The 141,601-nt window shown below is 43.2% G+C and overlaps 13 protein-coding genes, 1 long non-coding RNA gene and 1 other non-coding gene across 32 annotated transcripts in view; 8 read left to right on the top strand and 7 right to left on the bottom strand.

Annotated features, from left to right (window-relative positions):
• Positions 1-29,430, bottom strand: part of retn (retained) — a 92,964-nt gene extending 63,534 nt beyond the window's left edge. For both annotated transcript variants that reach the window (XM_069137543.1, XM_069137544.1), the window contains exon 1: positions 27,917-29,430. In XM_069137543.1, the coding sequence (XP_068993644.1) occupies positions 27,917-28,021 (105 nt within the window). In that variant the 5' untranslated portion in view covers positions 28,022-29,430. The remainder of the gene's footprint in view (positions 1-27,916) is intronic.
• Positions 29,431-38,608: 9,178 nt separating this feature from the next.
• Positions 38,609-42,374, top strand: LOC124223546 (maspardin). The gene is made up of 7 exons (XM_046635614.2): positions 38,609-39,290; positions 39,516-39,650; positions 40,259-40,364; positions 40,648-40,768; positions 40,988-41,096; positions 41,494-41,742; positions 41,823-42,374. Exons 1-7 carry the CDS (start codon positions 39,192-39,194, stop codon positions 41,883-41,885), a joined length of 882 nt encoding a protein of 293 aa, XP_046491570.1. The 5' UTR covers positions 38,609-39,191; the 3' UTR covers positions 41,886-42,374.
• On the bottom strand, positions 41,992-46,005 carry LOC124223547 (ARL14 effector protein). Of its 2 annotated transcripts, XM_046635618.2 has the most exons (4): positions 45,675-46,005; positions 45,067-45,295; positions 43,050-43,318; positions 41,992-42,951 (listed from the first exon to the last, which is right to left on the bottom strand). In XM_046635618.2, exons 2-4 carry the CDS (start codon positions 45,103-45,105, stop codon positions 42,870-42,872), a joined length of 390 nt encoding a protein of 129 aa, XP_046491574.1. In that variant the 5' UTR covers positions 45,106-45,295; positions 45,675-46,005; the 3' UTR covers positions 41,992-42,869. The 2 variants fall into 2 exon arrangements, with proteins under 2 accessions (XP_046491574.1, XP_046491572.1); XM_046635616.2 differs by lacking the exons at positions 45,067-45,295; positions 45,675-46,005 and adding an exon at positions 43,642-43,896.
• Positions 43,362-55,838, top strand: LOC124223545 (dicarboxylate carrier UCP2). 3 transcript variants are annotated; one of them, XM_046635613.2, is made up of 6 exons: positions 43,362-43,483; positions 52,120-52,627; positions 52,713-52,834; positions 53,744-53,853; positions 54,726-54,950; positions 55,058-55,838. In XM_046635613.2, the coding sequence occupies exons 2-6, from the start codon at positions 52,508-52,510 to the stop codon at positions 55,441-55,443; spliced, it is 963 nt and encodes a 320-aa protein (XP_046491569.1). In that variant the 5' UTR covers positions 43,362-43,483; positions 52,120-52,507; the 3' UTR covers positions 55,444-55,838. The 3 variants fall into 3 exon arrangements, with proteins under 3 accessions (XP_046491569.1, XP_046491567.1, XP_046491568.1); XM_046635611.2 differs by lacking the exon at positions 43,362-43,483 and adding an exon at positions 49,144-49,296; XM_046635612.1 differs by lacking the exon at positions 43,362-43,483 and adding an exon at positions 51,132-51,155.
• TRNAI-AAU (transfer RNA isoleucine (anticodon AAU)) lies at positions 47,029-47,102 on the top strand. Its single transcript has one exon. It is a non-coding gene; the product is annotated as a tRNA-Ile (tRNA).
• Positions 55,839-55,859: 21 nt separating the features above from the next.
• LOC124223543 (cytosolic carboxypeptidase 1) lies at positions 55,860-79,812 on the bottom strand. 6 transcript variants are annotated; one of them, XM_046635603.2, is made up of 18 exons: positions 78,940-79,649; positions 78,235-78,383; positions 76,833-76,915; positions 74,888-74,999; positions 74,655-74,797; positions 74,432-74,576; positions 74,200-74,331; positions 73,960-74,103; positions 73,708-73,879; positions 73,320-73,568; positions 72,630-73,191; positions 71,923-72,435; positions 71,673-71,851; positions 59,140-59,392; positions 58,952-59,076; positions 58,684-58,836; positions 58,269-58,418; positions 55,860-56,759 (listed from the first exon to the last, which is right to left on the bottom strand). In XM_046635603.2, the coding sequence occupies exons 1-17, from the start codon at positions 79,038-79,040 to the stop codon at positions 58,307-58,309; spliced, it is 3,327 nt and encodes a 1,108-aa protein (XP_046491559.1). In that variant the 5' UTR covers positions 79,041-79,649; the 3' UTR covers positions 55,860-56,759; positions 58,269-58,306. The 6 variants fall into 6 exon arrangements, 5 of the variants coding, with proteins under 5 accessions (XP_046491559.1, XP_046491561.1, XP_046491560.1 ...); XM_046635605.2 differs by having other exon boundaries at positions 78,235-78,380; positions 78,944-79,648; XM_046635604.2 differs by lacking the exon at positions 58,269-58,418 and having other exon boundaries at positions 78,940-79,650.
• Positions 65,935-71,399, top strand: nw (narrow). 2 transcript variants are annotated; one of them, XM_046635610.1, is made up of 4 exons: positions 65,935-66,092; positions 68,784-69,141; positions 69,273-69,435; positions 69,768-69,831. In XM_046635610.1, the coding sequence occupies exons 1-3, from the start codon at positions 66,044-66,046 to the stop codon at positions 69,430-69,432; spliced, it is 567 nt and encodes a 188-aa protein (XP_046491566.1). In that variant the 5' UTR covers positions 65,935-66,043; the 3' UTR covers positions 69,433-69,435; positions 69,768-69,831. The 2 variants fall into 2 exon arrangements, with proteins under 2 accessions (XP_046491566.1, XP_046491564.1); XM_046635608.2 differs by having other exon boundaries at positions 65,938-66,092; positions 69,273-69,428; positions 69,768-71,399.
• Positions 79,813-83,214: 3,402 nt separating the features above from the next.
• Positions 83,215-87,849, top strand: LOC124223841 (uncharacterized). Of its 3 annotated transcripts, XM_046636162.1 has the most exons (6): positions 83,215-83,325; positions 84,385-84,561; positions 84,835-84,963; positions 85,106-86,608; positions 86,678-87,285; positions 87,401-87,849. In XM_046636162.1, the coding sequence occupies exons 4-6, from the start codon at positions 85,933-85,935 to the stop codon at positions 87,743-87,745; spliced, it is 1,629 nt and encodes a 542-aa protein (XP_046492118.1). In that variant the 5' UTR covers positions 83,215-83,325; positions 84,385-84,561; positions 84,835-84,963; positions 85,106-85,932; the 3' UTR covers positions 87,746-87,849. The 3 variants fall into 3 exon arrangements, with proteins under 3 accessions (XP_046492118.1, XP_046492117.1, XP_046492119.1); XM_046636161.1 differs by having other exon boundaries at positions 85,106-87,285; XM_046636163.1 differs by having other exon boundaries at positions 85,106-87,289; positions 87,401-87,496.
• A 2-nt stretch (positions 87,850-87,851) lies between these two features.
• On the bottom strand, positions 87,852-90,939 carry LOC124223846 (uncharacterized). Of its 2 annotated transcripts, none has more exons than XM_046636168.2 (2): positions 90,698-90,939; positions 87,852-89,409 (listed from the first exon to the last, which is right to left on the bottom strand). In XM_046636168.2, the coding sequence occupies exon 2, from the start codon at positions 89,407-89,409 to the stop codon at positions 88,729-88,731; it is 681 nt and encodes a 226-aa protein (XP_046492124.1). In that variant the 5' UTR covers positions 90,698-90,939; the 3' UTR covers positions 87,852-88,728. The 2 variants fall into 2 exon arrangements, with proteins under 2 accessions (XP_046492124.1, XP_068994089.1); XM_069137988.1 differs by lacking the exon at positions 90,698-90,939 and adding an exon at positions 90,462-90,481.
• Positions 90,940-92,597: 1,658 nt separating this feature from the next.
• wal (electron transfer flavoprotein subunit alpha wal) lies at positions 92,598-98,226 on the bottom strand. Its single transcript, XM_046636165.2, has 5 exons — positions 98,043-98,226; positions 97,450-97,782; positions 96,897-97,349; positions 95,103-96,743; positions 92,598-93,409 (listed from the first exon to the last, which is right to left on the bottom strand). The coding sequence occupies exons 1-4, from the start codon at positions 98,082-98,084 to the stop codon at positions 96,567-96,569; spliced, it is 1,005 nt and encodes a 334-aa protein (XP_046492121.1). The 5' UTR covers positions 98,085-98,226; the 3' UTR covers positions 92,598-93,409; positions 95,103-96,566.
• Positions 95,294-100,262, top strand: purple (6-pyruvoyl tetrahydrobiopterin synthase purple). 4 transcript variants are annotated; one of them, XM_046636173.2, is made up of 4 exons: positions 95,294-95,457; positions 98,677-98,747; positions 98,829-98,908; positions 99,016-100,262. In XM_046636173.2, exons 2-4 carry the CDS (start codon positions 98,680-98,682, stop codon positions 99,291-99,293), a joined length of 426 nt encoding a protein of 141 aa, XP_046492129.1. In that variant the 5' UTR covers positions 95,294-95,457; positions 98,677-98,679; the 3' UTR covers positions 99,294-100,262. The 4 variants fall into 4 exon arrangements, with proteins under 4 accessions (XP_046492129.1, XP_046492126.1, XP_046492128.1 ...); XM_046636170.2 differs by lacking the exon at positions 95,294-95,457 and adding an exon at positions 98,326-98,515; XM_046636172.2 differs by lacking the exon at positions 95,294-95,457 and adding an exon at positions 98,326-98,524.
• Positions 99,317-103,254, bottom strand: bwa (alkaline ceramidase). Its single transcript, XM_046636167.2, has 4 exons — positions 102,723-103,254; positions 102,190-102,346; positions 101,854-102,091; positions 99,317-101,232 (listed from the first exon to the last, which is right to left on the bottom strand). The coding sequence occupies exons 1-4, from the start codon at positions 102,813-102,815 to the stop codon at positions 100,911-100,913; spliced, it is 810 nt and encodes a 269-aa protein (XP_046492123.1). The 5' UTR covers positions 102,816-103,254; the 3' UTR covers positions 99,317-100,910.
• Positions 103,255-106,265: 3,011 nt separating this feature from the next.
• Positions 106,266-114,639, top strand: LOC138191327 (uncharacterized). Its single transcript, XR_011177688.1, has 3 exons — positions 106,266-106,567; positions 106,638-106,781; positions 114,161-114,639. It is a non-coding gene; the product is annotated as an uncharacterized lncRNA (long non-coding RNA).
• A 1,108-nt stretch (positions 114,640-115,747) lies between these two features.
• Positions 115,748-132,568, top strand: LOC124223842 (photoreceptor-specific nuclear receptor). Of its 2 annotated transcripts, none has more exons than XM_046636164.2 (8): positions 115,748-116,552; positions 116,904-117,054; positions 120,790-121,165; positions 124,824-124,927; positions 126,788-126,902; positions 130,399-130,514; positions 130,588-131,085; positions 131,180-132,568. In XM_046636164.2, exons 2-8 carry the CDS (start codon positions 116,934-116,936, stop codon positions 131,416-131,418), a joined length of 1,569 nt encoding a protein of 522 aa, XP_046492120.1. In that variant the 5' UTR covers positions 115,748-116,552; positions 116,904-116,933; the 3' UTR covers positions 131,419-132,568. The 2 variants fall into 2 exon arrangements, with proteins under 2 accessions (XP_046492120.1, XP_068993931.1); XM_069137830.1 differs by having other exon boundaries at positions 120,769-121,165.
• Positions 127,718-129,784, bottom strand: LOC138191249 (centrosomal protein of 78 kDa). Its single transcript, XM_069137758.1, has one exon. It carries the CDS (start codon positions 129,782-129,784, stop codon positions 127,718-127,720), a length of 2,067 nt encoding a protein of 688 aa, XP_068993859.1.
• Positions 132,569-141,601: the final 9,033 nt, after the last annotated feature.

Raw genomic sequence — 141,601 nt, 5'->3', positions numbered from 1 at the left:
GCAGGTATCGTGTAATAAATTTATTTTCCGGTCAACGGAGACGGTGCGTACCTACACTTGTCTTCGGATCGCCGGATTATGCAGCGTATATAGATTACTCGCTAACTGGGCCAGGGGATAAGCGTCCCGGGGCTGTAGAGTTACAGCATCCCGCAGCACGGAACAACCGGATCAGTGAAATACCGATACGGACTGGGATTGGAGGAATCATCCAATCATTCGAGCATTTGATGATTTTTCTGGCGCACGGTACGTACAGAGTATATCGTCAAATTGCTCGACGAACTTGACAAGTAGGAAATAATAACATCGACGACGAGCTAGTATCACGGATTCTCACACGGACGCTGACTAAATCGTATATATAGTACATGCATGCACGGATGCATGGACATAAGGTATACCTACCTATGCGATGCTGTGGGCATGTTTAAGAGGTAAGCAGAATCTACATAAAACGACGTGGAACCCCCGCAGAGTTCCCACGTGGACCCGATGCCCCGCATGGCTTCATTCCGGTATATACCGAACGAGACTCTGAGACAATAACTGGTTCAAATTGAAATCGTTTAGGCGGGTCAAACGATTAAGATTCTCGGATAAACTTCATATACAGGCAGGTAGTTACTATTGATCCATTATTGATCGCATCTAACAAGAGACATTTGATTTATACGAACATACCGACGGTTTCAAACTCGGAGGCACGAGAAGTATCGCTCGTACGCATCTCACGCATGCGCAGGCGCCTGTTACTTACATATTATGAAGCGACTAGCGAGCGTTAACGCATCGTTGATACTCCGATACCCACGTCGGCGCGTTATTTCCTTGCATTAACTACTTCATTATCGTAAAGATCATTCGCTTATACTACGGAATACAAGTGCATCGATTATTCAGTTGAAACCTCTAGCGACGACAGAATAATAAAAATATAACGCAGTAACGAACGAACGAATGAACGAATTGTAACTTTTATCATAATACATACCGCGGAAAGCGTAGTTATGATAAAAAAATTATTCGAGTATTTTAAGTTGACTTGAACGAGGTAACGTGTATGGACGGCGGTGTAGATGTTCAAGATAAGACGAACGAATTTTTACTCGCACGTGCGATTTTCAAGTAGCAGAAAACGGTTTGAACAAGAGCTAATCTGTTTAGGGATAGCGTGAAAAAGTAACGAAATTTAGGTATTGTGTCCGGCGTTGCAAAATCAAATTGTGCAGGACATAAGAGCAGGCAAGATAAAAGGGGACCGTGTGGCTGAGGGAGCGAGAAAGAGAGAGAGGGAGAGGGGGGGGGGGGGGGGGGGGTAGTCGGAAGGGGGCAAGAAACAGGAAAAAGGCATGAGACAAAAGCAGAAAGCAACGTCACGTGTTTGCCAGATTTCGGATCGAGTCAGTGTTATATGGCGCTGGCTCACAACGGACGGAAATTATTTTTATGAAATCTACAACGGTTATGCAACTTACGACGAAGTGCCTCAGCTCCTTCTCTTGCTCGCACGCCTGGTTTGGTCTCTCGGCTTTAACTTAGTAGGGGGGATTTTAAGCGCAAGTATCACGCGGCAGGGTCACACTAATATTAATCACAGTGGCAATCCGGGAGACTATATGCAACGGTATGCAGTCCTCGTCATCTTTCTCTTATTCCTTTCAAGTTTGCTATTAAATGACTAAATGGCAAATTGGTCCTTCAGCCGTAAAACTGAGGGACCCGTTATCTATAGGTAATTAATTCACTAATTAGTCAAATCTTTGGTCAAATTACTCTCTGTCAAGTTATTCTTCTTCAACTTTTGTGCGACACGCAGTTTTTCAACAGGGACTAGAAGAAAAAAAATATTAATAACAAAAAAAAAAAAAAAAAAAAACACGTGGCTCGGCAACCGGAGGGAAAATTGCAAATGCCTATTATATTTATAAATTGTGGCTCCTCGGCGTCTCTACAACTGCTCCGGGTATCTACTATACAAACTAAACCAAGCCACAGGATTGAGCGACAAGCGATGGCTGCTGGCTCTGCCAGACTTTATTAATGACCCGCCCGTTTTGATCTGTGCCTACAAAGCCACCCCCACTCAAAAAATTCTCACTCAACACAGCCAGCGGTAGTTATTTTCGTCCTCAAGAGAGCCGGGGACAATCTTTCTTATTGTGTCCAATATTTGCGCAGAAATTTATTTGACTTTACTATACGTTACACACTTCCATTTGGTGTTCAACTTTGCTGATCGTTAATGTAATACATATTTCAATTATGTAATAATGTATGTGTTATGTATATAGTATACACCGTATGTAAGACAGTTGTCCTTGATTATTTCATGCGAAGTAACGTGGTCAAGACTTGAGCAATTGCTTACCATGTAATACGAAGATACAGAGCCAAAACTGGCTTAGCTTCAGTGTTCAATTACGGTGCAATACGGGGATAGAGAATCAGTCCTGACCAGCAGGACCGAACCGTTGGCCAAAGTTTCATAAAATCAGGTACTGGAACTCAAATGTCGGATGATGCGGAAACGTGTATAACGAGCCCACCGTGTATGTAACTGTATCGTTTTCTCGCTTGACTCGGTAAGAAGTAGCTTCCTGCTAATGGGGTTTTAATGACAGCCAGCTGTCCTGCTGCAGTGGTCAAGCACTTTTAAAAAAGTGTTTCCAACGCTTCTGGGCTACATCTTCCTTCTCGTCTCGATTCGATCTTTCGAAAACTTTGCTACCACACACAGCCAGTTCACAGAGCCCAGAGCCCCAGTGCCAGAGATTGGGACTGAATTGGGATAGATCACGGTCCCAGCGTGGCACTCTGTACGCGAGTTCTTCCACGATATACTCGAACGTTACGAATCTACGGAACGAAGGGCTGGCACCGCGCTCGTGCGGGAGAAAAAATGACTGCGTTAAGTATTGCAGTGAAGGCGAATGATCGATCATCGCGAGACCTCCTCGAGTCGATGTTAATTCTATCGCAATTGCGATTAGCTCGTCCCTATAATCTCTCTTTATTACGCCTCAGGTCAACCCTGCGTGGGACTCGCTCGATATATCCAGATGACACCATTGCAATATCAGCCGATAATTAGTCGGGGTTCCTTTCAAATACGAAACGGTTAATTTGAAATTCTTGGTGAGTCGATGTGTTTATCGAGATAGGTATTATAAATGCGCGCGCGTACAACCACCGGAGGTTCGGTCCGTTATTAGGCAGCTCCGTTTGCCGTTTCCTCAGATGTCGAAGGTTGTAGCCTGCATAGTATTATTGTCAAAGTATTTTCACACGTATTCTTTCGCAGGTATATGCGTAACTAAATGTGTAGCAGTGTGTGCAGGGAGTCGATAAGAATATTTACAGATCAATTGAATTTATCTAATCCATGCGGTCATACTTTATACAAATTAGCGATGAACGTCCGCAACCAAAGCTCACGCAAACAATGCCCTGGAATTCAAGCGGCTCTCTATTTAGGGGTTTTCTATCGGGGTTACGTAGAATCCGTCGTATTACGGCAGTAATTCTTCGCATTTTAATTTCTTATTTCAACCAATGTCCAAATGTAAATGTATCGATGTTTGAGTTAATTTTGGCAAACAAAAATTTTCACGAATTCCATTTTTTTTTTGTCTCGGAAATTTACCATGGAATGATTCATCCGTAACCGATGGGGCGGTTTCCGCCTTCCACCGTGGCGCCTTTAGGTCTTATCGGTTAAATCGAGATTGGGGACTTGTTTATTTTAGCGATGAGTGTGTCTCGGGGTTTTGGGTATGCAGAGAATGTCCATTAGGGCAAAACACCGACTTGCCGTCCCCGCGTTCAATGTCTATTTTCCTCCTCGGCGTATTTTCTTATCTCTGTATATCGCTACCGCATAAATCATGAATTGTCTGTGAGCATGGAAGTGATATATGTATAACGTATTATACGGATTCAAGGAATCAACTTTCTCGGATTATCAACGCTTAGACCATAGATACCGGTGATGCTAATGAAGTGGTAAATTCGTTTGCAATTTGTTGAAAAATCTTGTACTTCGATAAATGAAGTGACCAAGAGCTATCTCGGATTTCGCGATAAAAAGACGCCGTGTAAAACGCGTACGCATATATTTCGCGACATTTTATAGTAAAATCTATTTATTATACCCGGAATACACGAGATTTAGTAACAGCCGACGCACACCTCGGCAGTCAACGACAATGAAACATTTAAAATAAGAACCTTGTTTCCCTGCCAAAAACCTTCCGGCCAATGAGAAGGCAGAGCACGTGATACACTGCGCACAGGGTCGCGCACGCTCGCGGTGCTGATCGTCGTGGTAATGGATGTTTGGCGGGACGGAGACAGACGACTCGACTCGTGGAATTAGTCAAGCCTGATTCGTGTAGGATAAATTGTTGAGGATGTACGCGGACGATTATTAACGTGAGAAGGAACATTACAAATTGACTTGAGAGTCCCCGACGGTTCCCCCCTTCGTACATTGATTTCAAATACGAATTCACTCGGCAACAGGCCCGATTTCACTTACGATCGAAGGATTTATAGACGGATTGCTGCCGCGCCTGCGTCGGTGTCAAACCTTTATTCGAAAAAATGCTGGAAAATTCAGAAACAGGGGGTGGCGGTAGTGACCGCCGAGACCTTGGGAGTTGCCGCTCAGCGCCCATCTGGTGACCATATGACCATGACCAGACCTGGCCAAAAGATACCCAAGACCTTTCTTCCGCGAAATTCCTTGGAACAATAATCGAAGCTTTGCCCACCGGTACCTAACCTTTGTAAATCTTGAAATTTTCGGACGCGCGGGAGGTTTAAAAAATTATTCCAGCTTACTCGGCTCAATAAAGATTATTTCCCCATATTTATTTTTAATACTGCTCTTTCGAGAGAAGCATAATAATCGAATAAGCAGAACGACGGTGATGATATCATAATATGTATAGGTACCGTGGATCGTTCTACCTGCCGATGTAAACATCGAGAACTGTTCGTACGTTGATCTCAAGTTCCTAGGCACGTTTAGTAGCCAGATTAGAAATGCCACCCAGGTAATTTTTCTCTGACCGGAAGAATTCTAAGGGGATGAATGTCGAGGCGAAACGCGACGGGGATGGCATTTAGCGTATCGCTTTTTCCCAGAATGCGTCTCGCTTCACGATAAGCACAAAAATTACCCCGAAACACTTAAAATGAAGCAGTCGTCAGGCTGATATCCGAAACAAACACTCACTACCGGAGTAAGATTTCCTTTCTTTTGTCTCTATTTCTCTTCCGAAGAAGAATAAACAAAACCATCTATAGATTCCGCTGAAAAGCCTGAGAGGAAAAGGATCGAGGTAGATTGTCCGTACCGCGCAGCCAAGGACTGATCAGGTCCTGCACTTACAAAAGTTTGTTGCACGCGTTTTACCAGTACCTGTATATACGCGCATTAAAAATGCAGCCGTTTGATCTGAAGAAGATATTCCAACTTTTAGACATAAGTATATGAATCATGACTCTTTTCACTCAACGACATGAATTTAGTCAACTCGTCACGATTATACCGGTGATACAGGGACCGCGGTTAGTGGAGAATAAACAAATGTTCCTGGTGCTTGTTTGAGGTGCAGGAGCGTATCATTTGTCGTCAATTAACATTCTATGCGAGTATGTTGCTCTATGCGCCTAAGTCCGAGTCATTGTCGACGTTACGAAGGGAGTCCGGGAGTTGAAGTGTTAAAAATTTTCAAGACCAAGTAAAACCGTTAGGAAAAAAATTTAGTAGAGTGACGATACGGTGCGATGCGTTGGCAGAAGACTGAGGCACGCCTCGAACATTCGAATCTGCGATCACCTGACTCGTATTTCAACGAGAAGAACGCATCGGATATGCACATCGGACGAGATCCGAGGTTTTGTTAAAAAACGTCTAGATCGTCCAGGAAAGTGGCCAGTATTCAACCCGAAGCCCCGATTTTCGCTGTTGTATTCGTCATAGGTTGAAGAACGTTGAGGACGGAGTAGACCGCGGGGGCATTCGTAGGTTCGGCGTGTAGAGATCCACCTACGCGGGTGTAAAATATACGTAAAAAGTACAGCTGCGCTCGAAAGGCTGCAGACCTTGACCTTGAGAAGCTGAGTTATAGGTACAAGAAGAGTTTGCTGCGAGCGTGTTGGTTCTCGAGGACGCGTGCCTGGTGCGTACGCGACACTTAAAAACTTTTCGAGTTGCACACGTGTTCGAAGATCTCCCGCAGCCTCCCCACGACGAAGCCTAAACACGTCACAGATCTAAGCCGGCTACACTCGCTCCTTCGCTCCGCCAAGCAGCGTCTATATCCATCTTGCACTTTCCTCCTCGGTCTCGCATCAGGCACCTCCGAGGGCGCCTCCCGATCCGCGTTCATATCGAGAGGGTAACCGCTACTTACAGCTTATTCCCTACCGACAACAACACGGCAACTCGATCGCGAGCGTTTCACGGCCCGTTCGCCACCCAATAACGAAGAGAAAACCCACCGGGTATACGTTATATTGCTTCCTAAAAACATCGTACATAATATGCGTATTTTTTCCTGCGACAATCCAGACCGGCGACTCCGAAACAGTTCGAGTGGCACTTTTTATTCTTTTCTAGACCGCGGTATCCGATACGAAGAGATAACACTTCGAATCGTCGTATGCCTGAAATGGAAGAAGAATTAAACAGCACAGTGTTCGAAGTTCGTTAGGCTCCTAGTTCCCGATTTCGATAAGATTATTACAGACGTCACAAGGCTCGAATTCCACACCGTTTCTATAAATTTCCAGCGATTGCCACGGAGAAGGAAAAAAATATACGTCATAGCTCACCGGGTTATTATATTCGGCGCAAAGCATTTTTCAGCTTCTGGACTTCGGAACAACGAACTTGAGAAGCCGGAGTTGATGGGGAATTCGGCCTCTACGGTGTAACACAGGGGCGAAGAGAGTCGAGACAGCGACGTTAAAATTAGACACGAAAGCCGAGCCCTCCGTAGGATCAACCCCCGGCCCCGAAGGGAAAAGGTATTACAAAATTTTCAAACCGAATCCCGTCTTCGTTAGACACTTATTATACCGTGTATAATATTTGCGTCGACATTGCAGGCATACGTCGCGATTTGCAAAAATTTGCAACAAACGAAATGAAACGGTCGTTTTAATATATGTATATTACGAAAAGACGTCTGTTGTATACCGGCGAGAACGATGATGAGACTCTCTGAGAATAAAGAGGGAGGAGTGTAGAGTGAATAAAAAATTTGAGCTGTACGGGTTGTACGTGTGTATTGTGTATACATCATCCGCGAATCTGCAGATATGTTTAATTAAGTTAATTTCCGAGAAAAGGGATGTCTGGGGTTACAGATAATTGACCTAGTAGTGGAATCGACAACAAAATTCTCATCGCGTTCTTATTGTTTGGGGGTAAAATTATAATAATTTATATCGGTGAATGTAGACGTGTGATTAGTTGGGAATAATTTGGTCGCCTGGTGAGATTTATAGTTAGCGTGTTCGAGGGACTATCGCGTGTTGCGAGAATGCAGACAACTACTTGGATCAGGCAGCAGAAACGGTAGCCGGCGGTGCCTTCTTCGCTACCTGAACGAATGAGAGAGCAATTTTATAATAAATTTTTAAAAATAAAACAGGGATACACTGGATACACGGATCATCACTCTTCCCTACACCCACGTATAAATGCGGGTATGTGGGTATAACCTCAGCAGCCGCGACCGAGTCTCCGAGTCTCCGAGTCCGCGCTCTGCATCGCTCGCTCGCTGACCTACCGGCAGATTAATTTAATTATACCCACACGAATACCTTGGCCAAATCTATACTCCCGACTCTCCGTATAATTCCGTATAATATTTGCCGGTTTCGGGGAAATTCGCGGCTGTATCGCGCACGGAGCGTGACAAGACGGGGCGGTTCGCCTTTTCGGGATTCAAAATCGCGCCATCTCTTAATGCCTGCCGCATGCCTTATTGCTGTATAAGATGGACCTTTCGCCCGTCCCTTCCCTTCCCTTCTCCATGCGGAACGTCGAAACGGAGGAACAAATTTAAATTACAAAAATTTGAAGAAAAAAATTTCGAATTTGTCGCGTTCCAAGGCTCCTTCCCAGTCGAACGATCCATTCCCTATACTTTCCTGCGATTCACCATCAAATTTCTAACCGTCAACAATTTCAGCTGAAAATAAAGTTTAGCCGTCACGCGCGTGCAGCTGTCGGTCGAATTTCTTATTTGAAACCGTTTGCTCGTCTTCATTCGCAGCCCAAGATCGCGTAGGTACGTTGTCGCAATACGTTTGTAATAGAAAAGTAACGCAAAGCGGACGTTTCTCAAGTTGTACATCGGAAACTGTAGGCATACCGCGACATCGATTATTATCAATCGGGACGTGAATGAGATCCGATATAATCGAGCGGGAAAGGACAGAGTAGCACAGCTGATATGAGAAACAGGCCCGAGGCATAAAATGTGCATAAATTTATCGGCAAGCTAAACAAATAATCGGTATGGACTTTGGAACTGTTTGTTAGGGAAACTCTATCTGCAGCCGCGGCACGATCGCCAGCGTATACGTGTTTCTATTCAAACAGGCATACCTGCAGGGTTTAACGCGTATATAATATAACACATATACGCTGATATCGATATGCGGAATGTATTCGTGTCGTCCGCACATACTCGCGCATCGTCTTATTACACGCGCGCGACACACATGCATGTGACATACGAATATGTATGTGATTCGATGGTTGAGTATTCCGCGAGTTTTATAATTTACGATTTAGGATTCGTTGCCGGAGTGGACGACGCCTCGTCGTATTCGTCGCCGTCGTCTCGCATGCCTGTCAACTGATTTATGGACGACGTAACCTCAACCAACGGTCACGCACATATCCATCCATCCGTCCATCCGTCCATCCAAAACTATTTATTATCCTTGGCGGATAATATTGCTGTTTTCTTACCTTTTTCGTTTGTTTTTTCGGTTTTTTTTTTTTTTTACAATTATTTTTATATATTCATTGAAAAAAAGATTTTATTGCCGGTCACAATGCCAGACGATACCTACAGCAAGCAATCCTTCCGCCGCATGCCTGCGTGGCCCTCGACGTAACACCCCTGACTCCTTGCCAGAGATTAGAGGAGAGCTCTGCGTGAGGGATGCGCATTCGTTCAACTTTCTTTATTGCCACCCACTCGACGCTTCGCTACGTCTCGAACTTTACAATGCCAGTTCCTCACCCGACGACAGAGCGTAACGTTCGACTGTCCCTTGTTAAGCTAGGTCAGGCTCGCCGCAGCTACGGCTCTTTTTATCTACCACCTCCCCAAGGCCGAGGCACTTTAAGTCGTCGACGCGATTGTAACGTCCAGCCTCTACTATGAGCTTCAGGTAGCTACAGCAATCGAGTAAGGCGCACTGTCCGCCGCCGATCGCGTCTAATTTTATAGACTCGAAATCCGTAATGAGGATCTTCGTTTACGAGACTTGCGAGGAACATTTATGTTTCCCGCGGAGGGTATCGTAGCCTCTGATCCGAAACGAAAGAGAGAGAATAGAATAGAATAGAATAGAATCAAATTTTATTATACCAGGGCCGTGTGCCCATGAGTACAAAAATACATTATCAAAAGGAGAAGAATCACAGTATTCATCTTAATATTAACTTAATCGTAATTTACAATAGAGCAGGTAGTAAATAACGCAAGACTCGTGATGATAATAATAATAATGCTCTAAAGAGAGGGGGGGGGGAGAGGGGGAGAGAGAGAGAGAGGGGGAGAGGGGGAGAGGGGGAGAGGGGGAGAGGGGGAGAGGGGGAGAGGGAGAGGGAGAGAGAGAGAGAGAGAGAGAGAGAGAGAGAGAGAGAGAGAGAGAGAGAGAGAGAGAGAGAGAGAGAGGGAGGGAGGCGATCGGATTCAAAGTACATTACGGTGTTCGTACAAAGAAAGAGAGAATGAGAAATACTGGACCTTGAGACGATTACCGGGAAAAGATGTGCCTCATTTTCTAAAGGCTCTGTGGAAGAGCGTTTCCTCGCAACGGGAGGTCGTCGCCGGGATCCGACGAGGTTTGGGGAATCGTGCTTCCTTAGTCAGAAAGGACTAATTGTGTAAGAATGGCCGAACGAGGTGGTCGACGGCGTTGACCGAATCCTGGAATGTACTCTCGCCGATGTTCGAACGCTACTCTCGAAAGGTACACGTTGGGAAGCCGAGGGAGGAGGGGGGGGGGGGGGGGGGGGGTGAAAACAGGTAGGGCCACCGGGGGAGTGACGTCACAGTGCCAAAGACGCGTGGCGTCTAGCAGCACCGGGCACTCTGACGTCATCTGGCCAAGATCCTCGAGTGACTCAGAGGTTGGAACGAAAAGCGGTGAAAATGAATATTGTTGACGCATAACTGCCAGTTGCAGTGTTCCATTCACCGTTCTCAAATCGGCAATTGGACGTATTTGATTTCGTTCGACCGAATCGCGAGCGAACGAAAAAGTCGACGTAGCGCCCAGGTTTTATTTGCACAAAAATGAGAAAAACACTCGGTTAGGCATACGCAAGTGAGCAGCTCCACGCCGTTACTTTCTCGGTCGCTAAAACTCCAGGAGCGCGAGGCTCGTTTCGTTACGTTGGCATTTTTGATTATATTCCATCCGGTCATCGAGTGAGTCGAATTTTCAATTACGGTTTGACGCTTGGCGTGACACAACGGCCCTTCATTATGTCGGTTTAATTTTTATTACTCCACACCAAGCGTCCGAGCGTGAAATCTGGTACATTTTTAGGAACTCGCGGGTATATATATATATATATGAGTGCCTGCTGCGAGCGAGGGCGCCGTGCCATTGCTAGGCTGTGGCGTACAAGGCGATGCCAAAATCTTTTCAATACATCGTCAAGTTTAAAACAAGTGCAGATCGCACGACGATGCGCCCGATGTATAATAATCGAGCTTTCGGGTCCCGGTGACTTTCCGATGCGTTACCCCGATTGTGAGAGAATATTCTTGGTTCGAATCGAGCGCGGCGCGAAGCGGCGGTACGAGTCTCTCTCAAGTTCTTTTACCTCTCTCCAAAGTGGTTTGATTGTCAACCATATTACGGTTAATGGTCTTATTTACAGTCCCGTATAACAATAATAAACGGCGGGGCGTAAATCCTGTGTGAAACACGGCGGTACGCTTTGCCGTGGCACCTTTGTCGCTTCCTTTCGCCTCACGCCTCACGCACATGCTGACTCTTGAACCCTTTACCGCGGAAGCGGAGGCACGACGCAACGCAACCTCCCCCGCGCCGAGGGCCGGTCTGCCTGTCTGTGACAGCGGCGTGTTCGCGGGACCCTTTGAGCCGGAGCCTGTAGAGCCGAACCGCAACCGAGCCAGATTTTGTGCCGAACGTTAACCGTACCGATCTGCACCTGCCGTGAGACGCCCTTCTGCCATTTAACTTTCACCCACACCTATGGCGCAGCTGCTATATACGGACACGATTCTGTTTCACCTGTTGTAGCTGCGACGGCTCAATTTATGCGACTAAACGCTTGAGGAACTCTCTCGGAGGAGGGGGGAACGAAAATCATCCCCGCTCAACGAAGAACAACTCTGTTCGACGTAACATCGAGGGCCAACTGGATTTCGCTGCATTCAAACTCGGTACTCCGGTAATTGAGCGATAATATTTATTCTGCGCGATAGGGGTTCGAATTTCAAATAGGTAATCAAACGATCCCGTGACGAAATCTTGGACGATTCGAGAGCTTCTGCGCCATGACCCCGTGACCGTGCCATAGAATTCGTGACGAATTGAAAGGAGCTTATCCGTTTGTCGATTCCTGAGAGTTGGTTCAGCTTCTAATAGCCCGTGTAGCGTAAGACGGTGGTCCGCGTGGCGGCGCGGGAGGAAGGGAGGATGGGAGGATGGTGGGTATCGATATATAAGCGTAAACGAGATAGAAATAAGATATCGCACAGTTGGGGCTTCTCGCCACAGACTTACGGCCGTCTTAGGGTCTTGTCGGTATACAAAGCTACGCTCTATACGAACCTTGGGCTGTGTGGTACCGCACAAGGGACTTACTCGTAAGGCATTTCTCACATCAATAGTCCGGAGTTGCAGGGTGCCCGCCACGAAAACCCGGAACGAACGAAGAAGCTTTGGCCCCGCGTGCGCGGTCTCCTCAGCACGTGTGGGCGAAGCTTTACTCGTCTCCAAGGGGGATAAAACGTATCGCTCTTACTTCCGGTGGAAATAAACACCCCGTCGTCTTGAGGAACCGCGTGGCGTGTCATTTGTATGAAACCGTCCAAGTGTACGCGGCGCGTGACCGTTGCCTGGATATGATATATTATTAATTAACAACGTTGCCGGAGCCTATCGATTTTAAAAAAGAACGACCTCACGACCGTGTCGAACCGTTGACTACACCAAAACCGTTGGAATGAAAATAGTCAAAGTTTCAACGCAAAAAAAAATAAAAAAAAAATAAGGAGATCGTCGGTCGGCAGCGTACGTAGTCGAGATGCTTAACTCACATGCGAACTGCATCCCCGTGCGTCTGGCAACCTCGGAGAGAGTAGGTATCCGCGTAAAACTGGCAGGGAGTTTTGATACTTATTTTTCGCACCACGTATACAGCGAGACTCGGACGACTCGGTCATCCGGTAATATCAAACGAGAAACAGTTATACGGATTCTGTCGGTAATGCATACCACCTCCGGTGGGCAGAACCCCTTCGTCGCATATTAGCCGATACCAATAATGCGACAAATTGAGTTAGTCATCGGCTCCTTGAGCTCGTAAAGTTTTTTATTCGTAACGTGACAATCGAATCGCGTATCATACCCCTTAAACACCTTTTCCAAGCCTCTGTTATATTCTAGTAGGCATTTTTTCGTAAACGAGTTTATACCGTACATGCAAAATGTGGCGCTTGGCGAAAACGAAGCTGTTCGATCGCATGGCGTCGTTACTTTGATTGTTGGGTTCCGAAGGGTCATTCAAGTTTTTACCAATGTTCGCAAAGCTGGCTGGGTGCCTCAATAGCAGATATTTTGCTACAGCCGAAACCGATTCGATGTCACTGGGCGGCGACCAAGTCTCGCCAAATAAAACTGTTGTCGGCTAGACGTAAAAATTATTCCGTTTCAGAGGTAATTTGAGTCTAAAATGGACGCATATTCGAACCTTACTCGATACAAAGAATCGTGGGTAAAAAGTATATTTAATCTTGAGCAAATCTTTCGATCGTTTAGTATCGACCAGTTGAGAAGATAATGGCTCGTTTCAATTTAAATAAGACACCCCGTACAATGTACATTCCTCTATCCATACGCGAATATAATAACGTCTAATAACATAGCCCCGGAGCCAATAAAAGTGTATACATGTACCGGGCTGCAATCGTGTTGGGGGTCCATGCATATTTACTCATACAGCGATAGAAACGGAGCGACGTAGGTAGGCATTTCTACTTTGTAGTTCGCGCAATGTACGTGGATGTGTGGAAGAAGAAGAAGAAGAAGAAGAAGAAGAAGAAGAAGAAGAAGGAAGAGAAGGAGAAGAACAAGAAGGCTGTAAGTATTCGAATGTGTAGCTCAGACGTACGTGCAAACAACGCTGCGAGTGCCAGAGCGAGAGAGAGAGAGACAGAGAGAGAGAGAGAGAGAGAGAGAGAGAGGAATATAGAAAGAGAAGCGAGAAAAGAAAGAAAAGAGAGAGAGAGAGAGCGAGAGAGAGAAAGAGAGGGAAGAAGAGAAGAGACGCGAGGCGCGACGAGCCGAAGCGACGTCTATAAGAGTACGAGACGAGTACAAGAGTGCGTACGTATACGAGAGTATAGGGCGTAAGCCATAACGCCGAGCGAGTTATGGGACGCTTTTACGAGTCGATGGAACTTTGCAGAAACCTCTACAGTTCATCATAATGACGTTTTATGAAAGGGCAATCGAAATAGCACGAGAATTTCCATCCACCGGTTCGTTATTGATACTAAAATAATTCACATTCGACGATTAACTTTTTGCCTCGAGCCAACACCAATCCATTGGTTTCTCCCTGCTCCACCTATACTTACTGCTGCGCCTACCTAATCTTCACCGGCCTGACAATGTGCGAGCTTATGCCGAGAGGCAGCAAAATATTTCTGTCACTTGTTCCAACAAATCCTCTCTCTTGACTCGAAATATCGCCCGGCGTTCGTGGACTCGCGAATGCACGCTGTATACGCGACCCGCGAGTTGGCAGTCGGACTTTGTTGTCTCTTTCCACGATATAAAGTATATGTAGCGTGATATTTTTCCGGGGCGCACCAGTCGTTACGTTATACTAATTTGTGGTCGATAAAACTATTGTCAGGCTCAGGCATTCATTACCTACAGCATGGAAGACTTCGCTATTGAACGACGCTGATGCCTATGCTAATTTATTGCTAATTGTATTCCCGGCGTGATGTCTCTGCTAATAATACAATCACCGCCGCATTACTGCGCCGCTGCTGCGGTGACGCAACTCGAAATGCATTTGTCGAAATCGAGCATCACGAGTGTTCGAATACTCGTACCTCGGCTGCTGTAAACTTTCCCGCAACCTTATCACCGGTCCCGTACTGTGGTAGTAGTACACCGGTATAACAATAACCCCCTAAGAAAAATGTTGAATGAGAAGATTCGCGCCAGGCTCTCTCGCTGGAAATAAAATATTGTACACGATAAAATATGTAATTTTTGCAGGGTGCGCAGGGTGTTCCAAGTTTCGAGACGCGGTTTGCGGGTAAGGCGGGATGGTGAAACAATTGGCATGGAATATCTATAACTGAGAAATAGCGAAGGTCTGCGCAGGGTACCGTTACCTCGTACCGTCTAGAACCCAGAACTTTGGCGCCGCCTTTTCATAATACGACCTCCGATGACGATTCCGTCCCGAGATAACAGGGTCTGCACGGATATCTCTGATACGTATGCACACAAATTTATATATATGAGATATATATATATATATATATATATATATATATATATATGCGCATATTTGCGTATACGCATACCGGGTATATTACCGAACGATTGTCCGCTTATCGACCATATCGGATCTACAACCCCGACGTGGATCGGCCCGGCCGTACTCATTGTTATATTCTCGGGTCCCCGGAGGACGGGACGCGGGGTCGGAGCCGAGTTCGTCCCGGAGACCCTCTCTCGGCGGGGGGTCGAGCGCTGCCTGGTCCGTTATACGCCCGGTAGCCCTTAGCAACCACCACGGTTGAGAACCCCGAGAATTTTGTCGAAGGATGCCCACGACCCGGTCCCGGTCCCGGGGACTCCGGAGAATAGCCCCCGGTATAAAACCGACTCCCGTAGCACGTGCCGACCGCATGCTCTCCTCCAGCCTCGACTATGCCTGCCTTATAACCTACCCGATTTTACTCGGAGTGGAAAGATTTTCCGGCAACCTAGTTTCCTCACTTCCGTTCCCAACAATCATCTCACATTCTAGACGTCTTCTCCTTCGCAATTCTATCGAGCTCATTCCTCCCTTCGACTCGTCAACGTCATAATTTACCGTCTCTTGCTTACACGCGTAATCCTCGCAACCTGTAGCATTGTTCTTGTCGCAGGTGCTGACAACGAACGAATCAAAGGTCGCCATTTTCGCGCTGGCGAGGAATATTTCAGCGTATCCTTTTCTAAATTCAAACTATACGAGTGTACCGAAACTCGTAGGAGAAATTATCCAAGCTGCGGATACGCGCAAGAACTTGATATGTATCAGCTGATAGTGATTTTCGAAGAAGAGAGAATTTGACGAGATTACTTTTAAACACGGCTTGTTCACGCCAGTATTTCCAAACGTCGTTGGAAAATGATTTTTCGTACTCTCGTATTCGGCTAGTATGGTCGCATCGGAATTTATTCATTCTGCTTTCCGCATTTCCCAGAATAGAAAGCCACTCCCGGTTTACGAGACTACCTGCGAAAGAGGCTCGCAAAGGTTCGAACCGCAGAAAGCTGTGCACAGTTTCGAAATAAAAATGTTGTGACACTGTAAAGAAGAAAAGAGCGAAAGAGAGAGAGAAAGAGAGAGATAGATGGATGGAATGTTTACTATTGCCCTGGTTCAACCTTGGGGCAAATTATAAAGTGCGACATATGACCGTTTAATAACAAAATAAGTAAACATGAAATAGATTTTTTCGGTATAAAAATCTCAAGTATTATATGGACAACTATTCGAAAGCGCTGAGTATCCAAGAATTTTCAGACTTAAACCTAGCTGGAACAAAGAATTGCATGTATTACACTAAAGCGTTATTAATTATATGCTAGCTCTCTCACATAACAGATTTTCATGTAGTTAGAACCTAGTTTCCAACAGACACTGGTGATATCGCAGTTCACAACGCAACGCCTCCTAGATGTCAATATTTCTGATTAATATGTTGTGACTAAAATTTCGATTTCAAGCAAACGAGCGAACAATCTAGTTTTGAGAGTTGACAGAATGGGAGAAGACTTAACAGCTAAGGGTAAAGAATGCCAAAAATACACAGAGAGAGAGAGAGGGGGGGAGGGGGTGAAGAAAGATGGACAGTGAGAAAAAGAGAAAGTGAGCGAAGGGAAAATAACTGGCTGAATTGATGTGACAATAGGTTTGTGAATTAATTCTAATTCGCCTGAATTATTAAAAATTAACTGAAATAATGAAGATTAACTGATTGTGAGAAATAATTAACTTGTGGGAAATTAAGTCAAGTTAATGTGAATTACTTTGGATTTGTGCCACAATTATCAGTTCAGACAGAGAAAAAACTGAATTGAATTAAGAATATTAGGTTCGATTAAAAAAAAATTTATTTTAATTAACACACAATACAAAGTAATGAATTTAAATTTTTTGGAAATCATTCGTTTCAGAGTGAATTATCGAGACTTGTCGAAAATTGTAAAAAAAAAAAATGTAATTTCATTAATTGAAATGAATTGCGTTGAGATAAATAAATTTGTCAAAATACAGAAAAAAAATCGAAATAAGAGAAAAAAAGTTAAATTGTACGAATTAATTTAAAGAGAGAGAGAGAGAGAGAGATAGAGAGATACTGTGAAAATCCAAAGGTTTGCAGCTAGTAACTGGCAAGTTACATGTGTATAACAGAGTCGTCAGTTAAAACCTGAGCGATGCCTAAGCTGCAGTCCGTCGATATCGCCCGAGTCCCGCGTATCTGCTTGCGCAGACTGCCGTGCACGCGTAAATCGTTCGTCTAGTCACATACTTAGGCCGTCGCGTTGCGATCTTACGATAACGATCGTGCGTTGGCAAAATTTCCTCAAAGGATTAGGGATAGATTCTTAATTGCACGGCCGCAAGCGGTAGATCACGGAGTTGAATCTAGAAACTAGTAAATCGGTGTAGAGATATAAAACCTTGGCAGAGTCGTAAAAATAATTGCGCGAGATTGCATCTAGGTTAGTTCGCTATATGCATAAACAACAATAATGATACGCAGACAGTGTTACACTGGCCTGACTTTGAGCGTGTACGTACGTCGTACGTAAACGCACGACCATAACGTCGCCTCACCTAACATACCGTGTGGTGCAGGTATGGAAGGTATGATCCAGCCAGGTTGTAGGTACGACGTGCAGGCGCTGAGCCACGGACACTCCGCATCGGCACCGTCGTGTAGGTGAAACGCACCAACGGCACCACGAGGCAGCGGAGATAGTTGTGAATTATAGTTGTCGGTAGTCGAGGCCTGCATGCCCTAGCATTTACCTATAAAATGTAAAATGCACGGCTTGCACAAGTTACTATTACAAAGCATACGTTCGCTGTTTTATTGTTACCCGGAGTTTCTTGCGAAGCGTATAGTCGGTCCGGCGATTATTTAGTTCCATAAAATTATTAATAAGAGTAATTTTGCATCATTACATACGCCGCTCGCCCGCTCGCCATTTCGCGTTCCGTGGCTCCGGACATTCCGTTTCTTCCTTCGTATTCAATTATCATCGAATATGCTCTACGAATATTTTATTCTTTCGATTCCGTTGCTTTTCGCATTATCTACGCGCAGGAAAATTGCCGAGGTACTGCAGTTTGATATCCAGTTTGCGGGACACGCCGAAGGTGCGATACATCGGCATCGCTAACCTGCGCGGAACTTGACGTCACACGTCCATACCGCAGACGTAATCGCTAATTGCAGGGCTTGTAGTATTCCAAGATCCCCAACTTGTTCGAAGAATTGATAATAACTGACAAACGCGGGACATTAACGAGAATGGGAATGGGAATGGGAATGGGAATGGGAATGGAATTTCCAGTCTCCGATTCGTTGTATGCATAAACCGCAGTGCCGGTCCGGCGAATCGCCAACACGTGAGAATATAATAATACCTGAAAGCCGCGCTGCAGCGCGTTGGACGATTGTTTGACAGGAAACAGCGAGCGATTTCTCTCCGAGGCCCGAGAGGTTCGAATCGATGACAAATAATCCGTCCGCATAGCCGGTGCGGGTTGCGCGCCGATGTTCGTTTCCGGGTTGATCTTCGCGGATGCGGTAGGAGGAGAATAAGACGCGCGTCTCTCCCGCGAGGCCGTAATGAGCGCGGGGTTCCTCGAAGCCCCCTCTCACCCGGCGTCCCTAAGGTAAAGGTGTAAAAGGAGTCGATGACCTGCGGAGTCTGGAGAAGAAGACTGGCCTGGTCCTCCTCACTCGGCGACGAGCCGCGACGAACCGAGAACCATAGCAGCGACCGAGAACCGAGATGAGCCAACGACGTACGGGGACAACGACGTCGAGTCGAAGAGTAAAGGAATAACACGAAATAAAGCGAGTAAAGTTGAAGAGTCAACAAGGCCGTCGCTTCGATGAAGTCTCAAGCCCCGAGCCTCCGCACGTACCTATCCCCGTACTGTTTGCACGAGTTTCAGAACCCGTTTCATTCCGACATCTCTCTTTGACCGATGCTTCGGCTTTCACACGCAGTTTACTTAGGACATGGTGAAAGACTCGCTCGCGTATCAAATTGAATATTCAACCGAAAATAAAAATCTCCTCATCGCGCTGCGGCTATCTATACCCACCCGTACGAGGTAGGTGGAACCGAAGAGTTCCGTCCACATTTTATACCTACCCACGCTCCTGCATGCGGCACACTGCGCGGGTAACTACGATTTAACGTCTCTGTTATATAATACGCAATCATATTACTCGCCGTCGCGGGACTCGATTCCTCGCAAAGGTTGGAGCCTCGATAAATCAACCGACGGCCGAATCTGTAAATTCCTCGCTTTTCCCGTGTACATCCGCTCATTCCTACGAGGGACGGTCGTTGCTTAACGAGAACCTCAAGACCTCAGCCGCATCCCAGCAAAGAGAAACACCCTGCGAGAGAATAATCCTGGCGCTATAACGGCGCTATACCTGGAGCTCATCTTTCGAAACCATTCAACCCGAACAACCGTCACAATTCCGTCACCGAACTATACCCGACACAAATCGATGCTTGTTGGGTGTTCAGAAGCCACCTTGTAAGCGTCACTTAATGCCCACCTCGGGGTAGTTGAGTTAAGTTGGGTTGGGTTGGGTTAGGTTGGGTTGAGTCGGGTCGGGTCGAGTCGGGTCGGGGTGGGTCGGGTTGGCTCAGGTTAGGCTTGATTAAGGCTCGGCGGCTTTGCCTAGGTATATTATACGTAGACAGGTACCGAACCCTCACCGTAGACACGGACCTGAATCCGACCGTACTTCAACGCCAGCGTTCAACCCCCGCGAGGTCTAATCGTCGATTTAACAACTCACCTCCGCGTGGTACTTTTGCGACAAGTTCGCAAGCTCTTCATAATATCTGCTCGCGTCAATTGTGTTGGTACAAGTACGTCAGCTGGTCCGTGTCTCTGCCTGCAGCTTTTGGGAGAATATGCACAGACTCTGCAGAGTAAAGTGCAGTAGTCCGGGGGTCGGCATAGTTGCCCTAAAAACGACAATCCAAATTTAATGAGCTTTGATCGTTCGTTGGGTAATCCTCGACTTGTCTACGACGGTAGCCGTGTAGTTGGTGTTAAACATTACTGCCGGTTATCATTTAACGTGTCACGTCAGTCCGAACCACGCGATAACGAATTTACACGAAAGAGCACGACCGCCCCGCGCTTGTCCTCTGCGTTATACCTAACAAGTTAAGAACTAAGAGCGGATTAACAAATTACGGATCGAACTGCGGCAAGCTTTCTTCCGTCATCGCGCTCTCGGATTACACCGAGCGGACCGATGCAGGCATAATTGGTTTTGTGTAGAACGGAGTCGACGTGTAAGACATATTGAGAAAATGTCAGGTCCTATTTTCGGGTGCAATCAGGCAATCATTATATCTAATATATATGTATATATATATACTCGGTTATACTCCTAGTTATACTTATTCTCCTTACTTGATCGGTTTGCGCAATATTTCGTCCTGCTGATCCTAAAAGCTCGCACGTGGGTCAAAAATTAAAATGTTCACATCTTGCGAAGGTCGCATTATCGAAGTTTCGAAAGCACGAAAATCTATTTCAGAGAATTCTAAAGTCCAGAACGTCGAAATATATAAAAGAAACATATTAAAAAGCTAAAATACGGTATTGTCAAAATTTTGACGTACCGATGTTTCACTTCTGTGTATTGTACTGTACCTCGAAATTCTACGAATAAAATTGTGGCTCTATAAAAATTCAATATTTTAACCCCTCTGCCGTATGGCGATTCGACTTTTCGAACATCACCCCAAACGACGACAACACCAGCGTCAACAACTCTATTACATTTCGCTAAAGAAAAGTATCAATGCTTGTGCGAAGAGACTTCGGTTTGTCAATGCAATCTATTTTGGTTCCAACACTGCACTCTTTACCCAGTGCATATATGTATATGCGAACCTACAGTTTAGAATAGATAAGTAAATTTGATCTCATCGGTACAGTCGCACCCTACATCGCAAACAGTGACGTCATGTAGAAAGTGTATTCACGTACAAAAACATTGAATTTGCTAACAATTTTATCAAAGTGTAGGTATAAAGAGTCGAACCAAATGTTTTCAGCATGATATTGAGAATTTCAAATTATCCAGGAAACTTTAAGCGAAGGGTGCGACTAAACCGAACGGACAAAGTGTACACCGTGTAACCGGGGGGTCGATTATGTAATACCTATCACTTTTCCCATTTCCCACCATCCAAGCATTTCGATTGGGTAACTAAACTTCCCAAATGTGAAAAGCGAAATTAACTGAGCCCCTGGACCCGCAACTCGAGTAACTAAGCAACATATCTCAATCGGTACGATCAGGTGGACGAAACGTAGATGATACGACAAGGTCGACATCGGATTTCCCACTTCTCTCTCCCTCTCATTTTTCTCCATCTCTCACTCTCGCCGAGGGTGGTACGCGTGGTAGGTAGAACCCAACCTAGGTATACATGTGTACGTACTCATACTCGACGTACGCGTGTTAAGACTCGTATATCGTTGGCTCGCGGGGGCAGCGACTCTTTGGCGCGACTCGTAGCTGAATCACGAGAGGCGTGGCCTACGACCGACCGGACGACCAATGGCAAAACGTCGCTTCGTTTGCGCACATACGACTTTCCCCGACCCCCGCCCCTCGCCCCGCCAGAGCGGCGGCGACGACCCGTCCAAGTACGCGACCGCGCAAAGACCTAGACCCGCCGTCCAACCGTATCAATTCCCACTTTCGAGCCAGCCGTTGAATGAGACGCGCCACGTAAGATTGACCAAACGCGCCTGCGCTACTTGGCTACTTTTCTGTAATCTGTACTTGGATGAATGCAAATCACCTTATAGCGCTGTCAAGCATGTTGCAGGTGAATGTCATATTTCAGGGCGAAGCTTGAAAGAACTCGGGGCTGCCGGTTACGATCTTACCCAACTCACCCCGAGTTCGCGCCATTTGCATTAATTTTTCAGATTTTTCCGTTATCTCAAGGTATTCGTACACCCGTGCATATTACGCGGGCAGGTCTGTATTTAAAAACCCGGACGACTTTGGCCGAGCTGTCGAGTAACTGACAGGCGTGACCGCGTACCAACTGTGCGGCTGATTTTTGGATAAGTAAATTTGGGGTACGGGTCAAAGATGTATCTAATAATATTACGTAGCTGACGCAAGATATTACCTTTCTCCTCTCGATTAGCGTGCTAAAGGTAAACCAAGGTACCTAAAGGATGCGACGGAATGGATTGTCCGTCTTGGATGTGCATCGCGATTCGTCGGCCACCTGTATGTGGGGGAGGGGGGAGGGGGGGGGGGGGGGCAAGGGGCTGAAGGACCGAGAGACCTGGCAGGAAATTGCCTCCAAAATCTAATTACCAGACTTTTATATGGCGATCGTAAAATGGTCGAATGAATGCGAACTGCTGCAGCCTGCAGTCTCTTCTCGCCATTATACATGCGCGTGTGCGTGTGTGTGCATGAGTGTAATTACATCTATCGCACACATATATATATACATATATATATATATGTATATGTATATATATATATGTATATGTATATATATGTATATATATATATACATGTATATGTATATATATATATGTATATGTATATATATGTATATATATATACACACACACACATGTATAGATACAACATAGATGATTTACGTGTATCCACATTATACACATAGGTATACCTTGTACCTAGGTGATACTGCCCTTGGTCGCTCCTTATTCAGAATAGGCACAGAATTATTGCATTTGAGGAATGTTAATGCAAAACTCGTTAAAATCTAATCACTAGATATCGCAATATAAGGGTTGAACATTCATCCCCATTAGTAACCTCATTTGATATGCAAATTTATTTAGTTTCACAGCTATTCTCGATTTCGTAATTTGAAGTACTAATCAAAATGGCAAACTACCTATCGGGTAGTTATTCAACGATGCTATTTTGTTTTTACGTGAGGTATTTGGGAGAAAACATAAGAGGACATTTCCATTTCGTCATGCGGAATACACCTACAGCTTAAATTCTTTTCTTTACGGTTAGCCATCGTTTCATTTTATTTTCTTATGTAATTCACTTTTTGCACTATGCGTTTCGGACTGAAACTCTGTCGTTTGCTACGGAGCACACAAACATTTGTTCATTTTACTTAATACGTGACAATCGAGTGTTGTGATACAGATATTTTCGTAATTCAAATAAATCTACACTGAGAAAAGAGTCTCGTCGTAATAAATAAATAAATTTCGTTGACTATTTTCAGGGACCATTTTTCAACTGTTAAAAGACTTACTGACGCGTAATAAATATGTGCGTTGTTACAACGACAGTCGAAATTTTCTAGTACTCGAAGCAAATAGAACATTAACCCACCGCTAAAATACGTGAAATTATTGAAAACGTACTTTCCCTTACCAAAAAATTAGCACTAATTGTAAAGAATTTCACACCGTGTTATCCCAAATGAAGATTTATTGACAGTTAACAAATCTTATTTGAGGATTCGAAGTTTATACAGAGCCCACCAATCGCACGTTCCAAGTACATTTTTTACATTTTGCACGCAGTTCGTAGGCCGAGCCGAGGTTGATTTATAATAAAAGCCAGTGCGGCAATGCAACAGTAATGTTATGGAGCTGATATTACGATCTTGGGGCTTACTCGAGCCTCTTCCAACATTTAAATGTCATACAGTGCAGCGTGTTTTTATTCATAAATTCCTGATCGGGACATGCGAAATTATGTTTGAGGTTAGGAGCGTGCAATATAAGATTTATTTCCAACTCACACGTGAACATTCGGACGTTCGTCTCGCCGATTCGATTCAAACGCACGGTACGTAACGTTCATCTCCCAAGAACGACGTGCGCTTTGCGACAGATTCAAAATGAGTCGGTTTGGAAAAAGTGACAGCGGCCATATCCGCAGTACGGCAACGAAGCAACAAGTATGTAATTTGAAATCGCTAAATAGGATTTTCCATACAATAGACGACTGATTAACTGTTAATAAATAATCATTCGGTACCAATATTTAATTAGTTGAACATCGCGGTCGATTGTTTTACATAACAGGATACTGTTTCTGATGTAACAGATGACTTATCAACTGTTAACAAATCTTCATTTCGCACAAAGAAGTATACACAAATGCGCGTTTTATTATCCATAACTAAATATTTATTTCGCCATACTGAAATATACGATTTGTTAACAGTAAATGAGTCCTGTTCGCTATAACAAGACTCTTTTCTCAGTGTAGTTTCACTTGGCAATAGAAATTATTATTCTAATCAATATTTATTTTAAATCGAACGATGCACCTATATTTCCTTGAAATCAATGAATATTCTTCTACCACATTCTACCATATTTGATCGCCACATTTGGTAAATTTACCCAATCCCAAAACGTAATTTTCTGAATCAGTTTTTGACTCTACAATTTTACGAAACACGATTCCGAGAAGGAGAATAAATCAATGCATAAATATTTTATTAGAATATCGGGGAAGTTACGAGGCTGGATATTTTTATTCGAAACCGTTTATTACCGTGGTCGCAAAAAAACTTTACATACACGTATACGTATAACATGAAGGTAAAAAATGAAATGGCATCAATACCGATTACTCTTTACAAGCAGAAATTACAGGTAACCGACTTCCTGACGTTCGCTTCTGAAATATACACCGCGAGGTTAAATGAACGGGTGCGATGTCCGCGGCACTCGCTTCCCGCTGATGGCAGGTATAATATAACCGCGAGGTAGGTATGTATACGGTATAGCTGGATGTAAAAGGGCGCCAAAGAGTGAGCACAGCTAGGTATTCACGTGATCGCGCACGCGCGCGCCCGTGTGTGTGTGTGTGTGTGTGGGTGCGTGTGCACACTCGTCACAGGACACGCACGATCGTGTGCCTGTGGAACTTATTTATTTGCCATCTACGAATACAGAGAAGGTAGCCGAGTTCTTGTTCTATCATTGGTCGAGGGGATATCCCCGCCTATGATGTGCGCGTCACTACGTTATTATGCATTCGCTATCCCGCACCCCGTTTAGCCTCCCCCTACTCGAGAGTCTGCGCGTGGAAAAAGCCCGCTATATATACAGACATATAGATGTATATGTTGTGTATTTTTATATACGTACATTAATTATTATACATATGGAAAATGATCCCTTACCCTTCCTACACCTTCGTCCGAGAAGTATTAACGCCGAAATTCACCGGAGTAACGAGAGAATCTTACAACGCTACTGGTCAAAGGACTGGTATAAATCGTTCCTGCTTTTCGCAACGATACATGACTGAATTATTAGCAACAAGAGTGCAACTTGTAACAGCGAGACATTAGTCTTTGCAATCGCTGGAGGGTCACCCGGCAGCCTGAGCGGTAGAAATAATACATGTAAATATCCCGAAGGGTGTGGCGAATCGGCTCAAGAAGATCATCCCAGGTATTTTTTAGCGGCTATCTCTACTCTGCCTCCTCGAGCCGACCGCCAGCTAGACAAACCCCGCGGGTGGTTCGACACGGTTTACGTCTCTTCCGATAAAGAAATTTCTACCACCGGCAAAAATGGTATTCCAAGATACGACAAAATTCCAGATAGCACTGTATAAGTTTCGACCCTGTTCTCCTCTCTCCGCGTTGCAGCGTCGCGTCGTCTTATCGCACTCTCCGAAGCTGGGGAGCCCGGACAGCCTGCAGATACGCGATCCGAGCAGCTTCCGATACGAGATAAGACGGGTAGGTAGGTAGGTAGGTAGGTAGGTAGGTAGGTAGGTACGTACGTACGTACGTACCTACGTATAACAAATACCTGGGTCACCGCGTTTCAAGATACAATTCTGACCCTTGCGCGGCACCGGAGAAAATGTGCAAGGCTCGCGAAAATGCGGACACATGCACGTACGCCGTTCGGGTAAGGCTTGATTCGTTCGACGAAACATTTTCCTAGAAGCTGTTAACAGTTACGTCTCGATCTGTGCCAAACGCACATCGGGCCGACTGCCTGACATATCGACAGACTGTTTGTTGTTATCTGTTCAGAAAAAAACAAGGTTCCTTATTATGGAAATGATGATTCGGTCAGATATAACAGGTGATACGTTACGGCGTAAAGATATAATTTCTGACAAGTCATCCGTGCACTGTTGCACGTAAAAAAATAACAGACGTGGAGAAACGGACCTGCAGGCCGGGTCGAGACACACGTGCGTGATCAATGCTGGCCGGGTTCAGTTTTGCTTTAAAAAAACTATTAGGATGAAGGAATAACCGGTGTAATTGTACACACAGTCAGGTACAAGGTGTTTATACCGGGGCTAGTGAGATGCGGTTGACACGCCGAGTCATTGTCGGATAATACAAAGATTGATTGCCTACCGATGTGTGGGTGTTGAATGGATCCTTCGTACACAGCTAATATCACCCGCCGCTCGATCTAAGGATAACAACCTATTTTCCACCTAGACCGGAGTCGCTAAATAGGTACGAAATTCAAGACGCACTCGTCCCGGCTGGCTGACTCGAACTTCGCACTCTACCGTACTTTATATAATGTATAATATACATATAAGTATAACTAGACTTAAGCTGCGTTAGGTACGCCCGGCGAGAATCGTGCGGTCGACGAAAATTGTTTAGAATTCATACGGAATTGTTAATGCGATTTCTGACACGAGGAGAAACAGCCGTACGTGCAGCACGTACCTACGCACACGCGCGCACAACGCGAGGGATATAAATAAAGATTGAACATCGCATCCTGTATGTACGTACATGTGTGTACCTGTAATACGGTACGAGGTGTGAGCAGGAATCCGTACCGTCGCCTACATATAGGTGTGTGTATAATAATCTGGAGGCATAATACGAGTACAGAGCATGTACAATTCCTTGAGCCGATATATATATATTATATATATATATATATGTATGTATACTCCGCGACACTTTGACCAGAGTTTCTCTCGTCAAAACAACTTCGGCACTGCTGAGAATAAGAACATTATGCGCGTACGTATTACACGAGGACGGTGCGAATGTCAACGGGTATAATACAATCTCCTTCGAGTATAAATAAAAGCTCGAATCAACGTACGTGCGTCTACGTATACGTATAAAAACCTGTAAAAATTAACGCTCCGTCTCTCGTCGGTTGTCAATCAATCTTACATACTTTGATTTTAATCTTTTGAAGCCGTCTGTCGGTGCGTCGTACCTCATACCCAGGCGTTAGAGGTTACACGTAATATTACCTGCTCAGAGACATGCCCAGGTCCGCGGTACGCGTATGTGCATGCCCGTGTATTATGATACCGCGTTTGGCAAAAAGTGTCCTCGATATGCTCACAGAGCACCGAAGCCTTAAGCCTAAGCCAAATCCGCAAGTATAAAGTGAGATTCCGACGTTGCTCGGAATGAGAACGGCGAACGACCCCGTAATTATTCCTTGGCTCGATGGTTCCTCATCGCTCCTTACCGGGCCTCATTAATTTGCCAAGTAATTCCTACAAATCGGTATTACTTTCCCCCTATGCCTGTAATATTTTATGTGCGCATTTCTGATACTTATCGAAAGGTCAAATATATGCTTGTGTGTACAGGCAGAGAGCCAAGGGACGGAGAACGGTTAATTGCCCGGTCCGAGCCTTCCGCGAAAATCAATCGATGACTAATAGGCTGTCAGAGTTTCAAAGATGGCACGAATGTGAGCGAAGGGAAGTGAATAATCATTAGACTGGCATTAGGTTGGTCAGCGACAGACGTGCCGTAGCGATCGATTGTTGTAAAAGTGTACAACAACGCGGAAGGACATGGTTGAGAAAAAGAGACAAAGAGAGAAAGAGAGAGAAAAAGAGATGGGACTCACCATGGGACTGTCGGGCGGGTGGTGGTGATGGTTGATCGCGATGTTGGCCATGGCTACTCCTCCACCGGGATTCCCCATTTCCTGAAACTCGTCCGATATCTCCATCGCGTACGATGGCAACGGTTCTCTGTTCTTAACCCGAATTTTGACGGCTTAACCGGCGCGCGGTCAAAAGGGCCACGAAAACCCTTCGCCACGCTACTGTAGGGTTAGAAATATAAACAACTCGCGTACTGCACTGGCCCAGGTTCGTTTTTTCTTCTTCTTCCGCTTCTTCCTTTCCTTGATTATTATTAATCTTGCTGTTCTCGTTATTCTTGTCGTTATAATAATTGGTATTGTTGCTATTATTGATACGATCGTTTCTATTTTTGCTTTCCCGTTTCCCGGGTATCGAGTGCCAGCAAAGTGTGCGATCGGTCGACGTCAACGCGGATGGACGATGAGTCTAAACGCCGTGATAGGGATGCGGTCGACGGTCCACGTGGGTGCGTTGCGCTTTCCACTAGATACGCGTATTTGCAAACCGCGATCTTTTATAATTCTTTCAATTTATTCGTTCATCATTCGTCTGTTTCGCGATTTGTACAAATCGTTTGTCACAAACTCGTCAAATCTCCCGTTCATTTCATCGCGCGCATTATTTTTGAATGCGTATTTAGTCGCATGTGAATGATATAAATAGGTAAATCGATGACAGGTCGATCACGCTACGTTCGCAGAGACGAGAGAGTGAACGCGACGTCGTGGGTTCTCAACGAACGCGACAGACGCTGATAAATGCTGGTGAGAAAACCGACGACGTGCATGGATAAAAAATCGAGAGCTAGTCGGCCGTCGAGCGAGAGACCGGCGAATACTCGTCAAGGTGTACATTCGGATTGGCGTCAGCGCTGCCCCGTTACTCACAGGTGATAATCCTTTACTTTCTGCACAGCTATGCCGAGTCGTCCGCGGGAAACACACACTGCACACTGTCTTCTCTACGTTGATAGATTTGTCATATTATTACACGCCTGCGTCTCTATTCCGTCTCCGCGTTTACAGATATAGTTGTATCTATCTCCGGGGTGTAACCGCCGTAATTGCATAGAAGACAGAACGCCACTGCGGCCGATTTGCCGTTTTTCGAACGTTTCGTCGCTCGAACTGGATGATTCGCAAACAAAACGTAGGACACACACGGTTCGTTTGACTATCGGTGTAATCAAAAAAGATCGCAATGACGCCGTGGTTCGAACGGAGCTGTCAAATTTACTCTGTGCCGAGCAACGGGCTGTGGTGACGTCGAGCACTGCTTTTAGTCGCACGGTTCGTATCGGAAATTCTCGGTATTGTAATAATTAATCAACGTTCACCACGACACACTGCAACAGCTTTTATACGACAGCGACTGACTCTTCGCAACGTCAATCCAGGCACAAGGGTGTGTGGTGGCAGCGGTGCGACAAGCGTTTATCGAAACCAACACTACAGTAGGCGCGCGCACGTTCGCGTCCTCTGGCGATCTGAGCTTTGTAAAGGCTCGTTCAGGAAGGCCCCACTTCCGTTCCTTACGATTAGTTCGTATCTTGCTCGTGGTGGGGCGCGTTCACCGGGGGCGTTTCCTTCTCGAATACTCCCACGAGGCACGCCTACCTCGGGTGCACGTGATCTACAACTTGGAGCTGCCTTTGCATTTTTCAAATCACCATACTGTAATTCCACACCTTTATGGATCACCCTAGCTGATATGTACCTTCGGGCTTCGGTGTTGCAGGTATGGGGAATTCCCGCCGGCGCGACGCACGATTTTCCGATATTCCCAATGTTGAGGATTAAATAACCCTAACGACGACCGTACCTCGACCCTCGTGAAATTCCATGAAACGAGAGAAATTTTTTTCCAGACGCCAGCTTCAACGTGCACGGATGAATTCTACTCGAAAGATTGCGATATCGTGCCGGGTTCTTCGGGGTCACAGAGCCGGAATAAGAGACCGGCAATTGGCCGGCACCCGGCGCCACGTGATACCAGGGGACGAATCGGAACGGTCGCCCGTAGGTGCAAGAGGTGCCTCTGCAGATACCGTAAAAGCCACGAAACCCCGCTAGTCACGCGCGATTAGCGCGATTCACGCGTCGTTTTCGCACGATTCGACGTGACTGTTAAGTATCAAAGACATTCACCGATTCGCATACCACGCGGAGCTCATAATTGCCGATACTATTCATTCTTTCATCATTCGGCATTAATAACATGTATATATAATGTATATAATGTACATACGACATATACCCGTGCCGTGGGGGGCGTGATTATGCAACGTAAAGCCGTTCTATTCAATTCACACGTTGTCGTCTTGTCGAATATTGAAATAGCCACTAATTACACCCGGGATACACGTATAGCTGGATCTTTTATTCAAACCTCAGTCGATCCTCTCGGTAACTGTATTACGATGTATCGTCGAGAGCACCGACGGACGGAAGTAGGCAGGTGCACGTTGCTAGTTCGTTTTTAAATAAATAATTAAAATTTATATACGTTATTGTTGATTATCTAGAGAATTTGTTAATTGCCGTGTCGTCCATGATCACGGGATTATATCATTTGTATTCAGTGATCATTGGTGCGGGTTATGCGGTTGATTCGATGTCTCTGATCGCTGAGAAAATGGCGAACGACGTGAAATTATACCGTTATGTCAATCGTTGAAGGACGTCATGGAAGATCCATGCCGCTTACGGGGATCCTAGTATCGTTTATCAAAACAGAATACTTGGAACTTCGGGAAGCTCGATTGACTTTTGAAATCGGTGTAGAATTTAGAAATATGCTACAGCCGTAAAGGGTTAAACTCTCAACGGATGTAGAGGACCACAAACACATGCAGCTTCCACCAACCGATTACTTGAAGAAAATGAATTCCTCATTGTCTGCAGAGTTAGGACACATCGTAATAAATGACCTACCGACTTGACGGTGCACGAATGACGAACAAACATATAATAGCGGATAATGCGAAGACTACGATCTAATCACGTGTGCGAAAATAATTGTAAGTAGCCTTGCTGATATTTAAATTTTCGAGTCATTCGCCGATGACTCGATGGTTCGATTCTGAAGCGAGAGAGAGAGAGAGCTGCTGAGAGAGTCTTTTTCGTGATCTCCAACCGACATATGAACCAGTTTATCACCGTAAAACTTGAATGATTTCACACGGTATCCAACAAACAGATAATAACGTAACGTTGTCGCACAGGCAAGCAGCGTATCGCGTCCGAGTCATCGTCGTCGCAAATACGGTGTAATCGTCCGTTTTATTTTCTTTTTTTTTTCGTTCTTGCCCGATTATTGTAAGTAAGTAAGTGGAAGTATTACGAGTATTTGCGGAGATGTAGGAATATGCAGTTGCGATAAATGCGGGGTACGGAAAATGGCGGACGTGTTCAAAGAAAAATGATTGCAGGATATACTCGAGAAACGAGACAGAACGGAGGAGAAGGCGAGGGATGGACGGTGCCGCGAGTATACGAGGTGTATATATACCGCCATACCGGTAAACTGCATTAAACTTTAGTGCTTCGGTTCTTCGCGAAGAAGTCGTTAACACCCGAACGGCTGTTTGATCTCGAAGCCAGCACCTCGAACTCGCTGGCATATCTCGCTCGCTGCATCGCGCCACCATCTCTACCGCTCCACTGCACGAGTGCAGGGTCTGCTCCTTCCTTCAAGGTGCAGTGGTCAACTTCGGGTTGAGAAAGGACCGTGCAACGCTCTCCTATCCGCTCTCCCTTCTTCACCCGGCCGTTTAGTGCTGCACGTATGTTACAGTACGAGGCTTGCCGACACGTATGCGTGTACCGGTGACATTGTACACCGGAAGTTTTCTTGAATCAAATTTCGAAGACGAGAGCTGGTTAACAATGATTTCCACGTTGCGCCATCCGATTCATCCGATTCACATTGGACAAGCCGTTTCCCAGAACTCTCACATGCTGAGCAATCACGCTTACGTATGGGTTGGTACACTGGCATTCAGCGGAGTCACCCCACGTGTACGAAGATGGCGACCAGCCAACTTGCCGCGAAAATTACTCCTAATTGCAGCACGTGCGAGACTCGAAGGAGTGGGCAGGTCGACCAGCGCGCGGAGCTGCAAATTCAAGTGCAAATTCTATGAATTCAGCCGGGTACCTTATGCCTTGGATACGGTACGAAATACATCGTTTAAACATTGACGTCAATATTTGCAACGAACTTAACGAATCGACAACATTGTCTTACACTGAAGAATTATTTCTTAACCTCAGTTACGACGGGCTGGGGGATTCGTGGATATGGAGGCCGGTGAGACGAACAATTTTTTTGACTTTACGCTTCGGCTTACTGTCAACTTTTTTTTCAACTTATGAAAGTTCGTTTCAAAAATTCCAACAGCAACGGGAAGCCGGGTACTCCGAATTGCTGATTAGACCATGGACCGTTAATTCATTCTTTCTAGTGAAAGCCATATGCTGCGCTCCGGCCAGGTATATTGTGGTTATTCTATACACTGCAAGGGGTTACGAGGGAATTGATGAAAAATGAAATCCAGCGAAGTAATCGAATTCCAAGATCACGCGGATATTCACTAGCGTAATTTTCTTTGTAACAACGACGTGCAGGCATAACGACGCAGTTGATGCGGGTTTGGTTCGAAATTCCTGGCATTGGTTATTTGATTTCGCACATATGCCGCGTCTGTGCCTATCGACTCACGCTCGTACTACACGTACCTATGTAAAATATTGGCATTTCATACCTTTCCAGCGACACCTCTGGTCGCGCGATCCATGAGGTATTTAGGTACCAGGTATGTTAACCACCGGCATATGTATTCCTGATGTACTAGACGTGCACACAGAGGTGAATGCACGTATGTGTAGCGTATACGTTACGTCCGTGTGTATAATACCCACACGTAGGTACACCTACCTACATTATTTAAGCGGATTTAACTAGTCGCACCGGTGGTGGAACGGTCGGTCTTCACCAAAGACACGAGGATGTTTGCATAGCCGCGCCTACAGCGGGCAGCATCAGCTACAGGTGTGCACGTACACCGTTTTTTCCTCCTTGTATACAGGCGGCGATCGTTTGTGTGGTATCGACGGAACGGGGAGAAAAGCGACGCTCGTCTTCTTGTTTCTTAGCACCTCGATTGACAATTCTCATGCTCGCTCTCCGTGAACGTCTTCAAACCCGACCGGCGAGGATACACCTAGCCTTATTCGTTCTTCTATCAATATTCGATAAACACGCCGACCCGAGTATACCGTCTGTATGAAATTGTCAATGTTTTCGACCGCTTGCGATTAGCGGAGCGAGAGAATGGGGGAGGGGAGTAATGGCGTTCATTAATAATACCCTGCATGGAGCGAAACGTTCCCTAATAAGAGGGACAACTAATATTACGTTCACATTCGGATCTTACAACTGAATTCATGTAATGTTAAGTACCGATTGGAATTCAGAAGCCGTGTGAAAAGAAATTGGCAATTGCAAGATTCAAAAACCATAGAAGGCATGAGGATTTAATGTAAAGTATGATTGAAGATTAACGTTTACAAAATAGCTAGGCAAACAATGGGGAGTGGAAACTAATTTAAATACTGCTGTAACAGTGATTGCAAGCAACTGAACATTGTGAGTAGACCGAAAGGTGAGTAGTATCTTTACGGTTCAGTGTGCACGAAAAGTTTTATAGGTATAGAAGTTATAATTTGAATGAAAAATGAGAAAGCTGTTTATAGGTGGCAATTCGGTGGATGACAGTGGGTATGAAAGAAATCATGCATGGGTTCGCTTCTTACAGTGTCTGTAACTAATGTACGTTCATGCGCGAACATAGGCGCATGGTTCGAAGATGTATATAGCGTACCCGTTGAAATGCGGCAGTGATCAAATGTTTAAGACGATAGAAGAGAAATTCAAACAGAGAAATTCGGTTGACAACATTTTACATACGGGCAATATCGGGGCTGAGTTCAGCGTTGGGTACAAGCAAGTGTAACTTGAGTAATGCTTGTCTCAATTATCGTGGCAACGGGTTACACGCATTAACAGTACGGGGTTCGGGTATGACGAGTAATGCGATTATTTAAGCGTGTTCAATACGTAATGCACCGAGAGCGTTATCCAGCCATGCCCAATTCTACACAGCTGACCCCTTTGTGGCTGTCGTTGGAACGCCTGTGAACGGGGTTGGAGTGTATTTCCAGATAAATTCCAAAGAAGCATCATAATTCCATGCTGCGGTTACTACGTCGTGCCTAAATGCTGTAGCAGGCTTTTCTATAACATCAACGGCCAGCCCACGTGGGGTTCGGAGAGGGTCGTGCCGCGAAGGTTTTCGAACCAGAGAACGGGTCGTAAAATATTGGAAGCACATAAAAAATTAGTGAGAAAAAAAGCATAGAGAAATTAAGAACCGAGGCTATACGGTGTGGGTGCACGTGTATCGGGTTGTTGTTACATACCTCCAATGTTCGGTGTGTGTATCGCATAAAGGAAACGAATGCGGGACAGACGGATACACGCGCATACATGTGTGTTAAGTTAATGTATAGGTTCCAACCGGGGATCTCAAAATGTTCATTTCAGGCTTAAGAAACTCCCGGCAGTCCCGTAATCTGAGATTTGAAAATCCCAAACCTATGGTAACTATCATGGAATCGTAATGCTGTAAATCAAAGCTCTAGTTTCCAAGGAACACAAATCTGCTATTTGTTCAATAAGTTCCTCATTATCGTATTATAGTCGGATACCTGTGTATCGCAAGCCGCGTAGAAATTCACCAGTACGGGCACGCGAAAAAAATTTCCACAATAAGAGAGAATGTGTACCTACTCGGCTTGTCTGCGCATGAAACTTCGAGTCAGGCAGAGCCTTCGAACGGGCAGCGACGTGAGGGACGGTTTTAGTTAACCTTCTGGGAAATGTCACTTTCAGTTTCACCTATACTCGCAACATAGAGCTAAAATCTGACGAAGGCCAATCAAGACCCTCGTCGCAATTATACACGGTTTTCAAAGATAGTCATTGGACCTCGTAAATTATTTGAAGTGCGTATATACCGTGACTATACTCAACATGGTAGGTAAATTTTAATGCATAAAAGTGCATACCCAGAGTAATGCGCATACCTTGACGCCCTGCGGTGAACGTTCGTATAAATTGTATGTGTATAAGTGTCGTATAGAAAACAGCTAATTGATAAACTGGTCGTAAAAGACAGGTAAGTATTTTCTATTCGCGAATCGATTGGTAGGTATCTCGGTGTGTTGTAAGATTTTTAATTGCGGTCCACAACGCTTTGCCACACATATTTATATCCACGTCGTTCTATAATGCAGCGGGCAAGCAACGATATATCCACGCAGGTACGGACTTTTGCCATGACCAAATAGTACTTTTTTTCCGACGCATGACATAAAATGGTCATTTATTTTCTATTACCGCGAATAGATGTTACCTACTTGTTGTCGAAGGAGTTACCGCGGTGTAACATATTTTATATCGGCAGACGGGTGAGCTGGGTCAAACGAGCGTCAAGTAAGTGGAAAACGGCTTGAAAGACTCATATTGAATAGAGAGAAAAAGACTGAGTGCGGTTTAGGAAAGAAAGTATCGGAAACTTGATTAATCCATGATAATCTAGGAACATTTGGGGCATCACGCTTTTGCAGACACAATTACGGAGGCTGTGAAGCATATTATAGGTGTATGCACTGGAGCACTAAGGGGGCTCTCCGGGACTCCGCAGGCAACGGTTTTCGACTAATTTGGCAACAACTTTGCTATTTAAGCGGCCGCGCGGAGACGAAGTGACAAAATCACATTGTCGAGGCGATCCATTATTGTGTAAATTGAGATGAGCAGATTGGCTGGTACGGTCGAACGGCTCAACAATGAACTCTCGGTTCAAACTACCCTCCCGATCCCGCAACCCTCGCGGCGAAACAACACTCGCGCCTGCAGTCTTCCCTTTTTGCGGTGTGTCGCTCGTTAGCGGGCCGAATCAACCGGAAATACCAGCTTGACACTTCCGTATTCGAGGTGCGGAAGATGCTGTGGCTTGCGCGGCTCGGTAAGAAACAATCGGAGGTGCTCCTTCCGTCTCATCCCTCCAGATCCGACAATGAGTGATATTCTCCAGAGCGTCGCTTCCTCGGTAGTGATTTTCATTTTAACATAGTGCCGTAACGGGTTCGGCGAGGGTCAAGGAGCTAATCGTGTACCTACTCGGCGCGTTTTCTCATCACATTCGGTACAGCTGCAATCAACAACACCCCCCATGTGTGTGAAATGACGTCGTTTATTCACCGGTATAGAGAGCAAGGGGTGCATACGCCGTAGTCTTTCGAACCAATTGCTCATGTTTTCAAACGCACCGACAATGGCTCAGTGCGGCGACGATTATTGCAAAGTGAATCGAAGTACTTTCCGACGACCCGGATGAATAGCGGCTACCGCAAGTAATTTTCTTTACGATCACCAGCCTTGGGATTGCGAACAGAACGGTAAGCCGCGACGTTTTCTATCAGCATCCATTTAGTTTCCATCCGCGTAGGTACGCGATACGCGATAGACCACAACGTAATTGCAGACAATGTTTTCGAAGAACTTGCGAGCTTCGGCTCAAATTTTTCCAACCATCAGTTGACCGGGCCTACAAGTCTACTTTACGAATCATTTTACTCGAACATACTACAACACATGTGGCAGCCTGACGTGTTAACGCTGGACGATCGAATCTGACTTTGGGCGGGTACCTCGCCTTGTTTTAAATATCGTAACAGGTCTTTCGTTACCATTGTCAAATAATTTTCTCTAAAGCTGTAGGGCACATCGTGCAAAGTGGAGAACCGTTATTAAATTGGACACGGTGAAGTATATCGACGCTGATTCATTAATTACCCCGATGAAAAGGGAGGTGTCGTCGATCGGCATCAAGAATCGTAATTGTACAGTGCAAGATTAATGGTTATCCAGACTCCGGACACCAGACGTATCCTGTACAAGGCTGTGTATAGCTGCCACGCAGATGTATATATGTGCAGTACCAAGCGTACAATCACATATTTTTGGTCGTATCAGATGAACGAACAAACATTATCTCGCTTATTCTACGTATTTGATAAGTAGCGCCAGAAATGGTGTTGAAATTCTATCAGTATAGCGGAGCAGCTCAACTCTACAATCGTTTGACGAGTACACGATTACTTTCGATATGCGACAATCAACGCATTTCAGAACTCGATTAACCAGTAGCGTGGATTTTTACATTGCTTACATACTGTACAAACTGCAACACTTACGTCAATTATATTTATCTTGTGAAAGATTTAGGCCGATCAGGTCTCGTTATAGTGATGTGCAATAATTGCTTGGAGAGAATAATCCGCCGATTTATTATTAAGGCGGTTACGCACGGGTTTTCAGATTTGGTGAATGAAAAAATAATCTCTGACTACAGTCTCGAGAGCCAATCAAGGAGTTTGCAGAGAGAGATTCGAGAATAGGCAGTGTCTAAGGTATTCGATACAGATCGCTCGAGATAATAAGTGTACGTATCACGCCGTTGATGCGAATAACGTAAATGTCGCGTACAAGGTATAATAATGAAGATGTCTGGAAGACTTTTATTGCGACGAGCGGGCATAGGTAGATAAATGTATACATCGGTACTAAATAAACAGGGGCAGCGGTGGGTTCGGCAAAGGGGCAAAGCAATACGCGAGTTCCCCGCACGATCCCATCCATCAATTATCGAAACAGGGTGAAATTCTATTCGCTCCGTAGCGAAATTAAACGAATTCCAGCTCGGTGTGTCAGGGATGAAAAAATCAACCTGCACACCCGCTTTCCGCAGGCGGGCGTGAGTGGCAGGTTCGCTAATACATCCCTACCACCGAACCCTCTACGCTCCTACAGCCTCCGCGATATGGAAGCTGCTTTCACACCGCACAAGGAGAAAACAAGTCGACTACATATATATATATACGACGCCTGGAATGGTCAGAAACGAGGGCCAAGGGATTTCTCGGAAATAATTCCAACTTTGCCCGAGAAGGGATGATAGTTTTCCATCTTTCAATTCACTTGTACGCTTGAGAATTGGTTCTCGCTCCCCGATGGGTATATGCTATTAATTTCTACGGCACACCGAAGGTAGGATTACGTTGATGCTCTCGTCGATATTTGTCAGTATTTTTCGTTGCGGCTATCTATATTAGTGAAAGACTGGTGACATGTCCATTTTATGAAAACAGGACGGCTCCCTCAACGAAACCTTTGATCCAATTTCTGTTTGATCGAGCTAGATGCGTCTACGGGCGCCGCCGTGTACGTCGGTTGTACAAACCTATTTGACATCGGTCGGGATTTTTCTTGGCCATTACCGTCCAACGGTTGGTCGCAATCCCTGCGCTATCGACCGTAGCTGCAGGAAAAACCAGGCAGCGTAATACAGTTTTGTTTCAGAAATTCCTCCGCCATGTCTGAGCACTTGTTGCACGATGTTAACGATAAACTTGAATGCGCCATGTTTATGCCTGGCCACAGATACACGTGGTGGACCGACTTGGTTAGAATCGGGATTCAGTTGATTATTGTCGCACGCCATGCCCAATCGCCGGGGTTTTGAACTCTGCACATCTGTCGACGGTGCTATCGCTTCCGCGCATGCGCCCTGGTATAATTTTGCACGTAGGAGAGAGTATCGACCAGTTGAAAGCGTGAGATAAAGATGGAAAACGTATCGTACGGTCGAGTCTGCCGTTATTCGAGGCAACCACGATCGTTCATTTTCTGAAGCTATCCAAGTGCAGTTTCGTCACAAGGGTTTCCGAAAAATGTCAACATTTTCAATTACAAGCTCATTCCAGGACTTTCCCTATGGAAGTTAGCCACACTCGAATAGACGAGCAAAGGTTAGCTGAAGCGATTTCCCTCGAAGTAACGTCGAAAACAGGGATATTCCTCACACGCGCGTCGTCAGCGTCGTTGTGTAGTTGTTGTCGTCGTAAATGATTCGCTGTGACCACGCGAGTTCGCAATCTCACGAGTGGGTCAAGTGTACAGTACTGACAGTGATTATGGAAGTGGCCGACTCCCAAAAGAACTTGGCCTATTCTGTGAGTCGGTGAACTACATTCCGTTGCCACATAATTGTTCACCTGCATCGCAAGCGCCTATTCATTTCCCGCTCGTCGTTCTCGCAGTAGTATTGAGACGACGGTTTATAATATGGCTTGCATCAGCGAGCTGTCGCAATCCCAGGAATACCTGAGCTTTCGCAGTTCGATCCCTCTAAGAAAAATTGTTGTCGATTCGGACGGTACGAAGGTAAGTACCTGCTTGCACATACGTTATACACGTACACACGTAAATGGGTGTTTATCCATTAATGAAACGGCCATACTTGCAGGATGTATTTTCGAACGTGCATTGAAATCATGACTCTTTTAAAACTATTTAATCATTAATGGCGGGTGTGTATCAAATCTTTTGCTTCAGCTTGACAAACAAGTGTTCGGACAGTTGAGATATTTTGCTTTTTTCATATTTCAGGGATGGAAGGTCTACGATTCGGGGCCAAAAACTGTGAGATGTCCATTAATCTGTCTTCCCCCGGTCAGCGGAACTGCGGATATTTTCTTCAAGCAAATCATGGGATTGGCCGCCAAAGGATATCGCGTTATCGCTGTAAGTTTACAAACAATGAACACAAAACCGATGACACGACGGATATAATATAATGTTTACAGTGTACCGAACATATTCATTCAATTCATTTCTGATGATAAATATTGCAGATAGATATTTAAAGGCAACTCGAAGATAACAGGTCGTCATCCTGTTTTGCGTTTTGTTGGCAATTTTGGAAGTTTTTTTTTTCGCTGTGAATATTCATTTATCACGGATGCAGCAACATTGATATAATTCAAGGCTGAATATCTATTACAATAAATCTAATGAAAAAGCTCATCGTATTTTATTGTTACAAAAATATGACTGCCAGGCATATGATATAGGTATTTCATACAGAAATTGATAGTTTAGGAACGTTTCTCTCACCAGCGCAGAAAGGTCTTCACTGATATTCGAAACGTCACCTCAATCGCCTGAATGTAAGGACGCACACATCCATGCGTGTAAAATTATCGCGAAAACCAATCCAACGGCGATACGTACACATATGTTATTTACAATCCAACTCGCAATGTCAATCATTGCATATTACCACAATATTTCCAACGACTTCATCAGCCTATGGGAAAGAATCGTTATAACATTATTTATTTCTCTCATAGGCGGAACCACCGGTGTATTGGAACGTGAAAGAATGGTGCGAAGGTTTCAGAAAACTCCTCGATTACATGGAACTCGACAGAGTACATTTGTACGGAGCGTCTCTCGGTAAGCAGAATCGCAATTTTAAGTTCGATGGAATAGAGTCTGACCTCTTTGTATTTTTATTCACGATAACGTCTTGGCGCCCAGCCCCAATTTCTTGTTATCTACTCGCTGTATTTTTTTATCCAACCAGAGACTGCATTCCTTTCATGTTACTTCCACCCATCTGTATACGAGCATATTATTATTGCCAGACAACTCGACGAATAAATACGAACCGGATCATAAACATATGACTACGAAATAATCATGCTGCCACAATACAGATTTTTGTTTTCATATCTAGGTGGTTTCCTCGCGCAAAAATTTGCAGAAGTCAATTCTCATTGCCCACGAGTCCAGTCCATGGTCCTGTGTAACACCTTCACGGACACATCTGTATTCAGCTATAACGATTCTGCTGCCGTGTAAGTTAGATATTGAATCGAAGTGCAGGTTCAACCTACAACGTGAAAGCAGATAATTACCAAGGTCATGTACGATTGTGCCTTTTCTGATACATTAAGCAATGACACGTCCCCCTGCCCGCCCGCGCCTTCAGGCATTGATGAAAATCTATATCAAAATAGCGCAATCCTTGAATCGGCCAATTGTATCTAACGCGTTTGGTTTTCCTTGCATTACAGATTTTGGATACTGCCTTCTCTAGTACTGAAGAAAATGGTGATGGGAAACTTCGCTGCTCAAAAGGCCGACCCAGAGATCGTTGACGCCATTGATTTCATGGTCGAACGGGTCCGTATGCTTTTATAGGCATCATTTTTAAAGAGTTGCATAGTTAATAGAAAAATATGTGCTTTTCAATCAAGTCGAGTACTTGAGAATAATTTCATGACAAGTGTTTTAATTGAGTGGCGGATGAGCGGTACAGGTGGTTCGGTAATAGTACTCTCTATGTTTGAATCAGTGTTATAAATCCACTAATCCCCAGTTATAAGCAAACCACTGGAAAACAAAAACAGTGTCTGTACACTGAAAATCAGTGGAATATCGGTGAAAAGTCACTGAATCATCAGTGTAGGTATGTGCATTGAATTTTTCCCGCGATATACTTGTAACTGGGAATTGGTGGATTTTCACTGATTCAAATTTAGGGTGTACCGATTACTTATCCTTGAATTGATTCTTGCAGTTGGAAAGCTTGACCCAGCCGGAGTTGGCCTCTCGCCTAACAATGAACTGCGTCAGCTGCTACGTCCAGCCACAAAAAATATCACATCTCCCGATAACAATAATCGACGTATTCGACGAGTACGCGTTGTCGAACGTAGTCAGGGAAGAGACTTACAAATGTTATCCAAACGCTAAACTTGCCCACCTTAAGAGCGGAGGGAACTTTCCATACCTTAGCCGATCGCCAGAAGTCAATCTACACCTCCAAGTAAAGAAAAACAGCATCAGCGCTAATTTGAGATTTGATTCTTTACGTCTGTTTGACGATGGTACGATATTTGTCCACAGATCCATTTAAGACAATTCAACAATACCGAATACGATGCTGCGGAGAGATACGGGAAGGTCTAGATATTCGGAAATTGGGAAAACGATCAAAATATTACGGGAAGATGTCAAGACAACAGTGGAGAAGAATGATGCGCAGCCAAGTACCTACCGTTTTTCCGTACGACGACACTTGGAAGAAACATAAAGTGATAATATGTCTTGACAAAGTTGACACATCAGATTATTGCTGTTTTTGATAATACGTTGCATAACGATGGCGAGATATGAGTTGGCCATTGATTGTAAGACTACGGCTGCCATGGTAAATCGTCACACGCAAGATTACGAATATTATAACGCCGTATGCAGGCGTGTGTACGTAAAGGTGGCGTGGCGTCGATAATTGGGCCGTCAGAGGGAAACGTTTTGTTCTCGATAGAAGCTTAAACATTATTTATCACGCAAGATACATGTCGCGAGGGCAGAACTTGAAAGTTATTTGTTACGTGCAATATGTTTGAAATTATTTGTATTCACCGTATTATGCCAGTAAACGCATTTGGTATATCAGCTCTACTGTGAAAAAAAATAGATATATATATATATATATATATATATATATATATATATATATATATATATATATATATATTTATTTATATATAAATGTATAATATACACATATAGTTTATCACTATAAAAATTATATATTCTTAATACAATTGTTTTGATCGCGGATAAAACGAACAAATTTTATTCAATTGTCTTGCCATCAAAATTAATCGTCATTTGCGTCACATACCTGTCGATATGAGTTAGATGGAAACATCGATCGGTATGCATATTTGCTACGGTATAGTGATTCTGGACTTAAAACAAATTATTCACAAATTATTCGTGATAAAAAAAAAAGTTGGAAACTCGCGAGGGCGAACAGGCAGAAAGAAGAATTAGGTAAAGTTGGCAAAAGTGTCGTATCACAAATGATAAATTGTTGCGAACGAAAATGTATACGAGAATATCGTATGTAAGCCGGCCTTATGTCAGATTGCAGCGTTGAATAACTCAATCTTTCAAAACTGGATTCCTGATGACGACATCGCTTCCTTCATTTTCAATCGATTCGTAAGCCCATTTTCTGTTTGACCTGGAAATGAGGTGACGAGCGTTTTTATGTCATAACAAAGAATTAAAATATCGCTGTGTCAGCCAATGTAATTTGCATTCAAGTGTATAGAGCCTTGCCTGCACTCGTGTCCACACTTGGTAGATTTGCATTTAGGACACGGGAAGTGACATCCAAGGCAACTGCGTTCCAAACAATCGCACAGATCTTCCCCAGTTTGGAAGAAAATCCCTTTTTCATCGTACAAAACGTGTTTCTTAGCTCCGGGATAGAGTCGACGGTTAAGCTTGCGTTTTTCCCGTTCGCTTCTCTCGGGGTCGAAGTATTTTAAAAATGATTGGACACCGTTCTCCAGGGACAGCGCAGCCTTTTTAGCCGATCGAGTTCTCTGAAAAATGATAACAACAATAGTGTAAACAACAACTCGGCTCGGCCTTTTTTTGCCGCGATACCACTAGTCGTTCAAGATCTGATCTATTTTTTCAATTGAAAAGTTTTTCGGAACACTGACTGGCACCATCGACGAACGGTCTTACGCAAGGATTTCATGCAGGTATGTATTGCGCAGTGTATTGTCAAGCTCACGTAATATTGATTAGGTACTCGATGTGCGCAGTAGAAGTGGACGGTGAAAAACATTTGCGAGGAAAAAATCGTCTGGACATTCGAAACGATTTATAATCATATTATAAATAATAATATTGGAATAACCTCGTCCCAATCATCGAACAAACTAAGATTCTCCGTAGAACTTTCCGGATAATCGATGCATCGCTTGTATGCATGGTTGTATTTGGAGGATGTCTCGGTCATCTTCGTGTTTTTTTTTTTATTCCTCTACCGCGATAGAATACCGCCAACAGGCTAGTGCAACACAACGGGCCTGTCCGCCTCTCGGCCCGACATTCGACTCTGTTTTACAAGTACCAATAATCAATCCTATAATTTGTTAGAGTAGGCGATATACCGCACCGTGCGAATGATCAACTGTCGCTCGGCGTAACCGCATTTTGTCAGCATCGACAATATACGTGAATCACGTGTTACGCTTGACGTAACCAACAGATAACAGGCAAGCTCAGGCATGCTCGCGGTGTCTCGTGGACGAGTAAGCCTCGCATTCGATTGGCACAAGCGGACCGCCATATTTTTTCCAAGCCAAGATTACGCGCGCTTAGGATAGCGGATGTTCGATCAAGATTTTATGGTGTATCCAAAAATCTTTTGTCGGTACAGTTATATGTCTATCCGTTGGCCGTATTCATTCTCACTTCTGAAATGACAATTACGAGCCGAACAAATGGCAACTTATTACATCTCTACGTATTCGAAGCAGCAATTACTTCGTGGCTTTGGTCTAACTAATACGTAGATATAGTTCCGAGACGAATGTGAGATGACATTTCATTTCGTTCGACAGATAGGTATTCTTTTTCGGAAAAATAGGAATCTTAAATCCTCGTGTGATAAATTTCCCTACAACGTTGCACATTGCAAAAATTCACTATATTTATTCGGTTTGAAAACTGTTGGTAAAACAGTTGACGGATAAGTGCTAAACCAAATTGACGAGAATTTTCATACTTCTAACTCCAACGGTGTTACTATCAAAATATCCAATTATACTAGCATGCGAAATTCCAGAATAAAATAAGATGCTTGTGATCGAAAATGTGATCTTGGATATCAAATTACCTATAATTATACGTAGACGGCAACGCAACTTTGATATCAAGATCAATATATGAAAACACGGTGTGAGTCCAAAGAAAATTTATTTATATTTTCAATAAGGCTGAAAACAAATCACGGCCCATTATATCCAGAAAATAGTTCTATTTGAATATAAACCTATGAGAAAGTCTTTTTGCTCAAAGCCATAAACTTATTGGTTTGAAATAAATTTCGATTGAATTAAATAATCCTACTCGAAAGTTTCATATTGAAATAAAATCTTTTTGTTTGAAACAAGTAGAGAAGAACTTTTTCCGATTGCATGCACAGCAAATAAAATTAATTACATCCTACTGCCAAATTAGCTTGACATTAGATCTGTGAAGAAAAAAAAGGAAAAAAAAGGAACATCAAAACTGGAATACAATAAACATCGATTGAAACTAAGGCGAAAGAACTTACTCTCTCCATATATGCTGACATGGGCCGCTCATCAGTCATCTTTGTTCAAGACACCGTTTGCCGTGGTGATGTAAATAAGCTCAAGTGAACCGAACTATCTAGCAGATAAAAACGACAGGGGACACAATTTTCGAGATTTTTCCAAGCCGATGATCACGTCTGTCAAGCCGTACAGCGACAGTGGCGACTTCTGTGCTCCGTACACCACGGCAATCGCTGCGTGCAGCTTCTGGCGACACGGAATTTCTAGGTTATGGATTGTCGATACGCGGTTTAGAGAGAAAACCTTTCAAAATAAAGGTGACACTATGACAGATTCAAAATTGCCGACTCCCTTGATACAATCTTTTCCTATCTACCCAAAAGTCAAACCGATTTTTTTTTCAACATAACTCTCACGGAGAAGCTCATAAAAGGAGAGAGAACAAAGACTTGAACATTTGTGGTAAACTTCTTTCAAAATCTACAATTTACAAACATTTATGATACTTTCTACGCCGCGTTGAGATGATAGGTCATAAATTGTTCGAAACGGATCAATTCAAATTTTGTTTACATGCGAGGAACTTTACGCAGTGTTACTTTACGCCTAAGATGTTACTCCTTGCCTTTGAAATCCCAATGATCGTTGAGATACAGCGTATCGTGCGAATCTCCCATCGAGTCCCACAGCGGTGAATATACAGATACCCAAAGGTATATACCAATCTATAGAAGCTGTGCGATGTAACGACGAACCATTTCTCAGGCTATTCAGATACTGCTCTTCAAGTTGTAACGCTGAATTGGTCTACTCTTTTTGAAAGCATAGCCGAAGGACAGTACCTGAAGTTTCTCGATCCAAGCGTACCTACAAATATTCAGCACGAGCGACATCTCTCGCCCAATCCACCAACTGGCGCATTCGTCACGTGACGAGTTGAGACGGATTTCAGGTACCTATACAGAGCCTGGGACAAAGTAACGGATCTTGTTTGACACGAGAAGAGAAAAACTTAACGAGTATCGGTGCATTATGCATTAGTATCATGACATTCGCAACATAAATCTTTATTCCCATATAGCTGCCAGCGAATACGTATCTGTTTGAAGTGAAAGTGATACTCGCATGGAAATCAATTACTTTGCTTATTTCATATATTCTTCTTCAGCAGCCTCTTGGCTTCTGATCTCTTCTCCTTTGACAAAGATGTTGTCTTAAGCTTATCATGTAAAATCATACACGGTCATGGACTTGACACTTGTTTCGTGGATTGATGATTATTCACCGATTTATTCTAATAGGGTAATGACGTCTTGTAGTACTTTGAACGCGTCGAATGAATTGCGACATAACCGTTTCAGCTATTTCAAGATCATAGTCATTATGTAAGCGTAGTAGCTTTAAAAAATATATACCAGACTATACAAAGCACTCTTTCGGTTCTACTTTCGTTCTACCCATAACACGTTGACATATTCAGCTCATCATTTGATTCTACACAGGCAGTCACAAAAATTGAACATTATTAAAATGCATTTTCCTATAAATAGGACTAGGATAACTTAATATTTGTTTACAAGCACAATCATAAAGTAAAATTGAGGATTTTGCAAAAATTTACCTGCACATCTGCTACGCTACAATAGTCGTAATTTGAGCGTATTTTGATGACAGCGACGTAAAACTGAACACGGAAATCAATGCCACGTGGCTTCGCTATTGAACAATCGTAAACAAATAACTACATATACGCGCAGGCTTCTACTTCGCGGTAATTACTCTCGAAAATTCATTTTCTCCAATAGACAATATGGGTGCATACGTGTTCCCGAAATAGAAAAAATTATTTAATACTTGATGAAACGACGGCCAGAATGATAATTAATATACGCGGTTACGTATGAGTAAGCAATTCACAAATTTAGCGACTTTTTTTTTTAGTTGCTTGGATTTTATATTATTATTTTCGTACTCCAACTGGCCCATTAGCTCAGTTGGTTAGAGCGTCGTGCTAATAACGCGAAGGTCGCGGGTTCGATCCCCTCATGGGCCAATTTTTTTTTCTTTCGGAAATCCTTCGCGCGATCATGGGCGCAGCCAAGACATTTGGAGATCAAATGTTCGAAAAGATAAAAATAAAAATGCAAATACGATTCGGCGACTGCAAAACGATCCACGCACAAATGCTCCTTGCAGGTATAACAGTCTTTGTGCAAGTGAACCTGCTGCTTAACCGAGTAGGTCTAGGCATTTGATTAGAGTCAATTTCAAGTGAATATCTCTCTGCGCGACGACCAGACAAAGGTGGATAAGTCGCTCTAACGAAGTACAGTTCTCACGCAAATTCAAATAACTATTGTGGGCCAGAATTGTTTACTGCGTAGTCAGCTGTCCGTTAGGCACGACAAACATCGGTAAGCCACGATATCTCTGTACCTATCCTAGTATAGGTATATTATACATTGTACGTATGCATATCTCGTGAATAAGTGTGCGGTTAGATTGTGCCAAAGTACGACTAGAAAACTATTGAAATGGAAACGGGTCTCGTTCGTTGTGTTTACATTCTTATCAATTATTGTACGACTTGGATCTTTGCGTAGCGATATGCTCCAAGTTAACGCGGTGCAGGACCGGTTTTACCGTCTTACCACTGTAAATTTTACTCCCATCGCGAACAAGAAGCAATGGTCGTACCGTCTCACCTCCATCACCTACACGAGCACGTGTGGAGGTATAACCAACTTCCGTCGAAGGGCAACATTGAAAATACTCATACAAATGGTATGGTTAACTAATGAGCTGAGTTTGCGCCAAAAAAATTTTACAGTATCGCGTCTTGTGATAACATCTTTCAGCGGTCCGACGGTATTGGTTCAGAAATCAGACAACTTACAGTAGTAACGACTGAACTCCGGGTCTAGAGGCAACGTCGAGGTATTCCGAAACTTTCCATCGAAATCGGGCCGGCTCGATGGCCCCACAACGGACGAAGAGAGGTTACCCGAGCCACAGAATGGAAACTGTGCGTCTGGCCCTAGGTCAGAAAACGATTATAAAATTGAAAACTTTCCGTTTCGTCAACTTCAGATCGTCCTATGCCCGTATATTATTGTCGTTGAGAGTAACACGGCTGCATATAGTTTGCGGGATTTTGGTCTCAGATTGGTCTCTGAGATTTGAGCGCTACGCCAAACTTTCCGAACGTCCAAATCAGCGGAACCCTACCCGCTGCGACGGCACGTGAGGCCATTCGTAAAATTTCCACCGCCCTACCGATTCGATACGCAACGGTCAATTGATCGAGACACTTGAACTTGGTTCAATTTAAAAGACGAACGAACGGTATACATTTACTAATTGTATAGGTGATCAAGGCGTCGCTGTTACACTCGAGACGTATTTCGTCTATAATGCAGCTATGTGAATATGTGTATGCAATTTCAAGCATTCCTACAGCTATACCTATGTCTATTTGAACGAGAGATAAGATATTGGTCCCAGGAGCAACTCTGTCGGCTGTCGGCTAGACGCATGCGGTTGGCCCTCCGGTTTTAACAGTCCGGAGCTATTTAACGCCATGCACCTACGATAGGATATTAAGGGGGGGTCGGATTGTTCAAATTTCACATCATCATTCAGAGCTTTTCGACGATGAATTTTGAATTACGAACGATGCGAGGGATCAGGAGAACAAACGCGTCGCGCCACATCTTCACCCTGGCAGAGGGCCATCTTTTATGCATTTGCCAGGTGGTTAATTATAATTCAGAGTGTACAACGTGCTTAATGACTGTCGCTTGATCCCCGTGTTTCGATTATTATCACACCCGGATCAACACATTCAACCGGCCGTCTTAAGCTGTGGTCTAAGCTTCTCGTTATTGGCCGGAAAAGTGGGCGTTTTGAAACACCTGCATCTAGGTGAGCAGGCATCACATACCTATGTGCAGTCGCACGTGAGCATGTATGTACGTAGGTATGGACAGGTTTCTCCCGAAATATGACAGCGTGCAGATACCATTGTATGTGTACAGAATCGTCCCCCTGCCGCCTGGTGAGCAGGTATCGATCTGCGCGTGGAAACGCGCAGTTTCTCACTATCAAAAGTGAGCACTGCGAGTGCACCGCTCCCCATTGGCTGGAGACAAGTGGCGGAAGCGGCTGATTGGCCGCGCCATCGATATAAGCAAGGGTATGCCGTAAGATCGGCTCAGTAGTGTTGTTATTCACCCACTGTCAACTTGGTGAGTAAAAATCGCCGGGGAATATTTTCCTCCGAGTGCTAAACGCGTTTTATCTAGATTAGATTTATCTCAGGTACGAGATGTGGCAAGATACACAGCTTACTCTATACTTATATATGGCATCGCAAATATTTTTCCACCGATCTGAATAGTTTCAACATTTTTCATTAATTTTTCAGCATCTGCATAAACCAGGTTAATCGTACTCCATTTAAAGTGAATTTCGTGCATATAATCGTTTGTTGGTATTATCAATCCGCGAATCTATTTAAAAATCGGAGAACTGTAACTGCAACGTGACACTCTAGAATAGCACTGTGGATTTACTAATATATATAAAGTGTGGGATGATCGTTGCAGTCGGCTCTGCTGTGGTAATCTGATTTATGTAATGCGGCAAATAATTTTCGAACGAATTCAGCGAATTTTCATGTGACCAACATCTTCTCCGATTGGTCGGGCAAATATTGAAAAATGTATCTCTGCGTGGTGCGCGAGCATCTCGAGTCTTCTTATTTTCTTTTCCGTATTGCGCGTAGGTGGCTAGGACATAAGGCTAGGGTATGCAGCTGTATATAGGTATGAGCGGTATCGATTTGTTTCGGTTAAATTTCAATGATTCAGGACCGCGGTGCAAACACAATTTTACACAAAGGCAAGCAGAAATTATTCAAACTACTGATATATAGACTTTCATAGAATAGCTTTCTGTAAGGTTGGGTGAACTTTCGAATACCGAGGTCGAAGATTATGTAAAACCGCACCGCTGCGAAGTTCCGTTACGTGTGGTTACCTATGTACATCTAACTCGCTAGTCAAACAATGCAAACTAACATGGAAAATTCTTTCCGCGACACCTTGTATACCTGCCTTAGATATCTAACGAAACATATACACGCGTGCATGTACGATGCCAAAGGCGATAAATGATAGCTATTTAACCTTCGTCGCGCGAATGAAACGTGTGACAAAGAAATATCCAATCGCTTGGAAAGAAGGGGTATGAAATACGTCCCAACCGATGCGGGATAGCGCTACACGATGCTTTTTGTTGAAATGCAAAGTTATTTGCTAGTGCGTATTTTACATGGCACACATTTTTACCTGCGACACTAGTTATTACAATCGAACAAACTCTGTGCACTGCGCTTATTTTCTTTTAAATTGTATAAATTTAAAGAAATATTCTCAAAGTATAATAACAATGATAATAATCATGATCTGTCATTGGTTTTTTTCTCTGTACTGTTCAAGGATCACGCGATGCCGTTACGCAGACGGAAATAAATTTCGGGTCGAATGTGCGTCATAAATGACGAGTGTATCATAAATAATTAATATATTATTTCGATTTCCATCTCGTGTTTTTGCCTGGTTATGAAAAGATTTTACCGGTTTGTCGCGCAAATTCTTCTCTATTTCACGAATTTTCTCACGCTGCGCCAAATTGATACACGTGCTACACTACAATTGCAGGTATACAGCCTCGACTCTCAAATCAATCGAAGATAGAGAAATCATATATGCCACGGCAACAAAATTTGGGGCCAATCGTGAGTGTACAAGATTTGTGGATCAATCTGGGGGAAAGATTAATACAGACCTGCGCAAATGATGGCTTTATAAAATTAAGTGAATATAGGTACGAAAGTAAGTCCAAGAGAAAACTTAACTTTCAGCGTAGTGCAAGCGTACAGTTTTTATCTGATGCGAGTCGTATTTCCCGTTCGAAATGTCAATATCGCATTACCCTCATTTTCTAGCAAATTTATGCAAACGGCAGTTATAGATATCGGCGTGTCCTAATGAAATACGGGCTTCTCACCGTGCAGAACAAGGGTGACTCGTAAGACTCTACGGTAAGTGCATCCGTAGTTCTATACACACCTCGCAGAGTTTTCTGAGGTACCCTGTTTTTATTAGGATACCCCGTTATTTGTTACATATTATCAAATAAAACCTTCCTCGTGCGCGTTAAGCGCTACAACATATCTGTAATATCGATTACAACTTGTCGAACAACGGCAATGAACTGCAAAGACTCAGAACGGCCCGCCTGACCCTGCTCCTACATCTACAGGTCTCGACGTTATCGGTTAATCCGAAACACCCCGTATGTACGAACGAAAACGATCGGTGACTCCCGAGACGTTGTGTAAGATGACGCGGTAACAAATCCGGCGAGATTCAAAGTGCGCGGACTAGTAAACAAAGGCAGGAAATGGACTTGAGCAAATCACAATATGTGCAACGGCTCGACAGTAATTTATGCTTTTCATTATTTCTCTGTGAAGTATCTATACTCACAATCGGAGTAATAAATACCAACGGGCGGCTGTAAATATCCTGAATGTCACTGCATAACTTGCACCGATCTAGATCATTACACACAAGTGAACTTACTACATGTTTTTATAAATGGAAACGAGTACATGTCTCACGTGTCCTATTACCCTCGGCTTATACGATCTACCGCATATTACGCTGCTATTTTGAAGCCCTCGATCATTGTCGTCACGTTGTTTCTATATAAGTGCGTATATAATAGGTATATCTCCGGCCCGATTGTGACGGAGCATGCACAGTTTATTGGCCCATATCCAACTGCACACGAAGTTATTTAAAATCTAACCTCATGCCGTTGCTTGAAAATGTCGTCTGAGCTTTCTCGTCATTATCTATTTCCAGTAATTTGTTGCGGGTTCGCTTGATTATATTAGATCGACAAGCAATATCCTCTACTAATTATAATTAATAAAGGCAACTGTTATCGTTCAAGCCTCGAAACTGTGTGATAATTTCCTTCAATCTTCCAAATTGCAGGAGAATAGTATGTACAAAGAACTCGACGACAGGGAAGTGAAGCACGATTGCCCGAGGACAGAGGGGCTGCACGCATATCCGGACCACTTCAGGGAATTTGAGCCGAAGAATTTCTAACTCGAGGAAACGAAGAAGGAGAGTGCGAAGGAATACACATTAATGGGAATCTGAAGAGTTGGTCCCGCGGGCGGACTTGTAAATAGTGTAAATAAAATTTAACCTAACTTTTAACTAATCGTCGAGGTGGATCAACGTTGAAGTAGTCGACCTTATCACTCCGACTTCTCTGTACGTGGTACAATTCGAAAGGCAAAAGTATCAAGGGCAATACCGATCACAAACGATCCAATCTCAACAGTAACAAACGTCTGTAATAAATACGAAGAATATGAAACCAGACGCGCAAAATGACATGTCTCTGGGCATGAAACTACTTACGGCAGGAACCGCAGCCTGCGTGGCGGACTTGGCTACTTTTCCACTGGACACGACGAAAGTCAGGATGCAGGTTACCATCGACAGATTTTTCACAACTTCACGCTAGCTGTTTCATATATTTCCATGCTGTGACCAATACCGATTGTTACTTCTAGATCGCAGGAGAAGGACGAGCCTTGTTACTGGCATCGACCGAAGGATCTGTCCTTGCCGTAAGAGCCGCACAGCCAGGATTGTTGCAGACGATGGGTAACATCGTAAGAACCGAAGGAGCAAGGTACGGCTTTACGACAGCTACAAACTTTCAAACCTAATTTTATGTTTCTCCGATAGTCCTGTTGCGACATAGCGTCACCTAGTTTAATTACTACCTCTGTACTTCACGCTATGACGTCAGGACGATACTGGACATTCTCATTTACCTGTCTGACGCGCCAATTGTGAGAGAACCTACAGTTTTTTTTTTACACAGACGGGTCACACGGACAATCAAATGACAGTTTATCAGTTTGGTAACCTTTCCGTCGGCATTAATTCAACAAATTCAACTTGAATGATTAATTAATTTGTTTACTTGTTTGACGTTTTTTTTAACAAGTATAACTGCGTGTCGAGTTACGGAACGGAAATTAAATGACAGACGGCTCTTAGTGGCAAAGTAGAAATGGAAAAAAAAAAAAAAAAAAATTCAAGTTTTTTTGCAGTGCCATTTCTTGCCACATTCTGCAAACGATTATTCAACTTCAATTTCTTACAATTAAGTAAAAACGGTTTGACGTAACAGAAAATTTGATTGGCAAAGCTGCGCCGGAGTGTCTGCAACTCGTTAAACGCAGAAGATAGTAGAGGCAACGTATCGTCTCCTTTAAGGAGACACTCACAATCAGTTGCCCCTAGTTAGACATTCATTAGCAGGTACTTTAATGTTGTTAAGTTGCCTCGAACAATCAACCGTAGGTATGCACCCATGTTCTGCATAATGAATAAATGAATAAAAAATGAAAGCTAGATCTCGGTGTATCGGTTATGATGATAATCTGAATTAATGATTTATGAATTGCACGCCGGATGGAATCGATAGTAGAGTTGATAAACATTGTGAAGTATTGGCGGCATGTGAAGGGCAACCGCACGAGGTGCGAATTGTTAGAGTTTAGAGCGTCAGTTTGAGCGAGGGTGGTTGCAGGAGCCTGTACGGAGGTCTTTCCGCCGGTCTACAGCGACAGATGTGTTTTGCAAGTGTTCGATTGGGCCTCTACGACACCGTCAAGTCTTTCTACGCTGGAATCATCGACGGTACTTCAAAAAAAAACACACTCACATAATTGATTACGTAACTAACGCATCATATCAGCGCGCATACTAACCTTATGAGTTTATGTTGATAAACGATACAGCTGTATCATACCTACGGCAAAGTGACAAGCGAATAAAATTTCGAGAATAAGTTGTTGTCAAACGTCCGGTACGAAATTGCAGGGGAATGACGGAAGAGTTGTTGATCTGTAAAGTTGTTCCGCTACAGAACCCACTTGCTGACAATGAAATCGTCGTTCAGCGACCGATCGATCGCTCAAAATCATTTCACCACGCTCTTCCGTCGTTCCGAGTTTGAATTGGTCTTGTAGTAACCGCGGCGTATCTGCTCCCCTTGTGCATTCTTACAAGCGTCACCTCACGATCCACAAAGGTGTTCTGAAACTTTTTGCCCTGCGCAATACGATCCGTTTGTCTAGGATATCGGCCGCTCTTGAGCACGATTGCGAAAAGCCAAAAATAACACCAGCATCCGAGGGGAGCACCTCTCTGGAATGTGCGGCGATCGCTGTTGCCTTCTTACCGCCACCGTATTAATATTTCAAGTACGGCAATGTGTAAAACTAGATTCACGATGCAACGTACGGGATTGCAAGAAGGGTAGAGAGAGGCAGATCAGTGAAACGTAGAAGATCACCAGCTACGTGCTGGTTTTTTCATTTCAAAATCCCGAGTGATGTGCAGAACTCTAAGCCAAACCGAACTGCTGACAGTTGAAAAAAAAAAAAAAAAGATAAAAAAATCAACAAGCTCTCGTTGGAACTTGACAAGACTCATTTTTCAAATCGTCAGCTTCGTTTCATTGAAATAGTTCAACAAGTGTAACGTAAGATTTCTTTCACTTTCAACAGGTAAGAAGGCCGGACGGAGCGATTCCCTAAACATAGGGACTCGCGTCGCGGCTGGCATCACCACTGGAGCACTGGCGGTACTTTTTGCGCAGCCAACCGACGTTGTCAAGGTCCGACTTCAAGCCGGAAATCTGGGATCAAATACTGGGCAAGTTCGATACACGTCGACGCTGCAAGCCTACAGGAGCATCGCGCTGAAAGAAGGAACACGAGGCCTGTGGAAAGGTGCGAAGCTATCGGAATTTCGTTTCTCGCCGGCATTCGAGTTCTTACAGCGAGAAGCTAACAACGATAATCATTTCACTTATCTTTGGCTCTCTCATTATTCACAGGAACACTTCCGAACATGTCGCGGAACGCCATCGTCAACGTTGCCGAGATCGTATGCTACGACGTTATCAAGGATGTGATCATACACTCTGGGATCCTCAGAGACGGGATACCCTGTCATTTGACAGCGGCTATGGCAGCTGGTCTCTGCACCACCTTGGCAGCGAGCCCCGTGGACGTCGTCAAAACGCGGTACATGAACAGCGCTCCTGGTGAATACAAGGGAGCCCTCGACGCAGCGGTTCGAATGTTCACGCAGGAGGGCCCCATGGCCTTCTACAAGGGCTTCGTACCGAGTTTCGCCCGTCTTGTGTCGTGGAACATTGTTCTTTGGGTCACATACGAGCAGATCAAAATCAAAGTCAATAACATACGGGACAGCGTTTGAAACGAATACACACGAAACATTAGCAGTTTTTTTAATTTTTCTTTGTTCGTCTATTTTGTGTTCAAGGCTGTAGGAAATTATCAAGGCGACTTGTCTTCTTTCGAATATCACGTATACTATATGACTAGTTTGATAATAACTGGAAAAATGTACCTATATTATACATACATACATATGGTAAACAGTAGGTAGGGAGCGGTGGTGTAAAAGTAATCGCTCGACAAATACTCAATTATAGTTTAGTTTAATCCACCGATGTTGAGGAAAGATCCTCAAGACTTATTTTTCCTCAGACTTCAACAACGTTCAAACACAGCAGCCCGTGGTTACTATCAGTTATAATTATCGATGTATTATTTGGATTTATCCTGATAAACGAAATCGCATGTATTGAAGTCTGATTTTTCGATAATATATACACTACATCAGTCGATGACAAGTACTTGAGACCGACACGTGCGATTGAAGACTGGCATAAGTTCATTGTAAATTGAGTCAAAGTAAAAGTTGCGAGACTATCAATTGTAATTATTAGGTACCGGTAACTCGTATTGCCTTGAAGGTATTCAGAGTCAGTTCACCCCTAGTATGGTTTATAAATAATTCTTTCTTGCATGGGTAAAAAAAATACCGGCATGAAATTTTCCTCTTTTCGAAATATTTTTAATTCGATAAAAATTAAGGTTGTCTATAATTGTTTATACACATTAGATTTTAGAATACCTAGAAACCAAATTGAAACTCGATTACAGTATCATGTCCAACATTTATGATACATATACCCTATGTGTACAGCCAGTTAAAAATACAATCGTGTTATGGATAAAACACGCACAAGAAACAAAATTGGACTCGTACATAAGTACACACAGTTTTTCCCCTTCGTCTTGTACTATACCGTTCCCATAGATATGCGATATCTACTGGAACATACGAGGATTTGGAAGATTGTTTTCCGGAAGACGGTGGAGCAACCCTCGCTCGTCGACACCATTCACTCCGCACACGTGCAACGTCGATAGCACTTTCTGCATCAATGATTCGTCATTCGGATGACTGCTTTTCACTAGATTCGTTGCTGCTAATTTTTTTTTTTTTTTTTTTTTTTTTTTTTTACACCATCCAATAAAATTTTGATGTGAGAAATTATAGAAACAACAGAACGACAGCTGGTAAATTCCAGCGAATAAATGATTAGATGCGGGTGCGGGTTGCGAACCTAATCGTCCAACTCGGACTCGTCCGAAGGACAACTTGATGAGATTTCGTCTACCATGCCACTTTCTTCGTCTGCACCACCTACTTCTACGGTAAGCCTGGAAAATACAATATCATAGTTTGTATTTTGATAACGAGACGAATTTAGAGAAGTCCGTTAAGTTAGCACAGCCACTTTCAAAATATTGATTTTTTTTTGTTCGAAATTTAGTTGCTTGTCATATGCCTTTTTCTTTTGCTCTATTCACGATTTGTTTGCTCAACTACTTCAGTCGAAATTGGTGGTGCTGCTAACTATCGAAAAAGTTGTTTATTAAATATTATTAGTATTATTGATTTTGTATTGTAAGATTAATAATTTGCAAAAAAATCTATAACAGCGAGTTTTTAGTGGGTATTATACTGCTACTATCTGAAAAAATATACATCATTCTACCGGGCAATCTCGACGAATTGCACACCCTCGAAATCTGACTCTTTGTTATTTAGAAGAAGTGCAATTCGTTTTGATTGCCTGGTATGATGATCTGTATTTTTTTTTTTTTCGGACAGCAGCACTGTGATACCCACTAAAACCTCGCAGTTACAGATTTTTGTAAGCATTATTACTCTTACAGTAAAATACATACTGAGAAAAAAGTGTTTGCCATGTTATTTCCATGAGATACATCGATCACAAAGCGGACTATCTTATTGTTAGAATTGATGTAAAAAGCTCAAATTGACAGGGAATTTCTTCGCATGTAATTGAAAGCGTTTGAGCCCCTGGGAGGATGCGAATTCTAAAACAACCCTATTAAAGACCGTCCTAATGCACATATAATTGACACATACTTGCTCACGTATTTAATTTGTAAATTCCGTTATTATGTTAATAATATAGGAAACTGATTTGATGGCTTAAACGGAACTTTCAAACAGGTGCGATTCCTAACGTCAATATCACTACTACAGCATTATCAAAACAAATAAAATGTCTACGTAATGCCTTCTTCGAATACAGACAAAATAGCCCGTTCTTTCCGGATCTCATGAGATGGGCAGCTTTTTACACACTTCGCAAAGTAAATAATTTTTCAGTATTTCGCGGAGTAGACCCTTTATTTTACATTCTCCCAAATAACCTCATCCTTCAGCCAGTACTAGATATCGAATTGTCACTTCAAGAAATCGTGAAAACGTAACTTCCTACTCCTGCAAATCCTACGATTAAAAATTGTAAGGTGACAGTGAAGAAGGTAACGGAAACTCTAACGGAAACAGCGTTCCGGAAGTTACGATCGCGGAATTGAACAAGACATAGCAGCGATTGCCCGTGTAGGAGTCATTGCTGTAGTAGATGCTGATCATTCATCAATCTGTTACGTATTCAGCCTTCAATTTGACCTTCGCATAACGGGATTAAGAACGAAAATTCGAACGGAGTAAGACAATTCCACAAATTACAAAATACGCAAGTGAAATGATAATGTTGCTGCTACATTTTATCTTTGCGTTGGTTAATACGTTGTTAGGAAGCGAGACGCGCATCGTTTTGATGCCAAAGATTCAAGCGTTAGGTAACGAGGCAGCGCAGTGGCGATATGAAAATGAAACAAAGTTCTTGCCTTGAGTTTCGTTCAATTGAAACGACATTTTTTTCGGCCTAAGAAATTCCGAAAATATGGTGCTTAGCTTGTTTATCCTGAATGCATTTCTGCAGCCTCTTTGACTCTTTCAGAATGCACTTAAGAGGACAACAGGACTCCATTCCCAATCTGCGTTCAAGTAAATATTAGAGTCGGTGTGATTATAAATAAGAAAAAATAAATGGGAAATTTCCAGCAAAATATACTGTCAAGCAAAATAATGTTTGTCACCGGTTACGATCAGCACTCGTTCCGGTTTGAATTGATCCCCACACCATTCGTCTCTCAAAATGCACGTTAGCTGATTTTAATATTCTTGTTTCACTTCTAGTTTAAACACAAACACTCATTCGTCAATGAGAGCAGAGAATTTTTACATTCTTGGGACACTCACTTGTCAACGGTCCATTCGTCACCGCCGTCTTTCATCATCGACAAGGCCTGACAAAAATCTTGGCCGATATCTCGGAGATGTTCGGTATCGAGATGAAAACCAGCCAGGGAACCCTGGTCGCAACCGCAAAAGCTGCTCTCCATGGTGTAGCTTCTACAAATCGTGTATAAGTATAACAAAAATCGTAAGAAGAGAGCTCGAAAAATTATTCGGCGTAAGCGTGTCTTCGCATCGCTATGATACGAGTACATGTACATATATATCCGACCTAGCAACGCCTAATTGACGCCACACAGTAACTCTGGCAGTGGATTCCTTGCTTCTCTCAACTTTGAAGGAGCACAGAGGCAGAGCAAAGGCCGGTGATATCTTCTGCATCAAATGCGGCAGCATCTGCGGAACGATAATCGACATCGGTAAGATAAGGCTCAATTTTCAACGCTGCATCGACCTTACCAAATACTGCACAGGCTGGTCGGGCTTGGCTCTGTCAGCCGCGCTCCACGAGCCGGACCGACTACAGCCGAATAAGAATACGTTTTTCCGACGGGAATGTCCGTGATAATCAACGAATACGTGGGGTGGTTTCTGAAGGACTCTGGTGCAGTATTCCATCAGACCTTTGGTGTGGAATATGACAGGGTGTAGAATTTTGTTTGGATTGCTCCATCGTCTGTTCAAGTCTTCGGTTGTCAAGCCGTAACGATTGCTGAAAAAATGAAAACAAGGATCGACGCTGCGACGTATTTATCGTATCACGGTCGTGTCGAGAAGAAAAATACGTCTGCCGCGCATGCTGTGTCTGATCTTTCACCCACGCTACAGGGTTAGAATGCGAACCATGGCGACAAGGAGCCTACGTTGTAGGAATCAGCGAGGCGACTAACGGCATGGGATTTTAATAGTCAGTATGGAATTGCGGGGGTTCATCGGTTGTTACAAATCATCAGAGACGCCGTTTGTCGACGTCCGATCAGTTGCGTCGTTTAAGGATTCATGTGTAGTTGCAAGGATATTTCCGGCGGCCGGAAATCGACCCGCAGGAAGTGACAAGTCCGCGTCGCGCATACCAATACTAGGATAGAATATTGTGCTGACGTTTGCTAGGCATGGCTTAGGTTACGTGGTAGCCTTACGCAAGTTTGAATCTCTTTTTAATCGATTCTACGACCGTTCGGAAACGATACGCGACCCGTGCGGAAAGAAAATAGGATACGGTTCTCAAACAGCCTGGTCTTACGAATTGAACAAATACGTATATGTTAGAGAAGACGAAGAAAGTAATCGAAAATTTTATCTACCAGAGTGTGAAGAAATGTCATAATAACTAAATTCGACGATGAGTTCACGCGGTGTTGAGGCGCCTTTGAGAAACTATACAGCTGCCGAATTTTTCGGGAATGTGTTTTTCACTCTAAGATCGGAGCGTTCTCTTTTTGTTCAGCGGTCAGTTGGTATAATTGATCTAAAAATCGACCGTTAGCGATTGCCACACGAAGTATAGACGTCCGTCCATCCTTCAGAGTTCATTGTCTTTGATCGAATAATGCGCCGCGAGCGACAAAGTCCCGTTATCTTCGGAATGCTTGAAGGTTATTTCCTCTCCTGTCAAACTTGTAAGCAGCCATCAATTAACTCGGTCGAGGCACGAAACGCGCAATCAGGAATAGCCGAGCATTAAATTTGCCAGGATGATCTGGGGCTGTTTTCTTTCATTTCAATATGTTAAATTCAGTCTAAATACGCGTACCGTCGGGCGCATCTGTTTAGCGGTAATTGTAAAGAATCGGCGACCGATCACGCGTACGCATAAGTGACAGCCATACCTATAAGGCGAAACGTTGTCTCGACCATTACGCCGTGAGCGCGGGGACATTCAAAGACATACAATCGCTCCCGATTTCCACTGGTTCACTTTGATTTGCGTATTGCGGTGAAATATTTTTGTCGATAATAACGGTTGGCATTTGTAATTCGGCGATTAGCGAATTGGTAGGTAAATTCGTCATGGCGAGGCAGCGGCCCTTTCGCGTCGACGTCGGCTCGTCCGTGCCGCGCGCCCCAATGTCAATGACTCGGTTGGCAGGAGCCTTGACCGGCAAGACGTCTCCTGCCCGTTCCGACCGAGAAATCGTCTAGAGAGGCTCGTAGAGTGCGCGAGGACTCGCTTCGTTCGTTGCTCGCTTAAATCTCTCCGTGCATCGGCGGCGTTGCGCCCGGTGCTGGTCGATATATTTTGTGAAAGTCCCGCGTCATCCGTCATCCATGGCTTGGCGGGCCCACCTTTGGTTGTCGAAACCGTCCACCTTCCGGCACCGCCATCCTTCTGGACAAATACCCTCGAGTCGAACGGGGAACCCGCGCGGGAATCCAAACCCCTAATTCTCGTCGAAGGCAGCGGGAAAAGAGACCCGCGGGTGTGTGAGTTTCGAAGAGTTACGCTCGTGGAGCTTTTGACGAGCGTAAAGACTGGCGGAGCACACGCCTGGCCAAACACTGCCGAATACCGACGAACGGTATCGAGTAGACAAAAATCAACGAATCGCACCCAAGCGGGACGAAAGAATTCACTCTACTTCCCCCAACGGGCATATAATTATTCAACCATTAGAACTGATTTGACTTTTTGTTTTCTTCCAGATTCTAGACACCGGCGGATGAGAGTTCGAATGACGAATCAGCCGCTTCGAGCGTCAGGATGCCCACAGTGATGAGCTGTTGGATGCAATAACAGCAACCTAACTCGAGTTAATTTGTTTCTACTTTCAACTATACGTAATCAGATTCTACATGCATTTAAAAAGACGTAAATCGAGTTTTATAATGATTCGCAACTTATTTTTGTAAAATATTTTCCGTGCGCATGCGCGCTGAGACTCCTGCACGATGTACGTGCGACGCTGCACGTTGTCGAACCGTCAGGCATTGTTCTCTCGTAAACTTATACTCGTGAAGAATTAATACTAGTCGAAAAATAGACGTAAAGGACATTGAAGAGATACGAATTTGGTTTTGGAAAGGGGTTGGATTTGTTACGTATTATTTTAAGAGAGTTTGAGTAAACGAACCAACTAGTTGTTACAGGGCAGGGTCGAGGAATTTCAAAAAAAGTGAACGTGTTTGTCGAGTGGCCCTGCGTAAATATTCTTTGAATAATGGACTTGACTCTTTATTGCTACTTCTAACGATTTAACTAATTCGTATGGTGAGAACAATGACTTTAAGGCCCTCATTGTAACGGAACAAGATAGAACTCGTTGATCAAAGCCAGAAGTTATCAAATATTTCATTGGAACGCCTATAAGTCCCTTATAATTGATACTTCATTCGTGTTTTTTAAATCAGAACTTAACTCGAGGTAGGTGGTTTTTACACCAAAAGGCTCATATTGACTTGATATTCAATTTTTGAGTAAGCGCTACTACATATCCCATTATCCACGCATTTCGAGTCTAGTAAACGAACGATAATGGGGAACGAATGATGTGTACTTTACACAGGAGAGGGAACAAGGAAAACGAAAAGAATAAGGAAATCGACCAATGCTCGAATGCAAAGACATCGTTCAGTTTAGGCTTCGTAGTGTAAATTTACACTACTCTCAGATCTCAATGTTCGTTTCCCCTCGCAACGATTTTGGGATAACATTCTCCCCGCCCGCCTATTTTTTACGAGGTCCGTTCAAGCTCAACTATTGAGACGAGACTCACTCCTTCAGAACTTTTGCACCGTCGACCGACACGTTTTTTTCTTTTTTTTTTTTTTTTTTACAAAACTTACTTGCCTCACGGTGGAAACGAGTATTGGACGGAATGAAGCATAGTCAAGATTTTATTGCTTGTTTCGAGAAAATTTCAGGCACTCGGGTACAACGGATAGCTAATTTTCACCATGGGTGGATTAAAAGTCGACAGAGTGTGAAATAAGACGGAAAAAGATCGAAGAAATGAAATGCCGGCGTTATTACAAACAGCGCAACTCTTCCAGTTTGTTATTCCAGCAGCATTTTCCGTTAACCACTGACTAATTTCGTCATTGTCACGGTTAGTTGGGATTCCACCCGCAACTTTTACGTACACGTATGCATTATTACAGTACATGCATCCATATAGGTAGGCATTTCTGTTGGACGTTATTCTTTTGTTCTTTGGCCTGATGCTGCCACCAAGAAAGGGACCGAGAGTGAAGTAAGTGGGAAAAGGCGTCGTCAAAGGAGAAAAAAAGAAAAGCAAGAGCAACAAAAAATGAAGGATGAAAGTAAAAACTATTGAGACAGAAGGGCTGCCAAAGGGACCAAAGGTTTCGTGGCAAAGTTTGTCCATTTCAGGTTGGTTATGTAGGGGTCTGGCTATTCCAGGGTCGCAGTTTAGGACTCTGCATGCACACAAACATGTGACTCGACACACGCACACTACCAAGAACAATGTGCTACACTACCGAGAAGCTATAATCCAGTACGAAGACTCGGAGAGTCGAGCGGAGCTGAGCTGATCTGAGGCCGGCGTAAGTATTCTCTGAAAAAGATTACGAAGAAGGGGGAAGAGTGGAACACAAAGATCGAGCAGCAAAACATAAAACTATCCTATATATAGAACCGATGCAAACTCGTAGAAACTTTTAACGACTCCTTAATTAACCATGCGAAACAAGTTCATGCAATGTAGAATGCCGAGGGAAGAAACTCTAATTGTAAAAATCCTCAGAACCGTCTCAGCATGACGCTGGACAAAGGCTCACGTAACTCATCCTTGGAGAATAATCGAACGACTCTTGGTTTTTGCGTCTAATTCTCATCTACGTCAGCGGACTATCGACCCTTGCGTTAAGAAATCTACCAACCGGAGCATACAGGTAGTCGAAGGGGTTGAACAATCTTTTCAATGTACGAATATCTCGCGGTTTCACGCACACGCGGATCATTATCTTATGCCACGTTTACAGGCTGTGTAGGTACATATGACGGCTTGTTGATAAAATGAAACGCTGCGGTCAGTCGAGTTGACACGGCGGCTTTGCCGCTTGTACGTGAGTATAGACACCGAAAGTTTCCCCTTCGCGTGTTATTAACACGTGACAGTGATTTAAAGCGAAAGGGGTACGTCGGGCCCCATTTGCTCAGCGGGATATCACGAACGATCTGGTTTTGATAGTCGTATTAGCCGAGTGTAAGGAGGCAAGTATCTAAATATATCTGTGAAGCGGCATGTGCATAACGCGCCACTCGAGTCCTTAATTGAGGTGGTGTCAGGGGGGATTCTTCTTCGCGTGCCTGCGCAGGAGAGACTCTCACGGAGCTAAGAGGCTCGGAAAGGTGAAGGATACGTTCCCAACTACTTCGAGAGGGGTTCGCATGTTTGAAAATATTGTTCGCACGTCATGTCGATGGATACTCATCGCGGGCGAAGCATGTAAAATTTTGCAACTAATGTTTATACGCAGCTTGTCGACGTTATCTCATTAACCTGACGATGATTGTAGCGAGCGTTCGCCGAATCAAGGTAGAAGATTGGAAATGATCCAAAGAGGAAACTAGAGGCTGAAGTAACAGACGATATGAAAAAACTGGATCGAGTAAGATCTAGGAAAACCGGCTCCGGTATTGGGTGGTAGAAGGTAACCGTTATCGTTATCTTTTACTTTACGTTTTCTCATCGGTTCTGATAATTAACGGTAAACGCCCTGCGACAAATGTAATGGGTCTACGCTATAAATTCGCAGAGTGAAGGCTCTGGGAAGAGCGGAGAAAATGAATGAAACGTCGTGGAAAAGAGCAGAGCTGGGTGACTTTCAACGTCGTACGTCCAAGGGTCGTGTTCGCACTCCGCGAGTAGGCTGCAGGCTCGATGAGAAACCTTGAAATGAGGATCACTGCGTGTCCTAGGTTGATCTCGGGGCCCAGCGTATACCAAGGAAAGGTCGAGTCGAGGAGTCGCCGTCTTTCCAACCTTCGGCTAAAGCCAAGAGCTCGGGAATACGCCTTACCGAGGCCTCCGTGAGCAGCGCAGGAGTATCAGAAGCAGCAGGAGCGGGCAGCCTGAAATAGACCTGGTCAAGAATCGAACCCCCTCGCGGATTTTTTCTTTCTTTTTGCTCCTCTATTTTGCAAAAACAAAGTACTCACGGCGGCACGGCCCGATGCTCGGGAGCTCGCCGTGTGCTGAGAAGCTGCTTCTCTAGCGGGCGCCCGCTTTTCTCTTCTCTTCTCTTCTCTTCTCTTCTCTTCTCTTCTCTTCTCATCTCCTCTCCTCTCCTCTCCTCACCTCACCTTACCAAACCTCACTTCTCCTCTCCACTCCTCTCATCTCTTCTCCTCTCCTCTCCTCTCCTCTCCTCTCCTCTCCTCTCCTCTCCTCTCCTCTCTCCTCTCCTCTCCTCTCCTCTCCTCTCCTCTCCGCTACTCTCCTCTCCGCTACTCTCCTCTGCTCTCCTCATCTCCGCGGCTCGCCTGCCTCTTCCCCTCGCTATTCGCGTACACACCCGCTGCCCTCTGGACCCCTTCGGCCTACACGTCAACCGCGGAGTCCCCGCTATATCCGAGATCAAGCGAGCGTCTGCACGAGGCTTCTCCCGATATCGTGCAGGGTCTCCGCCGCAGCGTGTTAAGGAATGCGTGGCGTGGTGTACCTTCTTCACCGTCAGCCCGGCGGCGCTCGACGAAACCAGTCGACGAGTCACGACGACGAGGATGAAATTTTCACCCAGAGTAGATGTAACGAGCTCCTCGGCTCGGTACCAACAACGAGACAAGAGAATCGCTGCGGTCCCGTCGTCCGAGTCTTTTTCGGAACGATGATCGGAGCCCGAAGAGCGGAGGAGATGTTGGAAAACGCGCCCGTCATCCGCGACGAGGTAATTTCACGGTAAAAGCTACCCCGGGAGGCCCGCAGCGCTTACAGCTCTAGGAAAGAAATCGCGACCGCTTCACCGGCATCAATTTATTCAGGCGACTTTGACGCCCCGAGAGGGTGAAACGCCACCGCGATCCGATCCCTCGTGATAATTTACCGCCCCGCTGCTAACGGTGGCGTTCACGTCGTGACACGGTTCCACCGTCGTTTCGATGGCAAAATAACGGCCCTGAAAAACACCGGGGCGAATCCACCCAGCTCTCTTCCTCGACCGGAGGAATTGACCATCTTCTAGCCGACTCGGCGTTGCTTCGTGAATCATCATCGGCGGCGGGTGACCCCCACCACCCTTCCTCGACGGACGTCGAGCGTGGCGGCCGAGCCGACGGAGGACTCTTAAGAGGACCGTCGACGCAGCGCTACGCCAGTTCGACAACGCGACCCTGACACCAACGTCCCTCGAATTTTACCTCGGGAACTATACCGGAAGTCGTATTAAACATATAACCACGATGAAGATCGCCCTCTTCCTAATCATCGCCGCGGCTGCTTGCACTTCGGGTGAGTACCGATAATCAATTACTCTTCAATTTTTCCCACTTATTTCCAGTAATCACTTATTATATCGGTCTGAGAGATACGACGGGAAGTCTTGTAATATACGATAATTTACTCTTCTTAACTTTAATCGCCGTTTTATATCAATTTTTTCATAACATTTCTACGATCAAGCCCGTTGAAACTTTGCTGGTACTCATTGAATGCATAACGCGACAAAAAATTATCGCTCACTTCTGGTTCGTGCCGATTGCTTAATTTTGCTACTGTTTCGAACATTTTTATACTCTCAGCTCGTAAAATTAATGAATTTCTTGAATCGATTAAAATAACCAAAAAATTGCTTCATCTGTAGATTTGATACCGTTGCTTCTTATTTTTATTGCCAGAAGAAACTAAAGAAACAGAAATGAACGTAGAAAAAGACGGCGCCTGTACCTAGATAGGTGCATATATTCAAGTCGTATTTATGCAGAAAGATTTACGTCAATTCGAAATTAATATCTGGTTCGGAAGCTACGGCGGATGAGTAGAATACGCTAGTTGAACGTACAATTAAGCAGCGATCGTATTGAAACGGTCAGGAAATACGTGCTTACAAGCAATCGGGTTGAATTGGTTATACGATTTCTCAATGTTCCGCGGCTTGCCTACTTGTGCACAACTGGGTGTTGACGACCACGCGGTCCGTCGATTGCAAAGAGCCGAACGCGATTCTAAGCATCCGCCGAGCGATGATGAAAGCTTACCAAATTTTCCAAGTCCAACTGGATTCCAGCTCGACAAAATTTAAAATCAAAATACGAACCGCAAAGTTCAAAGTTGAAGAGACAAAGTAAGAAAAAAGTACAACGGCGGTTCCCACGTACCCTCGTTCAATTTCTTGCGCGCCTACCACGACGTATACGTTGGCTCAAGGTCATCAGGTCATTTACCACCTGCTCTACCTGTTCCACGATCTACACGCTTGGGAACTCGTTCGCATTTCTAGACCAGAGTAACACTTCCCCCGAGGGCACGGAGTTTCGACTCGCGCTCCGCAAACGCTTCGACTTACCCTCTTTTTGTGTTTGTACATTTACTTTTTGTCCTGCCGCTTTACCTCGGGGTACTTTTTTTCTTCTAGCAACTTACCGGGTATATACGAAATACGGGCACAATAATCCCTGCCCGGTTGCATAGACTAAATTTGTCCCTTGATCCGTGGATAAAAATTTTGTTGAATGCAGACGGACGTATTGTACATGTATAATTTCAGTGTACAGCGGAATCGCCGGGAATGGTGAGGTAGCTACTCGAAGGCAACACCTTTACCCGAGAAATTTCCCTGCCTGCACTTGTTTACACATCAAACTTGGGTCAAGAAACTGTGAATAAACGGTTGGTTGTGAACTCTAACGTATCATTCGACGACATTTAATTTCAATTACACAGTTGTTGTTATTTTTTTTTTTTTTTCTCTCTCTCTTACATCGACGCGATAAGGAGAATTTCTTATTTCGAAATATCGTCGATGTGAATACAGTAGTCCCCTAATGAACGTATCATTTGTAAGTACCGCTGTGAAAAATGTTCCCCAGCTGCGCTGCTCGACTGGAGATAGAACGAATTGGAGTCAATGAAACATCAACGAGCGCGTTATTGCCAGGCGTATAACCTGCAACTCCGACGACAAGTTCAATGGAACAATTAAGTGTCGTGTCTACGTGTATACCGTATACCGACGAGTAGGAAAGGAAAAGTTTTGCTGGTGTAGAAGCGAGGAGAAGTGTACGCGATGCATTTATAAATCTATCTGAAAATAATGAGTTACACAAGGTAGGCTAGGCACGATTAACGATTACGAAGTTGTACGTAACGGTTATAAAGCTCGATCTGAATTAGGAAGTGTGATGGAAATGATGGCACCCGTAACGCGCGTGGCGTTGACGCGTACATGTCGACGGTTGATCGATGAACGCAGGTTACTCAGATACAGTTATAAAGAGACTTATATCAATTTTTATAACGGACTGTAAGAATTCAACGCGGACACATTGTACAAGTGTCCGCTCGCTCTGTCTGCAGCAGTTCAATTCAACTCGTTGAATGAAAATCTGGTTGAAATTGAGTGAAGTTTTCTGCCGACTGACCGCAGTCGTAATTCCGGATACCAATAGCATCGAACGAATGCCTACGATTTTCATGTATTGATTGCAACCCTGCGTTGTTGAATACCCCTTCAAATTTCTAATTACGGGTTAGGTAAGGATGAATTTTTCTTCTGGTGATTCCCCGTGTACGCATACCACGCACGTCGAAGATGACGGTTCGAAACGACAGCTTTGGTAGCCAGCCAGCAGCTATAGCCTGGGATCGTTTCAAGCAAACACGTGCGCGTTGTGTGTGCACGGCGCAACCGTCATTCACACCCGTAGCAATGAATGCGGCGTGAATATATTAAGAAAATATGCTACGGGAAACTAAAAGGGACGAGCGGTATACACGTACAATGGGAACTGGCGACAATTTCAGTTTCACGGAATTACTATTCCCGGAAAGATCTCTTTTCACCTTTCTTTATTAACCAACGTCAAGTCAAACGAGTAGGTACCGATCCATTCGGACAATTGATTCCTCGCTATTGTTCAATTTTGAAAAATTATTATTTCATTTGTTTTTTTTTTTTTTTTTTTGTGTTTTTTATCGTTTCAGCGCAAAGGATCACGACCATTCAACTCGATGGAGTGCAGTATTACGTGTCGAGAATGAACCCGTACAGTCTTGAACTGAACTACTTCTTGGCTTATCAGTACTGCCGGTCGTTGGGGCTTCAGTTGATTTCTTTTGAAACAAAAGAGAAGGCGGACACAATGACGCAGTACTTGCAAAACGCCGGTTACACCAAATTTGATTTCTGGACATCGGGCAACAAGCTCGGAACCGACATGATGCTGTGGATGAGCACCGGCCTGCCCTTCAATTCGACCTTTGATTACATGCGAAAACTTCCGGGACGCAGCGAGACCTACGTGCCTCGAGGAACAGAGCCTCAAAGAATAGCGAGGGAAAGGTAAGATAAAAACGCACGCGAGCAAACGCTTTTTTCCTCTGAAAGAGAAATGCACTTGTTTTGTGAACGAACAAAGTCCAAGAGATAGTTGTAAAATAATTTGAGGAAAAAAACTTGTCTCAAATGTTTAGCGGTGAGAACGGAAGTGCCGATTTGTGCGTCGTTATGAAGGCGCCGACGTTGGAATGGGTAACCGAGGACTGCACCCTCTTCAAGGATTTCATATGCGAACAAACGAGATGCTACTACTACAACTACGGCAGCATTCCAGTCTCGGCGACACAGGGGTAAGAGGTGAGACATGTATTTAGATACGCAAAAACAACCTCTCACGTAGAGAAACGCGGCCGATCTCTTTAGCGCAACCTGAAAGGAAGTCAACCAGCAAGAATGCCATGTAATCTGCAGCTATCTACTTGCCAACTTTCATCAAGTCAACCCCTCAGAATTAGTTGAACATATTCGTAATACGATTTCTTTCTACGGTGATACTGTGGTGATATGTGCACGCAAGGGTAGTTTAACACGCGGGTTGAAGCTCTGATTGTACTAATAAATGAAAGCTTTGAGTAATTAGCGACGGGACGAGAATCGAATCAACGATTTGCACCTGTTTCGTATTGCAGAAATCGCCGGCCGTACACGACGACCACAACTGCCGCGCCAGCAGCCGTGGAAGATAAAATCGAAGACAAAGCAATCACGGAGGAAAACGCTTCAACATCGGACACTGAATCAGAAGAGAAGGTGTCCGAAGATCCTATCGTTAATAGACTGGTAACGGCTGTTCCCGCTTCCGCTTCCACGTCCGACTTCGACCCCAACACCGAGACCTCGGAGAGAATTTCGAAAAGCGACATCGTCGAGGATCAGGGGGAGGAGGATGATGAGGATATGGCCAGCGCCGAGAAACACACCGGGCCTGACCACATCCCAGATATCGCCAGCTTGTTCGCTACTAGAAAAGACCCTGCATTCGACGGCCTCGAAACCCGTGAGGTCCGTCCGGCTTCGGCGCAGGCAGAAAACTCCGAGGACTACGAGGTCGCGGAAACCGAGCTGCCGAACAACGCGCTGGAGGACGCGCGCACCATCGGCCCCTACGACAACTCCCAGCAGGACTACGTCAACGATCAGCCGATCCAAGACGAGCCCGGTGCGCCCCTCAAACAGCTGGACGACGACTCGAGCACCATTTTGCCGGAAGCGGAACCAGGGTACAGGTACAATATCAAGGTACGCTCGAATGGCAAGGTACTAGACCCTCCGTCCAATTAATTGTATGCCTAGATTAAGACTTGAAAAAATTTGAATCGTCGACCGTTTTATTACATAGATTTTAAGTGCGAAGGAAGTCAAAGTGAAACGAACGAAAAATGTTCAAGGATTTTACTGACAGTGTATACATTGTATCCGGGAAAGTGCTTATAATCCGTTGGTCATTTGTCTTTGGGTTTTCACTTATTACTATCGAAATGCTGTTGATTCGTAGGCGGATCCGGTTTGGAACGTAAGGTTCGCGATACTCGCAGATGCGATGACACATTTTATTTTCATTGTTTCCTTATTTTCGTACTTTTTCTAATTCAAGTTTGTTTTTTAACCTATTCTACTACCATCGCACATCCTCGTATGTGTCACACGATCGATAGTCGCGGGAGGTGAACGAATGAATGAAAAATGAAAACGAAAGAACAGACAAACCGTATGAAATACATTAAATTCACCTGGGATCTACGGCATTGGAATCAAATCATTCTCAGCTATGGCGTAGTGACGAGTAATTATAATTCTACTTACGGTAATTAGTTTTGGTGTTGGTCAACGGGTGCCTGAAACACTTGCGATTGTAATTGCTCTCACGTGTCGTTTATTCATCGATTGAGATACGTTTGCAAGGCGGAACGTTTCCAATCGCTTGAGAGAATATTTTCAAATATAGTTTTATATTATACGAGGAATCTCTGGTGAGAGGGCAGCCTCCGAGCCACACGCGCACAACTTTTACGTTTGCCCTTTCGCCGGAGATTCCCTGTACAAGTTTTCAAACTTGATCGATGCGACAAAAACGTTTCTGTCATCCGAACGTATCGATTCATTGACACGGACAGTTCGATTAGTCAAAATTACCTTAGCCTCTAAGAAAACTCTTCTTAAATTGTATACGTTTATTCATAATTATACTGTACCTATAATGTTGCGAATGAGAATTTTGTATGACTGTAAATCAATAAAGGTATGACTACATTTTTATGAAACCTCAACAGATGATTGCCTAACCGTTTGTCGTCATGTTTTTCTCAATAAATTCCATTTCGCAGCGACGTTCAAATATATCGACTTATGGCAGTAAAACTTATTGCCGTAAAATTCATCAGATCCGCATCAGAATGGCATTACGAACAGAAAGTAATTTTCGTTCGTCTTACAAATGTCATCATTCACAACACGATGATATTTACCGCAAAAAAGAACCGAAGCAAGTGTTCGAAACATCTGCGTCGATTGGCTGAAGTTGGTTGCAGACTTACCAACCGTTGATAACACCTTCGCTATTCAACATCGGAACAACTTTAAACACGTAATCATCCCTCAAGCTGCTAGCGTAAGTTGAGCTGGCCAAAAGCGCTACGAGGGTACCGTGCATCACCCACGAGGCGTTGCTCTCACCCGGATGCACTCTCGACGTGAGGAATATGATTTTCCGGTTCTGAAAATCGATTCTAAATTAACCCTACTAGAAATTATCCCGTATTCGGTGCGACGGATGGTCAGACTCGCCTGTATGGGATTACTCTTCGACTCCGGTGCGGTGATGGTTAACACGGGATTCTCGTTATCGTTCAGGGTATTACAGAGTGGCTCCGCGCGAAAATAAATACCCGACGGCGAGAGGTTCTTCGACCACTTCCAAATGTTGGCCATCATCTGGCTGTAGGTGTAAGGAAAATGGTAAGCCAGGTAGCAAACGTCGTAGGCGTGGGGGAAGGTGACGGTGAAGGACGTCGTCAAGTAGTTCTTCTCCTTGGTAGGCCTCTGATAGCAATTCCTGTAGTAGCAAATATCGGAACCGGTTCTTACCCACCCGGGCCTCCCAAGTTGCGCTTCTCTCACACTGAACAGTATTGGCTTCATTCCAAAATTGAACTGCGAATTAGCTTTCTCGCAATTTATTATATTGAAGGTGTACGGAGAGTTTCCCTCCATGTTCGAAACCTCGAAATAAAACCACTGATGCCTTGACCCGCTGTTCACATCCGGTGTCAATATGAGGTCGTATTCGCGAGGGCTTATCTGCAGTCATGAAAATAATTATAACTCGTCAGGTGTTTCTGTTACGAGAAACATGAGGAGAGCGGGGATAGGTTGGAGCAAGCCAACTCTGACGGTCGATTGTCGATACCGTCCAACGCCGACATATCTCACAAGCTGTATGAACCACCACCTCGCTCCACTCTGTTTCCAAAGATGGCGTAACTAATATTCACCTGCACAGCTTTTCTCAGATTTCCGCTTTCGAACCGCGACTCGAACTGCAACCGCTTCGAGTCGCTGCTCCGCTTCCCGATTATTTTCTCATCCCAGTTACAGAGGAGACGCTGAGACGATCCCCGGTCCTCTTGCGACGAGAAGTTCGCAGCCAATTGATCGAGATCGTAGGCTGTTTCTTGCATCAATGCCGCCGGATGAAGTCCCCGATCGACGCACGTCAGCAGTTTCGATCTACACACCTTGCGATCCTTGTTGTTAAGCGGGGCCGCTTTGCCAAGACCCTCGCCTCCGACTAAATCTGGATAGGCAACTTTGACAAAGCTTATCACGCTCTTTACCGTGCTGGCTACCACGCAGTAGGCGTGTTGGTCTGTCATATGCGACGACAAGTCTGCAAATGTTCGCAAACCTTTGCCACTGGCGTGACCCTGGACATTGGCACCGGTCTTGCTAACTTTGGCAAAACCGTCGACGCACGTCGCTTTAGATTTATCCAGTTTGTTTCTTGTGGATAATTGATTTTGAAGAGTGCCAAGTTCTCGAAAGAAACAGTTGTACCTACAACGGAATACGAATTTCGACACCGGGCAAGTCGCATTTTTGTTCTATTATTTATTTACTTATTTATTTCATTGTTGTTCCCATCGTATTTGCCCTATTTTATAGTTCGTAATTTTATCGCTTACGCAAGAAGATCTTCCTCCGTTCTTTGGAAATTTACGACCCCGGAGAAGAATTTATTTTCATCGATATCATTGCCGGTATGAAGGGTACTCTGTTTGGTTTGTGGAGAGTTATCACTTTCCTCATCGTCACACGAGTCCACGTCGCTGTATACCCTCCCAAGAGACGCCACGCTGTTAACCTGACTGTCAGCATCGCTTCCGCTTTCCGTACTGTTTGTCAGCCTCGCAGTTATTTCTGGTAAAATGAATCTATTGTCCACGGAGGAAAAAAATGCAAATTTCGATAAGAAAATGTGAGGTGAAGAATTTTTTGAATTCTCATCTACGACGACGAAAAAAGGAAGAAGTAGCCGAGGCGTAAGATACGCATCGTTTGGCTCAGGATTACCTGACAGGTGACATTTCAGGCACCGGTAGTTCCTTCTTCTCGAGGCACTGATTTATTATGCCACAAACGCGTGACAATAGGCAATCGTAAGATTTCTCTTCGGGACAATTTGTGCAGAAGCTATAAAGAAGTTGTAGCCCACCGTTTGACTTTATTGCCTTCCTCCCCGACTCTAAATCAACACGAGCGAAAGGTGTAGATCAATCGACAAGTGGATACGAGAGACAAGTAACAGCGGAAAATTGTTCTTACTTATTACGCAGAGATGCTGCAGTGTGTTCAGACAGTAGTTGGAAATTTTCAGCCGAATTGGCCCATCGAACCTCTCCCACCTGTCGAAGAGCCGCATTAAAAGGTGGACCAAACCTATCTTGACGAACTTTGTACAGCAGAGTTCTGAAAAATTTATTGAAGCCTGTGGGTGAAAATCGAACAAGCATCGACACAATTTGATAGTCGAGATCACGATATTTTGCTACATCATTCACGTACTGCTGACCGTAAAATATTTGAAACACTCTAGCAATGTTCTCAGTTTTAAATGAGGAGAGTAGCCGACGCAGACAAACGTTTTCTCCAAAGTAGGGACGATCCCATCTTTCACCAATATCTGAAGGGAAAATGCTGAAAGTAACAGAAAGACGTTTGGTAGATTTGATCGTCTTGCTACGTCACCCGAGAAAAATGTATAATTTTAATCGGGAGCAAATCATCTCAAACTTACAGTTCTTAGCCAGACTTTTGATCATCAGTAATAAAGGGAACAGATTTCGGCTGTTGTTGTAGTTTACTTTCAACAACGAGTGAAACATTTTCGTCGAATTGAGCATCTTCACTTTTGTCGAGAATTTTTGATCTTTTTGAGCAACCTAAATAACGACAGACGCAATCACAAGTCTTTTCGTGACGACACAAACTCGTGATACGCTGCTTGAAAGCTTTAATACCTGTCCCAGTATCCGCAGAAGCTCCTGTACGAGAACCTCGGTCATTATCGTCTCTCTGTGTTGCAGGGCGTTCAGTAAGCGTATCAGAACTTGGGTACCACCCAAGTTTATCAGCTGGGAAATAGCCAACCTGCTGTTATTCCCTGAAACACAGGTAGGCAGAAACGCGTTAGAGTCAACACCTGTCAAAATCCGCTACGTTGATTTATCAGCAGCAGTTGCGTTTCCCTTACTTATTGCACTACGATTCTTCGACCCGCTCGACTTGGCCTTTCCGATTTTCGGGGATATACATTCGTGGAGAATACCAGCGACGCTGCAGTTTGCCACGTTGTCCTTGCAGCTCTGGAAAAATAACGAGAGGAACGGGGGAAGGCTCTTGAAACAAGACTAAAATCATAAATGACTCGCTCTCTTCCTTCGCGCCTTCGCCATAGGCAAGCTAAACGACGCGCACGTTGCACCGTCATCGTGTAATGTTGAAGCGATTTTTAGAATTTTGTCGAAATTAAATGGACGGGTATTTGAGATAGGTACTCGGAAGATTGGTAAGTTCGGCATCAATTTTGTATCCCCGGGGATCTCCTCCGACTATCGGATAACGTAAAACTTCTATTATTGGCCGCGGACACGTGTCGCATGTCGTGCATACCGCTGCTGACAAACTGCTGCATGAAACTGTACCCATACCACTGTACCGGTTTTTATCGAACGCACGTTTGTTTGGCGGGCGACAATGGTCTCCAAGGTTTTCACCAGCCTAGGATGTACAGAATTAACCCTAGAACGGTAACGTTATTTTTTTTTTTCTCTTATCCATTCCGGTAAAGGGGGGTGAAAAAACGCCCCAATCTTTTAAATTTCATCTCTCGGGTGCATTATATCGTTAAGGTCCTGTAGGATCTCATTTTCTTTGTTTTTTAATAAAGAATCACAGGGGCCAAAAAATTTTTTTGCGAAAGTTCTTCTAGGGTCAAGTAATATCCATTTCCGCGGAAACAACTTTCCCAGAGACGCACCGCGCCGATATAATCTAATTTTTAGTAGGTACATATGTTACCTCATATCATCCGTCACAAGAAACATTCCGACGTCTGTTACTGACGACGCAAACCGTGTGATTTCCTTTTTTTTGGAATGTAAGAGATCGAAATTGAATCAGAATTATTATAAACAATTCCAAAGTGTATAATTGAATATTTTCAAAATTCTAGCAAGGGTTTTTCTCATATAAAAAAAGAAAAATGAAGCTCCTCACTATTTGTCCCCTTCCCCACATAAAGTGAAACAGTACTTTTTCAACGTTTGGATAGCTGCAAGTGGCGGCAATTGTTTTTTTTTTTTTTTTATGATTAATCAAATTATAGAATTAAAAATATTTAATAATAGGTGAAATTTTATACCGTCGGAGTATTTTGTAAATATCATTCTATTTGGTTGATTTCTCAATTTTTTCTGGATATTTTTCTTTTATTCTCTCTCTCTTATGATCGCTTCGATTCAAAACTACGAGAAATAATTGGCATCTGCCACGAATTGCAAATTTCATAAATTTCACCTCAAACTGCATGGGGAAAATTGTCTAGAAGTATAAGTACCTTTCTCGTAGTTGAAAGCTCAAATGAAATCAATCTTTGCCAAAAGCATATGCGAGAGACATTTATTTTTAGACAGAGAGAGTTCAGTGCGCTCTTGTATATATCTCTACCCACGCACGAGACTCCGATACCCAAGACAAATTATTCTATGGTGTAGTTTGAGTCTTTTCAGATAGGGGTTTGGGAAAATTGATATCGAAAGTGATGTTCTCAGTCCAGAGACGAGAGTCGATATATTTTCAGAGTGAACTGTTTCTAGTGCACCGATCTAACTCTAGTTCGCTGACCGATGATATTATAAATGCGAGAGGCTTGAATCGACGAACGGTTTTTGCGTCTGGCCTCAATATCACAGCGCCGAACGTTGGTAGGTATACGTATCCGAACGTATTTGAAATAATCGTTTTATGGCCCTTAGACGACGCGACGGTATCTAAATTGTATTTTTATGGCGATAGATTGTTGCTGGGAATGTCGCCTACAAACTGTGCAACCTGTTTGGTATTTCCAAGGGTATTGCACCGTTTGAAATTTTATTAAAAAAAAAGGAAAACGTCAATTTATAGAAAATGTATGTTACCTCCAAAATCTTGACAAGTATCTCGATTGTGTTGGAATTTTTTCGCCACAGTTTTTCCAAGGTTCGTTCTCTGGTACGGCGCTCTGTGGATGTTTTTTACAAACAATCGATCATCGCAAACTAAGACAGACTTAACATTGTTGCCAAAATTTGGCGAGTATTGAGAAGTTTTTTTGTCGGTGATAAAAATACCTAGCTCCCTCAAAAAAGTCGGTCAGTAAAAGACAAATTGGTAATCAACGATTTCAGGTTGGAGTGAAGCAAATCTAGGTCAAAGCATCGACGCACGGAATATAGTATATCATGCGCGGGTAGTACAGGTCACGTGGTGACAGGTAATCGAACTTCTCCGACACTTTGGAAATCAAAATGATCTATTTTCAACACTGGTTAATTCAATTGAAACCAATATTGCACGAATATCTAACAACGAAACTGCGGCCAAAACCCCATCATCGTCTAATATCTTCCCAGATAATGCAAATAAGGCAGGGATTTTTTTTTTTTTCTCTCAGCAAGGTTTTCGTACACGTGCGGAAATAGTAAGATTAATTTCTAATTACGACAGCGAGTACGAACGCTTGTTCGCAAATTGTGCAAAATACCGTGTACAAGAGGTATAAATTTAATATGAAATTGCTACTTGGCAACAACCAATTTTAGCAACAACCTGACACACTGCCAGACTCATGGATTTCTGGATTTTTGCCAGGATATAATCCGTCGTGATTACAAAATAGTTGCGTAACAACAAAAACATGGGAGTTTCTCTGACGAGGACTGATTTTTAAAAATAATTTCAGATTTCCCGATAGGAGTGATCATTTGGAGGAAAAAAGTGGCCCATTTCACCGACTTGTCGTTGAGCCAAGGAGAAGATCAGTGACAGACAACGAATCCATTACACATATATCCAATTGGCGTGAATGAGAAAAAAAAAAAAAAAAATAATAAACAAAATGATGAAAAGGAAGAAAACGAGATGAACTGGAATTGGCTGCGGAAGAGGAAATGAAAAACTTTCTAGTGCCGCACTACATCTAATTTCTGGCATCAGTTTGGCGCGCTTTAAGAAGTTGGGTCGGTAGGCAACGAGATAAGGAAGGCATGCTTAAAACGTTTCTCGGGCACGCTATGCGGCAGTAATAACGAATTGAACAAATCTTTGTAGCTTATTACCACCGCAGCGAGTCAAGGTTCATGAGAATTGGTAATTAATTCAGCCCCGCGTCTAACAGATCGTGCAAACGTCTTTATATGCTAGATTCAAAATCGCTCGAGACGAATTTTGTATCTCCTTTGAAAAGAGAAATCTCACCCCAGTGAAATAATGTGAATCGTAACCATCGTAAACAACGGTGCAGACGGGCGCTAATTTCTTTTTAAAAATGTTAATTTATACCCGAAGATGTGAGTTGCGCGTGTAACTTGGCAGCCACCGATCGAACAGTTTCCGTACTTTCCTGCGGCTTGAACGCACAAATTCTTAATTTTTCTATAAGCGCATCGTTTACAGCTTCGTCCATCGTCTTGTTGCTGGCTGTCATCGTGCTAGAAAAAGAGAAACGTGGTCATTCTCGGTATACTTGTGAATTGACGCTATAAATTGAGACGAGATTTCCACCCAACAAAAAATCTTGACAAACTCTGAGCCAGGCGAACAAGTAATAATAATTTTTCATCCAAGTTTAATAGGCAAAGCGGATCGTACCATTAGAGAAGCATTAATGGCTATACGCAGAATAAACATCAATGAAAGGTCCTTGGCTATTTGCCAAAATTGACCTCGTCGTTTTAATATAAAGGTACGTGAATTGACGTGACGTGCATCACCTACGAATCGCGGCAAACTATTCCCCATAAGCGTAATGATTATGAGATATTCTGTGATCATCGTGACTATTAGAGTAAAATTGTTCATCTGGGTCGATTCTACTCAAACTTTGACAACCAAGACGATGTATAAAAATTTGACTCGAAATAATCATTGGCTTTGTAAAATAAATCGAGATAAAAACCAGCAAGGCTCCTAATGACAAATGCACTCCCGACCTTAAGGTTTATTTCATTATATTAAATTAATTTGATCCTTGAAACGGATATTTACTCATCTTCGGGTTCTTCGGCGTCTTCGGGAAACTCCACGAACTCCATGGGCTGTTGATTTTCTTTAATCTCCGCAGGCCCTTTGTCGCAAGTTTCCTTCATTTCACATCCGAGTCACTCAACTAAACCGCAATATTTTCGAGCAATTTCACGTACTTGTAAAATATCGTTGACCGAGTACGATGAACTTATCTTGACGCGTATCGGCCAATTGTTCAACAGACAGGAATACGTCGAACAGACAATAAAGTGGCTAGTCGGACTGACTTCTTTCACGGAAAGTTCGCATTTCTCAACGATCTAGTTTATACATCGTCTAAGAATACATTCGGGAGAACCACCTTGCGAAAGGCAAACAGTCCGGTGGCATAAAAGAAGACAAGAGACGTACGGTTGGTGATTCTAATGGTACTGCTAACCGATCACAGTAAAAAATCTGGAAGTAGTCGATTGAATTAAAAAGAATTTGCTTGTTGTGGGTAAATGCGACGTTAAAAGAGTACCGATGATACGGAAGTGCATACGTATCGCAGTGCCATTATTATCGTCATTATTTTGACTTTCTATCTATTCCGTGCTTCGATTACGTCGAGTACGATAAGCCAATAAAACGGCAACGCGGATGTTTTTATCCGGGAGGTAAGCGAGCAAGGGAATCACACGGCGACCTCGCGCCTCCTCGGTCAGAGGCGGTTTGACGTTTTGTGCTGCCAAAACTATGTTTAAATCCCAACTGCACACGCGACCGGCGGTGTACCTATTATTAGAACGCGTCTTTCGAAAAATTATCACTTTCCCGAGCAACATGTGCATTCATAAGTACGCAAAGAATGTAGTTCTTCTGTCGTCCGTGAATAACGCGACGCGGATTAACCGTGACGAAGTACAAAGTCATTCGGAATTTCATTGATGATTAAAAAAAAAATAAAAGCTGTGAATGCCGTACTGTAAAGAAAATCAGCGATCAAACATCGATGTCTAATAATTCGAATAACGCTATATCTGATATTATTAATAAGTTGGCACTGGCAGGCTTTTGGATTTAGGTAATTTGAGTTTGAGTACGTCGCGGTTGGATTACTCCGTATATCAACTCGAATAAATTCGGACTGTCGTGCATAATTATTTTTCACATCTCAACGACAGGTGGAAGTTTTTACGAAATATTTGGCAGGTGGACTATTTACTGTGGAAACGAAACTAATATGTCTGCATCACCACAACATCACTATTGACGCAACAAACATCAGTGCGTACTTAACGTTGAAGTACGGAAAAAAAACTTGTCGGAAGTATAGCTAACACTTTTATTAGTACCTAAGTGTCCTCCTCCTGCTTCTCAGATCTCAAATAAATATAAACCGACTGAGAAGAATTACAAGCAAGTTCTTAACGTTACAAACAGTATTCGCAGAATGAACGATTATTCTGGTAATTTATTGTTTTGAATAATTGTTTCGTCTCTGCAGGAACGGTTCAACACGGTCCAAACACCAATTGTAAAGCGCATCAACGATCTTGCAATTTTATCCGCACTGATTCGCATAAACGAAAAATTCGATGATTATCACACACGTGTCGATAAAAATGTATAGGCTTGAAAATTCGTACACCAGTCGAATAAATTGCGAACTCCCAGACAAAGGGTACCTGCCACCTGGCACTTGTTGATGATCAACGCGCAGGGTGGATAAATTGACGCGAAGAAGAAGCGAACTTGGCCGAACATACCCGAAGGCAGTCGAGCGTCGAGTATTGATTGAAATTTAGCGGTTCTTTCAAACGAATAACAATTCTAGATTCGTATTTTGTCTAAAAGCCGTGTCAATATTTGGAAATAAAACATTAAAAAAAAAGTCCGAGTTTTTTTTTGTCCCCGATTTACAGAACTGGGAAATACTTTGACTGAAGATAGATTAATGGTCAGCCGTACCGCAGAGTGTCGAAAATTATTCAAAACGAGCGCATATGCTTAGGTTAATTCAACTCAAGTCGTGTACAAACTACTTTCACTCTACCTTGAGGAAAGCCACAGCTAGAGCCTGCGAACACAGGCAGAGATTCGCCAGCCACCCAATTTCGGCATCTGATTTAGACCATTATCGTTTGCATTACGTTGTTTATTCCTGGATAAGAATGTCAAGTTCTGTCATCAACTTCCAAAGATCGCCGTTGTATCGAGACTACGCTCAAACCACAGTGGCAAAATTTACAACCGAATCAGGTTCTAATAGGGTCGGGCTACAAACTCGACGTCTTGAACCAGTCATTCGAGTCCAGCTTAATTAATCGACGAAGAAAGCGTTTGAGCTCGTCAGCGGAATACGAGGTATGCGATTTCTCGAAGCGACATCATAACCAATAAAGATAGTATAGAATTGTAAATTTCACACCGAATCTCATAATGCAAACGACGCGAAGGTGCTATTATTAATCAATCACCAACCGAAACGATTCTGCCGAAAAGAACAACGATGCGACTCATTCAGCACGATCCCTGAAGTACTTCGCTTCGTTCCGACTGTCACATGTCCACGCTGAGTTACCAGAACTGTCATGAATTCGCTTTACCGAAGGTAAATTCGAAGATCTGGAACGGAGCTGGCGAGAAGAACGAAGGAAGTATACTTCAAGTTATCATCACATGTTCGATGCATTACATTGACAACCATGGTCGTTACGAGTGATCGGATTAACTCTGAATGGAGAAATTTAGGTTGGAATAGTTTATCCTTCGACAGCCGAAATGAAATAAAGCTAGGTGACTTGTCACCTGTACGTAATGTTGGAAGTAGATTTCTGCAAGTCATACCTACCAGCCACCTCCGAGGTATCTGCTAATTATTATTATTTCTCGTTCGTTATCAATCCTGTATTTGATCTCTTCCGCTTCCAGCATCTCGATTCGTCTACAAAGCTTTTGCTTCATTCGCGTAATAGGAGGCTTTTGGTGATAGGAAGTAGGACACGCGTCCCTTGACCTCAGCATTTTCACTGACCCGTCTCTGCTGTACTTTACAATCGATACAAGTGTTGAAAATTATGAAACACGCGAGTTCACAGTCCGTTTTACGTGTTCAAGTACAACAAATGATTAATAAATTATTAGAATTTTATTTTATCATATCGCATTCTATTTTTGGTAGAACCGAGTCAGAAGAAAAAATACAGTAACGGGTAACATAAATATTGCCAACTACGATCTTCCACTTTAACAATAATATTATACGCGCACAGATATTTTGTTCGGTAAGTTCCCGATTTCCGACGAAATTCACCAATCTTGGTACGTCGATTAACGTCCCGTCAGGGCGGCAGTTCCGATTCCAGTGTTCCAATTCGACCGGAGGTTCGTTAAGCTGCACTTACGCGCGAGTTCCCTTTTGAAATGTTTAATCAGCCTGCGGCATGCAACCCAACACGCGTCACGGTCTATGTGCCAAAGTAGAATGATGATTATTGCTATTGCCGAACAGCGGAAAGACGTACTGCCGGATATTGCCAAAAGTACGGTTATCGTTGTAAAAAAATCATCAACACTTGAGCAGATGCGACCCTCGTTATTACGTTTATAATTACTTTTCATGTACATAAATGCAGTTTTATTTATATCCGTATGAAATGTCGATAGGATAACCATACGACGCGTTCTTCACTGCAATAGCTTAAATAGAGTCAAAAAAAAAAAAGTAGTCTGCTCCCACAAAGCCGCTGGTAATGGGCGACTAAATAGGGGGAAAAAATGTGCACGATAAATACCGTGTCAATAAATCACAATAAATATTATTATGAAGCAAATGCAAATTCCATTCAAGCACCGAATCACGGCGAACCAGGATGAGTGCCGCACCCAATGCTCAAGATACTCTAATCAAAATATGATCTTTCTCCACTGCAAACCGGTTCGGATGAGTAATGAGCGTATACGCAAAATTTTTTAGTGTAGTATTTTAGAACCATGCTGGGTTCAGGGTAACTTGGAAACAAATTATCGGCGTTAATCATAGAATTGGAAGATGAATAGAAGAGAAAATAACCATTGAACTGTCTGACAAAGTGTGTGAGAAAAATGTGTCAAATCAAGGGGTAAGTACATGCATACAGAGTGTCGAAGGTGAACGTGGTCTCTTACCAATCTCCGTTGAGGGCGCCTCACGATAGATTGAAAACTCGCACGGTTGTTTACACTTCTTGTCTACTATTTTTGGTGCTACGAAAAATTTAGTTTGAACAGAGTGTCACCCGGAATACAAAGCAGCCTCCCGTGATGAGCAGAAAAGTGGGGGATGGCGGACCCACCAACAATATATAAGCCCTCCCGCATTCTTAATTTCGAGTTAGTCTGATATAGTTACCGGTCCTTTAGACGAAAGCCGTCGCTATGAAGGTGAGTCAACTTTTCAGCTCTTACACTCACAATTAGGTAATTTCTTTCTGTTGATAATCGGGGTAGCATAACCGACTAATCGCGCAACTTTGATCAGAATGTGGTTTCAAGTGATCCCTCGAATTGGCGATAGAATTTTTCCTATTATAATCAGACAGATCTGTAAGACCAATTCTTCAGTATGAGTGTACATGTTATTATGTCCGTTCAATTTTCGCTACACAATTCTTCAAGCTGTCAATTTTAGTGCTGCGTAGTGCGCTGAATTTATATCAGCTAAGAATTTCTAGGTGCACCTACCCACGTCGTTAACAATGCTACCTGATTACCTATCAAAATTGGCGACACGTTGATGCAGCCTACGAATCGCAAAGCAAAATGCCGTTACATTTCAACTCACCTAAAAATTTCGAAATTGTACTCTCCTCTAGCAAATTTTTCTCGCTATAAATATGATATGCGTAGTTCATATCGCCAAAATGAACGCCCCGCCGTTCAAAAATAAATGGCTAAGTGAATTTAATTTCACATTAATAGCCACATACAGCATATGTGTGCACATACCAACAAGCTTCACACACTAGTCAAAAATGTGTCTCTTCGCGACGAATTTCAAATGTAAAGTTACATTTTAACGTTATACTTTTGACGACGGTCTTGGCTGGTGAATTTTCATCTCGCATTGTTTAATTTTTATATTTGTTTTCGAGAAGGTGGGGTCTTCAAACGTGATCATAAATGCGCCGCAGGTATATGTCGTTATACGGTCAGTTGAGTCACGTTATTTTGTCCACCATTACTCACAACGATCAGTGTAGAGAGACAATGAATAATGAATAATGGATTATTATGCGCAGACAACCGAGAGCATCCAGATTAAATTGTCCTGTAGCAGTAGAATATTCAGAGGCTTGCAAATAGAAACAAACGAACATACACTCGTATAACGTCAGATCATTCTCCGAAATAATAGGTGGATGAAATGAATTTTTGAAAATGTATAACATGTTATTTAAGATGAAGGAAAATGTATGGTAATATTTTCGTATCCTCGAGCAGGTGATTATCTTACTGACACTTATCGGATCATCCGCGACAGCCCTGGTTCCCGTAGGCCCTCTGCATTATCCGAATTTGATCTCAGCGCATCGTACAGAGTTTCCTACCCAACGTCTGGATGTGACTACGCTGGACGCCAACCCTTCTCAACAATACTTTCTTTATAACGTCCCTCAGGTAATGAATTCAAAGCACTAAACTGTCGAAATACTTGACACAACTTCGCGATCTCCATCACGTTACTCGATAACGGATTCGTTAATCACCATTAATCTCCCGTTTGGGGTTGGAACATTTCGAAAGAAATATCACGGAACACAAACAGTTGGAAAGCAATAGGGTGATCCCGGTTGGTGTCGTGCATTTATTCGATCAACTGTCGACATTAACCTATATTAATTTACTGAAAAAACACACACAAACATCCCAGCGTTGGTTTGTTATTTTCAGATTAACACAGCCGTCAGGACTGTACCAATGGCCGTATTTGCAAATGGTAGACCTACTATAGCACATGTTCCAACAACTTATAATTATTATGGAACGCCAGTCTACGATCTCCGATTTCCCTACTCCCCGGTAAGATTTCACACAGCATCGAACGATTTTTGTCGCATGCCGGTTTTATTCGCTAGTTCAAAGGAATGATAAGAAGGGTGAAAGATTAGTAAATAAATGAAATCAATCGTGATGCTAACGTTACTTCACTTTACGTGTTTAGCTGTATCCGGCTGGGTCGAAACCATCAGTCCCGGAATATGTTCCAAGACCAGAAACACCTCGGCCGCCGATTAAACCTGTAGATTACGACGACAACGACGATGACGAAAACAATGACGGCGGTGGTATAGAGAAGTTGGACGAAAAAGTTGAACCGGGATACGATCCTCTCGGCGAAGCAGCCAGCGCGGCGAGTAGCGAGGAGGTCTCTGACGAAAATGACTCCGTTATCATAGAAGCCGAGTGAAAAACTTCACCTCAAATTTTCTTATCATATATTGTGTATGTACATTGATAGTCATACCCAAGCTTTGAATAAAACAATAAATATCGGCAGCAAAAACGCCTAACCTGACACTATCTTTTGTTCAGTGGTGTACATTCCAAGCCGACGGTAAGGGTTTTTAATGAGACGTGTCTTTGGTAGAATGAGACAAAATCTTTTATTTGAAGAGGTATAATGAAGAAGCAGGGGTCATAAGTGATCCAAAAATGCTCGAGCTGCGTTCGCAGTCGGTTGTAATATTAATTTGACCGTGAAACCTTCTGCCCTTATCGGGAACGCTAAGACAACTCAGAAGAAAAGAACACAGCTCGCGTCAATCAAGTGTCGTAGACCTAACATTGAATATATTATAGTTTCGATGCGGTTCAAAGGTCGGTTGGTAGCACGACAGATAGCGATATCGTCTCAGTTAATTCCATCTATCGGAGTACCGCATGCCGTATAAAGTTCTCGCATTCGTTTTCAAGAGAGTGTCGTTTTAGAAGCACAGTGTTCGACAGGCGGTGCGGTTTGACACGTTCAAGATCAACGATTATTTCGGTATGTTGTCGGAAGATCCAGAAGGCGTGAAATTCCGCACGCCAGACTATCGCGGACTATACTTTTTTCTAATAATCATTTTCGCTTCAACTCTCTCCGGCGTATCTTCGAGAAGTGTCGTGACGGAGGGCGATAAAAAGGCTGACGATTTTTTCGCAAAATCTGTAAGTACGACCGTGAACGAGCCTAATCGGATTCGCGATAATGCTCTAAAAGAGAGGAAGTATACAAGGAACACTGGGACTGAGGCGGTGGGTTGCGACTTTAGACGTGCTTTCATGCTGACAATGAGACCCGAAGAGACGAGGTCCACGCCGGAGAAGCCAAATGATCCCTTAATCGCGAGATTCCGGAGAGAGGACAAGGAAATGGTTACTCGGAACGTTTCGACGTCGAAAGATTACATGAGTAGCTACTACGCCCAGAGGAAGGCGATCATGGACAAGTTCAACTTGCAAAAAAATGAGATTACGAAGAGACGCGAGAGGGCGGAAAAGTTGATAGCCGAGGCGAAAAGAGCCAAGGAGGCGAAGGTGCAAGTTCATACGGAAAGAAATGACTTCACTCAAGATCGCGGTCGGGCCGAGGATACGCCTCGTCCCCCGAGTGTAGTCACGTATTCTCCCGACCTTGCTTCGACAGTTTTCCCGGTTCCGAATAGCGGTGCTGACCTGAGAGGTAAGGTGAATTTGGCCAATCGATATCACTCGACTATTCCTGATATAAATTTCAACGACACCCAAACAGCGACTCCGGAGAGCAAGGGATCTTTCACCGATCCAATCGAAGAGGGAACTCCGAAGAATTCAAGTGACTTCAATCTATATTTCGACGAAGATTCGTCACCAACAGTCGCGACACCTCGCCTTTTGGAAAATAATGATATCGATCTTGTGGTATCGGAGAGAAATTCTCTGAAGCAAGAACGCGACAATGAAACTCTGATCGTCGACCTCGGAGCTCATCTCACAGCTTCGTCGAGGGGAAACGAGTCGACCTCCGAAGAGCTGGAGAGTATTTTTCAATGGGAAACACCGGCGACAGACAAGACATTCACTCGACCTAACACCGTTGTTATTTCAGCCAATGGTCAGTCGGACAATTCGAGTCAGGCTTTGGCCTCCCAGGGTTCCATGGTCAAGGTAGAGACTTCCCCGGAGGTACACGTGACAAAAAGTATAGAAAACGTCAAGACTGACACGATGGTGTACAGAAATTCTACCCACGAAATTGTCGCGATCAACGGTGCCGTGAGTTCCATCAAGAGGATAGACGATGTTCCAGCCAACGTTGACCAGGACATGAAAAATCGCAATATGACGGATTCTACGATGTCTGGAACGGCAGAAATCGGCGTGGGTATCGATTTTATTATCATGTTTTTACCTATGGCCGTTACACACGCGACCTGAGCTTGAAGTGAAATCGAATCGGTAAGAAAATGAAATGGATGTTCTTTCTGATTCTCAGGGCGCCAGGGAGTCGGAATGGTGCGAGGAGTGCCCGCACGACTACAGATGGGGAGAATGCGAGGGAATTCTATTTTATCAGCATAACATATTCTTGAGAAACAGAGGACCTTCCGCAGTTGACGCTGTATTCGGAATGGACACAGAAGGCCCCGTGTACATAACCTGTGTCGAAGCCCTGCGTTATAATCAAACGAGGGGAATAGTCAGCCTACATTCCGGCGGTCCGGCTCATAATTTTGCTAAATTACGTGTCAGAGGATTTCATGGCGAAGGGTTTTCGTACATTATGAAAGTCTGGGGCGTAAGCAGTGAGAAATTTCACGAGAGCACCAGTTATCAGTGAAAATAGAAAATGAAAGTAATAATGATGATATCAATGAGGCGAACGAGAAAAGCTTGGTGTTGTATACATTTTGCAGAGGATTCAAAAAAATTAAAACACACTGACCTACGTCTATTCATGTATATAAAGACAGTCACAAGGTTGTAATATATACGTTAGTAATAATCTACGTATCCAGGCTCCTTAGTTCCTGACCTAACGATGTGCACTAGGGGCACACTCGTACCTTTCCATTGAAAAGTAATATATGTAATGTAAACATGCATATTGGGGTGGCCCTTATTTGGGGTTCGGAAGAATTTTCTTTGGGACGTCCCGCAAATCTGTAAATCATTAAAAAAAATCTGTGTAAATTTTCAAGCCTCTACGTGAACTGGAACACGTACCTCTAAGCTTTGAAAGTTTTAAATGTAAAATACATGTAGTTTTTACACCAAGTTATTTCGTTTTGTATGACTTCGGTATAAATGAAGGACAGAGTTGTTTCTTGTGATGATAGAAACAAACCTTGAAAATTTCAATATTTTATCATAATTTTTTAATGAACTTCTTATTATATAGAAGCTTAATAGCATCACTTTTATTAGGCTTATACGTAAGGGAACAAAAATTATAAAAATTTGATATTTTCACAGCTTGTTCCTATAATTATAAGAATTTATATACATATTCATTATAAGCAACAGCAATGCCAAGTTTCAAATCAGTGCCTTAATTTATTATGCAAAGTCATACGAATCGAAATAGCTGGTTATAAAAACTACATGTATTTTACATTAAAAATTTTCGGAGCTTAGAGGCACGTTTTCCAATTGACGTAGAGGCTTGGAACTTTATACAGATTTTTTTATGAATGATTTGGAACAGATTTGAGAGGCGTCCCAATGAAAATTTTTCCGACCCCCAAATAAGGACCACCCTAATGTACGTATATCGCAGTTTATTCTTAGAATTCACTTATAATACGCCCCCACTTTTCGACATTACGACTTGTTCGAGGATGAGGTTGGCACCGGCGGCGGTGGTACGTCGGGAATCTTTTCCTCGGCTCCATTTTTCCCAAGGGCTTCAGGGCCGGCTACCGGTAACCGGGGGCTGAGCAGCTGCTGCCCCCGGTAGGCTTCCTGGGGGGAAAGTGCGGGGGCCAACGCTGGTGGCTGATAGTCGAAAATGTAGGGACTCGGAGCGACGCGGGCGTTGAAACTGTTGTAGGAATAAAAGTACGGGTCGTAATAGAGCGAATGATAATTCGGATAGAAACTGAGCGGGTGCTCGGCGCCCGGTTTCCTTTTCCGGGTCTCGTCTTCGGCTGATCCCAAGTTCCGCTCCGTCCCGGAACTACCGGTCCTCGTTTCGGCCCCGGCCGCGGCCTTCGACGGTGCACGCTCGTCGGGTTCAGCTCCGTTCGCCGGAAGTAATTCTTGGGGCAGCCGGCCCGCTTCCGGACCCGGATATTGTGGGGCAAACTGAGTGTAGTAGAACGGCGGCACGTAGCCGACGGCGGTCGTGTGAACGACGGGCTGAATCACTGGGAACGCCCTCGACGGCGAGAGATTTTGATTGCTCGTCACCAAGGCGTTGTACACCCTGGGGACACGGAGGAGTCCAGGTTCCGGATCGGCCAGGATTGTCGTTGCGCCCAGTAAGGTGAGTAGTAGTTTCATCTAGAGGACAGAATCGACAGATTCCGGATTTATTCACACGGCAAGTTTTTATCTCCATTGTACAGCAAGGGTTCGTTTAACCGTTCTGACTTCTCCTCGAAAACGACACGAACAATCGATAAACTATATACCGCTCTAATCTGCTCGGCTGGATCTAGCTTTCACGAGCGCGGAGGACAGGAGTTGTGTATATGCCATGACTTTGAGAGGTTGCAAACACCGCGTGAAAATGATCTACCAATTAGTGGAGAAAAAAATTTACACTTGTAATAGTTTAGCTGGGTCATTAACGAGGTGCACAAGAAACTCCTTCAACGCGCGAAAAGGCATAAAAACGGAACAGCAAAGATACGGGAAGCTGATAGGACCTTGTGTAAGAGAGATGAAAAAAGTTTATGAAAAAATGTGAATAAAAAATTGTCATTGCCGGAGCAAGGATATTATACCGCTGTCTAGTTGGACAATGCGATTGATTGGAAAAATTCAAACTGGTTTACACGTATCATTAATGGACCTCAATGTCAGGTGAATGTAGATCTTATCCCGAATGATACAGCTTTTCATAACTACAGCTAGATCCAAAGTTAATGGTTCGTGGCAACACCCACATAAACCCACACGCGTGGAATAGATTTAATTTTGCGAAAGAAATAAGTCCTAGCGTGAATATAAATCGTCGTTAAATAATACAGGTATCTCTTAATCGCTGAAGCGAACCGTTAGTTGCAAACGGTTGTAATTTTCGTATCACCTTTGTACGTGCATTGAATTTTAATACAGCCTGCAGCTGTGTAACTATGTGGCAAGTTCTCTCTCTCTCTCTCTCTCTCTCTCTCTCTCTCTCTCTCCTTGTATTCTTGTCCAGAAAAATTCAGTCACGGACTTGGAGGCATTTCGCATGGTAGTCATGCACCGGTATGTTGGTAGAGTTTCAGAGTTACGCGCTCGTGTTTGAGAGAAATCGGGGGCTTTTGATTTTTAATAAAACTACGGAAAATAAACAATTGGTATCTGCAAAGGGCCACTTTGACGGAGAAAATAAAAAATTTTACCGGCTTCACTTTCGTTTCAACCCTGCAGGGGTGCTGAGGGGGGGAGAGAACAACGCGGGAAAATCGATTTAACTTTCAAAGCACCGCACAACAATACGCAGGAACAGCAGTAAAATGGTATTTCCCTTCTTCTGTCATTACAGATTTCCTACTTTCGTCGACACGCGTAAAGGAATGGTCGGCAGACGAGCGTCCCAAGCTCGAGTGGCAGATATTTGAATCACAAACTGACTCACCTTCTCACTTTTTTATTCAGGCTGACGATCCGGTAGTGCAAAGTTGGTTAAATTGATCGGATATCACAACGCTCCGGCGGAGATCCAAGAGGCTGAGAACGCGCCGAGTAGCAAGAGAACTGCATGGCTCTCTACCATATATATGCCTCAAGAAACCCGCGATTCAAGTCCCACCGATCTCCCACTACTATACATACGCTCGGCCAACATATATACTTATACCTATGTATTCGTATGCATACGTATGGGCACCTTGTCCGCGAACCCGGCGAAAGTACCTTCGGAATACGTACAAAATATCCATGCGACTTTGTTCGCCTCGCTCTCTGTACTCCGATTCCTCCTCATCTTACATCAGTCTTCGCCTCGTACATCCACAATCTTATATAGATCTCATATCGCGAGCAACATCGACTCGTGGAGAAAATAGTTACGTAGTGGGAAAATCCAGTTCGTTGTTTCGTCGACGCTCGAACTTATCGACGGAGATCTAAAAATTCGATAATTCGAAGCCTTTCACGCGTCTATTATTGGCGGAGTTTCTCATCAAGAGGCAAGCAGTTTCTTCCCGAAGTGCGAGGAGGCAGATTTGGAACCGTAAAACGGCCGGTACACCTTCGATACATCTCGAGACTTGATCTGCTGTTGGAAGATCGACTCGAGGCTGCATATCGTTCGAATGGTCATCACCCGGTATGCGGGCATCACAGGTACTCTAGGCGTTGAGAAAACATTCCTGCTGCAGTGGTATGAAGAAGCTGCGGCTTCTGCTCCTTCAATTCGGTACACCGCCGGGGAAAATAGAGGAACGTAATCGTTGCGAATGGAGGATGTAAGATTTGAGAAAATTATGCACGATAAAGGTTATAACGATATTCCTCCAACATCGTGTAATATACGACCAAATAATCTTTGACAAATATTTATTCAACTATCATCTGAAATTAATTATACTATCGATCATGCAAAAGGAAACGTACACGATCAAGGCACAAGAAAGCTGAAAATCCAGTCTCAGTTTAATTCGACATAAAGAAAATGCAAGTAGACAATTATCCGTAGTTATTGTGAATAAGATAGAATTAAAGCTAGACGAAGTCAGCGACTGCAAATACGGTGTCGGAGATGACACGGTGTCCGGTTTACGGCGATCGGAATTCACTTTTCAACCAGTAGCATGCATCTGTTTACAACCGAATCTTTAATAGTAGAACACGGAAGAGACAGCGGTCACCTTGAATAATTGAATTTTAATACGGCTGAAGGCTAAAACTACATAGCAGTGGTCCCGTAAATTACCTATTCTCACCTGTTATCAATCATCATATTATTAATATATTTCCGACGGCTTGTTTCGTGCATAAGAAATCGAGACATTCGAAAAATTTCACAAATACCGATTCGGAGATTCTGAATCTCTAAATGGCTCTTAAAATTCTGCTCTAATAATATCAGGCTAGTTGATATTCCATTTGGTAGCGGACGATGAGGTTAGCTTGGCCATCACGGCCTGTGGTGTATGCGAGCGTGGTTCACTGTCTCCGAGTTACGGCCACGCGATGATACGTGAAAAATAATTTTACGACTCTTGGCGATCCGGTTCGGCCGGTTATAACGCATTGAAAGAATTGACCGTAAATGCGAAGTGACAAAGCGAGAATAGATATTGAAAATCCGCATACAGAAGTATACAATTTATGGGTATAGATATATTGATGTATGTCACGCATCGTGCATACCAGGATATGACGCATACTCGAAAGATCCGAAAAAAATGCATTTACAAACCCGTTTTAAATCACTTCCGAGGTCGTCGTGAATCAATCGTAATCGTTTCCTGAGATATACTCAAAAAAAGATCGACCCCTTCCAAAGATGAAACAGGTAGTATTGTTGCTCGTTTGATCTTCAATAAATGATTTATTTTACACAAATATATTTTCTTCGTTTTTTTTTCTTTAACTGGAGTTAGCAATATCTTACACGAATATTTACATAATCTGTGTACAAACGTTTAATATTAAGTGCAGTAATATCAAACCTATCTTGTATTACATGGATTATCGCGTACGATTCTATCTTGAATGCAGATCGAGTTAACACCACTTTCTTCAATGTCCAGGGACTGCAGAGAGCAGAGTTTACTGCAGATTTCGTCAATCTATTGAAAAACTCAGTATGTGTATCTAGGAATCCGGTAGATACCTACACTGAAGGCTTGTTTCCATTCGGGATCGCTTATAGCTTCAGTGAAATGGTTATATCGGCTCCACCGGTATGTAACACATTCTTCTCAGCACAAGAATCGGTAAATTTGGCAAAAACAATACTACAAGTAAAACCAAAGGTGATAGTAATAACAAGACGCTAGCGTAAGCTAGTAGCCACCAAATTGGAGATATTCCTATCACTGGCTCGAGCATTTTGATTGTCGTAGATATGTACTGTTTCGCTGCTTATTTTGATCCTTATTTATCCTACCACTCTTAATTCCTACCACTAATCTTCACCGTTGACGTTTAAAGGACTCCCTCCCCTCCCCCCGGCCCTGTTGCTCGGTGTCATTAAATGCGATATGATGCTCTGACGTCTCCGTTCAACTGGGCGACGACGTCTAAATTTTCACAGCCATTTCTATGTATTTTACTGTTTGTACAAGTTCCTCCGGTTCATTGTCCACTGAAATATTCTCCTATCCAATTTTAATCAATTCTGAAACAATTTACAACAAATTTTAATCATTTTGAATCTGCAGTAACAACATAATAATTACTTTAAATTGTTGTCGTAATTTTCAAGTGAGCTATCGCATTTTTCTCGTCTACCTACACGAGAATATGAAACTTGACTAAAATGTGAGTGGAAATAATGGGAGGTGCAGCTGGTTCGTCATACCTTACAAATTTCCTAAAATTATGAAGCATCGGAAGAACAACTCACTTGAAATACCACAGACACACACAGGCACCTACAATATTCGGAGTTGTTTTCACTTTTTTACGGCATATGCAATGTACGAGAACGAATAGAAGAGTATAAAAGACGCAATGGAAGTCGCTTCGGTGTTTCAAATAATTTCTGGCAAGAATCACAAGCTAAATGAAAGATATTCCAGCTTCCGCGTTATGCAAATTTCACAACTTGTGTTGCAATTAATAACGTGACGTCAATTTTACCGGGGTAAGACACACACTCGACAATGCAAAGTAGATGTTATTGCACCTGTTACGCTTGACATGAACTGGCTCGAATTGTTTGGGCCTCTCGCAAGTATAGAGTAATGCTGTTATTTTCGACGGGATACCTGTACGACGGAGAGATGAGTAAGCTGACAATCAGGTAGAGCACTGTATTTGATCAACTTTACAACAATCCCAAGTTAAATAATAGACCTATTACGGGTCGATTGCGCAAACGTTGGAAAAATTTCACTTTCTTTGCCGCAATCTCGTTAACTTGGCCGCATGCATTGTCGAGAGACAGTCAAGAGAGTTATGTACGTATATACGAACAAAGCGAATCGGAATTTACGGTTATCGAATAATGACACGAGGCGAGGGACGATTTCAAACTCAATTTCAAACTGCAGCATCAACGCCGAGTCAAACTGACACACTTTGAAATTACATCACGTTGAGAGTACAAGGCCACCAACTTCACTGACTTACTTTCAATAGCGATGAATTACAATCGTGCAGGTTATCCGAAACTGCTAAACTTTTTCACGACTGAAGTCACGGCTGTGGTATGAATTTGTGAGATGAGCACAAAGTTGCGAGAGACTTTTGTGTTTAAAAAATGATTACGGATGACCTCCAAACCTGAATCAGTATTAGGTCCGGCGTTTCGTCAACATTTAAACTGATGTAATCGGCCCGAGATACATCCGCGCCATCAACTCGGCAAAAATAACAATACAGTGAAAAACACGCGTGGAAGATAGGAAGCCGCACGACCTTGGGGAATCAAAACCTGTTTGGCACAAGCGATCTACGCAGCGGTGAGTGAAACAAAAGCGAAGATTTAGAAAATTTCCCCGGCTGAATTACCCAGATTGCAGTAAAGCGTTCTAAAACAAACATTAGTTGCATTCAAGGATGACTGAAGAAAAGCTGCGATTATTCAAAACTTCGACACTCGAGAGCGGGTCAAAGCACGCACCTAACCCCAAGAAGCAAATCTGTTTCTATGACTTGATCGAAAATTTTCGTCTACCTACACGTAGAATCATAGTTCACACTAAAATGTTTTTTTTTTATAATTAATCGCAATATTTTCAACCACGCATGCGGATATGACATTTGACAATGGGGTGAAGACGTTAGGTCGAAGGTGGAGATGAGTGAAGACTGAGAGGAAGAATAGAAATAGAAATAGAAGAAACGGATAAACCACGTGTACCTACCATAAATCGAATAAGTCAGCCGACTTTCAATCACCCGGGACTAGAACTGCGACCTGCGTCGTAGAACTGCGCAGGTGCCAGTTGCAGGAGCACCGGGCTTCAACTTCGTTCTGAGACTCGATTCACAAACTGCGCTTTCCCTTTCATTTAAACACGACTACCTAACGTTATCCACGAGTCACCACCTTAAATTTGTTCGTCATTGTGCGCAACACGTACAAAGCGCAAGACTGTGCGCGTGTGGTACATATATGTGCATTGAAATGCGTGAGAGCATTGGCAAATCTGCAAACTGGACGGCATTGACAAGAGATTTCTGCCTCGTGTTTAACCTTCTCCAACTTCTCTCCGGACGGTTTGCTTGTTCATTTATTTATTACTACAGAGTTTTAAAGAGTAGTAACAGAGGTTGAAAAATTTGTAGTATTGCAAACTGAGAACTTTAGAGGTTTGACTTGCCAATTTGTAAATACGCACATTGTTCCGATCGCGTTTGTTGATCATGTTTCATTTGATTCGACTACTGGGTAGAAAATGATAACTTACGAACATATTGCAAGCTCTTTTCGCAATTTCGTTTTATATTTTATTCTTCCTCCCCTTGCGCACGCGCTTGAGCGGAATACACGTATGCCTGTGCATGTACGATATACGGGGAACTACGACAATGATGCGGCATAAGTGCAACGTACTTTAACAAAGACGACCTTCGCAATCCGCATGCAGAATTTTTCTCCCGCGTTGTTTTGCTTTCCTCTGCCTACCGACTTCTATCTCCTACCTACAATCTCCTCGACGTCTATTCTTTTCGTTGTGCTTGCATATACCGTGTGGTTCTAAGTGTCCAAGCTTATGGAAATAAATATCAAACCGGTCATTGCCTGTCACTGATGAAATTCTACGTTCGTAAAAGTTCTACGTAGTTTCTAACAATGCCATAGAAATTGCATGACGGATAAAGATTTATTAAAATAATATACCTAGATTTTTTTCGTCAGCTATTTTATAGCATTTAACAAATTCTTAGCTTCAAGTATAAAAGTTGAGAATAATCTTTGTACATTTGGACATACTATATAAACGCATTCAATCACAACTTTGTAGCGAAAAGTATGTATAAGAATGATTTACATTATTATATGATAAAGTAATCTTCCATTTTGTTAAGATACGCATTTGCAAAAGGAGCTCGAGTTCTCACAACTATTTCTCGAATTACCAGTCATCGTTTCTCACGAGAAAACATGCGATAATCATATCAATGTGTAAATATTATTTGATACGATATGTAATAATATTATAGGAATTACTATAAGAGACAGCGCTTGTCAAAATAGTACTCACACGGAAACTTGGTAGCTTTTTGAAATATACAAGACTTAGATAACTTTGTTTAATGACCGAATCCTATGGAAGATATTTTGATTTCCTTTTTTGAAACAACGCCGTTAGTATCTGCGTAATTTACACCTTCTCGGTAAGCTCTGGTACCACTTTGAACAAATCTGCTACCAAGCCGTAATCAGCGACTTGGAAAATAGGAGCTTCCGGATCTTTATTTATCGCTACGATTGTTTTTGAATCTTTCATTCCGGCAAGATGCTGAATCGCTCCGGAGATACCCACGGCGACATAGAGGTCCTGCAAGTAAAACCGTTTTCATAGATTTGACGCCTCCCAAGTCTTATCGATTTCATACTAAATCAAAAATTATCTATCGCTCAGCAATCTGGGATGGAGTATAATTTTTTCAAATTGGAATATTATCTCAACAGAACATCTGTGTAAGCTCACCGGCGCTACAATTTTCCCAGTCTGTCCAACTTGCAAGTCATTCGGTACAAATCCAGCATCAACTGCGGCACGAGAAGCACCAACGGCTGCGTTCATTTTATCGGCAAGCGTGTACAGAAGCTGGAAGTTTTCCCCGGATTTTAACCCACGCCCACCAGAGATGACAATTTTGGCAGAAGCGAGCGCTGGTCTGTCGGACTTTGTCAGTTCTTGCTTTACAAACTCGACCGAATTAGACTTATAATCACCCGCTGGTGCTGGCTCTAGCTTGGCGCTCCCTCCTTCTAGAGGCGCTGCCTCGAAAGAAGTCCCTCGAATAGAAACAACTTTTACGCTGTCCTTAGCTTTCACAGTTTGTATAGCATTGCCCGCATATATTGTTCTCACAAATGTGTCTGGCGATTTAACACCGATTATATCACTCACCGGGGAAACATCTAGTTTGGCGGCTACCTAAAATTTATATTATCTTTATTTATATTAAACTTCAGTTATCGAACACCCTGACTGGATATTGTTCGTATCTGCAATTATTCATTATTTGTCTACCCACTCTTGGCAGCAAAGCCTTTCCAAATGCTGTAGCACCTGCGAGAATGTGGCTGAAGTTGAACTGTTTTTGGGTAGCTAATATCAGCGGTGTTATGGCTTCAGGGACGAATCCCTTGAAGGCGTCGTTCTCGGCAACCAAAACCTTAGCTACGCCGTTAGCTTTGGATACAGCCTCCGCTACTGGCCCGCACTTTGTGCCAGCAACCAAGACAGTGATATCCCCACCGATTTGCCTGGCTGCGGTTAATGCATTTTGGGTTATCGTCGACAGAGCCTCGTTATTATGCTCAGCAATTACCAAAGTCGATTGATATCTTTGCAAAAAACTGTTCAGCTGGAAGATGATAATTCACATAAAACTTGGCCAACTCCTAGATGCTCAAACAACCAAACATTATTTTAACATATCAGGTAATTGAGTAAAGAGATACGGTTCGCTCATTACATCAATCTCGTGACGAGGCAATCAAATTAACATAATAGAAAATTGTTATATAAGTATTGTAGTAAAGATAGAGGAAGCTAAAAATTTAATACAACCTACTTGAAATTGTGCACTGATCAATTATCAATTTTCATTGAAGTTTGGCTCACCTGAGTTTTGTGTCTGATCGTACGGGAACAGTTGACAAACATTTTGAAATTATTCCAACGGTTGACGAAAATAAGGTTTGCCAAATATGTCTCAGTTTGCAATACTTCTCACTCGACTGTTGTGCGTTGCAAGAAGTGGAGCACGGTGGCAAAGTTGATAGGCAAGTCCAAAGTTTGTTTTATGTATGTACACAGACCGATATATGGTACATACGTACGTGATGACGATATTCTTACGGCTTACCGACGGGCTTCGGCCAGAGGTCTCTAGCTCTACTTTTTCCATCATGGCGGCAAAGAGTCGGTGAATAAAACTAGCTGTGAATCGCCAGCTGTATCTACTTAGTTACCCAATTCTAGCATATATTAATGTAATATTCGAACGCTGTTGTAATTACTGTGAAATCAGATTTAGCAAGATCAATCAACTGCAGGATATTGCGACGTCGGGAATGCCAGCGAAATAATAAAAAGTAAATCACGTACGTGTATAAGCATATGTACCTACTGTACATACGCAGATCATTTTTTCAATCAGCCATAGGCCACCTTGAACTTTCCTTACAAATCTTCAGCATCTTTAACGTGTTGTCACGTGCGACAATAAGTAATAATATCGATCTAAAATAAATAGGACATGACGCAAGTGCCGGTTGTGTATTTGACCAGGAAAGAAACAATATCTGCTTGCCATCGCCTTCATAGGTATTCGATAATATAAAAATGAATGATGACGCAATAATTAAGCACGCATGCCACTAATTAATAACGTGGAAATTTTTTAAGCCCCCACTTGACCGACGAGCAGAATGCAGCAGTTTACGGAAAGTGTAACAATTTTTGGGGGCACGGACACAATTACACCGGTAAAAAACATACGCATCTACTTGAAGTACTATAATTATTACTATAGTTGTTAAATGCGTAATTAAAAAATTTCGATACACAACTCATGTTTTTTTTCTTTTTTCAGTGGAGGTCACAGTGCGAGGTCCTGTGGATGAAAAAACTGGAATGGTAATGAATATTTCCGATTTGAAAATTTACATGAAAAATGTGTTGATGGATAAATTAGATCATAAAAATTTGGATAAAGATGTGCCATATTTCAAGCACGTTGTTTCGACAACAGAGAATGTAGCTATTTTTGTCTTCGATGAATTGAAGAAAGAAATGCCCAAACCTGATTTATTGTACGAGGTAAAAATATATGAAACTGATAAAAATATTGTAATTTATAGAGGCGAATAATTATTGGAGCCAATCGATAAGAGTTCGTTTTATAAAGGGGCGCATATGCCTATGTGCATATGAAATAATATATTTTCGAGAACATGACAGTAATCACAGATCAACAATTTAAGTACGTTATTACTTAATCAATGATATTAAGAAATTTTTCCTATTATCTTGCGCAAAGTTCGATTTTGCGCATGCATTTGCGTTCGCAAAGTACCACTTTCCCACACGTTGACAAGAGCGTGCGGGAATGCAACTGAGCGAACGGGGATGTAGCTGAGCGTGCGGGAATGTATAAGAGTATACGAGCGATTCCAAGGTATATACGCGCGCGCCATCTCTGCGGCACTCTCTTAGCATTAACACGTGCGAGCGATACTTTGACGTTCGTTAAAATATACCGTTTCGTTTTGTAAATTGTCACGTTACGATAAATATTAATAATAATTGAAAATAATAAATAAATCAGATTTTTCTTAATTTAATAAATTTATAATAGTTCTATAATTTGTTTTTTTGTTTTGGGCGGGGGGCTTCGCCCAAAAATAAGTTTCAATTATTCAAAATAATTGTAGTGGTCGGACTTTGCGCAACTTAATAGGAAAAATAGTATACGTACTATTACATTCCGAATTTAGCATTACATCTATTTCGTATTCCAATTACTTGTTCGCACTTACGATTAGTGTTATACGTCATATAAGTATGCTACATGTAACAATTATACTGTATTATCATATAGCTTTACATATGTTGTATATTTTTGGTATATACTTCTATCACATGCTCGAATGCTCATAAAATGCTGTTTTCGAGTCTATTTACCTATAAATGCGTGTAAAATACAATTGCGCACATAAAATCTTTGTAATCCTCAACAATCAGTCGCAGGTATAAAAAATTTCCGACAGCAATTTCGCTGATTATTACATTTCTAAAAGCTCATTTCAAATTGATAAAGTAACTGCACCTTGCATTACACTCATCTAGAAAAATATGAGTTTATAAATTCATATTAAGTTTATCTTGTCATCATCATCATCATTATTATTATTATTATTAGAAAGTAGTATTATTGAAATTGTTATTATTATTATTATTATTATTATTATTTTAAGTAATCTCAGTCTCTATCTGTTGATGAATCGAAATTTGCTTCATATTAAAAACGTTCGGTATAAAAATTCACGTTTCAAAATATTGGTTAATTTTCAAGCCAGCACATATTTTATGGTAACTACTATATGCTACTAAATTTTGTCATCATATCATGTAAACGAATTTACATTTATCTTTACCGAATAACTGCTATTCGTGAATAAACATCAGGATTCACTCAATTGATGAATAATTGAAAAGATATTTGATATTCGACGAACTACAATGATGAAACTCGTGAGGAAATTTTAATAACATAACTGTGTCAAACATGTACTATCTTTGCATACATTAACCAAGTGAAACTTATGGACTGAATTAACATATTTCAAATGACGACGATTAAACAACTCTAGCTGTTACTGAATTTCTTATAAAATAAATTTTAACAAGACAATTGAATACTGATAGTATCGGTCTATTAGAGTAATAGAAAGCAAGTTTTAAATAATATATCGTTGATTGATTGCATTATATATTGGTATTACTGTCTACCTTGATGTAACTTCTTATAGTGACATAAGGTATTCCCAATTCAAAGTCATTCCTGGGCCAATATTTTAATATCGGAGATTGATGAGGTTTCTCTTCCGTCACAGAAAAGTAAGCAAACAATACAGCGGCTGTGTAACTTGCAATAAAAATAAACAAATGCCAGAGCGCATGAAGATAAGGAAAATTCAAGTTCAGCCAAGTATCACAGAATAATCGATCGTTGAGCCAACAGGTTACTGCCAAAATCCAAATAGCACCACATCGAACACCGAGACGATAAACTCTAACAGATTTCGTCCTGAAAAAATATATCCTTAGTTACATATCCTTACCACACTAAGAAAGATGCATGATAATCCCTATTTAGAAATGATCGTTGAATAATGCTGGAGATGAGTTTCACCAGGGGAATTTGCCAACGAGAGCCACTCACAATCAATGAACGTTAACACAATTAGGTCGAGTAATTTATACAAAGCCCTCTCGAATAATTAAGACAGCCCTGCTTTACCAAAACCTCACAGTATAAGCCAACGCGAATAAGACATAATAATGGAGAGGTTTTTTACATTCATCATGAACTAAAGAATGTAAATTTGTAAATCTGTCATAGATTTCGCCCACGATTTGCATCTTTGTCCAGTCCTAATTCAACTATCAGAGACGAAATAATGCGAAGCCTCCGGAACAGTTGATTCAATTTCTCGCAACCATTGCTTCTGTCTCAACTGAATCTGACTCAGAGGGATGACATAAAACAACTACTGACATAAATTAACTATTGTTATTAAAATGTGTTGACGAGCAAAGTTTCCCAATAGTTTCTTAATGATATGCTATTTGAAAATATATTAATGTGATTAGGTTGACGATATGAGAAAGGTGTAATATGATAATAGGATATAAATTGAGAATTCACCTCTTCAATTCAATGACCATAAACCCAAAAGCAGGAATGCAGAGAGTCATTAGTGCGAATGCATTTACAAACGGATGTACAACGGCCAAACCTGTGGCGATTACCGTCGACAATATTGCAAATATTGAGAATTTCTTTCTATTATTTTTGAATACGTTAGGAAAATATCTCCTTGGAAAAAACATGCAGAATCCAGCCATGTATACCCATAATATTGCAAGTTCGTCCAACAGTTGCCCTAAAAGAAATATACGAAGGTGAGAATTTAAGAGACCCTCAACCCCGACGCAGCGTCTCATATAATGCATTTCTTAAAATATTGTGTGTTAACTGTACCTATGAGAGATAATGTTGCGTGAAAATATGCACTACTGGCGCCGACGATCATCAAGAGAAACCAGATGATATGAATTCCAGGATTGACGAATCTCCCGTAATCTCTAAAGAGATGCATCAGAACCGGAGGCAGTAGTAGAAACACCACATTGCTAAACTGCAAAATCATTATTACTAATGAGTAATGAGTTAATCAAGTTCCATCATGCGGAACAAAGGAGTTGGAGTATCTGAGTCAACAAGGCCGATACTACAGGTTGTATCACAATTAGAGAAAAAAGGAGATATTTCATTGTCCGTTGCATATTGCCGAGACTTCGACGCTATTCCCAACTATGGTAAAATAATTTTATAATTAATGGTGCGTGGAATAGAGGGTTTGACGTCAACTACTATTCTTACTCTTAACGAATGAATTAACAATTACTATATCAAAAACTCTTGGAATACTCTCAACTATGCGAACAAAGGAGTGTGGCATTTTAGGATTCCCATGTCGGACGTGTGTAAGCACATGGTGTACATTTACATACTGTATTCATAAATTCAGCGATACTCGGAGATATGCTGTAGTTCCCTTCACACCAGTCTACCGGTGAGCTTCCAGGCTCAAAGGGTCTCCACATAGTGTTTAGTCTTTCTTCGGAAATAATACGGACAAAAGTTCGACAGTAACAAAATCAATTCGTGCAGGACATCGGCGAGTGACGACGTAGAATTGATACGAGTAAATGTTGCACTGTATGTCGACTAAATTCAGTTGTAAATGACCGCCAAAGAAATGACAGGCAATCGATAGATCGGATTTTAAAGACTTTTACTATAATCAAAATCAGTTACAAAAGAGTTTTTGTGTCGGGGCACTTAAACTTGACTTGGACGTTCCACTGCTACTAACTGCGCACGTTCTTTTGTTTTGATTTTTAACTTCCTCTTCTTTATCGCGGCTTAACGACGCAACTCACTGACTAGAGGGAACTAGCGGAGCGATACGTTTGTTGTGCTGTACCGACTGCGCTGTGGTTCTTGGCTCATTCGCAAAGCCGACGCACGCCTATCCGTGTCGTAAGCTTCGGCCATGGATCATCCACGGATGCATCTGGATGCATCCACGGTCTTATATACAGGTCGGGAAACTCCATTGGAGGGGGTATGTCACTTATTGAAGCAATTTTTGTGTTCACTAGTCGCCACTAGGTTCGTTGCGATCTTATCAACAGCGGACAAGCCGTGGCATTCGTATATATGTATATGGGTATTCGCTCACTCACGCTCACTCATCGTATTTATTGAGATTATTGTTATCCTGGTAAGTAGACCGCAGCGACAACTGGTGGTGCCGCTAGAATCGAAATTTGCACTCGCTAAGCGACACGAATAATCGTGGCTTCCAGCATAGGAGTTTCCAGATCTGTATACACATAAGACCGTGGATGCATCCATGGAGACTAGTAGAGTAAAGCATTAAGGAGTCCGATCTTCGTACATTTGATCCGGCATCAAAAATCCGTACAATAAGGTTTGCGCTGGCTGACGCTGAACGGCGCTGATATCGCAAAGATCCGACGAGTGGTGGGGAGACTAGACCCAAGGATATTCCCTTTTAGGTGAGGGGCAATTTCATTTCGATCACGATCGATGTTTATATACATATACATATACACATATATATATATATTCTTATCAAGTAAATTTGCTTTTGATGAAATCTAAAACTACTAAACGACAAATTTTTGAGGACGGTTTTTTCTTATGCTCCCCAATAGAGATCGGATTCCCTTGGTTTTTCCGTAAGCATCATTACCGTGCTTGCATGAGTAACACCCGTATTCATAGTCCTTCCTTGAGGAACAAGGATTCCTTGTTCATGAAACGTGAAATGAGAACAAGGAATCCTTGTTCCTCAAGGAAGGACTATGAATACGGGTGTAAGTCTCATGGTTGCTTCGCAGGAGCACTAAATGCAAATGTAAAACGCGCGTGTGCTCAAAAGAAATACGTACATATGATTGAATTCACGCACGCGCGTACGCGGCCAATAACGTATCCATGTACGCACCGACCAGAGATGAAGATATAGGCCGTGTTCGAAAATTGACTGACAGTACTGTCGGCAATCTTTTATCTCTTTTGCGCTGCCGAGTTCACGGACAGCTTTGTCTCTGCCTAGGGAATTTTTAGTACTGGCAGTCAATTTACGAACACGGCCATAGTTTACCGAACATGGACGTATATGATTCCTACGGCCATGTTACGGAACTGTCACGCGGTATTCACGATAGATGTACCTTCAAGCAGGCGTTGACCGAAGATTGCCAAAAACCGTCATGAAGGAAAAGTAGAATATGAAGAAAGACAGGTAGCTAAATGGGGCCGTTCGAAGCTGGTACAACCAGACGGAGAACGGTGCACGGGGGGCCTCGGTACAGTAATTTTCTACCGTTACCGACAAACCAACAATAATTGCTGTCCCATAAGGTAATCGAAGCGTTACGATAATCAAATTATACAAATGTATCGTTACTACTTTGCTGATTAAATGTGGCTCTTCTAGTCACTTCCAGCATTTGATTTTATTCAAAACGTTTGAATGGTACGTATACTGTAATACTGCAGGTAGATACGTATGTACGTAAAATAGGAGAATCACGTGATAGAACACTGGGTTATACGTTCGTTCATACGTTCACTATTTTGTTATGCTCTTGAGTTTAAAACATCATATCGTCATTATTTTCAGCTTTCAGAACTTTGGGTATTGTGAAGAATTGATATCTGCAATTTAAGATGAGAACGGGGGAAAGCATCGCGATCGGGTTAGCAGATGACACCTTCGCCTTATTAATGGCTAAATATAATGCGCGCGTATGAAGAATCTCGTGTAATCCGGTGTCAGTAAAATTGGAAGTTCTTTGTTTATTTCCACTTTTTAATTCGACATCATGGACTTTTATTTAATCAACCTTGCATCTACATCGTAGTACCATCATAGAAAAAAAACTTATTTTTCACATATTAAACGGTTAATTTACCAAGCTTCTTAGTGGATAACGCGTCAAAGAAATTCAACGTTAGGTTGGAGGTACCTACTGTATGGATTAGAATTTTGAGATGATAAAAATGTGATGTCTGATGCGTAGAAAATATAATCGAAAGAAAGAAGTTTCGGTGCAGAAACGAAAACATGAAATTATAATATTTTGCCAATTCAATATCTTCAGCGACGAATGAGAATTTGAAAAATACAAAAACATACATCATCCACTTATATATGAAAACGAAGTGAATGTGTAATAAACACACAAAGCTGAAAAGAAGACAATGATATACATTAAAAGCACAGTGTTGGAGAAAATCAGGAAATATTAATAAATTTTTAGTTGAGTAAAGTAAATGAACTAATGAAAGAGAAAAGAAGAGAGAAAGCGGAAGAATCGGTAGCATGGCGGCCGGCGGTCCTCTTCGACGCGACGTCTTCAAGCTCAGCATCCGCCACCCCTCCGTACCCCACGTAGCACAGAGGCGAGCGAGAAGCATTTCGCTCATTCAAATGGTTCAAAGGTTGGCTCTTGCTGCTTAATTACCACTGTCTCAAGTGGGATGCGATTTTATTTATACGTAAGGAACTTTTAACGGTGCAGGGATTGCAATTTCGTTACAAGTTTGTTTGGCTCTGCCGACTATGATGAAGATTACTATCTAAATCTGTGGTATAAATAGTGCCAACTTTATAACCATTTGACGCTGTGGAATAAAAGTATCGCGTCCCCGCCTGCCTACCCCACGTCTTGATCCCCAGCCAGCGGAGCGAGTGTGATTACATACAACTTATGATAAACATGCACAACACACACTACAGTACACTCGAGCATACGACCCGCTTCTTATATACCTACGCGAAACCCTGCCTACCCCCACCTCTGTTCGGTATTCACCTACGTGGCACCTGATTATTTAGAAGAACGACCGTCATTCAAATACAGGCAGGCATCGTAGATCACTCACACACCGTGGTTCAAACTTACCGATTTCAACCTGTAGGGAAGGAACGGATTATTCACATCCTAATACTTGATTTTACTGTATTTCGTACATGGAATGATTCTATTAAAAAAAAAAAATATTACTGAATTTTATTTGGGTCAACAGAAGAGCAAAAAATTTTATTAAGGCAGCAAATACGACTGTCGAAATACGATATTATGGCTGATTGAGTGGACCCCAAAATCATATTTAGCAAATTGGTAGGAGTACAATAATGTGCAGAATCATTGTTACCGCCACGCTACCTGCGATAGAGAAAGAAGGGAGAAATGGATACATTACAACGGCTTTTTCTGCCAGCGCTGCTAATTATGCTTAAAGGGAGTTCTGGCAGGTAAACCGAGGAAATTAATAGCATGCGAAGCTCACCGGCCCTCTTCTTCTTTTGCTTGTTGACTTTACAGCACCTCACCAACGTCGTTTACAGCAGGACGGTCAGGAAAACACCGCGACCTTGGTTCAGACGGTTCAGTCGCACTGCTGCGCTTGTTACAGAAACCATGACAATATCCAACGCGCGGTCCCTCGGGAAGACGCCAGCAACAAAGGTGAGTCTACACTCGTCATGATATTACACTCCACATTTTGGTGTGGGTACCGCCATAATTCATAATCATATTTCTAACTCTCATATTCACAAACATCCGCAGGGATTTAATTACTCCATGTAATCACAGAAAGTTCACGAGATACGTATTTATTGAATTTTGTGTAGAAAATCTTACGGAAACTGTGAGCACAAGGTATAAGTAGAAGAGTACGTACAAGAACACGGAGTGGGGACTTGATCCTATCGATATCTCGTACATAGGTATGATACTACCAGGTATCACCTGTTTGAGAAGAAAATTGGAATGCCACAAATAACGTATTCAATTATTCATAAAATTATGGCAGTACCCTGGATTGTTGGTGAATTTGAATACAAAAAAAAATCACTGCACTGGACTGGAATATATTGAATGACCACCTGGGTTCTTGCCGTCTTTAGAAGAACAAGAAACAAAAAAAGACTTGTCTGCGAAATTTTACAAAGTAAATAATACACCGAAACTTTAAACACCATTCCGGGTTGTCGGTAAATTTATAGAGGAAAATAACACTGCACTAACAAAAAAATATTAGATATCCTCCTGGATAGCCGGCGACTTCCTGAACCAAAAATTTGGACAAGAATATCGAATACTCTCTTGAGTTGTCAGCGAAATTATTAAGAATAATTACGACACTAAAATATTAAATACCCTTCCTCCTGGGTCGTGTTGGATTTTTTAAGCAAACTTGTACACTAAAATATTGAATACCCTCCTGGGTCGTGTTGGATTTTTTAAACAAACCTCTACACTAAAATATTAAATACCCTCCTGGGTCGTGTTGGATTTTTTGAACAAACTTCTACACTGAAATATTAAATACCCTCCTGGGTCGTGTTGGATTTTTTAAACGAACCTCTACACTAAAATATTAAATTAAACAAACCTCTACACTAAAATATTAAATACCCTCCTGGGTCGTGTTGGATTTTTTAAACAAACCTCTACACTAAAATATTAAATACCCTTCCTCCTGGGTCGTGTTGGATTTTTTAAGCAAACTTGTACACTAAAATATTGAATACCCTCCTGGGTCGTGTTGGATTTTTTAAACAAACCTCTACACTAAAATATTAAATACCCTCCTGGGTCGTGTTGGATTTTTTGAACAAACTTCTACACTGAAATATTAAATACCCTCCTGGGTCGTGTTGGATTTTTTAAACGAACCTCTACACTAAAATATTAAATTAAACAAACCTCTACACTAAAATATTAAATACCCTCCTGGGTCGTGTTGGATTTTTTAAACAAACCTCTACACTAAAATATTAAATACCCTCCTGGGTTGTGTTTGATTTTTTGAACGAACTTCTACACTAAAATATTAAATACCCTCCTGGGTCGTGTTGGACTTTTTAAACAAACCTCTACACTAAAATATTAAATACCCTCCTGGGTCGTGTTGGATTTTTTAAACAAACCTCTACACTAAAATATTAAATACCCTCCTGGGTCGTGTTGGATTTTTTAAACAAGCCTCTACACTAAAATATTAAATACCCTCCTGGGTCGTGTTGGATTTTTTAAACAAACCTCTACACTAAAATATTAAATACCCTCCTGGGTCGTGTTTGATTTTTTGAACAAACCTCTACACTAAAATATTAAATACCCTCCTGGGTCGTGTTGGATTTTTTGAACAAACTTCTACACTAAAATATTAAATACCCTCCTGGGTCGTGTTGGATTTTTTAAACAAGCCTCTACACTAAAATATTAAATACCCTCCTGGGTCGTGTTGGATTTTTTAAACAAACCTCTACACTAAAATATTAAATACCCTCCTGGGTCGTGTTTGATTTTTTAAACAAACCTCTACACTAAAATATTAAATACCCTCCTGGGTCGTGTTGGATTTTTTGAACAAACTTCTACACTAAAATATTAAATACCCTCCTGGGTCGTGTTGGATTTTTTAAACGAACCTCTACACTAAAATATTAAATTAAACAAACCTCTACAGTAAAATATTAAATACCCTCCTGGGTCGTGTTGGATTTTTTAAACAAACCTCTACACTAAAATATTGAATACCCTCCTGGGTCGTGTTGGATTTTTCAAACGAACCTCTACACTAAAATATTAAATACCCTCCTGGGTCGTGTTGGATTTTTTAAACAAACCTCTACACTAAAATATTAAATACCCTCCTGGGTCGTGTTAGATTTTTTAAACGAACCTCTACACTAAAATATTAAATTAAACAAACTTCTACACTAAAATATTAAATACCCTCCTCGGTCGTGTTGGATTTTTTAAGCAAACTTGTAAACTCAAATATTAAATACCCTCCTGGGTCGTGTTTGATTATTTAAACAAACCTCTACACTAAAATATTAAATACCCTCCTGGGTCGTGTTGGATTTTTCAAACGAACCTCTACACTAAAATATTAAATACCCTCCTGGGTCGTGTTGGATTTTTTAAACGAACCTCTACACTAAAATATTAAATACCCTCCTGGGTCGTGTTGGATTTTTTAAACGAACCTCTACACTAAAATATTAAATACCCTCCTGGGTCGTGTTGGATTTTTTAAACAAACCTCTACACTAAAATATTAAATACCCTCCTGGGTCGTGTTTGATTTTTTAAACAAACCTCTACACTAAAATATTAAATACCCTCCTGGGTCGTGTTTGATTTTTTAAACAAACCTCTACACTAAAATATTAAATACCCTCCTGGGTCGTGTTGGATTTTTTAAGCAAACTTGTACACTAAAATATTAAATACCCTCCTGGGTCGTGTTGGATTTTTTAAGCAAACTTGTACACTAAAATATTAAATACCCTTCCTCCTGGGTCGTGTTGGATTTTTTGAGAAAACTTCTACACTAAAATATTAAATTAAACAAACCTCTACACTAAAATATTAAATACCCTTTCACCTGGGTCGTGTTGGATTTTTTGAAAAAACTTCTACACTAAAATATTAAATACCCTCCTCGGTCGTGTTGGATTTTTTAAGCAAACTTGTAAACTCAAATATTAAATACCCTCCTGGGTCGTGTTTGATTATTTAAACAAACCTCTACACTAAAATATTAAATACCCTCCTCGGTCGTGTTGGATTTTTTAAGCAAACTTGTAAACTCAAATATTAAATACCCTCCTGGGTCGTGTTTGATTATTTAAACAAACCTCTACACTAAAATATTAAATACCCTCCAGGGTCGTGTTGGATTTTTTAAACAAACTTCTACACTAAAATATTAAATACCCTCCTGGGTCGTGTTGGATTTTTTGAGAAAACTTCTACACTAAAATATTAAATTAAACAAACCTCTACACTAAAATATTAAATACCCTCCTCGGTCGTGTTGGATTTTTTAAGCAAACTTGTAAACTCAAATATTAAATACCCTCCAGGGTCGTGTTGGATTTTTTGAAAAAACTTCTACACTAAAATATTAAATACCCTCCTCGGTCGTGTTGGATTTTTTAAGCAAACTTGTAAACTCAAATATTAAATACCCTCCTGGGTCGTGTTTGATTATTTAAACAAACCTCTACACTAAAATATTAAATACCCTCCTCGGTCGTGTTGGATTTTTTAAGCAAACTTGTAAACTCAAATATTAAATACCCTCCTGGGTCGTGTTTGATTATTTAAACAAACCTCTACACTAAAATATTAAATACCCTCCAGGGTCGTGTTGGATTTTTTAAACAAACTTCTACACTAAAATATTAAATACCCTCCTGGGTCGTGTTGGATTTTTTAAGCAAACTTGTACACTAAAATATTAAATACCCTCCTGGGTCGTGTTGGATTTTTTAAGCAAACTTGTACACTAAAATATTAAATACCCTTCCTCCTGGGTCGTGTTGGATTTTTTGAGAAAACTTCTACACTAAAATATTAAATTAAACAAACCTCTACACTAAAATATTAAATACCCTTCCTCCTGGGTCGTGTTGGATTTTTTGAGAAAACTTCTACACTAAAATATTAAATTAAACAAACCTCTACACTAAAATATTAAATACCCTTTCACCTGGGTCGTGTTGGATTTTTTGAAAAAACTTCTACACTAAAATATTAAATACCCTCCTCGGTCGTGTTGGATTTTTTAAGCAAACTTGTAAACTCAAATATTAAATACCCTCCTGGGTCGTGTTTGATTATTTAAACAAACCTCTACACTAAAATATTAAATACCCTCCTGGGCTATCGGTATAATTTTAATACACAAATCTGCACTCAAATTGTTAAATACCATCTTTTCCTAGATTGTGATGCATACGCGCGCGTCAGGTACATACGTTCTCCGGAACACAGATATAATATTACAGGTTTACGTACGGGCGCGATTATAATTTTCGCCGCTCGAATGCATTTCGCGCCGGTGACATTGCATGCAGGCAATGTTCATCATACACCCGGAGTTTCCTCGCGATCGGAATGCCGTCTAGGTACGCAGGACAATACGATGTACAATTACTAGTGCGGAGAACGTTCGCGCCGTGATCAAAGAATCTTATGCAGACGAAAGAAGGTTAGGATCTGCGGTCCAAGCGTTACAGTTACGGAAGCGTCTACGAAAGAAAACGGCGAGTACCAGCATGCGAGCGAATAAATCTGGCTAGTTAAAAATTGTGCATACCTTCGCCTACAGCATTCTCAGCGTAGGTACGTACAATCACGTTTCGGAAAGTTACGATTGACAATAATTCGAACACATGCTCACAGCGATTGTTTCGAGAATCACACAAATCTTCTCACCTTCTATCGCAGATTATAATCATAACAACAGCTACTCACAACGGCGGGACTCGTACTTAGCTTAAACCCAATGGGATAGAAGCTATTTTCTGCATTACATCCGTACTGCCTGGCAGGAAAACACCAGCAAATACGACTAATACCAAAGTGTTTTCACTCGCCCAGGCGGTGGGAGACTGTGACCGCCGTTGATGCATTTGTCGCAGATTCCCGCTATCGAAAAATCTTTGTCACGTCAAGGGATTCGGATTATAGTGTCGAAAAGTGGCAAGCAGGCAAGAATCGTTGCACACCGCGACGTCAATCCTTCCTCATGAAACGTCCCGGCACGGAAAACTTGCCATAATTACCGGGAGAAAAGTCTCTGTGATCGCCCGGCCCGCTAGAAAACGACCGTTACAAATAACAAAATGGCGGAATCACCCGATCGTCAACCGTCAACGCCGGATTTATACCTCCTCCCTTTACCGCACTCCCGCGTACGGCGGAGCAATTGGTAATACTGCACAGCTGCACAACCGATTATCATTGCCGTTGCAACTATCGGATAGATATTTCAACTTCTACCTAGGACACAGAGTGCGAATCTATTTACCTTAGAGAAATAAGAACGGGCATACCGCGTTGAAACGTGAAGAGATTTTCGAAAAACAAAAGAAACCCCTGCTTCCTCCGTTGCCGTAACCATGCAGGAGCGAAGCAGCTAATACAGTCGATGAAATTGAACGTAAGTAGCCACGCAATCCCGGTTTCGTCACGACGCGAAGCGAAGACACGAGTCATGAAGAATCTGACAAGAGATTCGGAAAATCGAGCGAATATTCGGAAGAGAGCGAACCTGTTGCATTATTGCGGAGGGATATCGGGGCCGCGTTACACATTCACATGCGCCGCGGAGATGGTAGGGAACTACATGTGTGTGCGCGCCCGAACCTTCCCAAGTTCGCTACAATATTTGACATGGACTCTCGATTCGCGAGTTTTTACAATCATCCGGTGACCCGTGGCCATTATTTGAATAATCATTGAAATATCCTTTTTCACCTGTCAATTTGAGCACGGAATTCTCGCTGAACTATGTACGTATATTTGTGTTTGGGGTAATTAGGATCGGTGTAACAGAATTTGAGCAGCCACTAGTAAGATTACATTTCTTATTTTTTTTTTTATACGCTCAAATTACCGATTACAAACTTAATTCAACTTGTGAACATGAAAAAATCGATACAGTTAATCACAGTTGTATTTCACGGTTAGACTAAATTCAAAACTACCTGATTAATAATGCTTCTTTCATGGTGCAACAAAATTGCAAACTTTCTGCTATCGTTGTCACAAAATTAAGGGCTGACACAAAATCAGAATTTTATTAACAAGAATACTTTTTCAGTGTATAATTTTATCTGTCACCGCGTAGGTAATAAAATAACGTTGAATCTGAGTAATTAACACCAGGCACAAGCTCTTTCCCGGAATGAAAGGAATTACGCGAACGTTATACACATTTCGCCTATAAATCTGTTCTTGGGATTGCGTAAAATTGTATCTCATTTTTCGTAAATTATTGCGAGTTTCAAGTAGGAATCTCGTTCGATAAATATTTGATTCTATCAATGGAGCCACCCAAGGAAAACACTGCCCATGACTTTCGAAATGCAACTGGTGTTTCGCAATGTTCTTCCTTATCGACTCCTATGGCGAATAACCATTGGGTTGATAAGGCAGCTCCCGCGTTATGACAAACCTTGAACACGGCTGATAACCCTCTTGCGGATAACATTGCGCGCGTTTGTTTATTACTGATTGTGAATCTTTTTCACAAGCAAGTATTAAATTTCTGTGAATCGTATATACCTAATAGTTCTCGATCAAATCATAGTCGTAATAATAATAATAATGAACGAAAAACAAACTATGAACGAATAAAATCTATCACTGTGCAAATATCAAATATGTGATATTATCCACCGCCGGTGGCTAGCTGTTTGCAACCATGTCAGATTTTCAAATTTCATCGTACGACATACTCAACTCTGTAGGTGAGTTAATGTAGTATAGCATTGGTGCTCACGCATAAAATTAACCAATTGGTGAAGGAATCATTAGTCAAATTTGGATCGTATCACAATTCAGGTACACCCGAACTATGGATGGAGTAGAGCGTATCATAATTTACGATATTGGCAACGTATACCATACCGACTCGCAGAAGCTACCTCTCTGTGAATCGATACTCTCTATCCGTCTACAATACAATTTTCAACGTCTTTACTAGAGTATCTAATTTTGTTCATCCGTGTAACCGATGTAACAATAATATAATGGTACCGTAACAACATGAATACGGAATAAGGGAGGTAATAACTTGATCGTCACGTATCAAAATAAGTGCTATTGAATTGACCTCTCGATACAATAATTTTGCAGGTGATACATATTACGACATAACGAGAACGTTCGTGACAACATACCCTGGCGTTTTGAGGCTATAATATCAAATACTTTGATCACTGTGGGCTACCCTGTCCAATTTTTAATTCCTATTAGAAATTCGACCAACAATACTTTCACTGACCCGATCCTTTCTGCGCTTTATTTTCCAGAGATGCAGTGCAGCGCTTGACATTGTGAAAACAGTGATCCGTCTACGATTAGCTTTGGGATTCCTTGGGAGATCAAATCAAAGATCATATAACAAGATATATCGAGATCGACGTATGTGCGGACTCATTCTGGGAAAGATGATCCATACTCAGTGGTTCGATGAACTGTACGGAACACTATCCTGATCCGTTCCTAATCAGGATAACCATCAGGTACACAGCAAAAGTCAGGGGTGGTTGGTACGTAACTCATTTGATTCTTTTTCGATCGCGTCGCAAGTGAAGTACTCAAGCTGGAAGTGGTAAATGGACTCGTCTACTATCGCTGTCCGAATGAAGTTCATGCTCTACGATATCTACAGACCATTATAATTAGTCGCCTAGTTCGTAATTCTCAACAACCGTGATTTCCAGCAGGATGTATAATGTAAAGGGGTATTTATAAGTTCCGGATATCTATAATGCGAGTACAAAAATTTCACTCAATTTTTCCCATCGGTGTGCTTTTTATTTTTCCTCCTTCTTTGCTGTCCTCATCTTTTTCCAACTCAAAAGTCGGTCGCGTCTCCGCCCGTAGCAGCTGACACCGAGATTCGCCCCCTGCTTACCTGCAGAGTTGCCCGGGTCTTGGGCAGAGTGTTGGTTGGGATGCAGTCAGCAGCTGGCGAAACGCCGGGTCAGAGGGTAATCCTATTGGCGGAGTGTAGCATCGCGACGCTTCACCGTCATTGGTTGCTCCTATGAAATGGGGCGTGGCACGACGAGACAACCAAGGTTGTGGCGACGCTCAACACCCCCGCAACCAGCGATCCCGTCCTGGCCAGAGCTCGAAGAGCCGGCATGGCGGCAGTCGCAGCCGAGCAGAGATTCTCCGCTTGTTTGTTAAATTTTCTCTCTCTCTCCCTCTCTGTGGCAAACTAACGACCACCAATTAAAATATGCATTTCTTGGTCTCGGGCAAAAACCGAATCAAATTTTTTTCTCCGTGCATACACGTATTGATTATTCTTTCAGGAGGTGATCTGTTTAAGGAACGGTGTGCGGGAGACTTTTATCAATAACTTAGTTTTATCGCGCATCAGTTCTGCAGTTTATAGTCTCCTGAAACGAAATCATGGCCTCAAAATCCGGTGCCTTAAGGCGTCGTTTCGCGCAATAGCGTTGAATGGAACATAGTCGTCATAACGTATTACACAGGCCATCAAATCTCACGGCGCTAGAACGTAAACGCGTATGACGGTATTTTGGTTAGCAGCGTAGTTTCAATTGTACAGTGCTGAATATAATCCGTCGACCTCATTGAGAAGGAAGTAACAGATGGTTGCTTCAGCTTGCACGGTTATTACTCCTCTGCGGTATATAGATATAATACACAACACTTACTGCTCTTCCGCAAGTAGGTACCTATGGTCTTCAAGAAGTCGAATTACCTGCAACAACCCATTTGAAGATAGCTGATGAAAAAGCATCAGGTCACATGGTGCTAATCTTCTTAATTATTCTAGGAATAAATCCCAGTGTCTCCGACAAAGGGTATTACAAATACGTAACTACACTATAGGTATGTGATACGCGATGCATTCAATTATTCTAACAATAAGCTCAGATACAGTGTGCAGGAATTGGAAGGTAAGTTGCCATCTCGGTCCAATATGCGTATACGAAGTTTAACTTGGTATCCTCGGTCTTCTCAAGGCTTCAGAGCACCGACGGCATCAGTGAACGCGAAGCCTCATTCCGTGCTCTTCATCTTTCATTCTCCCTCCATCTTGGGTCCGATAACGTCCACCATCCTCCATGCTCCATCCTCCACACTCCACACTCCAAAGCTCTCCATCCACCGTTCCGCGTTCTCTGTTATCCCTTCTCCGTCTTCAATTCTCCGTCCTTTTATTTGCAGGCAACGATCAACAATTATTGCCGCGCTATAACCGAGGAAGTGGAGGGAGGCTGTCCCTGGACCAAGCCCCAGCTCCCAGTCTAGTCCCCCAGAAGAGGGAACCGGCGAGAAGCGCAGGCGTCGAGACGCCCGCCGCCGCCACATCAAACGTAGCCGCTATAGGTTAAATCCTCGGATCCGTTTTTCTTGTTTTTCCCACAGTGGCACCTGATCCCGCCTTCAAAAGTAGACCCGGACCAATCCGCGGTACACGTCGCGTCGCCCGTTGCTTTCGCATCTCCTCCGTCAGCTACCACGCAGACGGTCAGTCGTCGGTTGTTATCAGATCAGGAAGACCCGGCCACGTCAGTCAATCGTCATCGTCATCGCTGTCAAATTTCAGCGTCAAGTTGAAGATCCGTATATTCTCCAGTGCCGGGAAAACTGTATTTTCGTTGAGTGTACACGCGAGTTCGTCTCCAAATCAGTGACACACACGTGCCGATATCAACAGTAAGTTCAGTTTAACAGTGCTTCGATCCAGATTTGATCTTTCGATGCCTCGATTCGACTGTGTTGACGTGGTCCGCTCTCTGATTTTCAATTTTAGAATACCATATCAGTGGGCACAGCGTCCATACAAGATATTTAATTGCCTTGAAATTATGCTACACTGATCGAGTCGTCGGGAATTCTTCTTAAATAATTCACAAACAATTCTACATCTTTAGGTAAATTAATTTCTTACAGGAAATTCTTTTGTCTTTGACAATTTTCATTACACGACCAGAAAACAGCACTGTCTATAGGTTATAGTTATTGGCTGCTCGTTGTTACGTACAATTATTACGTATTTATTTGCAGAAAAGTGCTTAGTCCAGGCGCCACGGCGTAATGAATGGAGCGACGGCCGTCGGTACCGCCGGAGATCATCTTGGCCAGTCGCAACAACTCCACCACGCTAGCAGTCCGGAACATCCACGAAGTCCGGGAAGTCCTTTAAGCCTAAGGCGAGGTTCGTCTATTTACAAAATACCTACCTATAACTTGAGTCTCGAGCAATTCGTTTATTTGTACGGTGGGTTGGGTCGCTCCGACGGCAAGAGACGCGGAGTGTAACCTACCTGCGATCCAAATCTACAAGGGATCCATTAAATTGCTCTCAAGGTGGGCGAAACGATGCGTGAAAACTTAAATTTCCCGTAATAACGTCTGATAATTAAATCGAGTAACAGAATCAACGATTGAATTGGTATTAGGTTTCAATGTTATTGGATCGTCGTGGCGTATTATTTTTCAATATTTTTACAAGCTAGTCGCAGCGAAGCTTACAATGCAAGTGCGGAGTGCAAAGCGAATATTCGTTGAAAATTGATTAAATCAGTAAGTATGGTCAATGATTTACAGTTATAAGCAGCGTATGAATACCAGGAATACTTTTGTGCGATGGTTCGAAGCTAGTTGGTAACTATTCACTGATTCATATTTGTGTATTACGAACACTGAGTATAATACGTAATATTAAACATATTATGTATATTACAAATATTTTACCAAGTGGTGGTTCCGAATAGCTGCACAACTGCGTACTTGAACGAATATTCGAATTACACATACGCACAGACACCTCGACAAAGATACAAGCGTCGAGCACAGAATTCATCGACAAGCAGCTGTGCAGTATAAGCGAATCCCAGCGGCAAGAAACGATCATGATCAAATTATAACTTATGCGTGTATTAGGTAGCCCAAGAATCGTTCACCTTAAGCCATCGAATGTCATCATTTTGTGTCAACATCAAATTTCGTGTCACATGCACGTATATACGTATATAAAGTACAATACAACGTTATTATACACATCCATATGTAACCCGTCTTTGATATTTGTACAAAAAGCAAAAGAGGGCATGAAAAAACGGCAATTCGTTACGCGGATGAATAGAGTCAAGAGAAATTAACAGGTGCGATTCACGTCGTATGCGACCTTGTCTTTAATAACGAATCCGGAATGATTCTAAATCAGCGTCGGTCCACTCGCCAAGTCATTTAAATTCCCCTGACCTTATACCGTACTGCGCTGTACGAATCGAGGAGATGAAATCTTGGATCGAATGCGGACGATGCCATTGGAGTAATCGAATTCTCGTGATTCGACGAAAAGTTACGAGTGGCAGTACGCGCGAAGCTTGTCAAATACCAACCGCGTTGTACCGCATTCAATTTGTGCTTATCCTGTCTAGCTTCCGCAGTCTTATTCGGTGATCGTTATCGCAACGTTTACGTGGTGCTGATACGCGTGAATTAGCGCCACGAAATGATCCACTTGGATCCGCCGACCAGCGATCACTACCAGCTACCACTTGATCACTGTAACGGTGTGATTTCTAACCGATGAGTGGTTCGGTTCCATTAAGCACGCGCCTCGCTTTTTAACGAGTATGAAATGCAATTTTTTCCCTGGCGCCAAGCCAGAGACCCGACAATCTAGAACTCACATCTGGTTTAAGAGTAAGCGTTAAATTTCATTAGCATATCAATGGTGGTGGCTACTGCGCCTCGAAAGTCCTCGGAGTTTGGGGGACGTCGGGACGCCACCTGCGACCCCCCCAAGTCTAAACACCCGCATGGCTTTTGGCTACAAACAGGCAACTCCGTTCTCAATCGCATCTGACATGAAAATTCTGAAAAATCTTCAGTTTCAATTCGACGGAATTTCGGAGGAAGATCAGTCTCGGTACGCGGATTCTAGACGATTTCATATTTTGGTACATGACGTCAAGATAGGTATGCGGAAAAGTAAAAAATGATTGCGAAAAATAGGTTTTACGTTATCGCGGTATTTGACATTGATTGGTTCTTTGGGCTCAGTGTTCTGCAGAGTATAATTCCAGCGGAATTATAAACACCGCGGTGGGGAAAATTGGCGTAAAGTAAGTAGTAAAGGAGGTCTTGTGATTTTCTTCGTGCCCCTTAAACAACCGTATACAAAACACAATCCCATCAAATTGCGGAGTTAAATCAGCAGCGAGAATATAATAACTCCGGCAATAGTAGCTGCGAGCTGCACTCTCGGAATGATTGGAACAATTTTATCCTTGGGGTCGTGCCCCGATCGTGACGGTAGGGGAAAAATCTGTATAGTTATATCTACAATCTACATATTCATGGGAAGGAGCGTTACTTCGTACTTCTTGAGGTTTTTCCAAAACCCCATTTCCCGATGTAAATATTGTTTACCGAGAAAGAGAATGAAATTAGATAGCGAGATATGCGGTTGTCTGAACGCAAAAGCTGCGTAAGCCCTTGGGATCAGAATAGATATGACAAAAAAAAAAGATTCGCACACTTTTATAACGGCTGCAAATACTGCAGCGTACATCGTATTTTCCTTTGAGGCGATCGAATTTATATATTTTTTTTTTTTTTTATCATGCATTTTTCCGTTATACCAGCAGCTTGTAGCCATTCCCATCTGTACACTTGTATAACCTGAAAATAAACAGGCATCCGTTTTTCTTCCTCTCTGCAGTGTAGCTGGTACCCTGCATTTCACCACTTATATGTATAGCTACAGCTAGTATATAATATTAGGCAAAGTGCTACGATTGTAGGTGCGGGCGTTATATATTTATGTGTATTAAATAAATGCAATTAATTCTTATGCAATTGGCGAACAGGGGGTGTAAAGGCCCCCCTCCCTCCTCCCCTTCCCGCCCCAGCAACATAGAATGGCACAGACTCCTTATAATGCAATCAACCGGGGGTTCACGAGGTCCTATACGCTCCTACTCTTCAATGGGGTTACTAACGTCGAGAACGTCGCTGAACGAGCACGAGAAAGAGATTTAGGGATTACCCGCCAAAGGGGGTGCGGCAGACTGATCGGGTCAGCGGAAATGAATTGCTTCGTAAGAGTGGTCTTAACTGATTAACTTGATTGACGGAGAAAAAAAAACTACATGTATTATGCATGGGTATGAAAAATATGCCGATACGAGCATACGTATGATGTACGCGGTAATTCTTTGACCGTGAATTTCTGTACGTTGTATTTTAATCTACCCAGTTTTGGTATCCAGTTGATGTTCCAGCGTTCCCATAACTTCAGTCGTGTGGCTACGTATATTTGAATCATAAAATTATTTACCTATGGCTTCCAATAATCGACAAACATGCTTGACATGCTGCGGTACCGAGGACAGAAGTCAAGCTGACATCCCGCCGGTGTTTCTTACATGACTTTACTATATACTTTGCGATAGTCGAGTTGAGTGTCTATGCGTCGCGTAGTCTTCTCACAACAGGATCAGTTTACGCAACTGTTACCTCGTTTTTGAACTCGTTTAATAATAATAACAACAACAACAACAACAACAACAACAACAACAACAACACCAATAACAACAGCAACAACATCAACAATAATAATAATAATAACAACGATAATAACAACAATGGCAGCAGGAATCGAAGGTCTTGAAGGCGGCAGCCTGTTTGTCTAACGCCGCGATGAACACACACTCGCATGTATAGTCGGAGTTATGCGATATGCATACAACCATCCAAGCGTACATCTTGTCTTGGGAGCAGACGTTCCAAATCTTGATACAATTACACGCAGTGTCGGGAGATTACGGAAAGCGACCGCTTGAAAATCCACCACGTTCCATGTCCGTAGGCAATAAACATATTGACCAATGTTCAGCGTGTTAACGCTTCAAGGAAGCACCCGGTATTTTCGTTACAGATTCGGGTGACAGTAGCGTTATTTCACCGGGACTTCCGGAGCGGTACAGTCCCCTCGGCGCTACCGGGTCAGCCTCGAGCCTGGACCCTTACGCATCACGGGGTGTCCAGGACTGTCCACTGCCGCTTTGCCGAGGAATGCCATCGGAGTTTCCTCCCCCGAGATCACCGTACTTGACAGCTCTTGGGAACGGGCATCCTCACTTGATGGGCCAGGTACAGCAGCAGCCTCAGCACGGCGCCAAACCGCCCCGGACACTGGGCCTGATCTGCGTCGTCTGCGGCGACACCAGCTCAGGGAAACACTACGGAATTCTCGCTTGCAACGGGTGCAGCGGTTTCTTCAAGAGGAGCGTGCGCCGCAAGTTGATTTACAGGTCAGAGAATTTTTCTACATGCAATTACAAGCGCGACAACCTACCTACAGCCAATAATTGTGAATCGCGTCGTCGAAGGTCGGGAACTCGATACTCTGAAATTTGGCACGACTTTGCAATCGCGTCCAAGATAGAATAACTACCTATAGGTCGAAGAACAATTTGTCCGGTTACCGCTTCAATTGAGTCCGCGTTACACGTACGTATACGTAGACGCGAGGAGCCATGTGGCTCGAGAGTCGAGCGGGATCATCCTAATGCCGGCAACAATGGTGCTCATCTCACGGTATCATATCGAATCCCCGTGCCAGCCGAGCCAACAACCCGTCCCTCGGGAGGCACCATCCGTCTCCATTGAATCCCTTTCAACCGTGAGTTCGATCGACGGGCCACGGTGGCGCACGCACGCATTCGACTGTGTGTCCTCAGCCTGGTAGGTACCTACGTATGCGTTGGCATAGGATTCAAGGTGCCGTGTAAGGCAGGCCAAAAGCAGCGCCAATGCTCTCGATATACGGAGGATCGTCGACCCTTCGCCCGAGTCCGTAGAAAATTAAGTCCGGTTTGAAAAATGAATATTTTCTCCACCGCGTCCTGAACGTGACCGGAAAACGAATACCAGAATGGGATCTCCTCCGGTAAATCTTACCTCACTTTCGTCAGATTTATACGGGATTCGAGTCAAGCTCATTTTCATTCACATTCCAAATCATTTATCAGTCAACCTCCCGGCTTCGACCATTGCCACCCGTTCACCCCTCGGGAACGAAACTCCATCGTCGTAGGTAGGTAGGTATCCTCTGGAGACGAAGGTGTACGCCATCTCGGACTCTTTTGTGTTGAATAAAAGTGTCAACGACACAATCATAAAGGCCAAAACAGATTCACATACGCATTCACTCTCGCGTACAGACCACACACTTACACGGAACATATACACAAGGTATACAATGTTTACCTTCTTCTTGATACTTACCTCTTGTGTATGAAAAGTTAGTCGTTACAGAATAAACATACAAGACAGACGTACAGAATTTCTCTCACTATATATATAAACTGTTCTCTAATTTATTTAACCATTTCCTCTCCTAATAAAGTAATTCAGGCAACTGCAGATAATTTGCAACATTTTGCATCTGTGTCGTGACGCGACGGGGATTTTGCAGATTAAGCCGATACGCGTAATTCGCGGTGGATACCTATGACTCCTCTCGTTCATAGTCATATGGCGCATAGATGGTGAAGAGTACAAGTTAAGGCACGGTTCGTTGCCGCAATGGAGATTTAAGGACTGAAGAGCCTTCGCACAGATAACCAATTACCGGGACGGTTGAGGGTGACGGTGCCGGTCGACGCCGTTATATCCGAACGACAGATGCGTCCCGACGCGACGCGACGCGCGACGCTTATACCCCGCAATCGTTGGATTACCTACCAAACTATCTCCCGCCCCGCGCACAACCGAGCTTGGTATAATTGGTGCGCTTTGTTGCCTGTTCGGACCCGGTTTGTTGTCAATTTTCATCAAGATATTACACCTACCCTAAGCTCACACGGAAATTCTCGACTGTAAGACTTCGGCTTCCGGTAATAATCAAACACTTCGCATGGCTCATCCTAAATCTTTTCTTTCTCTAAAATTGATGATAATTCCCACGCGCTTCCGTAAATTTTTGAAAGCCAAACGAGGCATGGCCTCGATTTATAATACCGGCGATAAACGACGCGCGGGGCAATTAAACGGAAAAAAGCAAAGAAAGTCACGTGCAGTGGCAGTGGTTTAGTTTGGGCGGAGTAGCCGGAGCGAGGCTTGATGCAGCAAACAATAAGGCGGCACGCCTCGGCAAGATAGAATACAAGTTGTACATACATGTACGTGTAGCGGAGAATGGGCTGGAACGAAAACGGGACAGAGAGATGGGTAAATAAATGTATGATGTGGTTCTGAAGGGTAGGTGACAGTAGGTGAAGGGCGGGAGTCCCCGTCGGGGTGTGAACGCAAATCAATTTGTGGGCCCCATGCCAGCACGCCACGAGCCTTCCTACATCCCTCCTCATTTCTCCTATGTATCGGGACAAGATACTACCCTCGCGTGAATCACAGAGGTTCGCTACTTCGCGAATGACGTTAACTCAAATCGCCCTAACGAGGACACAAAAATTATCCAATCCATATCTACGTTAATCGCCAAGTGATGCCTCGTGTTTGAAAAATCATTGAATAACGAATAAAAAATCTGGACAAGCTTCTTTCACCCTCATAGAATCCGGATCCATATACCCTTGCATGCTGCTGAAATTATGTTGCAATGTGTCGAGTTGAACCCGTCGTACAACCTACATGTACTTACTCCGGGATTAAAAGCGGACGAAGGTAAGGACGTGAACGAGTACGTCGCAGCTCCCCCAGGGACAAAACTCGGGTCGCTTCGGCTCTCGCGAACACCCTGGGATAACGAGGTTAGCCCAACAACGAGAGTAATGAAATTTAACGCCAATTCTTCCGCACGAGCCACCGAGCGTCAGGACTACTCACATCCAGAGTGCAACGAATTTTCGAGCCTCGGCGGAACGTGGCACTTGAGATCTGCCAGGCTTCCTATCCGAATCGCTAGGCAGTATTAGCGTACCTACAACTTTTCATATTATACTCACGAACCGAACTGATCCCAGATCAACCTTTCAAAATAATTCGCAGTTTCTCTCTCTCTTTCTTGTAGCTAAGTGTTGTAGCGACAGAAAACTAAAAAGTTTAGTTAATTTGCCCAGATTCGTTGTGAACAGCATCGAGTTCAGTTTTGGGAAGCCCCTAAAATTTAGTATCTAGGTGAACTCGGATGAAAAATTTATCATACGCTGACAAAAATATCTGCATTCTTTTATCCATAAACATTACTAGTTTCTGGGAGGCATTTTTTGTATTAAGCGGAGATTTTAATGAAATTTGAAACATAATGTCGGAAAAAGCAGTGATAAGAGTTTCGTGCGTGTCGCGTCATGTATAACGAAGCCTGATGCAAAATCCAACAAATAGCTTTACAGAACCGCAAATTTATAAAATATAAAAACGTCTCTTATAGATTTCTTTTTATTGTTGCATTACAATATTTAAATTATACAACGAGTAATCTTTCCAATCAAAATAAGAATATACTCAAACAAACATGCATGTTTGTAAGCTAATAAATAACACTTTTAGTCACAAATTCGACGTCTACTTGTGAGAATGGGGAGAAAAGACGAAGGATTTAGGATTTTCTGGTGATGATCATCTTCGTCCCAATTTTCGGATGACAAAATTTAATTAGCGGCTTAGACTGGCTCGGTTGTTTTAATTCAAAATTAGGTCGAATTTGAACAATTGTTGGTGTTGAGTAAGATGCAGGGGACGACGGGGAAATTTATATCGGAATCGAGATTAATTATTACGCAAACATTGTTTTGACACATGGAGCGTGAGAGGCTTATCGTTAGAATTTGATCGATTATTCTGACTGAACTCAGCAATGAGTGAGTATAACTGTAATAGTGAGCAAGCAACGTGCAGAAGCCTTCTTTCGCCTTGCAATGAGGATGAATCATTACGGAACTCGAACACTGTGAAGCCAGCCTAATAAGGGAACATAACGAATTGATGAATTTGTCTATTTCGATGCAGATGTCAAGCGAACACTGGAAGCTGCATTGTCGACAAAGCTCATAGAAATCAGTGCCAAGCCTGCCGTCTTAAGAAATGCATACAAATGGGGATGAACAAAGATGGTAAGTAATATTGCATGGATCTACGTTAGAATAATATTTAAGTAATTCCGAATCGGAAGATTGGACAAAATATCCTCGATTCCCGGTCTTAGCGGATGATCTTCCACAAGTCAGGTGCAGGCATTACTCCGAAATTCCTCTCCTCAAAATCAGATTGTCTCGATACCCGAGCGCGCGTTGTCTCTTTCATTTTTTTTTCTTTTTTTCTTCCCCATTTCGGCAGCCCCGCATCTCCCCCTCGTCGTTCTTCACCCTTCGTTTCATTCCGCGCCATTCCTCTGCCGAATGGCGGTAACTTTTTTATAGCCGAAGTTGGATATCGGAGAAGAAATTGGATTCGGACCCCTCAAGTCTCGGGTAAGGAGGTGAATCGTTGGGTGAATTGGGAAATCGGGAAATCGGGCAAGGAGTAGAATTGGCCGCATGCCTCGGCTTTCGCTTTCTCACGAACCCTTGAACGACACTCGTTTCAGCAAAAAAGCGTTACAGCATATCGCATCCATCAACCATTTCATATTTGCGTCTAGGTGCGACTTTACCAACGACTAACGAAGGCCGCAGTCTTCGACGTGCCTGCGTAACATCTCCGGTCGTAAAAGCTTTTCGTTCAACGATTTGGCCATTGGTTCTTTGGACTCGTTCGTTAGCCTGTGACGAATGCTGGAGCTATTAGCGAAGCGCAACAATTTAAGCACGACCGCGATTCAACCACCGCGGCAGTCAATACGTAGCGGACCTATGCAGAGCGTACATAGATATATTTCCTCACGTTTCGCCGTAGTCGTCGCCCTTAAGGCTGGCGAAAAATCCACTCGTTAGCGATGGTCGCGTGTCTCGTTGCCCGAAGGGTTAATTGGAGGAAACAAACTTGAGCTAGAAGCGCGACGGGGAGTCCTCGCAGCCGCAGGGTTGCCGCCTGGCCAGCTCATGCAAATCAGGAGCGTTTATCTCTCCTGCGGCGGAAGAGGAGACGCACAAAAAAGGGCGAGAGAAATTTAATGTGTCGAAAAACTGGCACAAAGGGCTGAAAGCAACGATGCTCACCACCGCTTTGCTCGGATGACATCAACTCGGTGGTTATTGCGCCGGTCGTGCAGTTTAGTTCGCGCAAACGACACCCTATATCGCGTACATCGCGTTAGAATGTTCGGAGCATACGTTATTAATTTAGGATTAGAAAAAAAAAAAACACAAATTACAGGGGTGATAATACTTTGGTAAAAGTTTCGTTCTCTCGGGAGATGTTTATTATAAATCGAATATTAATCGTTGAACATCGTAACGTGTCATTTTTTCGTAACGGTAATATGGAAAGACACACACACACTGCATATTCGAAGAGCCACCACGTTGGATTATATCCATAAAATGATTATTAATCTCCTCAGCTGATAGGCTTCTGATATTGGCGGAGGGTTGAGAAAAAGCGAGCAGGGAATTACATAATATCGGATGGAAACAATGGATCTGATTCCGGATACACGAAGGCCTGTCATCGACAGAACCTCGATATCCGCGAAGCTGGGGCCGCAGGCTCCGTCAGTCGCCCCCCTCCTCCCAGCCCCCCGTCGGGTCAAGTTTTGTCTGGTTGCGGCTGTTCTCGGCATTTTGTTTCTTGCCGGTTACCCCTGGCGATAAAATTTGACATGGAAATATCCCAGAGACTCCATCCAATATTTATTTCGCGTCGATTGACTGACCCCGTAGAGAAAATCATCGAAATTTTCGCCCAATATTTGTACAGAATATGATAATATCTGTTATATACACGCCGATTATCACCACAGCCGTAATCGCATCTCTGTCATCTCTCTATTGCAGTAATTATTGGCAATAACGTCAGTAATACGCTTGTTGCAGCCGTGCAGAATGAAAGACAGCCACGGAACACAGCCACCATCAGACCTGAAGCTCTCGTCGAAATGGAACAGGATCGAGCGCTTCGAGAAGCTGCTGTGGCCGTTGGAGTGTTTGGGTGAGTCTGTTGCTGTTTCGTATTATACGCCTTATCCACAAACCGGGGTCAGAGACTCTTAGCCGTCTTAAAGCTACCGTCTAAACAGCGTGTACGAAGCCTAGAGATAGATAACCACGCTCCGATTGGTCAGGCACGCGATATACAAAGTCTAGATATTATAAGGTATGCAGGCTAGAGGTTGAGCCTCAGATCATCTTTGATCCTGATAGTGATATTATGCTCAACGTCGCGTGTGCCGTGGTCGCGGTCGAAGAGCTACTGCGACGGATCATTTTACGTGTTAGTCGTTAAAAATTACCTTTGAACGTCGTCGTGACGCTCGGGGTTAACGCGGCGAGTAACTCAACTGAAAGTAACGAAAACCCGATCTCCTCTAATGTAAAGTAAACTTGAAACGAGCCAGCCTAGCCCGAGTTATGGGCGGCGCTCCGATGTTTCTTTTGTCGTCCCTACAATGCGTCGATTCGTGAAAAACAACAGCATTTATTATTTGCTTAACAAAGAATCGGTAAAATGTTTGTAGAAACTGTTATACCTTAATGGTAACGTTTAGTCATTTTTTTTTTTTTTTTTTTTCTTCAAATCCATACCGTATGGACTATCATAGTATATATTATATATTAAACCGGTGGTTGTTAAAATTTTAAAGAAAAAAAAACCCTATCCTATATTCAATTTTCCACATACGTTTCACATTTGGCTAATTCTTGTCCTCCGTTGTTGTGATCCCGTTGGACCGCCACTTTGCCACATCAATTTTTCAAACCGTTCCCCTTGTGCCCTCTCACCGTTCGTGCCTCGACTCGAGGGTGTTAACCAACGTGAGAGCCGATCGTCGAAAGTGATCCGTCTCTCACTATCTGGGCAAATATCGCCCGCGCTCGTCGCCCAGGGGAATCGTAGAGTTTCGCATCTGCGAAGCGGCTCGTTTCGTGCAGGGGGGACATGAGATCGGGGCTGTCGCCAATGTTCTTCTCCAGGTGTATCGGAACGGATATCGGAGGAAGGGTCGAGCGAAGGTTAGCCTCTGACCTCGTTGTTTTTCTGTTTATCATCTCGGGACGCAAATTATCCGCTGGTCCGTGTGTCCTAGCTTCAGGGGAAACGTTGCGTGACAAGCTCTCGGACTTGGTCTTGCGGACCAGGTGAGCCAGATGCCGCTTTATCGTTTCCCGGTCGACCGATTCCTCGTCGGTATTCCTCTGCAGTGTGTTCGGATTTTTCGTCACGCTGTCCAGCATCTCGAGGAGGCGATCGAACGTCAAGCAGATCTCGTCCAACGACTGCTGGCTGATCAGAAGATAGCCGCGGGTCTCCTCTTCCTTCGTCTTTAGCGTCGCCTCCAGATCCGCGAGGTTTTCGTTCAGCGCTCTCAGCTTCGCCTCGGCTATTTCTCGTCGCAGCTTTTCCTCCGCTAGCAGCAGGTCGTTCCGCTTCGTTTCCTCGAATAGTTGCTCGTGTCGCGCCTTGGCCTCGATCAGTTGTCGAAATATCTCGTCAACCTGAGGGCTCGCTTCGTTTTTCACCATGTATTCCGGACGTTCCTCGACAAAGTTCTCGCCATCCCGCCCGCTTTCGGGATTTCCACCTCCCGCGTTCGAGGAACGACAGAGATCGGCGCGGAGGTCGAGGTGGAGTGAAGCTCGGGGATGCTCGGGGTTTTCCACAATCTTTAGCCGTTCGGTGTCCCCCGGCTTCGCCGGGCTCGGTGTAGGATTATTACTCGGCTTGATTTCTATTCTCTGGCGGGCTACCGAGGACGCGGTCGATGCCCTCTTAGGAGCTGCCTGGCGACACGGACTTTTCGGCTGCCTGCTGACCGTGCGTCTCGACCTGGGGAGTGTCGTCTTTGCGGCGACACCTCGATCCGGATTGAGGTAGCGCTGGGCGGTGGTCACCGACGCAGACTTACTATTTTGCGGCAAGCACATCCAGTGATATTCCGAAGAGGCGCCACCATTGTTGGCTTCGAGCTTATTGGAGATCTCCCACAAAATTTGCTCTCGAACAGCGTTTAATCGCAGGTCGACAACGGCCAGGGTCAGGTTGCTGTTCAGAAGGTCCAAGAATTGGCTGGCCGCGCTTTCGGTGATCCCGCAATTCTGCAAGTCGAGGGCCTTCAGCCAAAGACTGTCTCGTATCGCCTCGATTATTTCGCGAATCGCGAGGTCTCCCATCTGCGGATTTCCGTTTAGCGTCAGACGACGCAGCCCCGGCATCGCCTCCAAATTCGGCTCCCGATACCGCAGCGAGTCTTTCCAAGTGTCGTGGTAAAGTATCAGCTTTTGCCTGGAAAGCGCTGCCGCGAGAGTCGGTCCGCTCCGATGCGTCAGGTCGCACTGACCGAGGTTCAGGGACCTTATGCTCTGGACATCGGCGACGGTGCGGCATATCAGCTCGCAACTACCGTCGCCGATGCGGCACCTCTGCAGCGAGAAGTGCTTGAGGGTGTTCGTCGATGCCAGGCCGACGCAGAGAACGGCGAGGCAGTCGGGAGGCAGAGGAATGCCCTCGAGCTCGAGGCTGGTCAGCACTGGCGAATTCCTCACGCACTGACCCACGCTGTGAGACAACCATTCGAGCAAAAACCGCGTTAGAATAGCCGGCGCCTTCCCCGTCGCTCTTGCCTTGTTCTCCGTGTTGACCTCCTCCAGGGGCTTTCGGCACTGGTACCGGCTCCTCACGCTCACCGATTTTAGACTGTGATCGAGCGACAGGGAGTTCAAGAGTGGTCCCCAGTCTTCCATTTTTACACGGTCCGTTGTAAAGTCCAAACTGTGAGGCAGGGTAACGCTTATCACTGGAAGCGGCCGGAGCCGCTGCTGTTTGCAGAGGTCCATGTAGCAGGAAGCAAAGTTTTTGCTAGACGCTACCGTCATTTTGGTAGCAACGGGCCGCTTCCAAGGTGGTGGCTTCTTCCAGTACCCTGCGGTGCAGGTTTGAACTTCGTTAAGTTTCTCATACCCTCGCGAAAAATTCGAGAGAATTGAACCATGGAGGTTATTTCGATTTGACAGCTTACCTGAGTCACCTTTAACCCGAACTCGGTGGCGAGCGTGGACTTGCATCAACGGCAAACGTCGCGGATCTAAACGTAGAGACTTTCGTTTCGGAAATTTGAACGGCTTTTAGTTACATTTGGGAGAAAAAAAACGGTTGTACTATTTTCAGGTAGAATCGCAATGATTTATTGCGACGCGGAATATCAAATCACGTATATACATGTTAAGCAAACAAAATCACTGCTCCAGAAACAAACGAATCTTATACTTGGATTCTCGTATTCGTGAGTTGGTAGGATGTAATGTAGGTATTATGCCGAATGATTGGGGACGGTGGAAAATTGAATTAGGTATCGGTGTAGAATGCGTCATCCCGTCTCACCGTGCATACAGTATCGATCACGCCCCCGTGAGCCGGTATAACAAATTCTTCTCCTCCTCCCTGGCATTACAACTTTGTGAGTAAAAAAAAGTTTCACCAATTCTTTCAGACCCCCGGTGTCACTGGCGATGGCCAGGTACACGGCACCCCTACCTCTGCCATCTATTGCGCCAACCCCGAATTCAACGAGTGCTTCGACGCCACCGCGCCAGGAAGCCGAAGACGGTGAGTTGAGCTTATCGCTTTTCGATCAGTTCCGATTCAAGTCTGATGCCTGATTATTTTCGTCTCCTAAAAGGCAACGGCTCGGAGGATAGTATCGACGTGACAAACGAGGAACCCGTCGTTCCACAGCGCAGCGGATGCGCTCAGCTACCGCCGGTGCTTCCCGCCCTCTATTCGCCGACGACGGTCGAGACCGTTTACGAAACGAGTGCCAGATTGCTCTTCATGGCCGTAAAGTGGGCCAAGAATCTTCCTTCTTTTGCCAGTCTACCATTCCGCGATCAAGTTATACTGCTCGAGGAGGCATGGTCGGAATTGTTCCTCTTAAACGCCGTCCAGTGGTGTTTGCCCCTGGAGTCGTCGCCGCTTTTCAGTGCCGCCGAACTTACCGCCCTGACGCTTTCACCGCCGCTCCAATCCCACCAGGGGTTGCATTACCCGGGTGTCGGGAAGTCCACCCAAGTCTCCGCGGACGTCAGACATCTGCATGACACCCTCCACAGATACAAAGCCATGATGGTAGACCCCGCGGAATTCGCCTGCATGAAAGCCATAGTTCTCTTTCGACCTGGTGAGACAATTTTTATCGTCAATCGGCTGGTCGATGGTCGGCAAGCACGAGGAGTTTCGATATTAGTCCAGAGTCTTTTTACTTTGTCTTGCAGAAACCCGCGGCCTCAAGGACCCCAGTCAAATAGAGAATCTTCAAGATCAGGCTCAAGTTATGCTCGGGCAGCACGCGAGAGCTCAGCATCCGGGAAACCCGGCGCGCTTCGGAAGGCTTCTTCTTCTGCTGCCCCTTCTGCGAGTCGTTCCAGCGACGAGGGTTGAGCTGGTCTACTTCCACAAGACGATCGGCAACACTCCTATGGAGAAAGTCCTTTGCGACATGTATAAGAATTAGGCCGAACTTGGCTTGTTAAAGTGCAGAGTTTGGAACTTGCATTTTCTCCGTTATCTTTCGTCTACCTACTCCGGCTCTTTAACGATCGTCGATACATGTTCGACCAACAATCCCTGTTGACGAATTGGGGAAAGAGAACAAAGATTACGATCCTGGCCACGCCCGGGGTTTCGCGATTTCTACGAAAAATGACGTGAGTCCCAATTGAGTAATAGTGGTTTACACGTGGCTGCACGAGTGCGATTCACTTCTGATGTAACTAGCGAGTATGTTGTATGTATTCTATAGGCTGATAAACATTTTCATCCGTAAATCGTTGTCAAACACGAAATGATGTACCTAATGCAAGAAAAACTTGAAGGTATAACGAAAACTGCAGGCATCTAATCTACAAGGAATTAAAAGTTAGCTATTCAAAATATTTATGTATTCATTTGTAAGTATTTATTCCTCATTATTATATCATTCATTATTTATTCGTGTAATATTATGCATATATTATATATAAAAATATTATATATAATATAGTATATATCACTGTGTATAATACATATATACATACATATATATATATATATATATATATATGTATAAAAATGATTCGTCGAAGTTTGTCAATATCGTTTTATTAATTACTTAAATGGTTCTGATGTTTCGATCGGCCACGTCCAAGCATCTTCAGGCAATAATTATTGTGAAAAACACGTTACGCTCGTAGGATTGTCAATAATTATTGCCTGATGATGATTGACCGTGGCCGATCGAAAGGTCGCAACCATTTAAGTTATTAATAAAAGGATATTCTACCATGACCAACTTCGACGAAACATTTTTAATATATATAACCACATTGGTCATGAATTTCAAACTTCTACATATGTACAAACATGTATTATACACACTCGTATATTACATGTATTTACACAGATTGTATCTACGTGCGGGGTGCCTATGCATAGGTATAGGGGTTAAATATCATGACTTGAAGGCTGCATGTGTCAAGCCAAAGGTCAGGTCATAATTGACGGAATCACGGTGGCCCCGCACACTCCGTGTCGTGGTATTGTTATCGTAAAACTATATGCTATGTAGCTGGGGGTGAATATCGTGTTGCCCGGCGGTGTAATATTCTTTGTAATAAAAATACAGAATAACGGTGTATAATGGCATGTGAATTATACCTCAAATATGCAGTAACGTTGACCAGAATTTAATAAACGATCGTCGTGCAAGAACTGCCTGCTCGTAATTTCATTTTTTTAATTTTCTCACGAAGGCGGCATGATTCGCATGGGCGCGCGTGGAAGTGGTATTACACTGGCATTATAAGGTGCGACCCATTAGCGTGTAGACGGGGGCTGCCCGAGGGTATATCCACCTCTAATGTCGCCTCAACTATGCACCGATTGTATATTTATCGCTATGTAATCCCTGGGACGTTTTGCCTCCGCCCTCGCTCTGCACGCCAAGGGGAGACCAGTGAAATTCCGTTCCCCTGGGCATAAGCAACGCGGCGTCGTATAAATTACAGTCTCGGCTGAGCGAGATTTAAAGGCTGCTTAACTTGTCAAAGTAGGAGGTTAAACAGTAGGTACATATTATACGTACACACACGTATAACACCAGATGCGTTCGTCTTTACAGGTACCAGTAAACGCACACTTGGTGTGGAAATTACGCTACGGGCACGGGAAACAAAGAGACATGAGTAATTTAAAAACTCCTACATTTTTTTCTTTTTCTTCTTCTAAAAAGCGAGCGCCAAATTACATTTCTATCCCAGGAGCGTCACTTTGCAGATAGTCGATAGAACGATGGCTAATTGCTCTTTCGAAAACCACGCAAATTTCATCGTCATTTCATGATGACGGCTGTTGTCTTGACACGCCGACCGAAAGATTGCGCTCACACAGTAGGTATCGTCGTCAGAGGCACGTTTGGCGTCGGCGTGGCGTCGGGGCGGTTTAGGGGACACCGATGGGGTGGCGTCTGGGATATCGACTGGCGTCCACCAGGGCGGGGTTTCTGCATTTGCCGCCCCTGGCTTGCACCCGTTTCTCCACCGATTCCGCGAACAAAACGCCGCGCCGCCCCTTTCGTGCTGGCAGAATTTCAGAGCTGAAACTCCCGTGGAAGCATGACCCAGCAATGGCGGCAGGACCTGTTGTATTTCCCATTCCCAATGTATATAATACACGTACGTGTGTACGTGGTATTTGGATATCTAAGGCATGTATACGCGTAACGTCTAAGTGTGTGGGTACGTACCGTAGGTTTGCGGGACATGCCTTCCTGCCTTCCTTCCATCCTTCCATCCTTCCATCCTTACTTCCTTCCTTCCTCGCTACCTCTCTCCGTTCCCCCGTCGGCTGAAATTTTATCCCCTCCGTTCCGGATGGAAAATGGGAGTAAAAGCAGCACCGCCACCGACTGCCAGCCCTCAGACCCCCAGCCTCCATTTATTTTATTACATTATCATACCAAAGAGGCGCTCGATAAGGAGGGCTCTGACATGACGGTTCTCAACCTAAACTAGCTGAGCATTAGTTACCCTTGCAGTTTACCCCGGATTTCCGTCTCAGTCTTTTGCCGAGTTATCATTTACCCCGACTGGCCGTCGAAACTAAGTGCCAGGGTGGCTGACCCGCGGACTGAAAATTCGAAAGAATGCCGCCTTTTGGCAATCATGCTTTTTCACGCTACAGCTGACTATTACAGGAGTTATACGGAATGGAAATAATCTTATTGCGTTTAAAGGATTCAAAAGGTGCGTTAAAGTGCTTTCGGTCCGGGCGACCATGCGAATACTGTTTGCTAACGGTAAAATCTATCCAGTTTTTGGAAACTTCTCTTGATTATCGGATTCTTGGTCGGGGACAAATTACCGAAGGCCCAAAAGTCGGCTGGTCGAAAACCCGAAATTTTCGAGATACGAATTTTAAAATAACGAATGATCAGTGTACCGAAATTGGGATTATCGATAAATCACCCGCTGGAACAAGTGTTTTCCCGAAATTTTATTCAACCGAACGCTCGTTTTATTCGAAAAAACATTTTCCGAACAATCGGCATTTCGAATAAACAATGCACAGAATGTGAAGGTATAGAAAAATGAAAGTTCCGAAATTCAAAATTGAGAGCGGCTGATACTTCAAGCAGCCTAAAAAGAAAAAAATTATTGGTCGAAAATCAAAGTTCAGAAGGAACAAAATCTCGATCCGCAAAATGCAGAATGACCAGAATCTTGAACGGACGAAATACCGAATATCCTGAGAATTCGGAATTTGTCAAATTCACCAAGTCGATACTAGTTTTATCAAGATTATCTCATTATATCTGTGTCGTAAGAGAAAAAAAGAACGCAAAGGTATAGGCAACAGATCTTTAATAACATTCAAACGGTACATCTTTTTCAACGTGAGTTCAATTTATTAAATACATTATGACATTAAATCGTGTTCCACATTCACGTTCGCGCCCTCGCGTTTCTTTACAAGCGTAACACCATGTATTAGCTGCAATTGGTGATGTTGGAGAGAATAAAACGTATTTCCGACGTCTTCCAACCTTTCGGTATTTTGTCCATTTTGTCTCGGTGGGGTTCGACCCATCGCGTCTTTGGTCAGCAGTTATTGATAAATTCGGATTCGTAAGTTTTCGAAAAAAGCACGAGTCTGACATTTGAAAATTCGACTTTGTGACTGTTCGGTATATTTGCAATTAAATATTTTGGCCTTCGGGATCTTGCCGTTTCCTAAAAAAAAGTCAGTATTAATTTATTTATACATTGTAGCGTTCTTGATTTTTATTATTCTACGAGACAAATTTTCGTATTCACGATCTTTCCATATGATTAACTGTCGGTAATTTGATTTTTGAGATTTTTTCACCCTACCCCCAATTCTCAAGTAATTCTGTGCAATTACATAATGTAGAGCAAACCTACGCTTTCCTAAATCGTACTCGTAAGTCGGATACAATGAATCGACCGCACCATCATCATCGGCTTGTGTCTGATTGCCGGAGTGACGTCCAAGATTTTCCGAAGCGTCACTGGAGCTTCCTCTTTATCATTCTGATTCACCACAAGCCGAGTTAACTCCGAGCTAATATCCGAAGAGTCACGTTTGCCTCTCGCAGTTTCACAGCTCCCTCGGCAGTATACGCAGAGCATCGTCAACCCTGTTTTCCTTCGCCGTCTTTCGGCTGGTTATTTCTTTCCTCCCCCCCCCCCTCTCGCTCTCTCTCTCTCTCTCTCGCTCGTGTTCTTCCCTTCCCAACAGCTTTCTGTTCCGCGGGGGTAACCAACGGCGAGACCATCGCCGCCTATCACACTTCTTCATTTGGAATATCGACAAACAACAGACAGCGTTATACGCCCCTCGCAATCTCATCCCTCCGAGGAATCCTGAACCTCGTACTCGGAGAGAGTTCCGGAGAGTTGGAGGGGAAGATGGACTCGGCGGCGGTCAGGCCATCCACGGGTCACCCACCCTTTGGCTTTGCTACCCCTGGCACACCCCTTCCGAAAATCAATAGACGGAACGGGACGCGGTACAAGTCGCGCATGTACGCTTAGGAACGGGGCTGTAGGTGAACTTTAATTTGACGAACAAAAAAAAAACGAAATGACCACAATCAATGTGAAATTTGAAGAACAGTGATCAGAATATGCTTGTTTTTTCCTTCATTCCCGTTCACCAATATACCGCTCAGAATGTCAAATTTTCGGCACCGCGGTACTGCACCATGCTTGTATGGTAGTTGTATGGTAGCAGTGGATATTCGACGAACGACGGGTATTTATCAACGTAAACGTGTGGCCTGTTCATACATGCTTCAGTTTACCGTCGTGTGTACAAATATAGGTACGTACCTAGTTCGGCAAACGAGTAGAGGGATAACAAAGAGCGGCGTGCATCCGACGAACGAGGAGGGAGGATTTGGCTGGGTTAATCGGGCGAGTGCGGTTAATACGACCCGATAAACAATCAACTTTAATATCTCTTGACAGGGAATCGTTGCTTCGGTGGCGTGAGTTTGACCGTCTGTGAATCCGAACAATGATGGTTCGATTATTTTATAACCGTGTAGACGACTCGCCAATCCCTTCCAACGCGCGTCGTTCGGTCTGCCCTACGCTAAACAAATTATAATACGAACGCCTTGCTTGCGAACAATATCATACAACCTAAACACTGAAACTGACCGCTTTTATTCCTCTATCCTTGATGTATATATGTGTATAAATACATATGTATATATATATATATATATATATATATATATTTCAATATTGACGGCTGTCTGTATGACGTGCCGAGCTGTAATGTACAGGTATACAAAATATAAATTTTGGGTAGAGAAATCCGCACCAAGTCTAATTCAGTTTCGATGATTCACAGATATTTTATAATATGATTAATGGAAATATAACGATTCTGAATATGATATTCAACACACCTAGGATTCGAGGTCCATGTGCCGGCATAAGTATTCTGGGGTGAGTGTATACGACTAAAATAACCTTGTATAAAACAACGTGTAGTCGTACAAAATATCGATCTTCTTCTATGGTATTCAGATGGCGCATTGCATATATACGAATATTTTTTCAAATAGGACGAGACATGTCTTATTGTTACTTATTGTTTTCAGGATGAAGGATCCGACTAATTTCATTGGATTTAATAGAGTGAGCAAAAATTGTCGGTGGCAAACGTTGTTGCTTTACAAAGGGAATTTCGTGCCTTTGAACCCGGCTTTATCGCGACTCTATCTGACTTCGAGAGAGGCGCAGCGAGGGGTGGTAAGATGATGAGAAATGGGGTTCACGGTCTTGTATTCAAAGGCTGCTTCTAAAAAGATTTCGCTGTTTCTTTGACGTCCGGATTTTATGCACCGATGATTTCCATAAAGATGGGCTTTGTTTAGTAGGGAGGAGGTGAGGTGAGTTTTACAGGTCTGGCAAAGAACGACGAATGTATTTAAAAGATTTACTCGTTTTTTCTCGGCTCCTCGAACGGTCGTCTCGAAACAGAAATCTGTGAGTGATTTTGTATTTAACCCTCAACTCTATACTGTATTACATGGAATAATCTTTAAAGAGTATGCATCAAATCGGCACGTTCGGTTCGACGTGCTTGGGTGAAGAATTTCAACCATATCAATCGGTAGTTTGTGAAATAGTGATTAATTAGGTCTGTGATACCACAATCAGACGCATCAGTAAACGTTTTCGCGGAGAAATTGAAAAGAGTCTACGAATGCTTGGAGAATTGTTGGTATTGTAGATTACTCAGGAAGCTCGCAGTGACCCTTGACTGTGCGAAATCTATTTTCCTCGGTGAATTACGGGGATGTACGGTCTTGAGGATTGGTTTTGAGATTTTTCGAAACCGACCTAATGTCAAATAAAAAAATGTAGGGAAATAGATTTGCTTTTCTGTGTTAATTGTACCTTCCCTTCCAGACTAATTAAACTGGAAGAGGACCGAAGCAAGCATCTAGAACATCATAATCGGTCCGAGGAATGATAGAATACAACGGAACTGCAGAGAAATCTTTCGGGTTTTGTTTGGAACTTTGAATATTCTGCTCGCGGCCACATTGAACATGAAATCATTCAATCTCGCAAACTGACGTCGATATAGTGTACGAATGAATTTATTCGAGCATCATTCAAGATCCGTACTAATGGAGTTGAGAAAATAGTAACGATTTAAACTTGCTTGTTTATGGGCTGAAAACTTTTCGCTCCCGGATCGATTTAAATGACTCTCATTAGACTCATGGTGACCCAAGGAATTCATGTAATGCATTGAAAGTATCGTTTAATCAACAGGTGAGATATTACAAGGAAATGTGTTCATTTATCAGTTGTAACTGTTGATCCGCTGCGCGCGGCGACTCTGTACTGCGCACATTCGATTTCTCTCATCAGAATGACGTCAGTATACGACGCTGGAAAATTGATGGCAGCATTTTTCAAAATCGAACAAGAGATATCCGGAAGAATCCGATACAGTTGGCCTGACAAACATAATTGTAATTAGTAGAGGATTATTATTATAATTGTTGTTATTACTTACCTAGTGGGAAAGCGGATGTTTATAATACCATTGCCGACACGATGCTCGACTCTACTCTTACTGCTAAAAGTTCTACGTATTGTTAACATAATTATTATCAATAAAGATTTGTTATAAATATAATTGGTATGACGAATTCTTTGAAATAAAAAACTTTCGTGTCAGAATCGATTTGCACAGCCCTGTCTTACCGAACCTATTAAACCATGTAAAGTGTAGATCAAACAGGAAAGCAATTATGGAGATGTGACCACCAGCAGAGAAATACCAGGCTGTAACTGATTTGTTGCTCGCAGCGTCTTCGAACTGCGCTGAATCGATTTCTGTCGCACAATGACGTCGACACAGTGCGTCAAAGAATGTTTTCCAGCATATTCAATAATCGTCAAACTTTCGCCAAAAATCCGGATCAGCCTCATTTAATTCATGGGTGAAAAGACTTTTCTTGTGCGATCGATTCGGATGACGAAGTGAACTTCATCGTTATTCGGCTGTAACTTTTCTTACGATGATCGCAGCGTGTTGGGACTGCGACGAACCGATTTCTCTCGCAAAATTACGTCGGAATAGTGCCAGAAAGAATTCATTTCAGCACTTTTCAAAATCGCGAAAATTTTCGCCAAAAATACAAAAGGGTTAGCCTTACTTTTTTTTTTATTTTTCGACCAAAAATTTTTGGTCTCAGATTCGATTTGTATGACCCTTTCCTGACCAATTGGACCTCCAGGAACTCAGAAAACGCGGCGAAAACAGCGTGGGATCAACAGGATAGAAATCACCAAGGAAAAAGCACCCGCTGAAAAATGTCGAAATCACAGGTTTTCGTTTTTTGGCTGTAACTTTTGATGCGTTGATCGCAGCGTATTGGAACTGCGCTCAATCGATTTCTCTCGCAAAATTACGTCGGAATACTGCGTGAAAGAATTTATTCCAGCACTTTTCAAAATCGCGAAAATTTTCGTCAAAAATACAAAGGGGTAAGCCTTGCTGTTTTTCTGGGCCAAAAACTTTTAGTCTCCGATTCGATTCGTATGACCCTTTTCTGACCAATTAGACCCCCAGGAACTCAGAAAACGCAGCGCAAACAGCGTAAGATCAACAAGATAGAAATCACGAAGGAAAAAGCACCTGCTGAAAAATGTCGAAATCACAGGTTTTCGTTTTTTGGCTGTAACTCTTGATGCGTTGATCGCAGCGTATTGGGACTGCGCCCAATCGATTTCTCTCGCAAAATTACGTTGGAATACTGCGTGAAAGAATTTATTCCAGCACTTTTCAAAATCGCGAAAATTTTCGTCAAAAATACAAAGGGGTAAGCCTTGCTGTTTTTTTGGGCGAAAAACTTTTAGTCTCCGATTCGATTCGTATGACCCTTTTCTGACCAATTGGACCCCCAGGAACTCAGAAAATGCAGCGCAAACAGCGTGGGATCAACAGGGGAGAAGTTACGAAGGAAAAAGCACCTGCTGAAAAATGTCGAAAACACAGGTTCTCGTTTTTTGGCTCTAACTTTTGATGCGTTGATCGCAGCGTATTGGGACTGCGCCCAATCGATTTCTCTCGCAAAATTACGTCGGAATAGTGCCACAATTAATTTATTCCAGCACTTTTCAAAATCGCGGAAATTTTCGCCAAAAATGCAAAGGGGTTAGCCTTACTTTTTCTTCATTTTTCGACCAAAAATTTTTCGTCTCAGATTCGATTCGTATGACCCTTTTCTGACCAATTGGACCCCCAGGAACTCAGAAAACGCAGCGCAAACAGCGTGGGATCAACAGGATAGAAATCACGAAGGAAAAAGCACCTGCTGAAAAATGTCGAAATCGCAGGTTTTCGTTTTTTGGCTGTAACTTTTAATGCGTTGATCGCAACGTATTGGGACTGCGCCCAATCGGTTTCTCTCGCGAAATTACGTCGGAATAGTGCGTGAAAGAATTTATTTCAGCACTTTTCAAAATCGCGAAAATGTTCGCCAAAAATACAAAGGGGTAAGCCTTGCTGTTTTTTTGGGCGAAAATTTTTTAGTCTCCGATTCGATTTGTATGACCCTTTTCTGACCAATTGAACCCTCAGGAACTCAGAAAACGCAGCGTAAACTGCGTGGGATCAACAGGATAGAAATCACCAAGGAAAAAGCACCCGCTGAAAAATGTCGAAATCACAGGTTTTCGTTTTTTGGCTGTAACTTCTGATGCGTTGATCGCAGCGTATTGGGACAGCGCCCAATCGATTTCTCTCGCAAAATTACGTCGGAATACTGCGTGAAAGAATTTATTCCAGCACTTTTTGAAATCGCGAAAATTCTCGCCAAAAATGCAAAGGGGTTAGCCTTACTTTTTCTTCATTTTTCGACCAAAAATTTTTAGTCTCAGATTCGTTTCGTATGACTCTCACCTGACTAATTGGACCCCCAGGAACTCGGGAAACGCAGCGGAAAGAGCGTGGGATCAACAGGAGAGAAGTTACGAAGGAAAAAGCACCTGCTGAAAAATGTCGAAAACACAGGTTCTCGTTTTTTGGCTCTAACTTTTGATGCGTTGATCGCAGCGTATTGGGACTGCGCCCAATCGATTTCTCTCGCAAAATTACGTCGGAATAGTGCCACAATTAATTTATTCCAGCACTTTTCAAAATCGCGAAAATTTTCGCCAAAAATGCAAAGGGGTTAGCCTTACTTTTTCTTCAGTTTTCGACCAAAAATTTTTCGTTTCAGATTCGTTTCGTATGACTCTCACCTGACTAATTGGACCCCCAGGAACTCAGGAAACGCAGCGGAAAGAGCGTGGGATCAACAGGAGAGAAGTTACGAAGGAAAAAGCACCTGCTGAAAAATGTCGAAAACACAGGTTCTCGTTTTTTGGCTCTAACTTTTGATGCGTTGATCGCAGCGTATTGGGACTGCGCCCAATCGATTTCTCTCGCAAAATTACGTCGGAATAGTGCCACAATTAATTTATTCCAGCACTTTTCAAAATCGCGAAAATTTTCGCCAAAAATGCAAAGGGGTTACTTACTTTTTCTTCATTTTTCGACCAAAAATTTTTCGTCTCAGATTCGTTTCGTATGACTCTCACCTGACCAATTGGACCCCC

This window comes from Neodiprion pinetum, chromosome 7 (assembly GCF_021155775.2).
Source record: "Neodiprion pinetum isolate iyNeoPine1 chromosome 7, iyNeoPine1.2, whole genome shotgun sequence".
Taxonomy (NCBI): domain Eukaryota; kingdom Metazoa; phylum Arthropoda; class Insecta; order Hymenoptera; family Diprionidae; genus Neodiprion; species Neodiprion pinetum.
This window is presented reverse-complemented; position numbering and strand designations above follow the sequence as displayed.

Excerpts from the sequence above, each read along its gene's own strand:
- LOC124223546 (XM_046635614.2), top strand. The coding sequence starts at position 39,192 with ATGGCTTGCATCAGCGAGCTGTCGCAATCCCAGGAATACCTGAGCTTT. Across the intron at positions 39,291-39,515 it reads TCGATTCGGACGGTACGAAG|GGATGGAAGGTCTACGATTC; the intron begins GTAAGTACCTGC and ends TTCATATTTCAG. Across the intron at positions 41,743-41,822 it reads AAGTCAATCTACACCTCCAA|ATCCATTTAAGACAATTCAA; the intron begins GTAAAGAAAAAC and ends ATTTGTCCACAG.
- LOC124223547 (XM_046635616.2), bottom strand. The coding sequence starts at position 43,743 with ATGACCGAGACATCCTCCAAATACAACCATGCATACAAGCGATGCATC. Across the intron at positions 43,319-43,641 it reads TGTTCGATGATTGGGACGAG|AGAACTCGATCGGCTAAAAA; the intron begins GTTATTCCAATA and ends ATCATTTTTCAG. Across the intron at positions 42,952-43,049 it reads AAGTGTGGACACGAGTGCAG|GTCAAACAGAAAATGGGCTT; the intron begins GCAAGGCTCTAT and ends CCTCATTTCCAG.
- LOC124223545 (XM_046635613.2), top strand. The coding sequence starts at position 52,508 with ATGAAACCAGACGCGCAAAATGACATGTCTCTGGGCATGAAACTACTT. Across the intron at positions 52,835-53,743 it reads GTAAGAACCGAAGGAGCAAG|GAGCCTGTACGGAGGTCTTT; the intron begins GTACGGCTTTAC and ends GGGTGGTTGCAG. Across the intron at positions 54,951-55,057 it reads AACACGAGGCCTGTGGAAAG|GAACACTTCCGAACATGTCG; the intron begins GTGCGAAGCTAT and ends CATTATTCACAG.
- nw (XM_046635608.2), top strand. The coding sequence starts at position 66,044 with ATGAAGATCGCCCTCTTCCTAATCATCGCCGCGGCTGCTTGCACTTCG. Across the intron at positions 66,093-68,783 it reads CGCGGCTGCTTGCACTTCGG|CGCAAAGGATCACGACCATT; the intron begins GTGAGTACCGAT and ends TTATCGTTTCAG. Across the intron at positions 69,142-69,272 it reads CAAAGAATAGCGAGGGAAAG|CGGTGAGAACGGAAGTGCCG; the intron begins GTAAGATAAAAA and ends TCAAATGTTTAG.
- LOC124223543 (XM_046635603.2), bottom strand. The coding sequence starts at position 79,040 with ATGAAGGAAACTTGCGACAAAGGGCCTGCGGAGATTAAAGAAAATCAA. Across the intron at positions 74,332-74,431 it reads CAAAAGTCTGGCTAAGAACT|CATTTTCCCTTCAGATATTG; the intron begins GTAAGTTTGAGA and ends TGTTACTTTCAG. Across the intron at positions 71,852-71,922 it reads CGAAGAGTAATCCCATACAG|AACCGGAAAATCATATTCCT; the intron begins GCGAGTCTGACC and ends ATCGATTTTCAG.
- LOC124223841 (XM_046636161.1), top strand. The coding sequence starts at position 85,933 with ATGTTGTCGGAAGATCCAGAAGGCGTGAAATTCCGCACGCCAGACTAT. Across the intron at positions 87,286-87,400 it reads CTGGAACGGCAGAAATCGGC|GGCGCCAGGGAGTCGGAATG; the intron begins GTGGGTATCGAT and ends TCTGATTCTCAG.
- LOC124223846 (XM_046636168.2), bottom strand. The coding sequence starts at position 89,409 with ATGAAACTACTACTCACCTTACTGGGCGCAACGACAATCCTGGCCGAT.
- wal (XM_046636165.2), bottom strand. The coding sequence starts at position 98,084 with ATGTTTGTCAACTGTTCCCGTACGATCAGACACAAAACTCAG. Across the intron at positions 97,350-97,449 it reads GAAAGGCTTTGCTGCCAAGA|GTAGCCGCCAAACTAGATGT; the intron begins GTGGGTAGACAA and ends TATAAATTTTAG. Across the intron at positions 96,744-96,896 it reads CTGGGAAAATTGTAGCGCCG|GACCTCTATGTCGCCGTGGG; the intron begins GTGAGCTTACAC and ends TTTTACTTGCAG.
- purple (XM_046636173.2), top strand. The coding sequence starts at position 98,680 with ATGACGCAAGTGCCGGTTGTGTATTTGACCAGGAAAGAAACAATATCT. Across the intron at positions 98,748-98,828 it reads GCTTGCCATCGCCTTCATAG|CCCCCACTTGACCGACGAGC; the intron begins GTATTCGATAAT and ends AAATTTTTTAAG. Across the intron at positions 98,909-99,015 it reads GCACGGACACAATTACACCG|TGGAGGTCACAGTGCGAGGT; the intron begins GTAAAAAACATA and ends TTCTTTTTTCAG.
- bwa (XM_046636167.2), bottom strand. The coding sequence starts at position 102,815 with ATGTGGAGACCCTTTGAGCCTGGAAGCTCACCGGTAGACTGGTGTGAA. Across the intron at positions 102,092-102,189 it reads CGCAACATTATCTCTCATAG|GGCAACTGTTGGACGAACTT; the intron begins GTACAGTTAACA and ends TATTTCTTTTAG. Across the intron at positions 101,233-101,853 it reads ATGGTCATTGAATTGAAGAG|GACGAAATCTGTTAGAGTTT; the intron begins GTGAATTCTCAA and ends ATATTTTTTCAG.
- LOC124223842 (XM_069137830.1), top strand. The coding sequence starts at position 116,934 with ATGAATGGAGCGACGGCCGTCGGTACCGCCGGAGATCATCTTGGCCAG. Across the intron at positions 117,055-120,768 it reads TCCTTTAAGCCTAAGGCGAG|CACCCGGTATTTTCGTTACA; the intron begins GTTCGTCTATTT and ends GCTTCAAGGAAG. Across the intron at positions 130,515-130,587 it reads GCGCCAGGAAGCCGAAGACG|GCAACGGCTCGGAGGATAGT; the intron begins GTGAGTTGAGCT and ends GTCTCCTAAAAG.
- LOC138191249 (XM_069137758.1), bottom strand. The coding sequence starts at position 129,784 with ATGACGGTAGCGTCTAGCAAAAACTTTGCTTCCTGCTACATGGACCTC.